General features: G+C 42.6%; 1 protein-coding gene across 1 annotated transcript; it reads left to right on the forward strand.

Moving 5' to 3' along the window:
• The first annotated feature begins 3,938 nt into the window (after positions 1 to 3,938).
• On the forward strand, positions 3,939 to 79,680 carry LOC306974159 (neurexophilin-1-like). The gene is made up of 2 exons (XM_079571329.1): positions 3,939 to 4,430; positions 78,105 to 79,680. The coding sequence occupies exons 1-2, from the start codon at positions 4,317 to 4,319 to the stop codon at positions 78,858 to 78,860; spliced, it is 870 nt and encodes a 289-aa protein (XP_079427455.1). The 5' UTR covers positions 3,939 to 4,316; the 3' UTR covers positions 78,861 to 79,680.
• The last annotated feature ends 64,499 nt before the right edge of the window (positions 79,681 to 144,179 follow it).

Raw genomic sequence — 144,179 nt, forward strand, 5'->3', positions numbered from 1 at the left:
CTGAGACAGACAAGAGAAACCACCAGTTTTTTCTTTTAAGTTTGAAAGTGATCAAAAGTGGCTATTTTAAAAGTCAATCAAACACAACACAATTCATTCAAAATCTTTTAATTAACATTCACAGTGTGGGGGTCAGAACAGCTGGTGTCTGGGGGGTCAGCACATAGGGTGATCAAAACCAGCGAGTAGCCGACAGACACAGCCTCTGGGTCAGAACATGGACCCATAATCCGAACTAGCCAGAGCACAGTCCGAGACCCAGAACATGTGACCATCAGAACCAGTTAGAAGAGCCTGGTACTCAGGACACAGGCCAGACCCACCTGGATTATTGTCTCACTTTACCCCACAGCCACCAGTTTGGAAATAAGAACAACTCTAGCAATTCAGGCTGATCTTTAACTAGCATCAAGCACATGGGTTCACATGTCGGAAGCTCATCAACATGTGTGATAGAAGTTTTTTCTGCCTAAACCAATTTGTTTACACAGAACACTTGATAAAGAAAATTTACTTTTACATCCATAAACACATTTTTGTGAAAAAAAAAAAAAAAAAAACACAGCACCAACCTCTCCTACCTGGCAAGTGTGGAATGGGAGGGGCTTGAAAATATTTGTGTTCCGTTGCCTAGATCAGTGGTCCCCAACGTTATTTGTCTTTCGTACCCCTTTGGCCTTTCAGTGGTCAACCGTGTACCCCCTACCTCAAGGGTGTTACAGTTTGTTAAGAAAGTAATTACTTAAAAGTGGTATTTGTAAGAAAAAGGACAATGTTGCAGTCAAAATAAACCTAAAATTCTCCCAAAGCATTGAACTGAAAAATATAGCTTTTCCTATTAAAAAAAAAAAATGTTACATCATGTTACATCCCTGGTTGGGAAACACTGGCCTAGATACAAGGGGTGTCTCCTATTGCCCGCTGCTCCACATTACCCCGTTATCCCCTACTCCGGTTTCCCCTACCACTATAAACATGTACAATAGGTTAATCCAGGCCTATTACACATCTGGAGATAGGCAGTGTTAAAGCAGTACTAAGTAACGTGTTTACCTTAACAAATCCTTTTCGTAGTCCCTGTGGGGGTAATACAAGTGTTTATGGGATGATTGGAGGGTCTTTCATCTCCCCCTGGTGTCTCTGGACAGAAAACCATGTTTGCCACTTGACTGCCACCGGTCCGGAGAAAGCAATACACACTAATGGAATCACGAAGAAGAAGCTAACATGCTAACGGGCAAAGCTAACTGCGGGCTAACGTCACTTTAAACAGTATTTACAGCCAAGTTTGAGTGAAAAAAAATATTTCCATTGTATAATTGGATGCACAGTAACCCTCTCTCCCTTCGCCTTTTCTGTCAGCGTAGTATTTACTCTCCAAGACAATTAATAAGTTAAAAAATCGTAACTTGCTACGACACCTGCAGTTGCGCTTATGGCCTCTAGGAGGAAGAGTTACTTAGTACTGCTTTAATTTCGTCATAATTAATATCTTGGCTGACTACAATTAGACTAAAACTAACATCAAAGTTGTTTATGAGACTAAAACTGATATTTTTTAATCGACTAAATTATGACTAAGTAAAAATAAAAAGAAGAGACTAAAATCATCAAAACCTCTCATACGTCTCAAAGTCTCATTTAAATTCACAGCCAAAGGAACAGGAACCAAATCTGGACTAAAACTAAAAAATGGTTTTGTCAGAAGATTAAGGCTAAACTGAACTTTTCCTCGACATATGTATATTTCTTGCTCCGGTAAGTGTCACAATACAAGCTTGTGTTACGGGAGTAAAAGTACAGATACTATTGTTTAAACATTACTCCAACAGAAAAGTTACAGGTCCTCAAATTACTTAAGTGAAAGTACTTGCTGTAGAAATTACTTAAGAGCCTTCTCAAAAATCTGTTCAAATAACTGTCATGGAAAAACGGATGCCTCCAGTGTCTGAATGTGTGTGAATGGGTGAGTGGTTCCTCGATGTGAAACGCTCTGAGTGCCGCAGGTAGAAAAACGCTAAATAAGTGTGACCAATTTATCGTGAGATAGAGACAGAATAGATTTTTCAATATTCACCAATTAATGCATGATGTGCTCGTCTCACTAATTAAAAGTAATTGTTAATGGTTTGTTAATTGTATGTAATGAGCTTAGAAAATGCAGGGAATCATCAACAGCAGACGGACCAATTACCACAGGGCTATAATATGCTGTTTATATCCTGATCTCTTATTATGTCAGTGCCCTCTGCTGGACATGTGTGGAGTTGTTTCCCTTATTTTATTTAACCCTCAGAGCCCCAAAAGGTGTTTTAGGTGATTTTCACCTGGAGCAGTTTGCCACATTTTCATGCCATAAAAATATGAACCCTTCAAGTGTTTTACTTTTTTATTTATTTTTAAATAATAAACAGGTTTTAAACAGAAAACACAAAGAAACATTTAGGCAGAATTTTATTTTATATTTTACAAATTTTGATTGCTAAAACTACATAACTAACTTTATGGACATTTGAATTTGTTTCCAGGGGCCCTGTGGACCAAGGACCACGATTATTTCACTCAGCTGTAGCACAATATTTTGATAATTCTACCGGTGAAAAGTGCGTCATGAAATAGCGTTTCTTTACTACAAACTCGTTCTCTTCCGTCGTAAACCAAACAAATGCCTCAAGATGAATCATTTTCACAACAAAGGATGTTGTCTGTGATGCTTTCTCTGGTTGCCTCCATGCACAAAATGGAGAGGAACTATCTTTGCAGAACGCACAATGTCTGGGGGAAAAACCCCGCCACCCCGCCGTACGCTAGCTGTAGCTAGCGCACCATGTGACAGAAGATGGCGCTAATATTGGAGAACTTGGCAACGTCATCACGCTGTGTAGGAATGACGTACAGGGATATCCCGAATATCATCCTGTAGCTATGACTCTTGAGCTTGTTTCTATCAGTTATGGATTGGAAGATATCCGCAGGTTAGTAATACTTTATCTTCGCTGTGCCATGGGTCTTTGACGGTTAAGCTGCCCCCTAGTGGCTGGAGTGAGCATTCTGGCTATTTCAATCAAATATCAATCAAATTTTATTCATAGAGCCCTTTACACTCACAACAACCAAAGTGCTTTACAATAAAATCACAGTTTTCTCTAAACAAATCAGAGCTCAGCACAGGAATGGGCTAGATACTTTTTTATCTTTTATTTTGACATACTCAGAAATTCATGCTCTATAAAGGACCACATGCGGCCCGCGGGCCTTGTGTTTGACACATGTGTATTAGATGTTAGAGAAACTACTCACCCACAGGCAAACAACATCAGACTGTTAGAAAATTGGCAAGAGCCCAAAATCTTTTAATCATTTCATTTTTTTGCTTGAAGCGCCCCCTAGTGCAGCTACAAAAAGCAACGTGACGACCAACAGCCGCATCTCCCCTACAGTCAGATCCTCAACTAAATGTAGTTAATACTGGCCACCTCTGCCTGTATGACTTATACTTTTACTTCTCTCAAGACATTCCCTGTACTTTCCGAGCAACACGAGACGACTTCTGAAGTTACTTCCCTCTGATCTGCATCCAGCCTTTACCGTGCGTCCTGGCAGCGGAGTGTGAGGTGTTCGGCTGGAAGAAGGGGTGTAGCGGGGTGTTTGCTGGACTTATTGGCAGCGCGGCGTTGACTGTCAGCTCATTCATCTACATCAAGCGCCAAAACCTCGTGCCAAGGTGAACCGCGCGCCGCGCCGTACCGAGGAAAACAGCGCGCGCGAGAGAGAGAGAGGGAGAGAGAGAGAGAGGGAGAGAGAGAGAGAGAGAGAGAGAGAGAGAGAGAGAGAGAGAGAGAGAGAGAGAGAGAGAGAGAGAGAGAGAAACCAATCTGCTCTCTCCTCCCTCCCCATCGCCAGCCTCGCGCAGTCCCCCCCTCTCCAGATTCTTACCGCCTCCTCCTCTCCCCTTTTCCCTCAAATCGCACTCTGCCGCTCGCGTCTCCGCACGTATAAAGCAAAGCGAGCGCAGCGCACAGTTTGCCTTTTGTCCTTTACCTCCCTCAAACCACCGCTATGACCCAGAGCCCGGATTAAGAAAAAAAAAAAAAAAAAAAAAAGAACAGCACAGAACCACAAAAAGCCACAGCCTCTGCCGCTCATGGGGTTCGTGGCCGGGCAGCTGTTGTGGAGCTCCGCCGCTTGAGGAAAGGAAGAGGGGGGGGCCAAAAAGAATAGAAAGAAGAAGAAAGGAGTGGGGAAGTAGGAAGAAGAAGGAGGAGGAGAAGAAGACGAGGAGGAAGAAGAAGAAGAAAGAAGACACGCGTGGATTTATGGTGCGAGGTCACCGGGGGAGCGCGCGCAGCAGAGGGACAGCAGTGGAAGCGGACGCCGGGAGGAGGATGCAGCGGACCGCGGTGTACCTGCTCACGGCCGCGCTGTGCCTGGTGAGTGCGCACCCCCCCCGACACAAACTTTTTTCTACTGCGAAACAGAGAGGGAAAGCACTCTGTCCTTTTCGTCTCCTTCTCAGAATATGTGGACAAACCCAAAGTGCGTAATGTTGACTGTTTCGAGGTGGTTCAGTCCTGATGTAGACCTGGTTTAGTCCGGGCTGAGTTAGTTTTTGAACATGTATTTGTCCCGAGTCCTTGTCCTGGTTTAGACCTCGTACCTGGTTTTGTAGCTTACGTTTTTTCCACGCTTAATCCCAAATTCAGACTGTTGTTTTTTCACTTGCGTCGCATTCTGGTTCTGTCCTTTTGTCCGAGACCTGTTTTAGTCCTGTTTCCTCTGGTTTAGTCCTAGTTCTGGCTTAGTTCTTGCGTAATTAGCTCAGTCCCGGTTCGATTCTGGCCTAATAAGTCCTGGTTAAGACCTGGTCGATCCTGGTTTAAGTCAGTGCCTCATTTGTTAATCAAATTCGCAGTGGCGCAGTGATGTCCCCCCCTCGGCGCCGTGCGTAATCGTTACCTTTACAAACCAACAACTGTCCAAACAATGTTACTCACGAGGAATGCCCCTCCTCTTGTGCCAAATTCAAAGTTGACATCATCTTATTACGCGTCGTTTACGCACCAAAGCACCGTGCGTAAAAGCTCGTTTCCTTCAAATAATAAACAAAACGCGTTCTTTGGCTCATGTAACAGCATCTTGTGCCTGTTGCGTTGTTTCTGAGTAAACGCAGGGGTTTTTTGGAGTGGGGGAAAGGGTCTGCAGTTTGGGTTGCTATGCGCAGTGTTGGTCACAAGGTGGCGCTCGAACAAATGGAACCAGGAGGAGGAGGAGAGTGCGCTTTGGTGCTCTGGTTAACCAGCGACAGTTTCAGCGCTGCAGGTTTGACTGGTTGGAGAGGAGTGCGTGCGTAAAGGAGCAGCTTTTTTAACATTCGCAATCGGAATTGTCCTGGTTGGAAAGATGTAGCGTAGGAAAAAAACTTAAATATGGAAAACTGAGAGAGAGAGGGGGAAAAGAAGAATTTGTCAGAAATAGTTAGTAATTGTTATAAATTGCGCAGTGAAGCTTAAGTAAACACATTTCTATATATCAGGCAGATTTGTACAGGATTTGAATATTTGTACGTTTATCGACGCCATATGTTTTCCCCCCCCCCTGGAGCAATTCAAACACAAATATTGAAACATGTGTCTTTGTAACTTTTGATTTGGTAATTTCTCTACAACAAGCTTACAATTTTACTTTAACTTTTTTTTTTTCCAGTAGCCTACCTACAAGGCCTCGACCGTCTTTAGAACGTTCTGCTTTTTTTTTCTCCAAATGTTTTAATCTCCATCAATGACGCCTTCAAGGACCGCTCGCTTGAAACATCCCACTACAGTGCCCTTGTGAATGGGTGCTCCACGCAGTCCGTTCATTTATTTCCACCAAACTTCAATTGTACTATATGTGTAGGCAGCGGTAAAAACTGATTCAGCTGAGGAAGTCTTAAAAAAAGAAAGAAAAGAAAGATCAAAATCAAAACGAAGCCGTGGCGGAACAAACACGTATGAAACGTGATTGCAAATGATTAGTTAAATCACTTGCAATTATGCTGCAAACATTTACAACCTTGTTTAAAAATATACAGCGCGCGTGTATTCGAAATCGCCCTAAACAGCTGAGGCGCTGTCCGTGGTCCTGGAACTCCAAAGTTTTACGCACGTGTGTTTGGACTGTTTACGCAGCCTGTAGTACAAATACTTATTGTTGCCTAAAGCCCTCACACTTTTTTTTTGATGAGTAAACGTGATTTCACTTTACTCTGTGTTTTTTATACAGAGCGATGTATGTGGTGTTGGGAATTGTGGACTCTTAGTTGTGTAAAGGAGGATTTCTTGGCCTCCGGAACGTTCGGATTCCGCAACATTGGAGTTGAAATGTGACTCTCAACTTTTTAATTGCCTTTTCATCTTAAAAAAAAAAAAAAAAAAAAAAAAAACGTCTTCATTTAAGCTTAACACTGCTTATTTTTTATGTGTGTTTTTTTTTTTTTTTACACTTCTCCATATTTCAAACATATAAAAATAAAAAATAAAATAAGCCCATGTGTCACCGCCCCAGGCTTAAATCCCTCCCCGTGTATCGGTGCGCTGCAGCCGGGACGCGGTGGATGGAGCCGCGCGGCCTCTGGCTCCACATCAGCCCCCGGGCGTCGGCAGCGGCGGCGGCGGCGGCTGCACAGCCCTGTCCGGGATTAGCTCTGACACTTTGATGGTCTTACGGACGGTCTTATTGGTGTTAAAGGCTCTTGTCTCCGCTTTTAAGCCTCTTGTCTGCGAGCCGAGGCGTGCCTTGACCGAGATAAGAGCGCGCGCAGGTACGACACCGGGGCGCTCGTGCACGAGGACACACACGCACGCCGCAAACACGCGCACGAAACACACGGGCAGACGTTAATTAACACGCGCGCGCCCAGGATTCCCATCTCTGTTATCTGCGTCAGGGGCAGACTTTGGAGAGCTTCATTTACGCACGGAGACGCGTCAAGTGTGATTGTTTTATTCCTGTTTAAATCGCCGTGAACACATAGACCTATAGGATTTTTTTTTTCCTTTTCTCTTTTTTTTTACCCAGAGGCCACTGCTTATGCCTTTCCCCCTTTCTGTCCTAACACGTTTAACGCCTTCATGGACAAAATAACGGGCCAGGTCATGTCAATCTTTTTTGGGTGGAAATATCCAGAGCTGTATTTTAGTTTTGCTGTGTTGACATGACCGCATCTCCTAACGCCTCTGACTTCACTGTATTTCGCCAAAGTCATTACGTTATCTCCTGATGCAGCAGAGCAGTAAAGCCTAACCACATTTTCATTTACAAAGCGACATCAGAGCGGACACAGGGGCCTCCCGCTCTCCCCTGGGAGCACCACCGGCTCCTCTCAGTCTCACAAATGATTGTCATTATTGTCAATATCCGTATTGTCCCATAGTGCAACAGAAACCACAATATGCAAAAGGTCGAAATACACTGCAAGCGAAAAATGTGGAAACGTTCAATTTTAGTCAGGATTTTTCTCATTTGGTGAAATTTTGGCCTTTTTTTATCCTGATTTTGGCACAAATTGATTTAAACGGAACAAATCGCCTGTGGCTTTTGTGTGAATTGAGTAAAATATTGTTATAATATATTGTTGCTGCTGTATTGAGGACATTTATCAAATATTTATCTCAGATCAGGACCCAGCGAGCTTTCCCCGGTTGAAATTTGGGATTTGGATTCCGCTTATTATAAATCCCGTTTATTTACAAGCTAGTGCGGCGAGGCAGCCAAATCCCACTTTTTAGCTAGATCGCCTGGTTCGCCTATGCCCATTGTGGCAGCACGTCGACCCGACCCCACCCCCATAATTCAATTACACCCCGGCCATCTCTCTACCTCTCCTCTCTCCCCCTTTTTTATTCATTTATTTATCTTTTTTCTCCTCCCCTTTCCCCATATTTTCACCTCTCCCCCTTTTTTTTCCTTCTCCCTTCCCATTCCCCGTTCTTTTTCCTCCTTTCTCCCCTTTTTCTCTCCTCTCTCTTCCTCTACTTTTTTCCCTCCTCCTTTTTTCTATATTTCAACCTCTCCCCTTTTGTATGTCATCATTTCTTCCCCTCTCCCTTTTTTTCCCTCCTTTGTACCCCTTTTACTTTCCTCCTCTCTCCCTCCTACTTTTTCTCCTCCCCTCTTCCCATTTATTTCCTTCTCTCTTCCCTTACATTTTCCTCCTCTTTTCCCATCTTTCTACCTCCTCACTTTCTCTCCTCTTTTTATGTACTTCATCCCCTTCTTTTTTCTCCTTGTTCCCCCTTTTCCTTCCCCGTTTTTCTTTCCTTCTCTCCATCCTCTCATTTTACCATTTTTCTTCTTTTCCCTTCTCTCTATAAATACAAAGGGGAAGAGCTTTATATTTACTTATTTCTTCCCCTCTCCCCATGCCTTTTCTCATTTCTCCCCCTTTTTCCTTCCTTCTCTCTACCTCATACTTTTCATCCTCCTTTTTTTCCATTTTATTTCCATTTTATTTCCTTATTTTTTCCCCTTCTTTTCTTCCTTTCTGCCCCTTTTCCTTCCTCTCCTATTTTCTTTCTTGCTCTCTTCCTCTACTTTTTCCTTCTACCTTTCCCCCCCTCCATCCTACCTCCTCTTCCCTTTTTATATTTTCCCCTCTTCCCCTTTTTTTTTTCTTCTTTCTCCCGCTTCACCTCTCCTTTCTCCCCTGTTTTCTTTCTTTCCCTCCCTCCCTCCCTGTCCTGCATCTTCCTCTCCACCCTTTTTGTAGCCCTCCTGGAGGAGTCTCGGTCCGTGACCTGAGTCTTTGGAGTCTGTTTTTGACGTGATTGGATGGTTTTAATTATTTTTGTAATGATGATTAAGGATTTATGTCCCCCCCCCCCCCCTTTTCTCTTTTTATCCTTTCTCACTTTACACACACACACACACTGAAGCACCACAGCAACTTTACAGCTCACACACAATAATCGCACTATCACTCCAGGAGTCGGGCATGTGATACTCTGCATTCATTTATCTCTGAAATTACCGTATGTGGCATTTGTGTGATTAAAAAATGAAATATCTAAGAGTAAAAATATGTCAAAATAAAGGTACCATGATACTGCCACTTTTGTCGAAACCCGATCATAGGTTGTGTTGCACTTCTGCCTCTGGAACATCGACACTCAGTAAATTTAGTTTTAATTTTACTTGGAAAGAGAAAACAATCCTTGGAAAAAGCACTTGTTGATTCAAGCCGACCGTTGTGGTCTTAGCGCACATGTGTCAAGGTCTCGCAGGCTGCATGGTTTAATGTGGCCGTTTGAGGAGCATGAATTCCTGAGCATGTAATTAAAAAAAAGGAAATCTCTAACCCATTCCTGTGCGGAGTTATGGATTTTTAAAGAGGGGGCAGCTTAAATTGAAAAAAGAAAATAATTCCACACGTGTCCAGCAGAGGGCACTGACATAAGAAGAGATCAGGATATAAACAGCATATTGTAGCCACGTGGTAAGTGGTCAGTCTGCCCCAGGGCGGCTGTGGCTACAATAGTAACTTACTGCCATCGAGTGTGGAGTGAGTGAATAATGACTTTATGACACTTTGACAAACATGTGACACAGGCTGATGAAGCACAATAAGTTTAAGCCGTTATTTATGAGGCCACAGTCCTTTACAATATATGCGGCCCGCGACCCATCGTGGGGGCTGAATTTTGGCTTTGACACCCTTGTCTTAGCATATTGTATCAAAACTGCTCTATTCTACACTTTAGACGACATAGTCATGACAGAAATGAGTTCTGGAAATTCATTCAACAAAAATCGAAAAACCCATTAAGTCATGTTTATTTCATTAAAAAAAGGGGTATTTTGCTTTATGCAGGTGCTTGGTCATAATCTCAAGCACATCTTTGTTGGTTTGAAAATGCAATATTGATCTGGAACAGTTTCACTTCCTGATAATCACTGGAAATCCCCTTAAGCCGCTGCCAAACACCCCTAAGAAACAGAGAAAAAGGAGAAAAATACGTCTGTCCGGCGAGTGCTTTCACTTCGCGAAGAGAGGATTAAGCTTAGCGAGAGATGGATATGTAGGATTTCAGGTAGGACTGTCAGGATAAATACTATATCGATTTATCGTTCAATAAATAACAGATTAACGATACATTTTTGGGCTCGATATTTTTCGTCTGTACATTTACCAGCACCCCCCCTATGTTTTCTTTGTAAAACTTTAATTTCTATCCGAAGCAAATTGAGTGACATCATATTTCATGTTTATTGCAGCTTGTGTGGTATTGCAGGATATGATTAGGCTTACCGTCATTGTTATACCCGAGAGCTGACAGTATCTAGTATCATTAAAAGTAAAAGTATAATATCGTTTTACTTTCCTGCCTCAATAACTTCAAATTTGTTATCGAGACAGGCCTAATTTCAGGAGGAGCTTTCTGGGAGCTGCCGCCGCGCTGCTGCTAAGAATAGCCACCGGTTAAGACACAAAGATTACTCAAAGATGCGCTAGCGGCTTGAACACACAGCTCCAGGTCTGTTTTTTTGATGAGAGAGCAGCGTTGTAACAGGGTAGACGTGCACTGTAAGAAAAGATACACCATGTCTACTCAGTAAAAATGAGGCAACAGATTACAAGCAATTTGTTTTCATTAGATTTCACATTGTTTGGAATTGAGTAAATACTAATTAAATAAGACCTGTAAAATGTATCCATTTAATATGAGTGGATTCAAGTAGGAAGACAGAATTAATTATCCACTCACTCACTCACTACATTCACCCAGGCTCTAAACGGTCTCCCATCCAAGTACTGACCAGGCCCTTCCCTGCTTAGCTTAGATTTCTTGTCACACGGAGCGGTATATAGTGACCAGTGGGGCCAATGGCACACAAGAAAAAATGATTCAGTGAAGCACTTTGGGGGGAATTGTTGCTCATTTTTCTCAAGGGTGGAAGAAATAGTAGTAGTTGTAATAGCAGCAGCAGCAGCAGCAGCATTAGCACCCATTTCAGATTCTTAAAACAGAAGAATAACAAGATGAAATTCCCACTGCATCCCCTCCCAAAGCCGGCGGTAGACGCTATTATCATTGACTTTAGACCCACGCCCCAAGGTCAAGTTTTGATGCATCTGTGGATCAGCCGAGTGGGGGTCGAGGGCGGGGGGGGGGGGCACCTTAGGGAGAAGATCCGAGGGTCTAAACCGCAGGATCACGCCGCTATAGTCACCTTGATGTGCCAATTCCGCCGCGGCCCGCCATCAATCCTCCACCGGACCGGACACTGCGAGGGTCTGAGGGGTCGGTCAGGGGGGGGAAAGGGAGCGACGAGAAACAACCCCTTCCTTTTTTTTTTTTGGCCACTATTTATAGAAGAGAGGCACTTTTACGGCGAGTTATGGGGCAGATTGAGTTTGACTTTGACTCCAGGGTGCGACCTTCCCGCTCCCAGTGTGGTAGTTAATAGAACGCTCCATTATTTATGTGCTTTAAGTGTCCACCGGGAGAGTTTAGACATAGGCTACAGTACAGAGAGCTTCCCACACATTTGAATATGTCAGTCCTGGTGGTAGACGTTGGATTTGACAAGCCCAATTGTGGCTGAATAACATCGCAAATACGTGCAAAAGAGGAGTCACAAATGTGGTGTGTTTTATGCAGTGCAGGGAAGAGTGCAGTGAGCAGTGCAAACAGTGCAGGGGGAACGGTAGTACATCTCCGTTTTTAAACCATACTTTCGACAATAGTGAGGTCAAAATTCAAGCTCAAGACAAAAACACCACCAAATGTTGATGTATAGTTAAAAAAAATAGATTTATTTGTTTCTGTTTTATCTGAATAGGTCCAGGTAGATGCAAAAGTGTGAAGTTACTTACAAGTTACAAGTTACTCATGTCAGTTTGACCCATATTATTTTGAAGTAACAGTACACTTGCTTAAAGGTATTGGTTACCTTTTAGGACTGAGGTTTGTATCTCTTATAACTATGGGATAAAACTCACAATTTAATGATTGGTTGTCTCTAAAACACGTAGCGTGAGAGACGGCTGACCTTGGAGTGTGAGCCCGAAGGCGGCGATAATAGTTCCTACCGCTGGCTTTGAGATGGCTGCTCGGGGAATTTCACTTGTTTTCCTGTTGTCTTCTCGCCGCCGCGTAAAGAGGTTTGAGTGATCGGGCAGCGGGGGGTGTTTGAATCATCATATGTGGGAGCACATTAGAGCGGGATTTCTTTTGGTTTTCACTAGAATGTACTCAAAAGGTTCCTTTCCCGTAGCCATGTAGGATGAAATTGTGCATCAAGGACATTTTAAAACCACATTGTGTAACATTTCACCAAATAGATAGAATACAAGAGCACCTTGCACTCCTTCCCTTCCCTCTCTTTCTCTTCCTCTCCCTCCCTCTCTCGCTCGTCTGAAATCCCGTTACATACAGCAGCGTGCCGGGGCCGTGATAGCGCTGCTTTGAAGGCCGGTCTGCGGAAGAGATAACCTGAGCAACCCTCAAACCTTCACATCTGCATTTAGACACATGTTGTAGGAGGATGTACTCAAAGAAATATTAAAGATAGGACTTCTGGAGCTGTGCTGTAATGTTCCCTCTTCAAACACCATACCCGCAGTTGCGTTCTGGACCAGTTCTGGTGGTTTTTGGTGCTCAAATGGTCACAATTGCAAAGCTATTCATGGTTCAGGTGGTCCAGGTACAGGTGGCATTGTTGGTAACCGTAGGTAGAAAGCATAAACTTATACACATACAGAAGAAATATTAAAGATCTGACTTTTGGAGCTATTTCAGGGCTCACATGGTCACAATTACAAAGCTATTCTTGGTTCAGGTGGTCCAGGTACAGGTGGCATTGTTGGTAACCGTAGGTAGAAAGCATAAACTTATACACATACAGAAGAAATATTAAAGATCTGACTTTTGGAGCTATTTCAGGGCTCACATGGTCACAATTACAAAGCTATTCTTGGTTCAGGTGGTCCAGGTACAGGTGGCGTTGTTGGTAGCCGTAGGTAGAAAGCATAAACATATACACATACAGAAGAAATATTAAAGATCTGACTTCTGGAGCTGTGCTGTAATGTTTCCTCATCAAACACCATACCCACAGTTGCGTTCTGGACCAGTTCTGGTGGTTTTCGGTGCTCAAATGGTCACAATTACAAAGCTATTCATGGTTCAGGTGGTCCAGGTACAGGTGGCGTTGTTGGTAACCGTAGGTAGAAAGCATAAACTTATACACATACAGAAGAAATATTAAAGATCTGACTTCTGAAGCTATTTCAGGGCTCACATGGTCACAATTACAAAGCTATTCTTGGTTCAGGTGGTCCAAGTACAGGTGGCGTTGTTGGTAACCGTAGGTAGAAAGCATAAACTTATACACATACAGAAGAAATATTAAAGATCTGACTTCTGAAGCTATTTCAGGGCTCAAATGGTCACAATTACAAAGCTATTCATGGTTCAGGTGGTCCAGGTACAGGTGGCGTTGTTGGTAACCGTAGGTAGAAAGCATAAACTTATACACATACAGAAGAAATATTAAAGATCTGACTTCTGAAGCTGTGCTGTAATGTTTCCTAATCAAACACCATACACGCAGTTGTGTTCTGGACCAGTTCTGGTGGTTTTCGGTGCTCAAATGGTCACAATTACAAAGCTATTCTTGGTTCAGGTGGTCCAGGTACAGGTGGCGTTGTTGGTACTGTAGGTAAAAAGAATAAACATATACACATACAGTAGGTTTTGGTACTACTGGTGCAGCAGTTTTGATGCTGTTGGTACAGGAACGGCATTGGCCTCTTAACCCCCGCCTTAACCAAGCACATTTTCTCCAGTTCAGCTTTACCCAAATCTCAAAGCATCTCGACTGGAGCTTACAGTAGGCCAGTGTCAGACCTCAGTTGAAAGCTAAGACGTAAAAACTCTTCTAAACTGATCTTTTTTCCTTGCGTTTTCGCCATGTCGTCTTCACTTTTCACACGCCCTTTTTCATCTAATTTTTGCCACTTTTTATATCGAGTTTTGTCACATTTTAATTTTCTTTTTTGTCAAAGTCTTGCTTCCATTTTCTCCAGTTCAGCTTCTTTTTAAAGCCCAGTCACGCCTCAAAACTGATACCTAAAAATGTTTCCCTAAGTGTGGCTGTTATCGTATATTCTTTTTTGTATCTTTTGGTAAATGAATGCCTAAAATAATAATCCACACAAATACTGGCTTTGAACCCTGTTTTTAGGACTCTTCTGAGGGCATTTGTAATGGAGTACGACTAAATAGCATCACGTCCTGGCACTTCAAAGCATAATCTGGATCCCCATTTTTATCGATTGCTAACACAGAAATAAAAAAAATCAGCACATTTCTCTTCTATTATGCAATAAAACGCAGGAAGTCCAACCCTGTGCGCTGTCCGCTGCCAGAGAAGTCAACAGGATGACTAAACTGTTTCTGCGAGCTGCTCAACCCCCCTTTTCCGTTGGGTTGCGTCGGTCGGCTCTCTCCCTGGTGTCTGGTATAGATCTGGGCTTTTGCTGATGGATAGTTGTGCTTCCCGCCCTGACAACACTTCTGACGGCGCGCTGACATGGATCGGGCGGGGCAGGGACTGGGGCCTGTCACAGTCGGCCGATCCCGCTCTGGGGGGGGGGGCATGATGTCTGTCCGGTTGGGTACAGTCTTCTTTTGTGTCGCGGTGTCGGCTACAGCTAACCGCGGTCGGGCAGATGTTCGCCGTCACATGATGCTGCACATGAGTGGTCACATGACAGGAAGCAGGAAGAGACTTTGAAGAGAAAGGGAAGGGTGACCAGCAGGCTGTGGATGAGGAAGCCTTTGTACAGTCGACCAATCAGAGAGTGGTCCTCTCTTTCCCATATTCTACAACAACGTCAGGGTCCTTGTTTCTTGTCAAGGGGCATACGTATCCCATTTGAAAGCTCAGAACCTCCAGAATTCAATCACAAAGTATTAAATAGTTGATTGTGCTTTGGTTTGGATTATCAATGATAGTTTCTTTTTCATTGGAAACTATACCATAGGATCTGGCAACTCAAAGGGGGAAGTGTGATTCATCTTTTGAGTAAGCAGTGTCGCACAGGAGTTTTCCATCGCAGCAATGATTTTCAACAGTATAGTCCTCTGTACTGGGTTGTTTTAGAATGGAAGTAGTCTTGTCTCTCACTCCTGTGTGGTGGAAAGAAAATTGCCTTTAGTTCCACCTTAACCTGGTCTCCAAGTCTCCAAGACCCCACTTTCACTGCAGAAAGTAATCTAGATATAAGCAAATGTGGACCTGATTTGAGTAACTCATTTCAAGAAATCTGTCCATGAGGCAACTGATACTAAGAAAAAGAGCTCATCGCACAAAGAATTAGATACATTTACTTGAGATGTCAATTGAAAGATGGCTGTTGACAGATTTCTTGTACACTGCAAAAAGTCATCTTAACACATTGAGGCTGCGCTGTTTTTGTGATTTAGTTGTTGAGTGCCAACAATCCAGACCATTTTTCACGATATTTGTAGCACCACTGCTGATTCTATGTTACAGCTATGGACATATGCTATGGCTCGTTTGAAAGATGAGACACTAAAGTTCTATGTGCCTCGGTTCCAGAGAAATCTAAGCTAAACAGAGGCTAGTTTTGATCAAAATCACAGATTTTTTTCAAAAAAGAGAAAAAGTATAATAGTAATAATATTGTATAAAATGCCCAGATCGTGACTCTTCACAAGTTTTTGATCGTTATTTATTTCACTTCTGTTCATCACAGAGCTACCAAAATCACACATAATTAGAGTGTCTAATTTTGTAATAATAATTTTAAAAAAGCACACAAAAACGAGTTTTCCGTTTTTTTGCACTCAGTGTGTTCAAATAAGTAAAAATGTTCTTGAAATAAGTACTTTTGTGCTTGATTAGAGACTCTAATTTCAAGAAATCTGTCCATGGGGAAATATATTTACACTTAAATTAAGATTAAAGAAATCACCGCACTCAAAACTAGAAAATCTTAATGTACTTGAAATAAAACCGTTGTAGAATTTCGGGGTGGGCGTCTATAAGCTTTTGCTTCGGCCCACTCCTTTTGAGCAGAATTTTAACTGCTCAAATGAACAAATAAACTAAACTAAACTAAACTAAGAATGAAGGTGTTATCTGAACACAAGTGTAAATATCTTGCCCCATTGACAGATTTTCTTGAAATTAGAGTCTCAAATAAATGACAAATTTACTTATTTCAAGAAAATGTGACTTATTTCTTGATCACCTTTGCAGTGTTGTTGGTTTGTTTGAATCCAAACCACCAGTGGGTCTAGCCAATCACGTGGCAGTACTGCCGTGAGTGCGCGGGTGTAACATTAGCCGACAAAAAAAAGCAGTTTTATAGATACTAATTGACAACATGACGACAGAAAAACATATGCTGCTGCATGTAAACAAAGTAACATTTTAACAACTAGATATTTGAAGGTTTTGTAGGTTCCAGGTATTGTAGTGGTTATTTGTTTTGAGACCAGCCTGTGATTGGCTTAGTGATCCCAGACTGATATCACTGTTGGTACTTTAAACACCTGGCTACAGTTTCAGTTTGTGGGAACACCGAGCGACCAGCAGATGGATATTTTCCTGACAATTGGGACAGTCGACCCGAGTTCACGACTCCACACCGGCCTATTTTCTTTTCTTCAGAGGCTGCCACGCAGAATCAGAGCAGAGGCGAACACATCCTCGGCAGACTTTGTTAAACAGTTAAAACAAAACATATCTGTCTCTGGCCTCAGCAACACAGACCGCAGAGAGAGCAGAACTACTCATTTGCAACTAAGTACATTTGCTCAAAGCCCAGTCCCCGCTCCAGACTCGTGCCCCCTGTTTGTAGTGCACTTGTCCTTCAAATGTTCAGCAGTAGCATCATTCATCAGTGTCTGTGAAAGTGCATTTGCGTTCTCACGAGTGCACCGATATGTCAGAGCCATCTCCATCTCAGATAAATCTCCTTTCTATATTATTCCTCCAACCCGGGCCAGTGTATGTCTGCAAATTAGGTTTCGTACAGGACAATTTAATTCAGTCCACCACTAGAGGTCACCCACAACAGTGTCAACAGAGGGCAAAAAGGTCTTACTCTGGACCACTAAGAGCTTATACAAAGAGAATCTCAAGTCAAAGTTTAATGTTTAAGTTTTTTTGTGTAATTCTTGCAAAATGTCGATGCTGTCGCTATTGTAAGGCCGCTGGAGGCGACATAATTGAAGATGAGTTGATTATCTTGCGCCAGGGTAAACTGTTTTTAGCGTCAGTTCTACTTCCAGGTTTCAATGGCAATGGAGGGTTTTCAAAATAGTACATCCCCCTTCGACTCCGTGGAGAATTTCGTTCTTAGTGTTTGACCCATCCTTCAACATTGCTGGGGTTACCTGTAAAGAGCAGTGTGCGACCGCAGCGCAGTGCCCAAAGAACCATCTCCAGGTTTTAAACGGTAGATCGATGGCCTGGAGGAGTTTAGAGCCTCAGTTTGAGAAGTCGGACATGAGTTCATTTCATTAAAGCTTTGGTTAAAGAGCAACTAACTGCAGGCGAACAGGGATTTTTTTTGGTGTGATTTGAGTTTGAAAGTGTTGCTGTAGGAATATGAATAATTATGAGGAAAAAATGTTTCGCAAGTGTATTGTCATTTGATACTTTCATATGAAAATAAGCCATTTTATTCAAGAAAATGACCAAAAATTGCAACCATATATATTGTCAGTGATGAAATCTAAACAATGGATAGAGCCAGGTTTAATGGTTGTATATTTTGTTGATATAGTAGCTACAAGGACTTTTTCAGAGGGACTTTGTTGTGTTTCTTTGGTGCGGTTCACTGCTCAATGAATCAGTGAACCGCTAACGAAGGAGTTACAAGACTGGAAAGTTTGGAGGCGGCTAGATGTTGTTTCAAGAAACCTCAGTTTAAGTAAACGGGCCTAAATGTTTTAAACGTCTGCACTAGGGCTGCAACTAATGATTATTTTGGTAATCGATTCATCTACCGATTACTTTTACAATTAATCAATTAATTGCTTTGCTGTCAATGGTGTATGAACATTGTATTTAAAAAAAAATATTTTCATCACATAGAGCTAAAGTGGCATCGCTTGAGGACATGTTGATGGAGTAAACTTAAAGTGAGTGTTTGTTGGAGGCTCTTGGCGCTAATTCTGCTTCTGATTGGACGAGACACAGATGGATATTTATGAACTACAGACACTAACTTTTAAAACAAAGTAGGTTTGCAGAAAAAAAAAAAAAAATCATGTCATCTTTGCTCGTTTTGAGTCTGTGTTTACTAGAAAACGATTGATCGATTACTAAAATAGTTGTCGACTATGTCAACAATCGATCAGTTGTCGATTAATCGATTAGTTGTTTCAGCCCAAGTCTGCACATGCACCTTCATATTCCTCAAGACCTGAGCTAGCGCCGTCTCCCATAAAGGAAATTACCATATTTGGATTACAGCGTCGTCTCAGTCTCCTTTCTTGCCACACGTGGATACCAAACATGTCAATATTGGCAGAATGAATACGAGTGTAAAAGACAAGGAAACATCATAAAATAAGCATCGCAAAGGGTGAGTTTGTCTATTTCTTAACTCTGACATTAGAACTAAGATGTGAGGAGAATAAAACGAACAGAAAAGCCTCAACATTGACCACTGCGTGAGGAATCGCCGCTTTTACTTGCCGTGTTTCACTTTAAGTCCTGTCAACACACATAAACCGGTGTGTGTGTGTGTTCTTGTACTTAAGACCTTGTGAGGACTGTTTGAAGGTCAAAATGTGGTTAGGGTTAGAATTGGGTTAAGATTAGGATTAAGGTTAGGGGTTTAGGGTTCAGGGTTAGGGTCTGGGTAATACGTTATGTCTATGAGTGTCCTCACTAAGATATCAGTACAAGATGTGTGTGTGTGTGTGCGTGTGTGTGCATGTGTGTGTGACCAAAAAAGCGGCACTAGACAGCCTGCATAAATCAAATCCTCCGATAAGACTCTTCGCCTGGCTCTGTGATGGACACCTGTCAGCCTCCGCGACCCCTCCCGCCCCCCGCCCTCCAAAGAACCGCCCCCCCGGGACCGCCGCGGATAATAGAATAGTGAAAATCAATGCGCCGGCGATGATATAATATGACGGGGCCGCTTTGTCGCTGCCCCGCGCAGATAACTGCCCTGATTGGTCAATTCCACGGAGGACGCGGCGCAGACGGACACAATGGGGCCCGCAGCGCGATGGTATTGATTGGGGATAAGCTGTGTTTAAGTGTGTTTGGATTCAGACCAATACGGGAGTCATTTAGCAAATACAGTAGCTCAGAAGGAGTTTATCCCAGCGGGGGAAATCAGCCTCTGGAATAGGAGGGATGATGCGTTCGCCTGCCTGCTGCTTTTGTAGGTATTGTTGTTCAATTTCAAGGTCCAATATCTGCTTTGTGTTTAGGCTTTCGAACACGTTCAGCATCGGTTTTATATGCGGTTTGGTGGAGGTCATTTATATGCTGAAATGATCATGTAAAAGCATTAACCAGGGAGACGGAGGCCAAGTGTTCAAGCAGGATTCATCAAACAAGGACGAATGACATGAAACAAAGCTCCATGTCTGTTCTAACATGCTTCATAGTTCAGTAGTGACTGTATTATCCCACCTTCTTGGCGTGATGTCGGCTCCAGATCGACCTTGCCATATAAAAATGTTTTCTCTTGCGACACATAAAAAGCGGACTTTGTAGCTGTAGTCGTTTATTGGGTCATTCCATTCTTTGAAGCAACAAACAAAACCCAAACGTATCCATCTTTCCATGGACAGTATAGCGCCAAAATTACGTGCTTGATGTTGGTCAGATGAAAGGACTTTGGGTTTGTGAATGCAACCACTTCCAAATTTTGGTCCAGAAAACATTTGTCGATTCTCTGCTTGGAGATTTCTTTCCAAAACTCTCCCATTGAGTTTGCATAGACCCATGCTTCAACTGAAATCATCGTGTCAAATTTGAGAAAGTCATGAACGTAGCCTATTCTAAAGCGATCTCATGATGATGTCTGAAATTTCAGACTCGGTTTTGATACTGAAGGGCAACTCTTAATATCAGTTCCGATTAGGGTTGCAAAGGGGCGGATAATTCCTGATACATTTACGGGAATTTTCAATGGGAACATTAGTCTGGAGATTTGGGGGACACTGTGATTGGTTAAATTTTAAATTCACCAGTCTCTAACTCAGATCAGGACAAACAGTGACCAACACTGAACAAGTACTGGGTAAGTAAATTAATATAGAACAATCTGTACAGACTGACACTTGGCACAGACTCTGAAAACAACAAATATTGTAATATATCTACATATGGCGAATATACAGCAGATGGTTAGAAACAAGCAATGAGTCCATTTCCATTTTCTTTGTCTCCTCTTCAAAGAATGATGATAATGATTCGTTGACACTTATGTACTATATTCACTTTATAACTATCAAATCTGATTCTCATGCTGCAATTCATATCTGTCTGTAAAGAATCAGCCTTCAGTTGTGTTCATTCCCGGTAGTTAAAAAAAATTCCCATGCTGAAAAGTTACACAATTTTTCAACCTAGTTCCGATACCAAATTTCACTTCAGTAAACGGTTCATTGATGGAGTCCTATGGGGTGAATTCATCCAAATTTCGTTTTGATGTTGTCACCTGTTTTTACCTGCAGAGTTCAGTGTGTGCTTTAAGATCAAGATTCAGTATCCATTCGTGTCCCGGCGTGTTCAAAAGCAGTGATAAGAAAAATATGTATTGTCACCTGTGATACCTGTGATACCTGTGTTAATTCTGCGAACAGATGGTTGTTACCATTAACATGCTGCATTTATGATTTAAAAGTGAAGGGCAGGCACAATAAGCTTTAGCTTCTGCCTGTGCCTGGTCATTTATTGTGTTCATTGCTTGACTTGTATGTTTTGAACGTTTTGAATCATTTGTAAATGACCAAACAGAAATAAACCAATAAACATCATTTTGGCGATCAGACCCCAGCAGTACAATTGATATATGGATTATGATGGGTAGGTTAGCGATGTTTTGCCCTAGAGCCTGGACTCTATGGTATGGGAGACTGGTGAAGGGGTGGAGGTGGGTCGCAGCACTGCTAGGAAGCTGACGAGCCATGAGCGCTGGAGCTTAAACGCAGGACTGTGGGCGATGATTGGCTTTCCCATCTTGGGCTGGGTACCGTTACATTTTTACTTAAACAATTCTTGGTTTTCAATACCGACACCTGAACAATATTTTCTCCAATCTCTATACTAAAATATTTGTTGTCTAGAGCCAAAAAAATAGTACAATAATGTGTGGAAGTACAATATCGGGTTCATCTCCAATGTCAAGAAATGTGTGAAAAATGGGGAATCATTTCTTAGGGGAAATTATAGGAGAAATTATTATCCCAGAAATAAGGAGAAATTGTAATTTAAAAAAATAATAAATTAATTAAAATTAATTAAATTGCAAAATTTAGGGGAAAGAAGAAAAATTGGATAGAATATAAGAAAATATATGCAAAGGAATTTGGGAAAAAATGGAAGCAAATATGACAAAATATATATAAATATATATATATATATATATAAATATATATATATATATATATATATATATATATATATATATATATATATATATATATATATATACATTAGGGCCGGGACTGTTTTCGACTAATTGCGATTAATTTATTACAAAAGGTTTAGTGCGACTAAAACTATTACTCGAAATTGACTTTCGACACCTGCCGACGTTGCCTAGGCACAAACAACACGTAAAGCCAAAACAATTTGACCGTCAAACTTGTTTATTCACGCAGTTAATCGCCGACATAAACCTATTTAAAAAGATCATTCTCTAAAAAGTGTTTGAAATGTTCACTTCAGATGAGTTCAAATGCAGGAAAATACAAAGAAGCATCTAAAATATACCTCTAAAAAATAATTACAAGCCCTAAATAAATGATGCTTAAATGCGATTAATTGCTTACAAAGGCCAAAACTAACTGGAGTCCCACCACTAATATATATATATATATATATACATATATATTTGAGCTGAAACAACCAAGTCACTTCCTTTAATGCTGTCCCTGGACCATCCTTCGGTACCAGCTTTCGATATCAGTAGAACCTAAACTTTTTCTCCAATACCATACTGGTATCAGTTAGCGTGCACAGCCCTAGTCCCGCCCCATAACCAGCTCGTGCTCGTCACTAAACTAATCCTCGTGCCTTTTGTCCAAACACCCGGCGTACACAACCCTGTGTGTGCGGCCGCTTGTCTCCATAACGTCAGCTCGGGTTCAGGCGACGGACAGTTATCTCCTCTGGAAAAAAATAAAAATAAATAAGCAAAAAGGTAGAGCCTGTTTACGGCTGGCGCAAAGCCTGTTTAAACTCACTTATCGGTGTTTTGTCAGTGCGCGGGGAGGCTTATGCGGCAGGACATTCGGCGGCCGAGTGTTGAAATTCCATCAGTCGGCAGAGCGATGGGGGGTGGAGATACGGAGAAATGAGAACGCGCTGTTTGCTCTGAGACGGCGGTACAGAACGCCGGGTTACGAGGAGGGAAGATTTAAAGGCGGCGTGGAAAATCGCATCGGGGAGAATAAACGCAGGGAGGGAGAAGCTGGTGTAGGTACAGTGTTTGTCGATGCAAGGCCCGGAGAAGGTAAGGCAAAGCTGATTAGGGGGTAAATAAACTTTTGATCCATCTTACAGTGTGTGTGTTCTGGGTTTAGAGGAGTAAAGGTAAACAGGAATGGGAGAATGGCTTTGAATTAGAGGAGGGCTCAGGCGCAGGGCTGGGGAGATACAGGTACTTTTAACAATACTTGATATCGATACCTGGACGATACTTTTGACCGGTTCTGTATTGGTCTTTCTTTCATTTCAACACTATTTACATTGTAGATTCTCACTGAAGACATTAATTTATGAGTGAACAAAAGGTGAGGCCTTTTGCTTTGATCACTGCTGCACAATGTAGTGACCAGAAATGGTTTTGACTTCACAGACAGTTAAACCATTTCAGGTGATGACCTTATGAAGCTCACTGAGAAAATGCAAAGAATAAAAGGTGGTCATTTTAAAGAATTTAAAATATACAACATATTTGGAGCATTATTTCAGCATTATTTGCTTCCTCCATAATCCCATGTGTTCATTCACAGTTTAATGCCTTCAATGAGTATTGAGTTAAAAGTGTTGAAAGTAATAGTTTCCAAACCTTCGATAATAACAGTGATGTTCAATTATTCCATTAGAGGCCATTTCTTTTAAATTTGTATCATTTATTTGAGCTGAAACAACCCTGTCCCTGGACCAAACAGGCATCAAAACTTGGTCTATATGGAAATACAATTTTTTTTACCACCTGCTTTCTGATTTATGTTTCAGTTGCAGCATAAATGATGAGAAACAAAACTTGTAATAATGTGAAAAATCCTACGTTTTCCATATAGAAAAATACCATAAAAATGTCCATCTGAAGAAAAAGGGGCAAGAAACACAAACTACATGCACTTTAGGTTGACATGAAGCTTTTGCCACTTAAAAATGTACTTAAGAGTAAATCTTACCTACTTCATGCAGCATTTAGGCTTTGAAGCTCTCACAGGACAAACCACAGGCTTTATTTATCCCACTGTGAGTTAAACACTGTCCGACCGCTCTAGTCATTTTAAAGAGTGGGCATTTGCAGGTATTTGGTATTAATCTCATACACATGTTTATCACTATCTAACTATTAGTTGATCTAAAACAACTAGAACAAGCCCCTCCCACTCCGCCCTCCTCCTGCTCCCCTTCGCTGCGCAGCTGTTTCAATAAAGAGGGGGACAAAAAGTAACCAAAGGAAGTCAGTGCAGCCCGTGTGGCTGTAGTGAAGCGATTGGCAAGCGTTTTTACTTGTGATAAAAGGATCTAAGAGAGGGAGAGGTGAGGAAAGCATTTTCCACTGGACCTCAGGAGGAGTGCTTTGGGCGATATTGCCATGGTGCAGAAAACAGCCACTGGGGAAGATCCAGTGATTCCTCAAAGATGAACGAGTGGGCTGAAAAACAACTCTCAGGAGGTTTTTGATGAGAGAACAACATCGTAGCATGGCTCTAAAAAAAAAGTCGTTTTTGCTTAATGCCATCCCTTTAACAGACTCAGCGGGTGTTTTTTTTAATTGTAATGAGTCGGTACTTTTAGTGAACGATGAGAGCTGAGTCTCACCCACCAGCCCATTTTGTTTTTATTAAAGGTTGCTTGTTTATCAAGGGAGAGAAAAAGATCTTTAAAAAAAACTCATCCATCTCTAGCTTTTAGCCACTTTTTATTTCAGAAAAATCCGCCTCATATTTACGGTTTTATGGGTAGATAGAACTACGCTGGGGTTTTGGAGTGAAAAATATGACTGTACATTTAAAACAAAGTACATACACAAAACTACTACAAGCGTTAAAATTGTGTGTGTGTTGCTGTAATAAACAATGGTTCCATCACCTAGAAAAAAAACAGCTTTGATTCCTGAAGACAACAACACAGACCAAAATGTTCTTTTCTTTTTCATTTATTTCTTGATTATAGTTGTAGGGAGTAGTCGAGCGGCTCATTTAAGACTAGATACAAGTTGGTCATTTTTATGCTCACTACTGCCACCTCAGGTCTTACGCGTAACTGCAGCTTCTATATTCAGCTCGTGCATGACGGCAGTTCAGACCCAAAGTTACACCTTTTTGAGTGACAGGTGCAGGATTATAGAGGCAGTTGTGGTGAACAGGTCTGGGCTCATTCTACACATTAGGACAGGGGTAGGCAACGTCAAGCCTCGGGGGGCCAAATTCGGCCCTCCAGCATAAAACCTTTGGCCCCCAAGAGAATTTTGAAGAAACATTTATTCATAAATCAGAAACCAAATACATCAAAAGTACTCTAAAATGTGGAAAATGCTGTCAGTATTTTCACATTTCCCAGCAAAACAACCCATTCGGTCATATATCATGTGCAAAACTTATATGTAGAAAAAAGGTACTTTACTTTGGGCTACAATTGTGTGTTTCGGCCCTTGGTGTTTTGGCAATGAAGAAAATCGGCCCTCCATGACACAAACTTGCCCACCCCTGCATTAGGACATGGCTGGAACATGTGGGGGGAGGAAAATACTTCATTTTAACATTTTTAAACTCCGTATAGTTCCTTTAACAAGCCATGAATCAAAATCCCTATCCCGATACAAATGATCCGGTTCACCAAAAAGAGCAGAAAATCCCATCACTATTTGAATACTTCTTTCAGCAGACACATTGTGAAAGAAGAAAGAAAACTGTTCCTGACCCACCAGCTGAGAACCAACATTGTCAATGAAAGTCCAACACGGCCAACATAGCGTTACGATCAGCTCAATTCCTTTAAAAAAAAGAAGAAGAGCTTATCATGATCACTGGCGATGCATGAATTCTCCAGAAAATGTTTAAAATATGAAACATGTCGTATCTCTTTTTACGCCAACTGTCTTGGTCGTTCATAACCGCATTAGACTCGGTTCATTTAGAAAGGCTGTACCTCTTTTTGCACTGCTTAGCATGTACAGAGCTCCACCGCGGAACACATTATCCACACGAAGCATGTGATTAATCCCCTCCGCGGCTCGGTCATAAAGGCCAATGAACTGCAGCCTGTAACAAGCCGCGGCCGAACACCGTGAGTAATGGCCGACTTACATAAAACCGGACTCTCCGTATTCCACAACATAAAACCCCTTCATACGCGCGAGTCAGCTAAAATGTAAAACTATCGGACTCGAACTCGCCGCTTAATGTCTTGCGCCGTAAAATCCAGTGGAGAAGAGAGAGAGAGAAAGAGAGAGAGAGAGTAAAAAAAAAAAAAGTGTAATTGAATGTGTTGGTGGCGGACTTCTCTCCAGTCAGCAGAAATGGCGGCTTATGGGCAGAGGATCAGGCTAAAGGCTGGGGCTGATGGAGCGGAGTGAGGGCGCTTAAAGAGGGACCGGGGCCCATTCCCAGTTTGACTGACAAATCCGCACTTTCCCCGGGGCCAATCTGCCGGACTCTCTTCGGGCGCGACAAGAAAACAGCAGTCGGGCAGTTTGTCAAGTTACGCAAAAAATCCAGTTTCTTTTTTTGTTTGTTTAGCTCTTTGCCATGTTAGAATGTTCCGTCCTCATCAAAAACATACATGGAGTGGTTTGTTTGCATGGTTTAAGACGTGGGTCCTTCATAGCATGTCAGCCCAAACACTGATATACGTCACGCAGAGCAGTCCATGAAGCTCCTCCATGAGTTGAACTTGCTTTTCGATGATGAAAAGCATTGAATTTTGCGATTCATCACGATTCATTTTCACGCTTCTTTCATCAACCTCTTAACCCGATGGGCGATGGGTAAAGCCAAACGGGAGAAAATGTCCTCAGTTCAGGTGGGGGTTAAGAGGTTAATATCAGTTCATGGGATTTGCATAATGCTTGTATAATTTCAACAATTACCTGGCACAGTTCATTTACCTCCCACATGGATACAGTGTTAAGCTACTTCTGTACTGTACTGTACTGTACTGTACTGAACTGTACTGTACTGTACTGTACTGTACTGTACTGTACTGTACTGTACTGTACTGTACTGTACTGCTGCTGCCCTGGTCAGAGCTGCATTGAACAATCCATTGGACAATAGACAAGTCCTGTACGACTGAGAGCCGACACAGACATTGGACAATAGAGTTCACTGGTCAAAATTGATCAATTGGCCATCAGCCTCTGTTTTATTGCAGAAGTAAAATTAGAAGATGCTCGACAGGGGGCCCTTTAAAGCAGGGGTTCAGTGTTTAAACCAAAAGTCGGTCGAGGAACAATTTTCAATGGATCAAAAGCCTTTTCTAGGGAATATGTTCACTATACAACGCCTGACAAAAAAAACGACCGGACAGTGGCCGCCTGGATGTAACTATTGTTATGATCTGCTGCAGTTGGTCAGGTCCAGGGTTGCCAGGTCAGTTGGGCGGCTTAAAGGAATTGGCTACCGTTTTTTTCCATGCTGTGGTATGTTCTTACCTGAGCTTAGACAAGTTGATGCATAACTGTCTGGTCTCTGTGTGTGCCCGTGGAAGAGTGTGGTCGTTTCTAACTTCACCCTTGTTTGGAGCTATAGGAATGGACTGGGAGAGGCCAAATGCTAACAACATCTTTGGTCTTTTTGCATGGCTGAGGGCACACAGTTCTTCTATACTGTGATATGTTCTTACCTGAGCTTGGACGAGTTGATACGTACCTGTCTGGTCTGTGTCTGTGGAAGAGCCCGGTAGCTTCCAATGTCCGTTTGGAGCCATAGGAATACGTTGGGAGAGGCCAAATGCTAACAACATTTTTGGTCGTTTTGCGTGACTGAGCAGACAGGTACGCATCAACTCGTCTAAGCTCAGGCAAGAACATATCTCAGTATGTAAAAATGGAGGCCTGTTCCTTTAAAGGGACTATACAGCGTTGTTAACGCTAAGTATTTTCCTCCCCCTACATGTTCCAGCCGTGTCCTAATGTGTAGAATGAGCTCAGACCTGTTCACCACAACTGCCTCGAAAATCCTGCGCTGTCACTCATTGCCGTCATGCACGAGCTTAATAGAACCTGCAGTTACACGTAAGACCTGAGGTGGCAGTAGTGAGTTTAAAATGACCAACTTGCATCTAGTCTCCTTAAATAGAAAAAAAATATTAAAAATTCCAGCCGCACTGTATGTCTGCGGGTTTTGGGCAGTTTTCCTGCTATTTTTGGACGGGTTTTGCTGCCCAGACCTGGCAACCCTAGTCAGGTCTATGAGCCCAACATACGACCTGAACATCCTGAACGACCAGGTTCTTCCGTCCATGGATTTCTTCTTCCGTGGTTCCCCATTGTCCACCACAGAGTCCAGATCTTAACCCCATTGAGAATCTCTGGGATGTGCTGGAGAAGGCTTTGCGCAGTGGTCACACTCTCCCATCATCAATACAAGATGTTGGTGAAAAAGGAATGCATCGCTGGTTATTTTGACATTGCAGAGGCTTTTTTGAAACAATTCCACAGCGAATGGAGCTGTAATCAAAGCTGAAGGCGTTCCAACCACATATCAGAGATGTGCCTTTTTATGTGGGGACTTTTTATTGGTCATGCAGTGTGTGAAAAAGTAAGAAGACGCTACAGATCAGTTCAAATGTTTTTATTGTGTGTATTCGTGATTCAACAATGAACTATTGTACAAAATATCACAAATTCCAGTTCTTTTTCAGTTGCAGCTTGTCATCCTCGGGTGCTCCAGAGGCCACAGTTAAGAACCTCAGCTCTCAGGGGTAAAGTCATGAAATGATCTCAGTGTGAGACATTTTAGCTGTAGATAGTCTTCGCACGATTGAATAAGGAATACTGGATCAAAAGACGCTCAAGTTGCCACGATTGTACAAATGAATAACTGCTAGAGATGTATTTGATCATGTGGTGCTTTCATGAGGGCCACAGTGTTGGGGGATAGGAGGCTGAATTGACGGATTTAAGGAAAGAACCACTGTTTTTGCCCTCCAAACCGCTGCAGATAATCTTTCTCCTGCTCCTGCGTAAGTCCCTTTCCCCGTTTCCTCTCAAACCCACGAGCCGGTCAGATCTCACAGCGATAATGTGTCCCGAGTATGTAGCAGAGAACCATCGGCACAGTAGCGTGCGCCCTGCTCGCCGGTTAATCCACACCTGGGGGAAACCCTCACTGGAAGTCTCATCTCCGGCGCTCACGGCCCACCCGAGGCGGCCGCTCCACTGCACTGACGACGGCGAGATAAGCGGCCGTGTGCTTCCAACTAAACGGCCCTCAACTTAACATAGTACAGTGTGTTACGCTAACGTTTCCCTTTCTCTCATGAACAATCGTTGTGCAGCATTTCGAGGGATGACGCTTTAAACCGTGCAGCAAAGTAACCAAGGAGTTGGGAGTTGGTTTTACAATCCCTTGAGCTAGTGTTCTTCCTTAACGTAATAGTTTTAATGTCACAGCGATAACAAGACAAGACTCACTGCTTCTGTCCGAGTGAGATTTCCCTGTTTCCCGCGCGTATTCACTCACAAATATTGACATGGTTGGGATCATGGATCTATTATAAACTGGATAAGGCATGCTGTCCCAGCTCCTATCTCTTTACATAGAGGTGCTCAGTGGCGCATGAAACCAGTTTCGTCCGCCATCGCGGCCCAAAGTACCCGTATGACGCGTCACCTGTATCTATGCTCCCTACGGCCCAAGTGGGTGAAAGCAGCGGGAGCGCGCACGGCTGCCGACGAAGCTTCAGAGCGGAGCGGACGCCATTACGCAAAAAGTCAAATCTCTTAATATCATCGTTCTTTAAACACAAAATGTTTTTTTAAGGCCATTTCAGGCGAGTAAGCTACCATGCTACGATGACTTTGGGGGTTAGTTTGTCAGTGCGGGGCTTAAAAAGCTAGTTTAGCCCGCTCTTGGAACAACCGGGCGCTTAGCGGCCCTTCGGACGTACGTAGCCGCGCTCATGAACTTCCGCTTGGTCACTTTTCTGGGAAGTTTCGTAAGTGCTGGAAGTCTTGATATTGTGATAGAATTGATAAAAATCGAGTTGTTACTTCACTGTATTTGCTAGTATAACGTCACAACTATATTTGTTTGGCTGAAATACAAAGAATGAGCACTGCAAAAGTGTTTTATATTACATTTTCATTGGTAAAATGTGAGAAATTGTTTTTTACATAGCATTTATCTGTACTGTACTGTACTGGATCCAGGACAGATGCAGAAATCATGCATTTTTTTGTGTTTCATTCTACTTACACAAATAATGGTGTAAGTACATAAGTACATTAAATGCTGCTAGTATTTTTTTAATTAATAAAACAGTTACAGGTTATTAGTGCCATTATTTAATTTTCAGAAATGAGCTTAATAACATGTAGACTAGTTGTTTCTTATTAACCATAATCCAATGCTATAAACACATGCTATATTCATCATACATTTCGTATTTAGTTTTTGGCTAAAGACTTAGAGAAACATAAACTTACTTGATGTTTGTTATTTCGCGTTTATCCTTGTTTTTAGTCCAGTTCATTTGTTTTGCTCAGACTTCAGCCGCTAAATCACACGAGGGAGAACTCTGCTCGTTCATGAGTCATCACGCACACGCTCGCGCACGTCTACGGCCCTGGTGACGTCACGTCATTAGAACACTTTTAAAAATGTATTTTTGATGCTTTACAATTTTTTTACGAAGAAAAAAAGTCCATGTCCTAAAAATAGTAATTTTAAAGAAATATATTTGCCTCAGTCTGAAACTCCAGATGCCCTGTGGACTATTTTACAGGCTGCTCCTTTTACATGAGTGTCTATGACAAAAAGGGCTTTTTGGGCTGCTGGCTGCAATATCACGGCCTGCCACTAGCACGTACTCATTTCAGAGTGAAGGGGGCGGACCCCCCCACTGGTTGGGATCCATGCGCATCCAAAAGGCGACCGAGATGACGCCCTCATCCAAATATGGTCATTCCCTTCCTGGAAGACAGCCATGGCTAAAGAAGGAAGAAATGTAAAGGCGCATGGGCAGACATCTCAAAATGAGGTTTCTTTCTTTCTTTTTTTATTTGAGCAGCTGAGTGTTCTGCAGATAACATGACAGAAGCAGACACAGATAACAGGCATGACGCCCAAAAGGAGTAGGCAGAAGCAAGGCGCTTGTACACGCCTACCCCCTTCCAAATGGACATAATTGAAACTAAGTATACGTTTACAGATAGTTACCATAGTAACGTTTCAAAAGCATGTCAACTAAGTGCATCCAGTACCTTATCATGGACTTATGACGTCATACATACTCTTGACATAAGGAGAACATACACAATACCATTACCATGTCAGTCCATGTCCATAAATCTAAATGTATTCCATAAAAAAGAAATAAAAATAAAGAAATATATATGCTCATACATGTATGTAGTCCATATTGTATACATATACATATGATTATATACATATACAGCCATGTAAATATCATCAGTGTACATAGCCCTTCAGAGAACAAAACAAGAATTTATTTTCCATTTCATTTCATTTTTTCATTTTCTTTTTTCCCTTTCTCTCTCTCTCTTGTTGAATATCGTTCAGCTCTCATATTCAGCGTATCGATGCCGTATATCCTGCTTGATCCTAAGTTTGAATTGCTCTAAGGAAGTGCTACTCTTCATTTCCTGATCCAGGTGGTTCCATAGATCTTCTCCACACCGTGAGATAAACATTTGCTTTGCTTGTACGGACGTATCACTTGCTTGTTTCGACAAATATCTCCACTTCAGCAGCTCCTACAGACTCCAAGCTTTCCAGTCTCAGACTTCATATTTTCAAAGTTTGTCAGAGGCAATTCATTAATTAATACTTAGCGTGATTTATTGAGCTTTGAACTGCAGAAAAAGAAGTCAAAATTGGGATATTTTTAAAGATTTTAGACTCTTAATGTCTAAACTCTAAATGTAAACCTGGCTTGATCCATTATTTGGATTTCATCGCTGAACTGAGCTGCATCGAACAATCCACTGGACAATAAACAAACTCCTGTACGACTGAGAGCCTACAAAAACATTGGACATTAAAGTTCACTGGTCAAAATCGACATCATTTGTCCATCAGCTTTTATTTAATTGCAGAAGTAAAACAGAAAATGACAGAAAACGTGTATACTTGTATCAGTAATCTACAAGTTTCAAATCGACATCACTAAATGTATTTATTTTTCCATTCTTCACCAGCAGGTTCTTTATCAAATGTTTTTTTTATTTTTTATTTACCACTGAGATTCAAAACTGTCGCTCAAAGGAAACCCATGGCTTTTCGATGACCCTATTGTACATATTTGTAGGAAGGAAAGCACGGGCAGCTGTTACGATCGTACGCAGGTAAAAATAATAAATAATTAAATATTCAGGTGTTTCCCTACCTCTAAAAACATGCACAATGGGGGCAGGACTGTCTTAAAGAGGACATTCTGTAATCTCAGTAAAACTTTCCCAGTTAAATGAACGTCGACAAGATGCAAACTCTTCTTTTTTCTTTCGGCTCGATCTATTTAAAACCTTTGCTTCTCTGATTTAGGTCTATTTTAGTCATTTAGCCCACATTTGTGTCTGCACCAAGTCCCCCCTTCTTCCCCAGAGCACTTTTTTTTCCCCCTTTCCTCCCTCCCCTCCTTGGACCATCGCAGCGTCCTACAGCTCCAAGTCTTCTCCCGCTGCTGGCCTGGCTGCCGCGCCGTGGGCTAAGCCTGATGGAACTGGCATTTCCCTAATCCGGCCCCTCCTTCGGGGAAACTCAAATCCTCCGTCAGCGGGAGAAACGGCTAATTCTACAGCTGCTCGGGAAAAGAGAGAGGGAGGGAGGGAGGGGGGGGGGTGAAAAAAAGGCGAAAAAAATCTGGGGAAATGTGTAGTTGTTGAACGTCTTGGAGGAGGAGAGTGGCACGGATTTGGTTCCTGTGTACAAATCCAGCGGAGTCCAAATAATGACAGCTGTTTGGAGCGTGGATTAGTGTGTCGGGGCGAGCCGGCGAACGCGCGCATTATGGGATGTTGGTTCAGAGTCAGTGCGTGGCGGGAACATAAAATGGAGTTGTGTTTTGTTTTCGTTCGCGCGTCCAAAATGACAAAATGCTGCTTGGAATGGCTTTTGTCTGTGAAGCAATGTCCCTCCCCCATAGACAAAATTTAATGTACGTGTTTTCCACACTCTTGCACCAGATGACGTCATGAGGTGGTGGAAGTGCTCCTTAAAGTTGATCAAATCTACTTTTGTCAGCACATTTCAGTGACTAGCTTTACCGGGAGTGGGTGTGTCTCCAGCTCGTATCGATGGCAACAGTATAGTCCAAAATGTTGCGCAGTGTGCCTTTAAGTGTTATTGTGAAGCTGCTTGCTAAACCTACAGGAGCACAGAGCACCGGCTCACTGGAAAAAATGCCATCTTATCTGAGATGAATGGCTTGAATGAAAACAATTAATGCTGATTTTGAGTAGGTTCGGACTGTCTTGAAATAAAACTGCCATTAAGAACAAGCATTCATTTGCTTAAAGGTACACTGTGTAACATTTTGGACTATACTTTCGCCATCAGTGCAAAACATACTCCTAATGACCAGATCGACACAGAAAATGTTACTTTTGCAGTGGGTAATCAAAGCATGGATTTGGATGTGAACCGAACCTGTTTAAATCTCAAATTCTGCTGACTTTAGTCACATCTCCATGGAGACGGGCAGGAGACGTCCCCACTCCCAGTAAAGCTACTGTCATGTCTTATGAGAGCTGAGCCGCTCACAGCAAAGGCAAAAGTTTGTTTGTACATTTATGAGGTATTTTTCAATGATGAAAATATCTGTCATGAAGTAAATGCTTGTATTTCAATTTGATTTATGGGGGGAAATTCTACGCAGTGTGGCTTTAAAGAAGATGTATTAAAATTAGACAAAAAAATGATGATGTTTTGTTCCATTGGCAAGAATACAGTCCAAACCTACTGAAAATAGGCACAGATTTTGAAAATTCAACCACTTTTAAGTCATTTTTGCCTCAGATCAGATGACCTGTGCGGGAAGCAGTTCACACACGCCCCTGCTACTGGCTGCAGTGGCTTTGTCTCCCCCGCGGCTGTGATTCTTATTTAGCGAGGTAACATATGAGTCATGATTCTCCAGCCGCGATGTCCCGTGTGCTATCAGTGCAGTGACAAATCAAAAATAAATATGACTAAACGCGTCCTGAAGCACTTACAAAAGTAAACGTACCAGATGTTCCAGTCACAGCTTTTTCTGTGGCAATGTCCAGTAACCACAGCTCAAAACTCAGGGTCTCATTTACCCTGAGTTTCTTACCTTTCTACGGCAGTAGATCCGGAGAGTGACGTATAGCAACGGTTGCTAGGATTTGACAATGACCGTTTTGCGAAAGGCCAACCCTTCATTCTATTCACCAGCAGCTATTGTTCGTAACCTCATTGAAAGAGGAAGTGTAGGTTGAAATTAAGCTTAAAAAACAAAACGCTAACCTAGGCTTTAATTTCAAGTTTTTGGGTCAATATTTTTTTTTTAATCTTTGAACATTTATTTTAGAAGTTGTTAATAAGAAAACTTATAAATAATGGCAAACTGAACTTAAAGAAATCGCCTTTTAACTGATGATCTTTGACCCAGAAGCATTTCTTTGCAGAACTTATCCCTGCTTCCTTTGTCTTAGTCTTTTAAAATCAAGTTGCTACCACTACCGCCCTCTAGCTTTATTTGAAGCCAGTGTACAACATCCTTTCTTAGAGCTTATAAAAAGTCCAACATCACAACTCTTTCCTAAAAGCGTGTGGACACAAACTCAAGTTTAAAACAACCATAACAGTTCCCGCGATTTAACTACTGCGGGACCGCACTTACCACTAACCTAAGACTTGACTTGATAGAACGGGTGCCGTATCTGGGGACAGACCGCTTGTGTTTATCAAATGTTCACAAAGAAATCCTACATTTGCTCCAGCCGAGGAAGTGCCCAAGCCTTTAACGGCGCAACAAGAAACGACAAACTACGATAGAGCAACTACGAAGACTAAGCTACTCAAACATGCTTCCTAAAAACCTGAATAAAGCGTAATGCACAACCTTTGAGCCACTTTCCAAACGCTCTTCTCACATCTGCGTTACGTCTCTCGGCACAGTCTGGAGGAGGGTTCCGTCTGCTGACCCGCCGCGTGCTTGTGTCGAGAGTACAGAGTGGAACCGATGCCATTTAAAGAGCAGCCTAGCATTGTAAATCCACTCAGAGAGACGAGAGGAGGCTGCTCACACGTCCCATACGCATTACCCCGTCGCACGCTGCCAGGAATAATAACGATGCTTTATGGAAATCATATCCAAAACAGAGAGGATCATACGGTGGAGAGGAAAGTGTGCGCAATCTACAGAGTTGGTGTGTGTTATAGACAGAAGCCGTAGCATTTGCTGTCGTTGCGTTGACTTCCTCGACTTCTGAGAGAGATGTCTACGAACTTCTACTCGCGGATAATCCTGTGAGTCTCGAAGTGATGTGTGTGAGAAATCGAATACACCGCCTATCCTTAAGTTTTGATTCTGCAATGTCAAAGGTTCTGGTGTTGCGTTAATGTGGCCACTGCGTAAAGCCATCTCCAGCACATCCCAAAGATTCTCAACGGGCTAAGATATGGACTCTGTGGCGGCCAGTCCATCTAATGCTCCCTGAACCACTCTTTCACAATATGAGCCATGAATTCTGGCATTGTCATCTTGGAATTTGCTGTCCGGGAAGAAGAAATCCATTGGTGGGATAACCTGGTCATTAAGAAGGTTCTCATTGTTTGGGTACATACAACTTGTTTTCACTGGTCTGGACTAACCTGTTAGGCAAGCGTCCCCATTTCTTAGGCCAGGGCTTACCCGGGCTGACCAGGCATAAGTTCTGGGACTGACCTCTGGCTGTGACCAAAGCGCGCTGAACTCAGACTAACACAACGTAAACTGGCCTCTGATCAGTTTTATTGCCTTAGTGTTTGGTGACTCCTGTTGTGATATTAGGCTGTACAAAACCATTGATTAATTGATTGGTTGATTGGCAAACGAGAGAGAGGACAGCCTTCGATCACTATTAACATTTCTCAACATCATACCGCTGTTGAAAAAGGTGATTTTACTGATAACATTTAGCTCCTGTTAGCACAATTTTAGCATGTTGCTTACCTTCACAATTGTCTTTGAGCACCTTCTTGCAAATACTATAATAATTCTATAAACCCCACCAAAAGGCCGAATTTGTCCACACTGTTCAAATCGCAGCCCGCAGAACCTTTCAGTAATGTGTATTCCAGCGTGTGCATCGGTGGAAGCGCCACCCACAACAACTGTGATCCTTGTGTGTAGTGGAAGCTCTAGTGTGTACTGGAGTAGATGCGTTACAAGGCGAGTACATAGACCCTGGTGTGTGAAGTGGAACCGCAGCTACGTATATATATTGTTGCTGAACCTAGACCTGACCAACTGCAGCAGCCCCAGATCAGAACAGTTAGTTAAGTCCAGGTAAAGGACACTTTTGTTTTGGTCAGGCAGTATAGTAGCAATGAAATACAGGCGCTGTAGCTGGTGCCCGGGGCTCCTCCTGTTGGCAGCAGTAGGGATAACTTAGTAAAAAACTGTTTCGATTCACAGCGTGGTTTACAAACACACTTTGAGGTAGAGCAATTGATAGAATGTTGGCTTATGGGCTTTATAAATGTGGAGGACAGTTTTTGATATTAACTAGAAAGCACTGAAATCGTTGAATAAGAAACGGTGAAATTAAATAGGATTTCCCGGAGGATTTCTGTGTGAATAAAGTGAAATACTACTCCAGGCAGGTTTAAAGCAAAAAGAAAAAAAGTCAGTTTTGTATTATACGTCTCACAGGTCAAGGCATTTCGTTGACAATAAAAAACACTTTCAGATTACTACCCAAAGACTTTTCGCTGTCAGGGGTCGCTTTACAAAATCGGCCCCCATTTTTTTCATTCCACTATAGTCAACAATTTAACAGCAGGTACGCCGCAAAGAGGACCCTTTCTCTATACTTTAGCCGATCGTTGTTGTTTTTTTTCCCTCCCCGCACTGTCCATCAGCCCAGTCTTTCCCCGCCGCCACGCTGTCCGCCATGATTAATGCTACTGGCCTCGCTCTGAAAAGGCCGGCCGCAGAACAAAGAGCATTTTAAGTGGACATTAATTGCACAAAAGGCCTGTCGCGCGCGGGACAATAGGGCAGCCCCGAGCAGCTTTTCTCCGTCTATCAAGGGCCGTGTCTGCGGAACGGGAACACGCCGCAGATGTATTCAAGCGCTTAATGTGAAGTGTTCCGTACCTGGGCTTTTGAAGAAAGTCAAGGGGAAAGTCAGGGGGGGGGGGGGTCTCTACAAGTTTTACACATCAACCAATGCAGTGGATTATCAGTGGTGGTGTTGGGACTTTTTGGGCCAATATTGTCTGCTGTTCAGATCACATACAGGCTGGATGTCTCCGTCCGGTTGTCCAGGAACTTTCTATTGTATTACAGTTTTTCAAATATCACGGACTGGACCGGTGAGAGGCTTCTTTACACACACACTTGTAAGAAGAAGGGAAAGACCAGTGTTTGGGAAAAGTAATAAGTTATAGTTTCTTGTAAAGTAACTGCCTACAGTATAACGAAAGTATCAAGTTACTGGACAAAGAAATCTGCACAAAAACGCTCTTTGCCGCTTGTCAAATGAATCACCAAATCTCTCTGAATAAGTCCAACTGACACGACGTCTTCCAGCAGCCGACCATCGCCAAACAGCGCTTTTACCAAATGCACATCATCAGAACATATCCGGGCTATTGTCGAGCGCTTGACGCCGCATGTAAACAATAGACGGAGCGTAAAGTACATAAACAGAGCACTGCACTCACTCGATAACGCCCCGCGGAAGTCTATAAACTCGACAAACACACAGCACTTCACTTCCGTCGTTGCCAGCTTTAAATCCCGTCTAAATGAGTCGTCAAATCATGAAATAGATCCACTAAGTCCACTCGTATCATGAAGCTTTTTCAGTTTTCAAGGAGAACAACAAGGCAAGAAAACCAGTGAAAGTTGTTATTCCCTACACTGGTCGGGACTATCTCTTTTGTGTTTCTGGATGTATCTTCTATATTTACGGTGGCGACTGGTGATGTAAACTCGAGGTGGGTTAGAATTTTATGACACTCAGATCTGCTCATCCATCCCCATTTTCTTCCACTTGTCCGTTGCCGGGTCGTGATCACATTGCACCAGTCCCTATGGCTCCTCCTGCAGGTGGTGGGTCCACAGTAGGACGGCCTCTCAATTCTCAGGCCTGTTGGTCTCTCATAAGGAGCTTCTGAACCGCTCTTTGTCTGACCCGTCACCTAGGACCTGTTTGCCCTGGGAGACCCTACCAGGGGCACGAAGCCCCCGACAACAGAGCTCCTAGGATCATCCGCTCACACCCCTTTCACCACGTTAAGGTGGCGGTTCCGGGAGGGGCAGATCTGCTCATCAGACTAAAAAAGATTTAGCCACATAAATCAGCAGTACCATTGTCACAGGATATTCTCATTCAAAGTTAGGAGCACCAGAATCGAAAACAACACACAGCCACAACAAGTGAGGCAAAAGTTTTCGAAATCCACTGCACTCACCGGGGCGTCGAGTCTCGCATGTCTTATAAGCTCCACAAACTCACGGCAGGTTCTCCAGACTGTTCATAAAAGGACATAAATAAGGCATAATGTAGATATTTATGAAAATATTTATACACATTTCAGTGGTATCGCCTTGTTCCAACTAGATCATGTTGGTTATATCTTATCCTCAGCCAATTAATAATATTTCGTAATGTCTAATAACACTGATAACTCTTATTCAAAAGTGATGTCACCACATTTGGTCATTGAAAATAGAGGAAATATGTCCATTTTCCAAAAACTTACAATGCATTTTCCCCCCTCATAAGTATAATCTTCTGCACATATATTTTCCTATTCCCAGGGGCTGTGAAACATGGTGTTTGTAGTTTTTTAGAGTTCATTTAAAGCAGCAAACAAACATTTGTGTGTAAGATAACTTGTTGTGACCCAATGGCTGTATGAGTGGTCAGCCTGGCCCGTTTCCTTTCCATCACGGTGACCTTTACAAAGCTCCAGGATCAATTGTTTTGTAGGTTTTCTGGTGTGAATGTGGGTCAGCATTAAAAGCCTACCGAAAACTCTAAAAACAATTGATCCTGGAGCGTCAAAGAGAACACTGTGATGGAAAGTAAAGGCACCATGCTAACCACCGGGTCACTAAAAGATCAAAGATGCACTAATAAAAAAAAAAAAATCTTTGTTCACATAATGCACTTCTAATATCATAACTAATTGCCTAATAAAATCATCAATAACGACTTTTGCCAGAAGTCGCACGTGATCCCAGCAACAGCACATACGCAGACATTGGGACCTGTTTGGGATTGAGCGGCTCCTCATTGGTCACATTCACTCGCACGCGGCTTCTCAAAATCACTGGAGAAACTAGCATAAGACTGGTATATTCGGTCTTACGCCAGATATTCTTTGGTGCTGATTCTTTGGTGGCTGGTGACAGAAGATGAAGTGTGGAAGCTGCCATGGAGTTTGTAGAGTTTCAATGAGGCTAAACAGACGTGAGGAGACCATTGGTTTACTGTTTACTCCACCTTTCACATCTGTCTGTTGTTAGCTTTTAGCCGGACATAAACAACTCCATAATTCTCTCATATATCATTGTGCTTAGGGTAAATTCCTTGTCTGCAGTTTAAATGACATAATATAGCAGTTTGATCACAGTTTATAGTGAAAAATGTTGCCTTGTTGTGTCTGTAGTCACATGAGAGTTGTCTGTAATGTAAGTTCTGTCGGTACTTGCTGATCTGGGGTTAAAAACTTCTTTTTAGTCTAACAAGCAGCAGTAAATGCGTTCAAGTACATCTGATGGTAAAACATGTCGGTCTAACACGGTGTGCAATAGCCCCACCTGGAGTTTACATCACCAGACACCACTGCCTATTCCCCTGCAGTGTCGTAAATGGAGAACAGTTCATTCCTGGTTGACTTCGCTCATCATCTTTAGCATCAGCCGCAGAGTTCCCCCCTCTCGGATCACTCCTGTACCCTTAACACTGTCACAAATGCGCCTTGTCCACGGCCCATTGCCCGCCCACCTGCCTCCAGCGCGTGTGGGCAGAGCGGCCGGCTTCAGATCCGCGCCGCTCCGCCCTCCGCGCCGCGATAAAGAGCTCTGATAGCGCCGCGCATATCCGGCGGCGCGCTAAAAGTGAGCCAACCGCGTCCGATATGGAATTAAAGGCCAATTAGCAGCGCAGGTAACAGGGCCCCGGTGAGACGGACAGACAGGCGTGAAATCACACCACCGCCGGGCCTTAGATGGATACTTTGATTTGACTGGGACCTTTTTTTTTTTTTTTCCTATTACCGGTGCGGAAAATAAGGGCTTATTATCTGCTGGGATGTAAAGGGGAGAAAAGTGTGGTCTTTTTAGAAAGCAAAAATGTAAATCTAAATCAAGGCAAACTAGCAAACAGGACTAGCTTTAAAGGTGTCATATTTCTGACACGTCTGGTCCTGAAGTGTAATCTATTTGTACTTCCTGGACTTTGTGGCGTCTTGTGCTGTTGTGTCTGCGCACTCTCTGGGCATCACTCAGAAACTATGGCGCAGAGGAGCTGACAAGAATATCCTTCGATAGAGGAAAGGAGATAAATATGGATATCACTAACAACCTGTTTAGGTGCAGCTCCTCCTCTGCTGACATTGTCAACACTTGTAGCAAGTTAAATTCGTCAAACAAGCCATCCATTTCCATCCATTTTCTTCCGCTTTATCCGGGGCCGGGTCGCGGGGGCAGCAGTCTCAGCAGAGATGCCCAAACTTCCCGATCCACACACACCTCCTCCAGCTGTTCTGGGGGGACCCCGAGGCGACACCAGGCCAGCTCGGAGACATAGTCCCACCACCGTGTCCTGGGCCTTCCACGAGGCCTTGTCCCACTAGGACATGCCTGGAACACCTCCCGCGGGAGGCGACCAGGAGGCATCCGAAACAGATGCCCGAGCCACCTCAGCTGGCTCCTTTCGACGTGAAGGAGCAGCGACTCTACTCCGAGCTCCTCCCGGGTAACTGAGCTCCTCACCCGATCTCGGAGGGTGCGCCCAGCCACCCTGCGAAGGAAACTCATTTCGGCCGCTTGTATTCGCGATCTTGTCCTTTCGGTCATGACCCAAATCTCATGACCATAGGTGAGGGTGGGAACGTAGATCGATCGGTAAATCGAGAGCTTTGCCCTCCGACTCAGCTCCCTCTTCACCACGACAGACCGATACAGCGACCGCATCACTGCTGACGCCGCACCGATCCGTCTATCGATCTCACGCTCCATCCGTCCCTCACTCGTGAACAAGACCCCGAGATACTTGAACTCCTCCACTTGAGGCAAGGACTCCCCACCGACCTGAAGAGGGGAAACCACCTTTTTCCGGTGGAGAACCATGGCCTCGGATTTGGAGGTGCTGATCCTCATCCCGGCCGCTACACACTCGGCTGCAAACCGCCCCAGAGCGTGCTGAAGGTCCCGGTTCGTTGAAGCCATCAGAACAACATCGTCCGCAAACAGCAGAGATGAGACTCTGAGGCTCCCAAACCGGACACCCTCCGGCCCCTGGCTGCGCCTAGAAATTCTGTCCATAAAAGTAATGAACAGAACCGGTGACAAAGGGCAGCCCTGGCGGAGACCAACACGCACCGGGAACAGGTCTGACTTACTGCCGGCAATGCGAACCAAGCTCCTGCTGCGGTCATACAGGGAACGGACAGCCCTTAGCAGAGGGCCCCGGACCCCATACTCCCGGAGCACCCCCCACAGGGCACCACGAGGGACGCGGTCGAACGCTTTCTCCAGATCCACAAAACACATGTGGACTGGTTGGGCGAACTCCCACGAACCCTCGAGTACCCGATGAAGGGTATAGAGTTGGTCCAGTGTGCCACGACCAGGACGAAAACCGCATTGTTCCTCCTGAATCCGAGGTTCAACCATCGGCCGGATCCTCCTCTCCAGCACCCCGGAATAGACCTTACCGGGGAGGCTAAGGAGGGTGATTCCTCTGTAATTGGAACACACCCTCCGATCCCCCTTTTTAAAGAGAGGGACCACCACCCCGGTCTGCCAATCCAGGGGCACTGTCCCCGACCGCCACGCGATGTTGCAGAGACGTGTCAGCCAAGACAGTCCTACAACATCCAGAGACTTAAGGTACTCAGGGCGAATCTCATCCACCCCCGGAGCCTTGCCACCAAGGAGCTTTCTCACCACCTTGGTGACTTCAGCCCCGGTGATGGGTGAGCCCACCTCCGAGTCCCCAGCCTCTGCTTCCTCATTGGAAGACGTGACGACGGGATTGAGGAGGTCCTCGAAGTACTCCTTCCACCGCCCGACGACATCCCCAGTCGAGGTCAGCAGCTCCCCACCCGCACTGTAAACAGTCAAACAAGCGTTTTAGAGAAACGAGTCTCTGCCTCTCTGAAATAAATATTTCCGCTTTAAATCATGTTAATTGAATAACCATATCTTTTTGTAAAATGCTTTGTATGATAGTAAGTTTATGTCAAAATAGGTTGATTTTTTAGCCCTCATGTTTAAATAAAAGCCACATAACCCATTACAATTTATAGCCTATTTTTAGAATTCCTCTAGTCCTTTTCTAGTTCTTAATTTCTGCGCTCAAATAGCCTTCATCACTTTGCCATGGATTTGCTGGCCTGCTGTTTGCTGTACGTTTCATAATGTATCATTGCCAGTAGGGCTGAAAGATATATCATTATCTTATCAATATCGAGATATGAACATTCAAAACATTAAAAATGAAAAAGCAAGGTATAAACAATATAGATTTTTCATCAATAAAACTGCACTCTTTTGTATTATGTTTTTATTTATTTATTTTTAACTATATGTTATGTTTATTTGATAGGGACAGAACAAGAAGCATTGATACAATAACCGATGCCATGTTCATAGGCCGTATAGCTAAAAGCTAGTTCGCAGACCTGGTCCCTAAGACATAAAATAGTAACATTTACACAAATCATTACAAAATGCTTGGCTTTCACCTAATCCATAGTTATATCGTATCGTATCGATATATCTGGCATGAATATCGTGATATGAAATTTTGTCCCTATCGTTCAGCCCTAATTACCAGTGCATCCTGCAGCGGGTGCTCCATGTCCTTTCGAAATCCTGACCAGCCGAATGTCTCATTCTTACCAATGGGCGAGGAAAGCACTTCTCTTTGGTCCTCATGGTGGGGGGCTGACATTGCTGCGATACCACCACCTAGAGGCTAGAAGGCTTTTTAGTATATGGAAACCAATGGGTTGTTTTTGCCACATGTAAAGTCTTACATGAAGCAAAAACAACTTCAAATATGTATCACACTAAGGTATAACCAGAGTCTGTGTGCTACTAACTTCACAGCAACTACTACAGCTGTGAAAACAGCTTTTCACTTTAAATGGACCTGCAGTCCACAACTTCACTTCAACAAGTCTACAGAGACGCGAGATTTATTTGGCTTTTTTCTATTTAGTATTATACCTTTTATTGTTTCTAAAAATAGAGTTTCCTCCTGTGGAACCACTGAGGCTGAGCATTATTTTTTTAACCACACAGTTTTTTTTATTCTATGGATTTTAAAAGTTTGAGTTGTTTGATTGACAGGCTCTGGAGAAATGTGGAAGCTGGTGGCTGCCTTTTAGGAATATGCCTCTGTGGGAGGAGACAGACCTGCCATCCTGGATCCTCTCTCGACTGCTGTTATTAATGTAAATATGGAGGAGTGAGGAAAAACGGTCCACTAATAACATGTCATACTCCTCACTGGAGTTTTACACTTCAAAATGGAAATATGGAAATATCAGTACTGACGAGTCCAAACATCAGTAGCTACGGGAGTTTCCCAGAGGTCATCCATAGAAAGTCATAGAAAAGACTATTTTGAAGCTCGTTTTGTCTTTCTTGTGAAATGGCCCTTGAATTGGGACCCAGATAAGATTGCAGACAAAAAGTGAAATGTTTACCTGAATGAAATATTTTACAAACTACATAAAATTGGACATAGTGACATAATGATCGTTGGAAAAATATATCAGAGTTTGAGACTTCGAAAGGAAATTGGTCAGTTTTATTTTTAATAATGTGCTCGCAGCTCATATTTCAAATAACATAAATGCAAGCAGTTCATTTAACCGGTATTATGATATTAAAGATAGGCACAGGAGGTAGGAAACGTCAGGCCCTGGGGCCAAATCCGGCCTTCCCGCATTGAACCTCTGGCTCTAAAGATGATTTTGAGAAATATAATTATACAAGTCAGACAGTACTTTAACATTTTTGTGTTAAACTACTAAAATAAAAATACTGTTAATTACTAAAAGTGGTGTTTTACTTTGGGTAAAAATTGGCAGGTTCAGCCCTTGAAATGAAGATGGCCCACCACCAAACAAAGTTGCCTACCTGCTATAAGGCATACTCAGATACAAATGTTTAGCAGAAGCAACTTGGACCAAAGCATTATATAGAAGAGCTTAAAGGGAAAATCAAGATAGGTGTGTTAACAAAAATTGAAATTAATCTAAAAGTCAAACTAAAATTCAGATCATCTCCAGCTTCATTACCAAAATGTCTCACCGCCCCCTGTTCTCCATCATGTCGCCCCATAATCCCAAAAATCAATGCCAGACAGTAGCGAACCAACCGGCCCTTTTCAAACGCAATTACATCCCGCCGATACGCCGATGTCCCAGTCACCCTGAACCTAACGCGCACACGCAGCTTATAGATATCGATCACCAGCCTGCCATAGTTGGAGAGTGGCTCCTTTGGGGTCACGGCGAGCGAGAAAAGATATTGAATTATAATTTTAATTTAATTTTGCTCAGAAATCGCATGCATAGTGATAAGTGGAGCGCAGATACTCCCAGGGTCACGCGCATAAGTGGATGGGAACGTGTTCTCAGCAAGATTTAAGACCTCATGTCGTGCTTAACAAACGATTATTGTTGTTGGCTAATCAAAAATGTAGCGGTATTTTGTGTCATTCACTGATGTTTGGGTAATCCTGCATACTTATTCAATCCTTCTCAAGAGCTCAGTACAATTCCACCTGCTCACCTCAGTGCTATAGGTCAACGTCGAGTCAAAAGCATCAATGCAAATGTGCCGGAACTGTAGAAATATTTGCGGGGCTGGGGAAAAAAGCATTGGAAAATAGAATTGGAAAAACCAAGTGGAAGCAGCGGAAAATAGAAAATTGTGGAGCTTGAGCCTGAGGAACACTGCCACACAGAAGAGAGAGCCATGGCAGGTCTGTTTCAGTCACCTGGTCACTATGTATTATATTGGCTCATGCTGTACGGCCATACCATCGCTGTATTACAGTATAACCCCGGTTCCATCGTAAATAAATAGGCTAATGCTAACATGGCTAACATCTAGCCTTTAGATTAGAGTCAGAACACTGGTAGAATTGAGCCCAACAGCAGTAATCGGAAGCGCTGAAGTCCATCCTGCTTGCTAATGCATATTAAGTAGCCATGTGCTCTGGGTGCTGATTAGTCTGGCCTTCAAAGTAGAACAATAGAACTTGGAAGGCCTTTAGATGCCAGTAGGACTGAAAACGCATGTGTCTGTTACAGTGGGGATTATAATACTGTATCTGCTACTGGGGATGTGCCGATCCGATATTCAGTATCGGTAGTCGATCCGGGCATTTTGAGAGTACCGGATTGGATTTAATGACTGGATCGGGTCTGATACAAAAGACGGCCGTGAATCTGTGGTTCTGGATCTGCAGCGTCTCCAGTCTGCAGGTTTACCTCACAGCAGTGCTTCGAGGTTTATCCATAGACTGTTAAAAAGAATAGACGTCTCCTCCTCACTCGACCCCGTTTACCACAATGACTACGCTCTAGGAGGAAATCATGGCAGGTTTACAGACTCCCCCTACCCAGCTCTGACGAAGCATGTTCCTAAAAAGAGCATAAGCGTGGGATCTTCACTGTAGACTCGGCCCTTGCGTGACATGCAGTTCGCGCTGCTCCAATGGTACGAGATTTCTACTTCTTTTTTTTTTTTTTCAAAAAACAGCCTGTTTTTTTTAATTGTAAGTAACCTAGCGTTGTCACAGGAGGAATATCTAGCTGTTGAAAGTTTAAGAAAATTAGAAATCAGGCTTTAGAGTTATAGCGCAATGCATTCCAATGGGGGACTAGTGGCCATATGGAGGTACTACAGCAATGGCGGCCCCTAGTGTTGTCGTCATAGAGCAGAGCAGCCAGCGGCCATTGGATTTATCGCAACAGAGTGGTAAAACCTGCAGACTGGAGGAGCTGCAGATTCACGGCCTTCATGCTATCGCTAAGCTAGGCTACTATCGCTAACCTGCCACTAACACCTGCTTCTTAAAAACGTATATAAGCTATATTATATCTATGATATATATTATATAAAAATATAATTATACTAAAAGACTGTATCGGATCGGTATCGGTCAGCATGAAGTGTCAAAATATCGGATTGGATCGGGAGCTCGAAAAAGCGGATCGGCACATCCCTTTCTGCTGCTGTGGTGTTTAAGGAGGCCTAAAATGCTGGGAAATACTCCCCTGTGTTAGCATAATGCACAACTCGACTCAACATTGACCTGGCACGTATGTCGGGAGTGAGGAATGGGTCCTTACCAAAAAAAACGGTGTTGTGTGTTGGGCATATGGCAGGGGTTTCCAACCAGAGACCCTATGGGCTACTTTTACGTCACAAAAATGGCTGCTTTGGAGAAACCTTTTTAACTATACAATGCGGGCAGAGTTTGCCTTTGACAGTATTTTGACACAAAAGGACGACACAAAGTTTTCCCTTTGAACTTATTTAAGTAAATGTTTGCAGATTGTGTTGCGCATGTTCAGAACAAAGAGAAAATATAAAATGCGACTCACATGTAGAAAAGTAGAAAAGCTTTTGGGGAGCTTTCGGTTGGCTTCAGTGTCTATGTGCTAAAAATATCAAGCACAAACATGAACGTATCAAAGTGTTTTTCTAATGCTGTGTTTTTTGATAATCTTCCCTCGTCAGAAGACTCCATTTTTGCCGTTACCTGTGAATATAGAGAGAGTTTGTGGTCGGAGGTGACGATTGGGCTTGTGGGATTTGAATTTCAAAGGCCTCTCTGCTCTGTATCTCCGTGGCCGCTTTGGTTTGAGGAGCCGGGACCTGCCTGGTGCTGGGCAGAATGGTCGGCGTCTCCGAGGAGCGGCTGAATGGGGGTCTAATGTAAATGTCACACTTCAGACGACGGCTCAAATGCATCCACACATGCAGGCCGGACCGCCGCAGCCGCCAACGGTCTTTTGATGTAGCTTGAGTGGGCGATGCGGGTAAAGTTGTGCTTCTTCAACTTCGAGTATCTGAAAGAAAGGGGACCACACATATTCTTTAGACATAGATTAAAAAAAGCCATTGTGTTAGGTTATCTGTGGTGTCTGTTATGTAGCAGTTTGCGTCTAGTATTTGCATGAACGCTAAAAAAAAAGAGAAAATAAAATAAAATATGGAGCCGCTATTGTAGCAAAAATGGTGAGAGAAAGTTAAAACATCCAGGAATGTTAAATATAAAACCAGACAATCAGCCTAATTGGATTTTCTTGACTTCTTGCCAATGGTTTTGCCCCAAAACATGTGGCTTCTTCACAGACTGAGTCTAACTGAAGGTTTTTGAAGACGGCACTTGTTTAAAACTGCTTGTACTGCTTTTCAACAGCAGTATTTTCAACTTAAAGGAGTATATTTCAGGATTTTTGACATAGGGCCTCATTTCCTAGTTATCCAGAGTGTTGTTGATTTCTGGAGATATTTTTTTCTGAAATTCATGCAGTTCTTATATCTGAAGAGCTTAGTGGCGCTAGGCTAGTGCAAGGCTAGCGCATTTTTATGGTATCAGCTAGCCTACATTAAAAACAGTCTGACCCGCTCCACAGAGCACCTGAGGCAAATCACATAAAGCCAGACTATGCCAGAATCATGTTTGAAATATAACTGACCTTGTATCACATAAATTACTGTATTTTGAGGGACTATTTTCCCGCAGATCACTCCGCCGCTGCGTAGCTTACAACCACGTAGCTGATGCTACATTTATATCATTAGTCTGGCGTTATAAGTGATTTTCCTGAGGTGCACTATGGAATGAGTCAGACTGTTTTTAATGCAGGCTAGCTGATGCCATAGAAATGCACTAGCCTAGCGCCACTAAGCTCTTCTAATATAAGAACTGCATGAATTTAAGAAAAAAATATCTCCAGAAATCAGCAACACTCTGGATAACTAGGAAATGAGGCCCTATGTCAAAAATCTTAAACATCCCTTTAAGTCATCATTCGTGTGTTGGAGGAACATGGTATTACTCTAGCAGCGACGGTTTTGAACATCACTCATGAGAGTGACATAAATATGCAAATTGAAAATACTTTAATTAACAGGCAATTATGCTGTTATGTGCTGCGCTTATTGCCAATTCCTGAGTGTGTCTTCTGTTTTACATGGCAATTAGTGCCATGAGGCTGAGAAGATGTTTATCAATGCAGAGCGGTAAATGAAGTTTAGTATTATCAGATAAATAGATCCAACGGTTTAATGCAGTGTTCATTTGGTCGACTTAATTTTAGTCAAAGTGATATTTTTGATGACTAAAATTGGACTAAAACTAAATGAAAAGTTTTTTGTGAGACAAAAACTATGACTAAAATGTCCAGATAATTTTCGTCGACTAAAATTAAAAATGAAATTAAAAATGAAAAGGAGAGACTAAAATCATCCAAACTTCTATTGAGCGTCTGAAAGAACCTCAGATCATGTAAGTTCACTGCCAAAGGAGCAGCTCTGTGCTTTGTTCATGTGGAGCAGCTCCATAAAGCAGAGGACCTTGACTAAATATGATTATAATAAATATTATAAATGCAAAGTCGACAAAATTTGTCTTAAACTTACTTGCAATTTTAGTCATCTAAACCAAGACTAATATTGAAGATATTTTTTGGACTAATACTAAAACTAAATTCAAATATGTCGGTGGTTTAAAGTTGGTTTCACTTTAGAATGCACTGGCGTTGCCTCAGAAAGTCACATCATCCAAAAGTTTTCAGGAAGTTGAAACAGAGCTTATCTGTCTTCCTCCGACTCGTCGCGGCATAAATTTGTCCCTCACAAAGGTGTGCGCTGCAGTTTCCTTGTTCCAAATGGGTTTTTGTTGACACCTCGTCATTTTCCTGTAAAAGCAGATCGAGAGAGGACGTGATGGCTTAGTTTCCCTGGAGGATATTGCCATGGTAACAGCCCTTTAGATACAAGGAGATTCATGAAAAGTCTTAAGTGGCGGGAAAAAAAGAGTTCACGTAAGCCTTACATTGCCGAGGACACATCATGCATGAATGAAGCTTAGATACTTTAGGACAGGGGTGTCGAAGTCGTTTGGGTCGAGGGCCGAAATTCAGCCTCCACGGCGGGTCACGGGGGGTAAAGGACTGTGGCCGCCCTGGGGCAGAATGACCATTTACCACGTGGCTATAATATGCTGTTTATATCCTGATCTCTTATTACGTCAGTGCCCTCTGCTGGACACGTGAGGAATCCTTTCCTTTTTTTAAATTTAAGCTGCCCCCTAGTGGCTGGAGTGAGCAAACTGGTTATTTATTTAAAAATCCATAACTCTGCACAGGAATGGGTTTGAGATTTACTTTGTTTTTGACATGCTCAGGAATTCATGCTCCTCAAACAGCCACATTTGACCTTGACACGTGTGCTTTAGGGCATGTCAGCTTTGAAACTTCACATTTTCACTTTTAGATTACGATCATTTCTGTGTATGGACAGGACAGTTTATCACCAGCGACTGTGTCGGTTTGGATCTCGTTCGGTCGGAGCGCCTTCTTGTTTATCTTCATCGGAAAATGCAAGCCTTCATTTTTAACTGACTACTTTTAACTAATTATATGTATTATTTATAGTGAATATGGGAGAACATCATTTGCAGAGACAATGTAGTTTCCTGTAGAGTACTGACATAACTATTATAACTATTCTCTTGCATAGTATTTTTTTTTATCTTCAAATAAGCCATTTTACCTCTATACAAGAATGAAATACAGGATGTTATTTTGTCTTAAATTATTATTGAAACATTCTTTTTGGGGTTGAACGCCCAATAAATCAGGCTATGAATCAGATATAAAAGATTCCAAATAACGTTAAGTACAAGACTGGAAATTTGGTGTGGAGTTGTCCAAGAGTGTGAGAAAACAGCTAGCCTTTGAAGTACGGCTGTGCAATTAATCGAAATTCGATACAAACTTAGCATAACCGAAATATATATATATATTTTTATTGTTTTAATTGTTTTTTTAATTTATTTTTTCACATAGCAGACTTGCATTATTTCATGGCGCTGGGATTATTTTCCCTTCACATTTCACATGCCATGGCTCATGCTTTTGCCCGACATAAAAACTAACAGCGCTGTGTGATGATGTCACGGGCTGGCCAGCAGGGGGCAGGCGTGAAACAGAGACCTCTCCTTAATTGAGACATACTTAAAATCATTTGTACTTTTATGACTGTTCAGAAAACAGAAAATATTCAGCACAGTTTTTTGATGAATAAATAAATCAAATAATGACAAATAATAGTTTGAATAATAGTGATTTCAATTATGACTAAAATAATCATGATTATTATTTTTTCAGTAATCGAGCAGCCCTACTTTGAAGTACCGTCTCATCTAAAGTTGCTTCAGTGAAATCCCAAAACAGCTTATTATACTATAAATTTATTTTCAGGTAGTTTGCATGTGACATGTGCAAACTGGGCCAAAATCTGACAAAATAATCTACATTTTTCCTGCAGTTTCTTCTACAATTCAACACTCCCTGCGGTCTTAAATTCCATTGCCATTGTTCCATAATGTCGCTCCTCCCTTTGACTCTTGTACAAACGCATGTTAACAACATCCCTAAATGTATACGTTCTGAATCCTCGCTGTCCACCGCTCTCCTCCCCCTCTTTAGTAATAAATGGTGCCGTTAAAAGCCATCGTCTCCGTAGGAACAGTGGCTGGGCGCCGCGGGACTCAATGCTCCACTTACTTTACAAACTGAAAATCTCATTAAGTGTGACACTGCAGATTAGTTGTGAGGGACCAAAGTGGAGAGAGAATGAAGTTAGATGAAGGCGGCGAGGGCTGCGTCATTAATTCAGCGCTCAAACGCCTCCCCCGGGGGGCGCTGTGGGGCTCCGAGGGGGGCAGAGGTGGCCAAACATTCTTTTCAAGTACAACGCTGCGATGAACATATACTCTTATGCTAAACCATAAAAGAGTTAGTTTGGAATGTTTTCGTAAGCAGACGAAGCAAAAAAAGAGGAAATAATAAACAAACTTTGATAATTGGAAAAAATGCTGAGGTGAGTGCTTCAAATGGCTCAAGAAAAATGTAGGTGAACACAGGTGCCCTCAAGGACTAGGCCAAAAAGTATGCAAATCTAAAAATAAAAAAAAACATTTGAAAAAACACACAAAAAGAAACATTTGGATCCACACTCTCGGTGCTATTTCTTTATCTGGTCTTAATGAGGAAATCGATTTTTCCCCGTTTCTATAATGGTGTTTTCTACATTGGTTTTCATGACCTCTTAGGCCTTATGTTTCACTTTTGGTGACTCAAAACTCACTTGACTTACCTGTGTGACTTACCACTGCCCTGATGAACATGCTAGTGGAAACACGTCGGCCTGGTCCAAGTTAATAAAGGTCTTTTAGTCCACTTGTTTTTGTACACAGTGAGCCTCGGCTCTCTTGCTTTCCTGCCGTCTACAGTCGTGGTTTGGTTTCAGCAAACCTTTTTCCATGTTAGCAAACTTTGATATTTATAAGAACTAAATACATTAGATATTCCTTTGCCCTGTATGTTATCCTCTTATATGATGTTTTTTTGTGACCCATTAGTTATATCTGGCGCCTGTATGTGAACTTTTACACTGACTTGTAAAGACAACAATGGAGAAGAGCTAAACTGGCTAAAACTGACACCTGTTCAACAATATAATCATCCATCCATCCATCTCCTTCCACTTTTCCATTTCCAGGTTGTGGGGGCAGCTGTTGGAGCTGCCCAAATCATATAGCACCAGCCCCTTATGGCTCCTCCTGCAGGTGGTGGGTCCACAGAAGGACGGCCTCACAATTAATCGGGCCTGTTGGTCTCTCATAAGGGGCTTCAGAACTGCTCTTTGTCTGACCCGTCATCTAGGACCTGTTTGCCATGGGAGACCCTACCAGGGGCACGAAGCCGCCGACAACAGAGCCCCCAGGATCATTCGGGCGCTCAAACCCCTCTACCACGTTAAGGTGGCGGTTCCAGGAGGAGACAAAATATTCTCTTCTTGTTATATCTTTAGCGACCTTACTTGTTTTTTCCGTAGTAAATAAAAATAATTGTTTTCTGGTTATAGAAGACAAATGTTTTAGTATGCATGATGCAACTTTTTATGCGAAAAAGAAAAGAGTTGTGCGTATTTGACCCTGTAGTGACCCGGCGGCTGTATGAGTGGTCAGCATGGCCCCTTGACTTTCCATCACGGTCAATTGTTTTGTAGGTTTTCTGGTGAGAGGCGATCCTGGAGCGTCCCGGAGACCACTGTGATGATCTCATGCTGACCACTCACATGCAGCCGCTGGCTCAAATATCTGTTGTAGTGTGTTTTTTTGTATTCCTTGGAGCGAAATGAATGAATGACCAATGTTCTTGCATCTTTGCTGTCAGTGTGCAATGACTGCTCTAAGAAAACACCTTAAAACCCGGTGCATTTCTTTATGACGACCCCCTTCTGAAGGCGGGTGAGATGACAGGAGAACAGGTGCCCCCCTCTGTCTCTGTTACCGCACATCCCGGAGGCTGGCTTGGCTGGCTTGGCTGCTTGTCTGGGGGGGGGGTGAGTGCCTGGGTGCTTGGCATGTGTGGGAGTCCGGGTGGGTGCAGGTCTTAATTGAGGTGAGCCGGGCACACGGGCCATCTGCGCGCTGACAGGATAAAGGCTGCAGTGATTTATGGGAGCTCGGAACGCGTTAGCTTCAGCCGCTAGCGTATAGCAACTGTGAATGCAGACACACGACCGCGGGCGGGGGAGTAATGTGGGTGTGTGTGTATTAAGGGAGACATATGCAGATTTGACTTGTTTCTTTATGTTTTTTTCATCATGATATAATGTAGTAGTGTTTGGATTCATTCATGCAGGTTTGAGTTGAAGCTAGAAGCTACCGAGCTCTTCCACGTTTTCCCTTTTTAAATATGGTTACGTGAAGTGTTGCACTATAAAGTATAATTACACAAAATTAAACAATGTGGATTTTCTAAGCGGAAAAAAAAAAAGGGGGAACTATATTGTAAGGCGTAATAATACCAGGAGTAGTGTGACATCCGCGCAGTAATATCTTCACTTTACTGTGCGGACGCCAAATCCTTTAAAGGGATGGAGGGGTCGACTCTTCAAAACTGTTTTCTTATTCAAAACAGACCTGGAGCTGTTTCGACCCACTCGCGCATCTTTGAGTAATCTTTGACAGGGTTTACACAAGCCGAAGCAGGTCAAATTTTAACTTTTTTTTTCGCCATTTGAATGTCCAAATACTACATCTTATGCCACAAACGCAAAAAAAAGATTTCTTAAGATTTGCAAACATTTCATCAGAGGAAAATAATAATTCAACCAAAACAACTGCAACTGACTGTGTTTTAGAATGTAATGTTGGTGTTTATGTAACTTACAGAGTGAAAAACAGTTGAGCAATGTCATATCTTACCAAGGAATGTTGATCTTATGCCAGATTGAATCGTATTTAACGCTTTTTAATGACATTTAAGGCCTTTGTTTTGCCCATGCGGGAACCCTGTTTGAATCTTCTCCAGTATTCTATTCTATCACGAAAAGCGAAACAGCTTCAGTGGAAGTGCTTTCATCACATCATGATCTTCAGCTCAGCTTATTCCTTTCGGTAAAAAAAACACTTCAGTAAATAAACACTTTCAGTAAAAAAAAAAACACTTGCAGCTAAACCACAGCCACACGAGCTGCATGGGTTTCCCCCTCCACTCACTTTATTGACACAGCTGCACAGCAAAGGGGAGAGAGTGGATGGTGGTGGGAGGGGATTGTAGTGAGATCGCGTGAAAACCTACTGGATGTTTTGTTTCAGCTGTTTCAGATCAATATTGCATTTATTTTATCCAATAAAGGTGTTATTCATCAATACAGACGCTAAACAGCAAGTGCAAGCAGAGAAATGAAATACCGTAATTGCCAGACTATAAGGAGCTAAAGTTTTTTTCCACACTTTGAACCTTAAGGCTTCAAAAAAAAAAGTTTGGTCATACTGAATATTGTGTCACCTTTTCGCCTTATGTTGCATCTAATTTATCATTTGGAAAAGCCTGTATTATGTTATTAGAGCCCTGAATCTGATATGAAAATGAAAGAATGCTGCGTGACATGCACAAAATGATTCCACTTTTGCTGGTTGTGCACTTGAACAAACGCTTGGTAAATCGAGACAAAAATGTGTTTGAGATTGTTAGCAAATACCTGCTAAAAGCCTAACACACCCGCTCTTTAAAAGCCATTTCTCTATGTTCAAAGCAAGGCCGCAAGTCACAAAATCACAATAGCTATACTTACTAAAAGAAAAAAAAATCCCCCGCATTCTTCAGCCCTTATTCCTACGTGGCCAAAAAATGCACAGGCACGTCCCCTCAGCACACCTAAACCTAAACAGCCCTCCGCGGTCCACTCCCGAGGACCCATCCATCAGCCGCAGCTTACACGGCCATTAGCCGCTCCGCTACGCTGCGCGTTAGCATCTCCGTTAGCGCCGTTTGAGCCTCCATCAAGGCTAGGGGGACGGTTAGAAAAGGAGGAGAGGCTGGGGAGCGGTTAGGAGGAGGGAGCCCGCTGCTTCATGCCCCTTCCTCCCCGGGGTGTGCTTCATGAGACGTGGCCACTCAGACTGAAAACGGCCCCTGAACGCCGGTGTAGCGCCGGCGGGCCGACGCACTGACGTTAGCGTTAGGCGGTAAGCGCGGAGTGTGGAGCCTGGACGGGCCCGGTCTTTTACATTTATGTGCGTGCGCGGGTGATTTTTGTTTTCTTCTCCCTCAAAGGATTTTTTTTTTTTTTTTATGAGTTCTAAACAGCCTGCATTCAAACAGTGTGCGGATTTCTGATGTTTTCTCTTTTGTTCTTGACATTCGAAATGGCAGCTTTGATTTCTTATAAAATATAGAACATTGTGAAAGAGTGGTTCAGGGAGCAAGAGATATCATTTTCATACATGGATTGACCACAGAGCCCAGGTCATAACTCCATCGAGAATCTTTGGGATGTTCTGGATTCTCGATACAAGATCTTGGGATGGCTAACGGGGCAAAGGATCATGGTCTATGTAGTTTCCTTTGCTTTTCCCACTGCAGAGTGACGATGTACGGTAAATAATGTATCATCCATGTTGTAGCTTGCATTGGAGGTCGTATCATTTACCCCTGAGCTCCAGTTGGGTTTGAGTCCTCGTCAGGCCACACGATATGACCATGGCACGACATGAGACTGTGCCTTTTGGCGGCGGGGTCTTCTGCCTCCGTGTGACTGCACAGAGCAGGGCTATAGGGGTAAGGCTTCATGGTTGGAAAAGTACGGTTGCCATGGTTTTGATCATGCGCATATGAAATTGAACCAGGGTTAATTGCATAATTATGTAATTATGTACTCCACATAAGATCCATGATATGAGCACTAAGGTCCTATTCATCTGCAACACTAACCACTATGCGTTAATGGAAACCAGCAATTTGCAAACATGAAATGCCTGTCAAACAGAAAATCATTTAATTTGTCCTATTCTTTTCAAGACCATATGTTATGCTGGATCTAGCCTGGTTATTTTCACTTGTATATAGGTATAATAAGAATACTATAAGTCTAGAAACCTTATCTTTCCCACATGTATTCATTCACATGCTTGGTGTACACGTGTAGCACAAAAGACAACAGAGAGGACTCTCCAAATATGGTCATTTCCAGCAGCAAAAAAGTTGCATATGCATTTTGTGTCCGAGCTCACCAATTGGCTGCCGGGCAGGGGTGACCATGAACCAGGCTTTGCATGTACAGCCTCTTTTTCTTTGTTTTTTGTTTTTTTTTTCAAAATGGGCATCTGTTTGCATTCTTGCAGCCCTATCTCCACTTTAGTAAACTCCAAACCAGGCTTGTACTTTTCTCCCCTTCTAATTTCTGCCTTTGGAACAGTTTTTATCAAAAACTAAACTAGAAATTAGATTTTGTCGCTGAAAGTCAATGTAATCTTGTCCGTTTTTGTGCTTGAAGTGCCTTAAAGGCACTATACAGAGTTTAGAAATGTTAAAATCATGTATTTTCCTCCCCCTACATGTTCTAGCCATGCCCTAATGTGTAGAATGAGCTCAAAAAGTTGATACTTCGGGTCTGAAGTGCCATCATGCACGAGCTTAATATAGAAGGTGCAGTTCCACGTATGACCTGAGGTGGCAGTAATGAGCATAAAATGACCAACTCTTTAAATGTGTACTGAAAACACAAAATTTACGATTATGTCAAAAAAAAATGTAAGTCTCTAGCCCATTCCCATGCGGAATTATGTATTTTGAAAGAAATGGCCAGAATGCTCACTCCAGCCACTATGGAGCAGCTTAAAATAAAAAAGGAAAGAATTCCACACGTGTCCAGCAGAGGGCACTGACATAATAAGAGATCAGGCTTAAACAGCATATTATGGCCCTGTGGTAAACTTACTGCTATCGAGTGTGGAGTGAATGAATACTGACTTTATGTAGCACTTTGAGAAACACAGGGTGATTGGCTAACCCATTGTTATTTATTAGCCCACAGTCCTTTACAATTCTGGGCCGCGACCCGCCGTGGGGACAGAATTTCGGCCCACGACCCAAACGAGTTTGACACCCCTGAGCCACAGCAAAAGTCTCCAACTGATATCTTTCAACGAGCATATATTTTCCCTTTTCAACACCAGTGGCTTAACTTGTGAAAGTGTTTTAGTATAAATAGGAAGTTTACTTCTGGCTGAGCTGGGCCTCCAGCTGTGGGTGTAAACTCTAGCCATATCCATAGTCCAAACAGTGGGGTGGGTTTCTGTCTGGATAACCATGGGTAGGCATGGGCAGGGGGTGCGGTCAATACCAGGGGAAAACAGCAGTCGTGCAGCTGACTTGGTGCATTGCATGCCACTTTTACAGTGATCTCCATCGCACATGCAGTTCATTGTTCAGCCATGAGGGGCAGTACACACTTAGCCTTTAGACCATTTTCGACCACAAGTGTGTAAATGGGAATAGTTTACACTAAAATAGCCAAAACATTCGAAAAACTTCCCATGTGCCGTTCATTTGATGAAAAAGTTGATTTGGTGTTTAGTTCCTCTTTAACCATGTCTTCTGGACACTTCTGGAGAACCGAAATGTCCTCAACTCAATCAACCCATGTCCGGTCCAAGACCAAATCTCTACTACAACTCACACACGTTTAATCCTTTTTTAAAAGAAAAAAAAGAAAAGTGATACTTTTCTAACTCGTATTGCGGGGCCCTAATAGCACAATATAGAACCTTTTAGCTTTTTTTGTTGTTGTATTTATTTCAATATGTGATTTATTACCGCCTGGTTCACCCTGCCATTCTCTTCACAGACGCTGAATAATGCACCCGTTGGTTCGTGCTGTAATTCATGTGGCTGTCATTGATAAAACACTTGTATTATTTGCGGAGTTTGTCTTGACAACAAATCGATGGCTGTTAAATGAATGCACCTATGTGAGAAAATAACACTGCCATGGCGCGCGTCCAGGCTCATATTAAACAGCGAGCCCACTGCATCTTTCATAAAGTCATGATGCCTTTTATTGACTATGGCACGACTATATAAAAACACAAACCATTTTGGCTTTTTCAGTGTTCTCATGAAGCCCATTTACTTCTACACCGCACATAGTTTGGTCACATTGAGGCAATAGCAATTTTTAAACCTCCATATTATCTAAATGAGCTTTGTTCTGTTTCATCCATGTTTCTCGAGTGCGCAAAATGCTCTTTTCCCACCGTTTAGCACTCAAATTGCCTTCACTACAAAGCATGTCTATCTATTTTGGTGGAATATTTTACACAATTCCTAAACTTTTCGGGCCACAATCCCCCAAATCTTCATTTATTGTAGGTCATGCGCTGTAAAAAGTCAAAATTGTATGCATTAATATTGGTTTCATTTTGTTAATTGACCTTGATTCAGAAATTGAAATAATAAGAATAATACTTCATCTATACAAATTGAAGTGTTGGATGCTGAATACATGATGATTTAAAGTGCAACTAAAGACCAACTGTACATATTATGTTTCAAGACTCTTGAAACTCTAGAAACGTCATATGAACAATAAATGTTTTGTTTTTTATCATGTTAGTGTTAACTAATGTATTATGCAACTATATAGTCTAAAAACGTCCAAAAAACATGTTCCCCCTAATGCCTAAAAAGTAAGCCCCGATTTGGATTTGTTTGTATGCCTTATTGTCCCCGTAGGGAAATTCGTCCTCTGCATTTGACCCATCCTTCAATGCCACTGAGGCAACCTGTAAAGAGCAGTGGTCGACGGCAGTGGGGACCCATCTCCATGATGTGGAGCCAGGCTGATGGTCAGAATCACCCGGCTGGAGGATTCACCTATGGCACATGTTTTTAGTGGTAGGGGAAACCGAAGTACCCGGAGGAAACCTACGCAGACACGGGTAGAAAATGCAAACACTCCACAAAGAAAGGCCCCGTCCTGGTGGGAATCGAACCCAGGACCTTCTAGCTGTGAAGCAGAGGCGCTAACCGCTGCGCTACCCATTTATGTCCTGTGGAAGTTTCCGTGAAAGTAAAGGTCCACGTCATGAGCACACCGATCTGAAGAACATATTATTCCCCAATCACACCCAGTGAACTGTAGGTTTTCAGTATTACATCCAGAAAGCATCATTTGCACTTCCGCACTGTAGAGATGTGAGAATGTTCTGTGTTTATCTGACACTGTTCGCTGCACTTTTTCGTGGCGCTGACTGTTAGCCCCTCTCAGTTACCCCCACGGTCCCACCCACTTAGGCAACAATTTCAAACTGCGAGTGTGGGCAGAGTTCTGTCTTTAGTGCCACTTCAAGAACCTCTGTGTCGACGATGGAAAATTCCAGTACGACTAAGAGCTCAGACAAACATTTGTGTATGCTCTTATCTTTAAAGGGGCTAGACGCAAGTTAGCCATTTTATACTCACTACTGCCACCTCAGGTCATATGTGTAACTGCACCTTCTATATTAAGCTCGTGCATGACGGCAATTCGGCCCGAAGTAACACAGTTTTAGTGACAGGTGCAGGATTTTAGAAGCAGTTGTGGTGAACAGGTCTGGGCTTCTACACATTAGGACATTGTTGGAACATGTAGGGGGAGGAAAATACTTAATTTTAACATTTTTAAACTCCGTATAGTCCCTTTAACCTCAAGAGGCTTCATCAGCAAGAAGCAATCTTTAGATTTAGAGGGAAACCCCACCAAGCCTGCTGCTGATAGCTAGTTGCTGACGAAGCCTCTTGAAGTTCAGTTCAATACGGAGGAGTTGGGCTGTGCGTTGTCCATGTGGAAGACGCTCTGTGAAGCAGTGCAATTTGATGAAATATGTTTGAATACACAAATATGAACGTGAAGTTGACCAAATGGATTTTATATTCAGTAGACTAAATTTACATAACATTTTTGTCTAAAACTAAAACTACATTTTCTTCAAAAGACTACGACGAGAACTAATTAAAAACATACTGCCCATGACCCGCACTACAGCGATCCCCTAAGCTGAGCTACATTCTTGTCCAAGCGTCCTCTGTCGAGAAATAAAGCCTGAGACTCGCTAGTTATAAAACATGAAACACCATCCCTGTTCTTTACAAACCTGAATAATACGTCCGTTCACGTAAACCCCAGAAACCGCGGCGATGCATAACCGGCTCGACCCCCTCTCTCATGTGTAGACAGGACATTCTTTATGGCCCATTGTTGCGCTTGTAAAGCCTGTTCTCCTCCATTACTCTGCACTGAAGGTTAATAGCGTACACGTCCAGGGCCGCCGCTTCTCCTGCTTGTACACACCGAGGCTCCTCCACTACCTCGTCTCTCTCACCGGTATCTGCTGCGTCTGTTCAGCGTTCTGTGTTTCACCGCGGCGCTCGATTTTCCAACGCTTGCTCCATCAAAGTGATATCAAAAGTTCACATTGGTTAGCGGGCAAGACCTGCTCGCTACGCCCCCACCAGCCCAAATAAACTTCAACTTAGTGTGTCTTTGCAAAGGATGCAGTTTAGTTTGTATGATTGCTACCATTCAAATTGTTGTCATTGTGCATTTTAGTCAATTGCAGCTAATCTCGCTGCTGTAATGTTGTCATACCCTGACTCCGATGTGATGCAACGGCTCTGAAATTGCAGTAAAACTGTTCAAGACTTGCGTGTCTAGAGGAGTCCTACAAAGCATTTCAATTTCGCTCTCGTGTCCATGAAAAAAACACTTTACCCAACAACCCACTCTACTTTTAAACAATTTTTTCAGACCATATTTATGCTGGCTTCTAATGTAGGTCCAAAGCCAAAGGAAAAGGGTATGGACTCCAAGAAAAGCACCGATCTCATACTGGTATTGGAGCCCATTCATGTCAGGACAAATAACAAATATCGTGTCAGGTATCAATTCCAAATATTCAATACTGAACCGATACCTGTTCTGTTTCTTAACACAACTTCATCTGAATATTCATGTGCATACTGAAGCTTTACATTCAGACCTGAAAGTGTCTTGGGCGTCCATTTCATGTGCAAAGTCTATGGACACACACATATAGGAGCACCTAGAGATCTTGTTGTGCAGCAGGAGTGACCGAGGCGACGCGATACAGCGTTTGGTACATTTAAGTGTCCGTGCAAAAGCTGTCAATGTGTCATTTTTGTCGGGAAACTGCCGTATTTGTCTCTCCAAACTGAATTCTGCCACTAGACTTGCGAGTGAGCCCGCCTGCATTGGCCTGGGTGGCAGGTGTCGAGAGGTTGCATATCTGTCAAGTGTCCCGTTTTGGCCGGGAAACGACTGTATTTTACCCTATCTTGGAGCTTGGTTGTGGTGATGGGGCGGCTCGCAAATCCCAAACTTAACAGGTGTGGTCCGAGCGTGAACAGAACTTCTGGGAAAATTCGCGCCCCGTCAACCAGTCTGGAGCTTTCCCCAAAGGTGACGTAGGAGGATTAGCTTCTTGAGCTTTTGATGCAATTTTGACACAATTTTGAAACAATTTTGAAACAATTTTGACACAATTTTGACGCAATTTCAACGGTTCAGACGCGTTAGGTCTGAATGCAGCGTTACACTTAGCATTAGCATTGGCAGCAGTGCTAATGCTAGCGTCAACAAATCAAGGCTGGGACAGAAACTATTATAATGTTTAATATAATAATGCCCTCTACGATGGTGTTTATGAAATACTGTTATAGAATTACTGACAAAATATTCTTTAATGATTCTATCACTTTAAGTTGGAGGTTGCAATGTAACCGACAGCCTGTGTCATGAAGGCTGAGGATATGTGAGCTTTTGGAGTGTTTTTTCCATTTGGCTTATTAATAGAAAAAAAAACATCTAAACCATTTCTTTATTGGAAAGTTTGTGTGAATCTTAAACAGGCAGAAGATCTCAGTCATTTTACAGTATGGGGTGGTTTCTTACGATATGGATATGGCATCGCCTAACATTGTGAGGATTTGGCGATATGTACAGCCGTAGTACAGTAGCTGGTTGCACAGTTACAGACGGCAACACGGCGGGAATGGGAATCACAGCTGGTCACTCTTAGCCGTTTTCTGACGGACTAAACATATTTATCACACATCAATACAGTCAAGCCAATATCAGGTCAATGTGGATGTTTTTTCAGATTGTTTGTTGAAAAAGCTAGGGGAAAACATGGCACTTAGGCTAGCATTAGCATATGTAGCGGGAAGTTAATGTTAGCTTCCTGGTCAGTGTTCTCCGTTATTTCTGTATTTATTTCCACGTTCATGTGGTCCTCTGGAACTGGGGAAAACAACTGAGGAACTCGGGTCAAAACAAACTTCCGACGGTCCTGACTGCGGAAATCAGCTGACTTGATCTTTTATCGTCCAATGTGAGCTTTTTAGTTAAACAGTGCTACTTTTTTTTTGTTTAGTTTAAGCTGTCGTCATACCCGACATCAATGCTAGTAAAAAGTTAATCTACTTAATATTTTTTAAAACTCACAAACTACTGTTTAGCTTTTGAGGGGCTAACAACAACAGCTTAAAGCTAAGCGCTAATCAGTGATAAAAGACCGTTTTAATTCAGCAATTCCAAAGAGGCTGAAAGATATATCGGATCTTATTGATATCGAGTTATGAAGATTCAAGATATTAATATTGAAAAAGCAACAATATATCATTATTGAATTGATATCGAGATATAAACATTCAAAACATTAAAATCGAAAAAGCAAGATACAATGATATAGATTTAAATCAATGAAACTGCACTCGTTTTTGTCTTCCTGAAAAATGCTTGGTTTTAACCTAACTCATAGTTATATCGTAGCGTATCGATATCGAGATATCTGAGATGAATATCGAGACATGACATTTTGTCCATATCATTCAGCCCCTCTGTATCTATAGAAGAAAAGATAATTGAATCTTTTCTTCTATAGATACAGACGGTAGGGCTGAACGATACTGCAATGGTTCGCAAATACAAAATCCCTAACCTGGAAATCACAGGTGGGTAATTTCTGCTCCTCTGCCACATTCACAGATCTTGTTACATCAAATTAAATTCCGCGCTCGGTGTAATTTGATTTATTGTCCCCCCTCGCTCAGCTGTTGGCAATTACACAGCGCGTCAATAACACCTGTGTTTAGCAAGACAGACAAGTTAATTACATGGGACAAATTAGACTTATGTGCGTGAAAATCCAAATTCCTTCGCTCGGGGTGATTCCACTTGTCGCTAGCTCCTGCGGCTCTGTTGTCAAACCGCCGGCGAGCTGTGATTCCAAATAAATGGTCAAAAAAAAAAAAATGGAGGCTATTGTTGTAACTTGATAATGGGAAGTATTTGGCCAGATTCCAAATCCATTCTCCCATCAAGTCATAGGATTTTCCACCGTAGGCCGCGGGGACAATGGCGCGGCAAATTCCGTACACTGGGCAATTTACTGCAGTCCGTCCACAATAGAAGCACGGGCTTTTTCTTATTTTTAAATACTTAACGTTTTAGACAGACTGCCATTTTGGAAAGCCTGGTCAGCCAGCTCTTTTGCTATTGCATTAGTACAATCTGGAGAAATGTACTCTCGGTACTCTCGTCAGAAGCAACATGGCGGCTTACGCAAGTGCAAAGACAGATGGTTGGAAGACGAGAGAATCCGTGAGCAGAACAAGGGAGTGTTTTAGAGATAAATGACAGTGACAGGCTCAATAGAGCTCAGGATCAATGCATCATGGGATTTTAAGGCAAGACAAAACTAAATTTGCGACAAATTTAGTCAGCTTTGCATGTATAATACTTATTAGTATCATATTTAATCAAGGTCCTCTTCTTCATGTTTCTTCTCCCACATGAATGAAGCTCAAGGCTGTTCCTTTGGCAGAGAATGTAAATGATATTTCAAACTCATTGGAGGTTTGGATGATTTTAGTCTCTTATTTTCAGTTTTATTTAGTCATGTTTTAGTCAACGAAAATATCTAGTCTCTTCTTTTCAGTTTTATTTAGTCATGTTTTGGTCAACGAAAATATCTGGGCATTTTAGTCACAGTTTTTAGTCTTGCAAAAATATTACTTTGACTAAAATTGACACCAAATGTGCGCTCGTAGGTACTCACCTATTGTGCCATATGTTGCCAAGTTTGCTAAAGAAAAGTCCAACATTCCCCCTCTCCTTAAGTGTCCCAAAGACTCTGGACCAGACCAGGTTAGCACTGAAGGCACTGCAGCCTCTTAAATCCAGCCCGCTGCACGCCTTCACATCCCAACATCAATGCACTGGTTCCATGTAAACAGCCGCGGCCCATGACAAAACAGCGCAGTTAAGCTACGGTTAGCTTACATGCTAACTGTAGCTGTGTGTGCAGTGCATCCACACGCAGCTGATGTCACCTTGTCAACAAGAGGGCGGGTCCTGCAGCTCCGCGGGCTGTTTCAGTGGCAGGATTAGCTGATAGACCAGATGACCACGTTATCGAGTCTGACCTTTAGTGATATCGCTGTTGGTCATATCAAACGTGACAGGCTGCTACGAAATATATTTGAATGCTGTTCTTGTCAATGCTGCCAAAGTTAATGCACTGATCGTAAGGTGGATCATTTAATTGTTTAATTAACTCAGGAAGGAATGTTTACATCCCAAGTCAGCATATTGCACTGAATGGGGGTAGGCACATATACTGTAAGCTTCAGCCTACTCCTTTTGATATTCCATACTGTACTGTTGAATTGAATTTTGAAATGAAAAAAAGGAATGTAAACTGCTAACTAAAATAAATCCTAAATAATTTGACACATTTTTCATATGTGCATGTAATTGTAACGTAATTCGTCATATGCATATATTTTTCGGATCACACGAAAGCACAAAATTCATACAACCTGGAGGGAGGCAGTTGTGCGCTGAATACCAAAATGTGCTGCTCAATACAGCTTCATTTACATTTTAGAATTTACAGGGACTATACGGAGTTTAAAACTGTTAAAATTAAGTATTTTCCTCCTGAGCTCAGACCTGTTCACCACAATTGCCTCTAAAATCCTGCACTGTCACTCAAAAAGTTGTTGCTTTGCGTGCGAAGTGCCGTCATGCACGAGCTTAATATAGAGATTGCAGATGCGTGTAAGACCTGAGGTGGCAGTAGTGAGCATAAAATGACCCACTTGCATCTAGTCTCTTTAAGACAAAACATTATACACATTTTAATTTTGGCTTTCAACTCTGGCACATTTGATTTGAAACTGTCTTGTGCCGCTCCGTACTTGCTCAGCCCCCAATATTTTGGTCCAAACATACATTTTAACTTAGACTACATTGAACCCTGTAATTCTGTGCTTTATTTGTTGCAAGATTAAATACGTAAAAGGTAAAGAAATGTGACAGAAGTGTGACCTGTGAGTTCAGTAAGATTATTTTACCAGCATTTTTATGTAGATTATTTACGTATTCATGAGGCTAAAGTGCACCAGAATGCAGGAAATTGCATGCATTTGGTTAAAATGAAATCCAATCGAGCAAAACATTATGCCTTTACTTGGCGCATAAGTTCGTGACAGGCGAATGTCAGCAAAACCTTTCCCCGGCTGTTTTGATCTTTTCTGTCTTATTGTTATGAATATGAAACTGGTATGTCATGATTAAAGGAACAGGCCGCCATTTTTCCATACTGAGATATGTTCTTACCTGAGCTTAGACGAGTTGATGCGTACCTGTCTGGTCTTTGTGCGTGCCCTGAGTCACGCAAAACGACCAAAGATGTAATTAGCATTTGGCCTCTCCCAATGTATTCCTATGGCTCCAAACGGGGGTGAAGTTGAAAGCTACCACGCTCTTCCACAGGCACGAACAAAGACCAGACAGGTACACATCAACTCGTCCAAATTCAGGTAAGAACATCTCTCAGTATGGAAAAATTGTGGCCTGTTCCTTTAAGTACTGCAATGTATTCCTTTGATGCTAGGGAAGTAACTGTATTCTAAAAACCATCAAACAAACTTTACCAGAATACAGTTCCCCAAAATGAGTACATTTTGAGACACTTTTGTATCGCTTCTCCGCGGTTTGTCACACTGATTGGGTTCATGAAGATCCCCTTGAATCATCATGCTTCAAGGAGGAGGAGATGGAGAGGTTGTGGAGGCCCATGCATCTACTGCTGTGGTGGAAATCGACAGGCGAGCTAAAAAACGCGGGACGATACGGAGAAAAGTGCGGTGTTTGGTTTTGTTTCCTGCTGCGACTGGCTGACCACACTGAATATTCAATCTGTGGTCGAATATTAGTTGTATCACTGCCACATTAGCCTTGTTTTGTTTTACAGTCAATTGGGTCTGACCTCTGCGTAAAAAAAAACCTGCCCCAAGTGCCATTGATTAACGCCGCTGCGCTCCTGGCTGGGTTATTTACGCATTAGCGCGGTGCAAATAATGATAAGTGGGCTGCGTTCACGAGCGCAACACATCCAAACAGGCTCCTGAATCGGGCTAATCTCGGCTCGTTAGCGCTAATGAGAGCCTGATTGAGCGGCTGCGGAGACATTTGCATAGACTCCTAATGAACACATGGGGAAATTAAAAACGCTTCGGATTATGAATGGATTTTTGTTTTGTTTTTCGTATTAACCGCGAGAAGCAACAGGGGCGGCGGGAGATAATGTTAAATCAATTGGCAATCAGTGCGGGTTCTCCCCGTGTAGGTGGGTGTCCTCGAGGTTTGTCGAGGTTCCCCCATCATGCGCAGAAAACATGCACAGGAGAGGCCGGTCATCCAGTCACTTATGCTTGACAAAGATCCTCGTGAAATATGTGGGGAAAGGGCAGTGCTGGACTCGATAATGCTATGATAAGTGCTGGATCGGGAGATTCGGGAGTTTTCCCGGTGGGCCGACGTACTTTTGGGCCAGTCAGATCGAGATAAGGCCCGTTATACCTTACATCGGCCCACAATTAGCGGGAGAAGCCATGAGAATCTCTATCATGACATAGATGCAATTACAATTCCTCCAATCGAGGGATGAGACCTCTGGTGGCGCTTTCTTGAGTTATGGTTCACAGATAATCTCGTATAATGAGCAATAATAATAATAATAATAATAATGCATTGGTTTTATTTAGCTTTTATTTAGTTTCTGGACACTCAAAGACGTTTACATTGCACTATTCGTTCACTCCATACTCGGTGGTGGTAAGCTACTATTGTAGCCACAGCTGCCCTGGGGTAGACTGACGGAAGCGAGGCAACCAGTCTGCGCCATCGGCCCCTCCGACCATCACTCACTCACTCACTACATTCGCTAGGCTTCCTGGTGTTACCAAACGGTCTCCCATTCAAGTACCGACCAGACCCTTCCCTGCTTGGCTTCCAAGGTCTGACGGGATTGTGCATGAGTGTTATGGGCCTCTGGGACATAACACTCATGCCTCTCACATTGCGAATATAAGAGGAAATAGTTTATTGTACCCACAGAACCGTAGGCCGCTATTTTTTACACATTTTAGACAAATGTTTGCAAAGAAGTGCAAGTCCGGTCTTGACCCAAAAGTCCCGGGCGGATTTCCAGTCCATCCCTGGGAAATGGGTCTGGCTTTTGAGTGGACGGCTGACCAGGCTACTCAAAGATGTGCTTAAAAGGTTATTCCTCCAGCAATAGCTAAAGGTCACCTTCAAATACTGGACACACTTTCCATTTGATCTCATCACAACCGACATATCACTGTTGTCTTTGCTCTCAGGTGGACTGGACATCACTGAGGTCCTGTCTGGCTCACGTCCATCTTTAAAACTATGTTGGGTCTCACTCTTACATACTGTATCTGAAGTCCCCTCCAGGTACAACACTAGATCGTCACAGCTTCATCTCCTTTCGCTCTGCTGCAGCTGCTAATGATCGGAATTCTCTGGAATCACTCCCTGCTTTCAAACACGGGCTCAAGAACATTTTTAACGGCTCGTGCAAATGTTTTATCGGTGAATGATTTTCATTTCCTGGGTAAACTGTAACTAGATGATACATTTGTTTGTTCTGTATCCCCTTCCTGCGCACATTCAGTCCAACTTTGTAAAAAAAAATAATGCATTCTTAATATTTTGCCTGATGTAAGTAGTGAAGCCTTGTAACACTTTTTTAGCAAAAAAGTGTGGTACGCTTCGAAGTCTCTGAGCTGTTTCATTCTGTTTGAACACTGACCTCTTGTGGACAAACTTTATTATTGTGACTTCTCATAAACACGACTGAAGCACCAACACAATCACGTGGAAGAGAAGTTTCAAACAGACATGTGGAGGTTTTATTATTTGCAGCCTGATATTGATGTTTGAAAGATCAAATCAATCATAGGACGATAAATAAGAGTCATTTTCTTTGTAACGTTGGTCTGTGCTTCACGGAGCTCCAGTGGGCGGGGCCTCAGTCACCTGCGGCTCTGCATTCAGTCAGAGCTCATTTTGGCACTATTTGCTGTAGATGTCGCTCCTTATGTCTCCCTCGCCTGATCAGCTCCATGCCTGTTTTTGTATCAGTTCAAAAGCAGGAAGAAGAACATATATAACACATAAAATGTATTTAGGCCTACAGCCACGCGGTTAAATGGGAAATGTTTGAAATACAGCACATTTATTTATCTATCACTAATGATTTACATTACTATATGGACGAGGAAACATCTGTTGTTTAGCAGCTCCGTGAGACGCTCTGAGCAGATTACCCGCTATAAGACATGAGCAACTCACAGACTGAAGCAGTTTTTCGAGACAGTCACGTGACCAGATGTTACTGAACGAGGCTCCGACGCAGTGTTTTTGAAGCATCTGCTTTAGGAAGAGCGATACAAGCTCAGGAGCGTCGATTTTTTTAGCCATCTCTAAAAATGAGGGAAGTCGATTGGCAGATGAAATATGGGTCAAACGCAAATTGTTTGTTTCTGTTCAAAAGCAGGACTGTAAGGAACTTAACTTATTAACCACTAGAAAAACATTTTCTTAAGGTATCTGCTCAGATTGAATTGAAAAACTTTTATGTCATTATACAATGACAGGAATTCAAAGCAAACGCCCCAGATCCCAGACATCTTTGTAAAGAATTGGAAAAGCGTTTATTCGGGAAAATCATGCACGAGTGGAACCTGCAAGTTCACGTAAAAAGCCACCCTCCCAAAACAAGAGTTATTCTTTAGCTTGTGTAGTGTTGAAGGTCATTGAAGGATGGGACAAACGCAGCTGACATCTTCTTTGCTCAGACACACTTATTTATGGTTTGAAGGGCCAAAATAAAAACATCTATTCGTGCAAAACAGTGAACTCATGGAGCAGGATGTGAACCCGTTATCTGCATGTCTGTTTCGGAACTCTCTGAATATTGTCATCTCCCCCGAGGTTGAGAGCACAGACAGTTCACCCGAGATCAGAGCACTGAAGAGCAGCAACAATAAGACGCATATTCCTGACGGGGGGATTTCGCCTGCTGATCCACTTTTTATTGCGACAGAGAGTCCCATTCCAGAGAAATGCGACACATTCCGGAAACATATGAAAATATCAGCCGCCTGTGATTCTTATTAGAGGCGCCTGACTTGAATAAAACAGTCCATTAGGCGCGGGATTTATGAGCTGCGTGGTTTTGCACAAACAACTCCTTAAGCGCCGTCCCGTCCAGGTATTAATTTCAATAGACTTTGTGCTGTAAGTGGCGGTAAAAAAGACACTATTATTCACACGGGGCTGTCCTGGCGTCACTGCTGCAGCATCGGTTCAAAACTACAGACAGTTAGGTTGTTGTACGATATGATTCGAGTGCTGAAATGCTCTCAGTGAGTTGGGTGATGATGTCTGGACTGGAAAAACAAAGACGAAAACCACATTTGCCTCGTTCACGCACGCTCTGACCGATCCTGTTGACTTTGGCCGTTGCTGAAACGCTCCGGTCTGAACTTACTGGAGATGATGGTGTCGCAAAGCTGTTCTCGCTAGCCTCACGAGACCGCGCTGCGCTCAATGTGTGCGCTTCACGCCACTATGAATTTGCTAGCATGCCGTTATTTGTCAAAGGCATCTAGAAATGAGGAAATGAATTATTTGCCTTTGAATAGAAGATGATCAAAACTTTTTCTAGTGGAACAAGCATTGTGAAAAAAGCCTACTCTTAAATTCATAGCTATCTTCTTCTTGCTATGTAAAAGTGTGTTTTCTCTGTTCTATAATGTGTCATTCCCTTTAGTGCAGGGGTGTCAAACATACGGCCCTCTGGCCCCTGCCCTGTAGAGCGTAAATTCCTGAGTATGTAAAAAAAAGTACGTCTCCAGCCAATTCCTGTGCAGAGTTATGAATTTTTAAAGAATAACCAGAATGCATATTCTAGCCACTAGGGGGCATTCAATTTAAAAAAGGAAATAATTCCACTCATGTCCAGCAGAGGGCACTGACAAAATAAGAACTCAGGATATGATAACACATTATTGCCACGTGGTAACACAGGCTTGTGAAGTGCAATACAAGTGTAAGCTGTTGAAGCGACAGCCAAGTTGGGGCTTTGACCAAATCACAGCTTATAATTATTCATTTATTGGAATTTTTTTCTCTAATAAATGCGGCCCACGACCCGCCACGACACCCCTGTTTTAGTGCCTGCAGAGGGCCAGTTCAAAATTGTGGCAGTCACTCCTTACTGTCATTTTCTTAACTTAGAGTTTTGGGTTATACAACGTAATATACCAATGTTGAGGTATCCACATTTATACACCTGGATCACTAAACCATGTAAACGCAGCATCCTGGTTTCTGACCACTGCTGACGTACTGAGCATGTGCGAACGGCATGAGCAGAAAGTTTCTTACAGTTCACTAGCAAGGACCACGCCACAACAAAGTGCAGTTCAGATTTTATTCACATAAGGACATAGTGTGGAGTGAAACTGGGCGAGACTGTGGGTGGGGGCTCCGTTTCGGATGAACCCAGCTCTTCGCGACCCCTCCCTTCTGAGGAGTAGAATCATTGCTGAAATGGAACAGACATGAAGGGAGGGATGGAGGGATGGGTCGACAGCTTCAAACAAACTGAGATGACGAGGCTTGGCTTGGTATATAATGGCTCGTGAGTTATTAGAGGCGTGGTTAGGTGAGCAAAGTGTGATAGATTGAGGCATAGTCCTGCTCCCAAACCTAGTCAATAAATATTGACTCCATTAATTGTAGCTGGTACCTTAGGTTTTTTAAAACCCCTTTGTAGCTCATAAAACGGATCAAAACACTGCAGTAAACTTTACTAAACAGTGACTTTTTCGCCCTGATGGATATAGAGCAGTGGCTATTCTCGCTGTGACAACGCTCTATGTTTTTTAAGCGCTTCATTAGTTAATTATTGTCAGGTTTAGAGAAAGCATGTGTTAGCAGCAAGATCAAGACAAGGACAAGATTGCGGCCGAAATGAGCTTTCTTTGCATGAGCTTTTCTTTTTCATGATCGGGTGAGGAGCTCAGTTACCCGGGAGGAGCTCGGAGTAGAGTTGCTGCTCCTTCACGTCGAAAGCAGCCAGCTGAGGTGTCTAGGGCATCTTTTCCGGATACCTCCAGGCATGTCCTATTGGCACAGGGCCTTGTGGAAGGCCCAGGGGGCGGATGTCTCCAAGCTGGGCTGGTGTTGCCTCGGGGTCCCTCCAGAACAGCTGGTGGAGGTGTGCGTGGATCAGGAAGTCTGGGCATCTCTGCTCAGACTGCTGCCTCCACGACCCGGCCCCGGACAAAGCGGAAGAAAATGGATGGATGTGTTAGCAGCATCACTAAAGTGTTTGGCTCCTCACCGTGTTTGTCACTAGCCCCACCCCCTCTCCGGAACCTAAATATGCCAGGAGACTGTAGTTGCTCATGTAAACAGGGGTATGAGTATCCTGGTTTCTCGGACGCATGTAAACATCACATCCAGAATAGGACCAATAACCAGGATACTCGAGAAAGTTAGGAATGAGTTTGTACCATAACATTTTGGCTTCCTCTTCCATTCTTTAATGGCCTTTACTGTTTATAAGCATCAACTGTGCAGGATATTTTCCACTCTAAAATATTTTCCCCCCAACTTTCTCTGCTTTGCATAAACACACTTGTGTATTCCACCGGGCGAGTGCGGCAGTGATGGGAGCACACGCCGAAGCCCCTGCGCCTGGGGGAGACCAACTGTCCGCCTGGCTCCTCCTCAGAGCGCCCAGGCAATGTTTACAGGTGCGCGCTCCCTCCGGTGAGCTCGGTACAGCTGGCATCTCACAAAACTGGCCCCGGGGCCCCTCCACCGGCTCCAGACTGGCCACCTTCACCGTGGCAGGCTGCACGGGGCCCGCAGATAAACACATCCGGGGAGAGGGAGAGAGCACAATGGAGGGCTGAAGTGAGCAGCGAGTGAGGGGGAACATTGTCTCGATAAGTTTACTGTTTTTTGTCAAGTTTAATGTTTGTATGGACCCAGTTTTCCCTCGTTTTGACTTTTCTGGCGATGTTTATTAGTCACTTCCTTATTGGACAGGAAGTGACATACGTAGAGGTAAACATGCTCAAACTGTGCTGACCCTGTTTTACCAATGAGAAATTTGTGACTGTATTTTCCGGACTATAAGCCGCACTTCTTTTCATAGTTTGGCAGGGGGTGCAACTTATACTCAGGTGCGACCTATATATCAAAATATATCATTTCACGTGTTTGTTATTTTCACACTGACAGCCGCTAGAGGGCGCTCTAGGCTTGTGCATCAGTGTCTGCTAAGACTGAACGGCCACTGCTAGAGGAGCGAGTTCGCAAATGTTTCAGACTTATACTCTGGTGCGACTTACATATGTTTTTTTCTTCTTCATTATGCATTTTTTGGCTGGTGCGACTTATACTCCGGAGTGATTTATAGTCCAGAAAACATGGTGTACGGAGCTATCCTACTATCGATTTCACGAATAACATTAAAAACATTCTTTCCCCCCCAACTTTTCTTCATTAAATTGCCACTCTCCACAGATATTGTCCATCAAACCAAGTTATTGTTACAAAAGGATTCAAACATTTTTGTCTTTCTGACTCGGCACCTACCACCCCAGATAGGGAACCATTGCGTTAAAGTACATGATGATGCAGAGAGTAGGAGCGATAGTTGTTGTTTTCTTGTTTGGTGGAAGGTAAGCAATCAGCTGATGCATCCAGGCGTGCAATATTTCAATCACAACACGAGGGAAGCATTGATCTGTCTGTAGACAAAAATCATATAGAACTATTACTATTTATTTAGTGCATTCACCTTGCCCACCACAGATGATGATGTGGTGAGTGATTGGCACATGTGGCAGAGATATTTTCTACTTTTTAAAGGAACAGGCCACCCTTTTTACATACTGAGATATGTTCTTACCTTATCTTAGACGAGTTGATGCGTACCTGTCTGGTCTTTATGTGTGCGCTCAGTCACGCAAATGTTGTTAGCATTTTCATTAGCACATAGCACTCCCAGCATAGGTTTAGCTCCTAACTGGGGTGAAGTTAGAAGCTACCAAGCTGTTCCATGTTTCCCCTATTTAAATACAATTGGACGCCTGGAGTAGAAGAAGAAGAAGATCTTTATTTATATAGCGCTTTTCACAGACATAGTCACAAAGCGCTTTACATGAGACAATTGTACACTCACTCCATACTCGGTGGTGGTAAACTACGTTTGTAGCTTCAGTTTCCCCTGAGGGAGACTGACAGAAGCGCTGTCGCGACTGCACACGTCTGCGCCAGCGGTCCCTCTGACCACCACCATACATTCACTCACACACATCATTCATCCTGGCCTATTGTACATGTTTTTAGTGGTAGGGGAAGCCGAAGTACCTGGAGGAAACCTACGCAGACAAGGGGAGAACGTGCAAACTCCACACAGAAAGGCCCCGTCCAAGTGGGTTCGAGTACTTCGAAGTCTGCGCAGTAATATCGTCGAAGTACTCCAGGTGTTATTCCGCCTATACCATAGCTATACCTGTGCAGGAAGCGGCTAAATGCTAACGACATTTGCGTGACTGAGCGCACGCGTAAAGACCAGACAGTTACACATCAACTCATCTAAGCTAAGAACATATCTCAGTATGTAAAAACAGAGGCCTATTCCTATAAATTTTTAAATGTAGGCCTTTTAATTATTTGGAAGACTTATGGACTTAAGCATACTTAAGGTGAAACTTTTTTTTTTTCTTTTTTTTTATGCGGTGGCCAATGTAGCTACCTTATCTTCTTAGTTTTCACATCAAAGTGGAAAATAGACCGATGAGACCTCACCCTTTTACAATGCTTTTTATATGACGTTTTGTTGAGTAAGGCAGTTTTTTGAGTTTACCAGGAAATAACTAAAGTTCCTCGTCTTTCACACACATACAGTATTCATTCATACATATTGGCATGTATGTAAGGCAAGTCAGATGATGCTGTAATCCGAACATGGTCATTTCCTTTGACTGCAGTGGCAATACACACTAGATGTTACACTTTTATCGGCCGTCTGAGCCAGTAAATTGATGTCTCTATGGTACGTAATGGTGCACTCAAAACATATGATCTCAGCGGCATCTATTTGCCGATACACCTCCATACGTACTTTTACATTTACAGAGAAGAACTTTTAAGTAACATCAACTTGCAGCTCCATCTTCCACAACTGCCGTTTTCCCCCGCTGGCGTGGCTTTGACCTGGAGTGCATAATTGTGCTCAGGCAGAATCTGCAAATGGAAGCAGTTGAGATTGTTTTTTTCCCCCCGATGTGAACCGCTCTCCACTTTAATCACCGCTGCTTCGCTTTAGCCTCCGAGTCGGTCGGCACGAGATGACGAGCTCCTGATGGCTTCTCTCAAACGCCGCAGAGCACATGAAACAAGCGGAATGCTATAGAGTTAAGATATCAGCGGGTCGATCGGCTTTAAGAAATCAACAGGCTGCAGATAAGAGTGTCCAAGGTGTTAGCATGGCCATAGTGTCATTCCATTCATTTTCAGTCATTGGTTGTAGTATTTCACAATCTTTGAAAGTCCAAGACAAACATTTATGCTCGAACCTTCCACTGCTTTGAACGATGGGTCAAATGCACAATATGATTTTTCCCACACAGCCAGCAATTTTCTTAGACTCGCCTCATTCTTTGACAATTTTTAAGTAATTCCAACAACCGCCCATTCTTCCTGAAGAACTGACCTCCTGGGATTTAACTTTACTGAGGTATAAAGGAGTTCGAACCCGCCTGCAGCCGAGCCCGGTGTTTTTAATAATCCTAATCCCGAAAGAAAAGGGTATTTCCAGATCATATTCATAAGCAGAGCATTATCAGAGCGGCTCCGTGGTGTAATCCTTTTTTATAACCACACACACGCCGGCGTTCGGCAGCTCACCTGTTTGAATAGGGGATGATTGCTGAGTGCTTTACCCAGTCGAGTGCTCTCACTGCTGGATAAAGATAGACCGAGCCACTCCAGCCTGTTTCAACACCGCGAGTATTCGCCATTCACCGTCTCAGCGGGGGGAGACGGAGAGGAGTTGGCAAAAGAGCGGTAAATATATACGGTTTTGTGGGTCAAAGAAATGTTTCATCTCGCACGTAAAGCCATACTGCGTAACATTCCACCAAACAACAAATGCAAGCCATATTTTTCTTTTTTTTAAATAACCGTTATTTATTTATTTGCTTGTTTTTGTTGATTAAAGTGCTGTTCTTAAGTGTGAGTGGGCAGTTGGTTGTTCATTTGAAAACCTTTTCATTCTAAGTTTCATTTCTTTATTCAATAGTACAACTATTGCGTCACATACTAAAATTAACCACTTCTATCTATTCTTAAAAGGGTTGTATTATGTAAAAATCCCCCTTTTTGGAGTTTTTGAGTTATAAAGCCGCTCCATCATCAAAAACATGTACCCGGTTCAGTGTCTTATCGCAAAGGTCTATCTTTTTTTTCTTCGACTGCTAAAATGCTTTGATATGTGTTTCCTCGATTTTCTTGTGAAATAGATAAAACATGAAAGTGTTCTCTGCATATTTTAAAATCCGTGAACCATCGCTGAACCCACTCTGATGTATTTTGCGCTCAAACCGATTTTATCTCAACGCCATCAATTTGTTAGCATGTGGCTTGTTAAAAATGGAGGCTCATATATAGTCTTTTGCATGTTTATAACCCCCTGCTGCCAGCAGAGGGAACTCGAACCACCTCTTTGAGACGCAAACCAATAACGGGCCGCACAGTGCGAATTTTGTGACACAAATCTGTTTTTATTTTATTTTAATTGAAGACATTTGATTAGCTGAAAATGAGCAATTTCAGTTCACTTTTGCCAATTCAATTTCATATAAATTATTTTTGCAGTAACCTATGAAGATTATATTTTGTACACTTTATTACATTGATGACGTTGATATACAGTGAGAATTTCATGAGAAAATCTTGTATCATTTTAAAGATTTTACAATTGAACTGAATATCGGCCAGTTCAGTTATAGCGACCGTCTTGTTTCATCAATGAAAAAAACATATGTACATATTTTGCTTATTTTTAAACCTATAAGGCCAAGATTTCATTTGAGGTGATGTAATGTCAAACTACAGCCACAGTGCAAATTTCATGCAACACTTTTAATAGGACAGATGAAAATGTGACTTATAACTTAAACATTCTCAGGGTTTTCTTCAATAAAAAGCAAACAAAGGCAAATAAACCCCGAACATGTCAGAACAACATCAGTGATTTCTAGGCCCCTTTTCAGAATTTTCTACTAGAATACCCATGTTATAAAGATTTTAGGTCCAAAAGCAGTCTTACAAGCCCCAATTATACACAATATGTCCACTTTAACATTGCAGCTGCTCAGAAACACTGCCGTCCTACTCTTGTGATTGGTAGCACAACCTCATTTTCATCCAATCGATACGGGGGGCCAACCTGCGAAATGCAAAAACCTCGGCAAGACGGATCTGCTGTCACTTTGCACAGCAGGAATCGGGCCGTCAATGTCAACCACCTCCAGTGGTCCCCCGTAAGAACGCAATTCCACTCATCTGCGCTAAAAAGTGAAAACCCTCGGCTCCATCAATCATCGGGTCAAGGAGCATTTAGTTAATGCTGAGGTTTTTACACACTCCACTGTAAATGGAGAAAGTGGGCGAAATAAGTATCAGCCGGGCCACCGTTTCACCTGCGTCATGTCACATTACACATTTTTCGGATTTCTATGTTTTGACATATTTGCATGTGTTGGTTGGTACTAGTATCTGCTGAAATGTTTGGTCTGTTCGCTGAATGCAGAATTGTTTGAAATACTTGGGCTCAGCATATTGATCCTCAGTCCTGGTTTAATCTCAGCTCAGATTCCAGATTTAATTGTGATGAAGTCCCTTTGGTTCATGGCTTGGTCTCAGTTTAGATTTGGGTTGTGTTGTGTGTGTTGGTTCCACAGCCAATTATTCCCCAGATCAATTTCAGTTTGCGGCCAGCGCCACCTTTATAAGAGCTCCTAAATCAAATTCATAACCATTCTTACGCAAAGTGGCTTCAATCTGAATGACCGGGTCGCGTTCATCCAACCTAGACGTCAATGATACGCAACAAATCAACAAGTCTTTCATTCTGCGGTAGAAGACGGGAAAAGGAACACTTTCTTGTCATTCAAAATTCTGAATAAAGTCCATGTCAGTGAAGCCGCTCGCTTAACTATCCCAAACGCGATAACCCAAACTACCTGGGTGTCTTCCTTCTGGAAATGATCAGGTTACAGATTTGTCATCTCTTTTGGCTTGGCACAGTCTGTTCAGGCCTCTGGTGCTGCACAAGGCCATCGGGCTTGAAACCACTTCTGTTTGACGAAGAGGAGATAATGTGAGAAATACTGTATGCTGTGACCTAGTTTGGTATGACACTGAGGACAGAAGAACCTATTGATCAGCTCTACCTCACTGGAGTCGCAGCGGATTGATTGTGCAGTTATTATATATTAACAACTAAGGGAAAATCAATGTTTTACTGGCACGATGGATAATGCGTGTAATTGACATATAAATTATTCACGCCTATACTAACAAAGATCAAGGGCAGTTGGCCATGGGAAATGTTCAACTCCTCGTGTCAAAACATGCACAAGGGGTGAATCCTGCAGATGTGGAGATGGGTCTGAAGGAACTGCACTGTGGCTCTTCATTAATTTCAGACTTTTAAACACAATTTTAGACTTCATTTTGATGAACCCCAAGTTAGTTCTATTTTCGACTTTCTTCATGTCTAGAAAAATGAACTTTGAAAACCTAAGATCTAATGAGGAATAAACGCTGTCCATTACCAAGACAAGACTTTTACGACTTCAAACTCGGTCAAATACCTCCATTATGTTTCCGCAAAGAAGGTCACTGTAGCTGTTTTGTCTGGAAAATATAACAAGTTCTAATCTTCGTTCTCTCTCTGTCATCCACAGGTCACAAGTGCCCACGCCTCCAAGTCGGACATCATCAAATCAGGAAGCCCCAAATCCACGCTAAAGCATATATGGACAGAAAGCAGCAAGGACTTGTCCATCAGTAGGTTGCTCTCACAAACTCTCCACGGCAAGGAGAACAACACGGCATTGGACCTCCGCTACGACACCCCGGAACCCTACTCCGAGCAGGACCTATGGGACTGGCTGAGGAACACCACGGACCTCCAGGACTCACGGCCGCGGGCCAAGCGGCGGCCCATGGTCAAGACGGGCAAGTTCAAAAAGATGTTCGGCTGGGGGGACTTCCATTCCAACATCAAGACCGTCAAGCTCAACCTGCTCATCACCGGGAAAATCGTGGACCACGGAAACGGCACGTTCAGCGTCTACTTCCGGCACAACTCCACGGGCCAAGGCAACGTGTCGGTTAGCTTGGTCCCGCCGACGAAGATCGTAGAGTTCGACGTGGCCGCGCAGCAGTCGGTGATCGACGCCAAGGATTCCAAGTCCTTCAACTGCCGCATCGAGTACGAGAAGGTCGAAAAGGGAGCTAAGAATACGCTGTGCAACTTCGATCCTTCCAAAACGTGCTACCAAGAACAGACCCAGAGTCATGTTTCCTGGCTGTGCTCGAAGCCTTTCAAAGTGATCTGCATCTTCATATCGTTCTACAGCACCGACTACAAACTGGTTCAGAAAGTTTGCCCGGACTACAACTACCATAGTGACACTCCTTACTTCCCCTCTGGCTGACACTACGATAGGGCAATCACGTGCGGACCAGTGGAGTACAGACTGGGGCGTCTACTCAGAGAAACCTTACCATCAACGTTCTTTCTATTAGTTCCCCCAATCTTAACACCATCGACTTGAAATCGACTTTTGAGTTTCCTAAAGGTAGTAGTCAGAATATTGTTTCCTAGATGACCTCCTGTGATGCTAGTGTAGTTGGCGATATCCATGCAGCGTTCAGGTTGTCCTCGGATGTCGGAAAATTCCAAGTTCGACCCCTTTCTGACACTGATACTTGACACCTCTGATCCTTCTTTATTTTTATTAGAAAAAACAAGATGGCGGTGCCTCTGTAGTTATAAAATGCAGTGTTTGCTTTGTGATACTAATGTTGCAAACAGGCTAATGACCACAAGAACTAACCCTGCTTTATAATTGATTTATTAAATCATAATGTAGCCACAGTTGAGGTATAATGGGGCCATATTTGACTTGATTTTATCCAGATTTGTATCTTACATTATTGCCTCACAGCCATTAAACTTGAGTGGTATTTCCAGACGAGACTTTCGACCTCCGGGGACAAATGAAACTTAGCAGAAGATAAACTTTCCTATTTCTTAAAAAGGACATTGTCATCCCAGAACACTTTTATGTTTTTTGTTGTTGTGAAGACCTAAAAATTTAGAATTAGATTCCTCGAGACGACTTTTAAATGATGAACTGTTTTGCGTGGATCTGTTTCAACTTGATGTATTACCAGAGATTTAGTTGTGATTTGGACCTACAGTGCAGTATAATTGTTTTGTTGTCATTTGTCAAACATTTTTCTCTCATCTTTTTTTTGTCTTCTTTCTAAAAAAAACTAAAAAATAACATACGCCAAATTCGGTTGACCTAGGAAATAAAAATAATGTGATAGTAAAATAACACTGACGTTTTGAGTTTGTTCTCACTTTGGTTTACAACTTCGCGTGGTCGGCAGGATATTTTTCTGTGGCAAACCATGTTTTACCTTTTATTGAAGTGGGTATTGATGTCAAACGTGGACTGAATTGTAAGATTTGACCTATGACTTACCTTACTGTACCTTCATTTTTTATGTTTGCCCAATGTGTCCTGTCAAATGATCCAAAATGGTTTAATGATGGAACAATTTCACCCTTGACTTTTAAAATATTTTTTTTTCATTTGTTAGACTCCTCAGACACATTTCCTGTCATAGTTAGCTTGTTTGTTTGTTTGTTTTTTGGTTATCTTTTTCCATGGCTGTTATGTTTTAGTTTCTCCTTTTCCAAATATAACTGTGCATTATCCCCTGGACGAAACGGATTGTCGTCCCAGCTGTGCTTTGGAGAATTCCATGCAAAACTGGAAACCTACTTAAAACAACAAAAAAAAAGAAATAAAAACAAACACCTTGCAAGGCAGCTGAAGAGGAACGGCTGAGCATTCAAAGATTCTGGCGGTGAGATGTTCTTTCCTTTTTTTTTCCTGGTTGGAAATAGATCCGTAACTTTGGGCGACTGCAGCAAACTCTGTCGTTGACTCTGGACTAGATGTGGTCGCTTCATTTCGGGCTAACTGTGGCCCTTGGGGAAAGGGGCTTGCTCATTGTCACTTATATCAAATGTAATGTATTGAATTATATCCTAGAGCCTAATTTGTATGAATGATTTGTATTGTACATAGTCGAATCCCAATGGCGCTGCTTCTGTACATTTTCCCCATGAGCTGTGTGTTCCCCCCCTTGTCCACTCCATTTATGCTCGTTCTTGGTTCTTGGAACAAAGTAAATGATGTTTCTGCCCTAGATGTGACTCATGAAAACAGAACTCCTGTACAGAAGCTGTAAAACTTGACGAAATATATGAAAAGTATTCACTAAAGTTTTCTTTATTGAGGGAGGTACAGGGCTGGAGATGTACATAAAAATTAAAGATTACAGTAAATTTTACCAATTCAATTTCGTTTGGTGTGAGTCATTTCAAACCATGATCAGGCACAATGTTATCGACTTTTACTTTTGAATGGCTAGAATGACCATCTTTGCACTGAATAAGACCGCATTTTCAGTCAGTTCTCACACACCGCTATCAAAGGCTCTAATCAGATTTAAAAAGTAATGTTCACTTAAGTAATTTCTTCAGCTCTGCTGGACCTGTTCTGAGCAACTTCAACTGCTTTTATTATGGTACCGTAGATTTGTTAGCGAGCCGTCAGCAAGACTTGTGGCTTAAATCTGGTTTGAATTAACCCTGCTTTCAGTGGAGGGTGGGCCAAGCTACATATGAAAACTACACATTAATGGAAACGATCTAATGTGAAATTAAATCTCAGATGTCCTTTAGAGCAGTGGTTGCAAATGGTGAGGCTTCAGGACCCCAGGATGACAAGCCATGACCAAAATAAAAATGTGATGTCACGTATCGTATAGAATATTGTATTTTCCACACCGTTTTTTTATTGAACAAGGAGTAGCTATGCCTTTAAAGCAGTACTAAGTAACTTGTTTACCTTAATAAATCCTTTCCGTAGTCCCTGTGGGGGTAATACAAGTGTTTATGGGATGATTGGAGGGTCTTTCATCTCCCCCTGGTGTCTCTGGCCAGAAAACCATGTTTGCAACTTGACTGCCACCGGTGCGGAGAAAGCAATACACACTAATGGAATCACGAAGAAGAAGCTAACAGGCTAACGGGCAAAGCTAACTGCGGGCTAACGTCACTTTAAACAGTATTTACAGCCAAGTTTGAGTGAAAAAAAAATATTTTCATTGTATAATTGGATGCACAGTAACCCTCTCTCCCTTCGCCTTTCTTGTCAGGGTAGTATTTACTCTCCAAGACAATTAATAAGTTAAAAAATCGTAACTTGCTACGACACCTGCAGTTGCGCTCATGGCCTCTAGGGGGAAGAGTTACTTAGTACTGCTTTAAGATTGAAAGTTTAATCAAAACAACCCAAGAACATTCATTTTAACAGACTCTGATCGTGCTTCTGTGCAGTTTCAGATTGAAAATATTGAAAAACCAAAGTTTTCTTTTGGGTCCCGACCCACCAGAGAATCAACAGCATGGATATGAAAAGAGAAATGATTCCTAAGTGATATGAAGTCAGTTTGAGGCTAGAACAGTATCCCAAATTTGGAGAGCAAGACCCACCTCTTTACTCATGAGTTTGCCGTCTTGTCAAAAAAGTACAAATGATGTTAGATTTAATGCCTAGACTGCACAAGAGGATCGGGAGGTTGGTTTGGGAGCACAATAGTTACAATTGGAATTCGTTTTGCAATGTATCGCAATACTCCCTTGTTGCGATATGTGTATCGTATCAGAAACTATGCATCGCAATACTTTTGATACTCTAACTTAGTTATAGTAGGTATAGAAAAGTGTTTTGACTTAAATATAGTTTTGGTGCAACAGAGCCAGACTTCTGAAATGCTTCGGCCATTTGAGCTTTTCAAAGTGTTTGAATCAATGTCAGACTGATTTACATTTAATTATACACAACACAACTTGTGCTTTTTGTTTTTTTTTATTCATTTGGGGTAAACGATCGTTGTTTGTTATAATGAAAAATTATACAGTCGTGCTTGAATACCCTGGCAGAAGTTTAGATTTATTTATTTTTTACTATATTTCAACCCCATTTATGGTTAAACAACTGAGTTTTCTCTATTTAAATCATAATGAAAAAAGAAAGTACCAAAAATGACCCTGATCAAAGTCTATGATCAAGAGGAATGGGCCGCTTTACCACTAGATTATATACAGAGCTTCTCCACAACTACCACAAAAGACTCTAAGCTGTCATTGGTTTTAAGGTGGGCAAACACACAGAACTGTGGTATGTAAACTTTAGATCAGGGCTATTTTTTCTTTTTTCATTATGATTTAAAATAGCAAACTCGGTAGTTTCACCACAAATGGCTTCACACAACCACTAACTATTTCATATTCTTTGAAAAATCATCAAAAAAAATCAACAATTCTGCCAGGGTGTGTAAACTTTCAAGCACAACTGTAAATGTAATACTAAATGCATTAGAATATTGTATCGCAATATCGTATCGGGCCCTCAGTATTGTGATATTGGATCGTGACAAAAAATATATATTGTCCCAGCCCCCAATTAAGTTTCTTAAAGCAGTACTAAGTAACGTGTTTACCTTAATAAATCCTTTCCGTAGTCCCTGTGGGGGTAATACAAGTGTTTATGGGATGATTGGAGGGTCTTTCATCTCCCCCTGGTGTCTCTTGCCAGAAAACCATGTTTGCAACTTGACTGCCACCGGTGCGGAGAAAGCAATACACACTAGTGGAATCACGAAGAAGAAGCTAACATGCTAACGGGCAAAGCTAACTGCGGGCTAACGTCACTTTAAACAGTATTTACAGCCAAGTTTGAGTGAAAAAAAATATTTTCATTGTATAATTGGATGCACAGTAACCCTCTCTCCCTTCGCCTTTCCTGTCAGCGTAGTATTTACTCTCCAAGACAATTGATAAGTTAAAAAATTGTAACTTGCTACTACACCTGCAGTTGCGCTTATGGCCTCTAGGGGGAAGAGTTACTTAGTACTGCTTTAAAAGCTACAAATTCCAAATATGTTTTGAAGCATCAGTCGGCATTTTAAAACATTTCTTTCCCCGACCAGAAGTACAGTCATAGAAATTAGAACTGCACAAACAACATTTCGTGTAAAGGGCAATCAGGGCGCATTGAGGTGCCTTGTGTACGAATTGCACGGTTTAAATAAACTTGCCTTGCCTTGCCAATCTTTTTTTACTGAGCATGAACAGAATTGAACAATGAGTGACATTTTGTTGCCTGTGAAACTGAATTTTGAAAGTTTTCCAACTCTACGAAATGAACCAATTATAAATAGCTAGAAACATTAGATTCCGTTTTCACAGTTATTTATGTTCACGGCGATATTAAACCATCAAAATTGTCAACTTGTCATAGCTGTCAGGACTTGAAAAAACATGTGGCAATGTGTACGGGCCGTCGCCTTGGTTACTGCCATGAAATAGTTTAGTATGGGTAACTCTTATGTTTCAGAACGCTCAAGCCCAATTATGCCTCAGTGATTGTTTTGACTACATGTGCGCGTCGTATGTCCGATTCCGTATAGTCGTCTTGCTGTGATTAATTACCCGGCCGTCGTATTTTCACACAGACAAACCGCCTTTATGTAAACAGCCCGCGTTGCCTGCACTGTCAAAGCGACTCGGAACACTTAAGCTCTGCGCCTGACTTTAATTACTTCTCGCGAGCGTCTTCTGATCCGGCGCCATGTGCGATGGAGCAGATTGCCAGAGAAGTCGGACACATCGGCGGGGAAAATAAAAACAAAAAAATGAAAAAAAAATGAAAAAAAAGCCAAAACAAAACACGTGCGTCGGGATCCCCGGGAGACGCGGAGATTGGGTTGCGGCGGCCGATAGCGTCTGTCGAGGGACGTCGCAGCGGCACCTGCTATATCCAATCCTGTGACTGTGCGGTTCGCATCAGCGCTGGGGTTTAAGCAGATTAGCGCATCCGGGGGGACTGGGGATCCGTTATCCGTGAATGCCGTTAGCTAGCTAGTTTGCAGTTTATCAGTAATTATGGCGCGTGCCAGGTTGGAGTGTTCACCAGGGTGCTTTTGTGGCTCTCTCTAATAAGTATAGCAGGCATCCAAAAGTTTGCCCTCAGCGCGAGTTTTTAACAAGCCACCAGGGAGATCCCCGGCATGCGATAGCGGTGGTTTAAATAGCATTAATGCGGAGACGACACATACACAAGTGGTGCCAGTGACGGGATCTGGGGGCAACATGATGGCGCGTCATTGTAAGCCGGTCCTGTGTGGGGTTTGCCTGTTCTCCGCATCCTCCGACCAATAAAAACATGTTGAACAGTTCCTTGTTAGGGACCCCGAAATGAGAATTGTTCAAATAAAAGGTCAAATCCAAAATAAATAAATAGACTGCCTTTAAAAATCTTGGCCATACACAATAGACAGTGGGAGGGAAAAGTAAGTACACCGATCTCATAAAATGTGGTCTGATCTTCATCAAAATCACAAGAATGAGTAAACAGTGTCTGCTTAAACTAATACCACCCACACGTTTACATTTGATCATATTTTTATTGGCCATAACATGTGAACATTCACAGGAGAGCGTGGAATAAGTAAGTACACCCCCTGAATCTCGCTGAACTGCAGCAGTTTTGTAAAGAGGAGTGGTCCAAGATTTTATCCTGATCGTTGTGAGCGTCTAATGGGCACCTACAGGAAACGTCTGGATGAAGTTATTGCTGCCAAAAAAACAGCTATTTAATTACTTATTCCATGCTGTTGTGAATGTTTACATGTAATGGTCAATAAAAATATGATAAAATGTAAATGTGTGGGTGGTATTAGTTTAAGCAGACACTGTTTACTCATTCTTGTGATTTTGATAAAGATCAGACCACATCTTGTGACCAATTTAGGCAGAAACTTAAGAAATTCCAAACGGTGTACTCACTGTTTCCCCCCACTGTAGAGGTGTTGGTAATAACACCTTATTTAGCCTTAAAGCAGTACTAAGTAACTCTTCCCCCTAGAGGCCATAAGCGCAACTGCAGGTGTCGTAGCAAGTTACGATTTTTTAACTTATTAATTGTCTTGGAGAGTAAATACTACGCTGACAGGAAAGGCGAAGGGAGAGAGGGTTACTGTGCATCCAATTATACAATGGAAATATTTTTTTTCCACTCAAAGTGACGTTAGCCCGCAGTTAGCTTTGCCCGTTAGCATGTTAGCTTCTTCTTCGTGATTCCATTAGTGTGTATTGCTTTCTCCGCACCGGTGGCAGTCAAGTTGCAAACATGGTTTTCTGGCCAGAGACACCAGGGGGAGATGAAAGACCCTCCAGTCATCCCATTAACACTTGTATTACCCCCACAGGGACTACGAAAAGTATTTATTAAGGTAAACACGTTACTTAGTACTGCTGCTTTAATAAATTACGAAGTAGCACTTCATTCATCATGAACAATTCATTAGTTAAGTGTGACTAACTCTTTATAACTACTTAACAATGAATAAGTGAAGTATGTAAAGAACTATTCATTATGAGTTAGGCATCAAGGCGAGACACAGCAGGTGAAAGTATAGGTTTTTTTAGGCAGTGGTCGTAGTGGAGGTTTTTAGCTAGTTTTTTAACATCTTAGTTTTCATGTGATGACTTTTGTCCATGGCCGAGGCGGAGATATCCCGGAAGTAGCTCCTATGTCGTTTCACAAAGCCGTCTTTCCCATTATTATTATTATTATTATTAATAAAACAGTACTAAGTAACTCTTGCCCCTAGAGGCCATAAGTGCAACTGCAGGTGTCGTAGCATGTTGTGATTTTTTAAATGATGAATTGTCCGTGAGAGTAAATACTACACTGAAAGAAAAGACGAAGGGAGAGAGGGATATTATACATCCAATTACACAACGGAGATGTTTTTTTTTCTTTGGCGCCAGCCCGCAGTTAGTTTTGCCCGTTAGCCTGTTAGCTTCTTCTTCGTGATTCCATTAGTGTGTAGTGGGGCCTCCGACCCGGTGCAGGGATGGTGCAAGTGTAGTTTTCTGGCCAGAGACCCCAGGGGGAGATGAAAGACCCCCCAATCATTCCATTAACCCTTGTATTACCCCCAGAGGAAAGGATTTATTAAAGTAAACAACTCACTGAGTATTGCTTTAAAGACGGAGCAGCTTTTGGAGAGTAGAATAAAACAAAAAAATGTCTGACAAAATAGCAGTTTACCAAACCCTGGTCATTGATTTCTGTCAGAAGCACCATCCTCCTGCTCAAACCTGTTTCACACCCCTTAACAATGTTAACCGGGTTCAAAGCAACTCTTAAGTCAAAAACTATCAAATAAATACACGCCTCGTAAAGCTAATCCAAGTATGAAACTACAAAAGAGTATGTTACAAACTTGTGCAGAGTGAATCCTTCAGTGAACCTCCGTCATCATCCTTAACCTTCTCCTGAAACCACAAGTGACAGTTTGGTTTTCGGACTCGCAATAGCCGGCGCCCCAACTGCGCAGATCCTAAAGTGATTACCGAAAAAACTAATCATTTCCCCGCAATTAGAATGATTAAACCTAGAGGACTATTTTTTTTTTTTTTTTTGCCGTCTGCGTGGCTACGGCAACGAGGTGGCAACAAAGCCGTGCGGCAAATTGCATTAGGACGTGCCACAGAAGTGTATTAAAATGCAAATGTACAGCTGTTAATAGTTCTTCAAAAACCAATAATCCCCCACAGTCAGTCATGTGTCAAAACGGTTAATGGAAAAATATCCCAGAGGCTTGGAGGGGACTTTTTTTCTTTTTTTTCCCCCCGTTCCTTCTCCATTTCGCATTTGATTAAAGCAGAAATTCAGAGCAGAGTGAGGTGGTGGTGACAGCGCGGCATAGGTCAGGATGGTGGAGATGTCAGGAATTGGCGAGGATGTCTCAATGTAACGGTAAGATGTGGAGCCCATTGTTGGGGGAGAACGATAGGATTTAGATACGGGCTCTCGAGGGAGGCGGCTTCATCTTGTATATGTAAAGGGTATAAGCGTTGTGTCATGGACGTGAGGACGACACCACTTGTGGGAAGGTGTGTCGGCTTTGGAAATGGAGGAGAGCGTGTTTCCTGTGTGGAGGACAATGGAGTCGACAGATTTTTCCATTCTCTCCAGTTCAGCTTTACCAAAATCTAAGAGCTTCTGGACTTAAGCATACAGCCTCTATGCCAGTGTGACGCCTCATTTGAAAGCTAAGACCTACAAAACTGATCGAAATGGATCTTTTTCCTCGCTTTGTTACCGTGTTGTCATCATTGTTTTCATGTTCTTTTCCCTCATCTTATTTAATAATAATAATAATAATAATAATAATAATGCATTGGTTTTATATAGCACTTTTCTGGATACTCAAAGACGTTTACATTGCACAGCTGCCCTGGGGTAGACTGACGGAAGCGAGGCAACCAGTCTGCGCCATCGGCCCCTCCAACCACCACCAACCACTCACTCGCTCACAACATTCGCTAGGCTTCCTGGTGTTTCCCAAACGGTCTCCCATCCAAGTACCGACCAGGCCCTTCCCTGCTTAGCTTCCAAGCTCTGACGGGATTGGGCAGAGCAAAGGCGGTATGACCACATTTCATCACTTTTGTTGTCAGTTTTTTGTTGCTTCTTGATTTGGATAATGTCACATTGGATCACGAAGAAGAAGCTAACAGGCTAATGGGCAAAGCTAACAGCGGGCTAGCACCACATAAACAGTATTTACAGCCAAGTTTCAGTGAAAAAAATGATCTTCATTGTGTAATTGGATGTACAATATCCCTCTCTCCCTTTGTCTTTTCTGTCAGCGTAGTATTTACTCTCGCGGACAATTAATGAGTAAAAAACACAACATGCTAGGGGGTGTACTACGAAGCAGGATTAGAGGGTTAGTGGGGTTAGTTTAGCGTTAACCCTGGTTTTGCTGCACCACAAAGCTGGATAACTTGGGTAGATCTCCATGGAAACATGCACTTATAGCTCATAACCTCTGGACCAGGTTTAGTTTTCAGCTTTGATAAGAAGACGTCTCTTAGACCAATCAGAGCAGAGAATCATTCGCTTTGTCGCCCAAACTCTTTGGTGTACAGCAGTGTTAATTTTGACAACATATTTTTATTTAATTTTGACTAAAATGTCATTTAATTTAAGTCGAGATTTAGTCAAAAAAATCTTTGCAATTTTAGTCTAGTTTTAGTCGACTAAAATTGCATGTCAATTTAGTCGACTAAATTTAAGACTAATTTAGTCGACTTTGCATTGATAATATTCATTATAATCATATTTAATGTTGTTCCTCTGCTTCATGGAGCTGCTCCACATGAACAAAGCTCAGAGCTGATCCTTTGGCAGTGACTTTACATGATCTGAGGCTCTTTCAGACGCTCAATAGAAGTTTGGATGATTTTAGTCTCTCCTTTTCATTTTTATTTAGTCTTATTTTAGTCGACTAAAATATCTGGACATTTTAGTCATAGTTTTAGTCTCATGAGAAACTTTTAATTTAGTTTTAGTCCAATTTTAGTCGTCAAAAATATCACTTTGACTAAAATTAAGACTAAATATTTTAGTCGATGAAATTAACACTGGTGTACAGAAGGAGTGAGGAGGAGAGAGGGACGAAGAGGAAGAACCTTGAGCAGCGGCGAGAAAATTCCTTTATTTCAAAGCACGCATGGATTCTACGCAGTGTGCTAAACTAACGTTCCCATTGAAAGCATTTTCTGACCCCTTTCCCTATTGCATGGTGGAGTGAAACTCTTTTCTTCAGAATAATAAAAAGGTATACAAAAATTGTTAAGACTGAGTAAGTAAGTAATCTTTATTTATATAGCACCTTTCACAGACAAAAGTGCTTCACTACACAATTAAAAATCAGAAATGACATACGATACAACACAGAAATCATAGCAGCCCAAAATTAAAAGCTTGAACAAATAAATGTGTCTTCAGATCGCTTTTGAAGGAATCAACAGAGTCAATAGAGCACAAAGAGGGCGGAAGATCGTTCCAGAGCCTGGGAGCAACAGCCTGGAAGGATCAGTCACCTCTAGTACGAGAACTTGTACGTGGAACCTCTGGCAGATTCTGATCCACAGACCTCAGAGCCTGTGCAGGGCTGGATCAGATCACTGATGTAAGGAGCCTGACCGTGCACGGCTCTGAAAACTAGAACCAACATTTTAAACTTGATCCTATAGGACACTGGCAGCCAATGAAGCTGTTTTAAAATAGGAGATATGTGGGTCCTCCTGTTGGAGCAGGTCAGAATTCTCGCTGCAGAGAATTGCAGTCGAGAAACGCATGAATGATGAGCTCCAAATCATTACGACCATATCCCTAAGTTTAGAAAGTTCCCTTAGTTGAAAGAAGCAGTTCCTCGTTACTGCTTACACTGCTGCACTAGTGACATGTCTTTACAATGACCCCTTATTGGGCAGCTGTTTTTTTTTTTTTCATTTGTTTTTTTGCAAGATCAAGTTCAAATTTATTTATAAAGCAAATTTAACACAACATCGCTGCCCAAAGTGCTATACACAAAATTACATGAATATAAAAATGCAACATGATGATAATGATAATAATGATGCATTGATTTTATTCACCTTATTCTGCCCCGCCCACTTTTGCCACTTTTTGCTTTGACAGACACTTCTATACTATTCTATATATACTATATATACACTCAAATCTGATGTTTAGTCGATTGATTTGTTTAAAATGGCTAATGTTCATTTGCACCAACATGTTGACACTGCACCGTTTCTCTGCGCGGCCGAAAAACGGCTTTGTTTTCGTGTAGTGGCTGATTTTATGTGGACTTCTCCAGCCCCATGTTAACACATAGGAGAAAAGGGGCGGGCACTACTCATGGCGGCGCCCACGCGAGTCTCTGGAATAAGGTGAATATAGTGCTTTTCTGGAGACTTAAAGACGCTTCACATAATCATTTTTTATTTATTTATTTTTTCATTTATTTATTCATTTATTTCAGGCAATGGCACAGAACGTACAGTATACAGTATGTAAACATGATGATCCATTTCTACCTGAAAGGGAGTGGGAAGAAGTTAATTTATTTAATCCCACCCCCAGTTCCCCGTTCAGAGATGAATACATTCAACTTCACTGTTACTTTGTTCCAGGATTATTATACAAATGTTATGTCATGGTGGCGTAACCACAGGTAACAATAATTATTACATTGTAACATAAATTTATACTAACAACGTAAGGAGGATGAACAATACCAACGATGGTAAGGAAACACTGAGCACTTGTTAAAGGAATAGGCCACCGTTTTTACATACTGAGATACAGTATGTTCTTCCCTTAGCTTTGACGAGTTCTTTAGGACCTGTCTGATCTTCACCCGTGCCTTCAGTCACGTAAACACAGCGCAGACAGCGTTAGCATTTAGCCTCTCCCCCTCTCCTCTATAGCTCCAAAACAGGTCAAGATAGAAGCTACCAAGCTCTTCCACGTTTTCCCTATTTAAATATGGTTACGTGAAGTGTTACACTACAAAGTATAATTACACAAAATTAAACAATGTGGATTTTCTAAGCGGATAAAAAGGGGGAACTATATTGTAAGGCATAATAATACCAAGAGTAGTACGAAATCCGCGCAGTAATCTTCACTTTACTGTGCGGATGCCAATTTACTCCTGGTATTATTACGCCTTACAATATAGTATCTTCTATCTTGACCAGTTTTGGAGCTATAGTGAAGAGAGCAGGAGAGGCTAAATGCTAACGCCGTCTGCGCTGTGTTTACGTGACTGAAGGCACGGGTGAAGATCAGACAGGTCCTAAAGAACTCGTCAAAGCTAAGGTAAGAACATATCTCAGTATGGAAAAACGGTGGCCTATTCCTTTAACACTATGAGACAACAGACCCTCATCTCTTAAATTTTGACCAGACCTGATCTTTATAAAACCGTTTAAATCGATGGACGGTTTCGCATTGCTTGTGCTGTAAGTCCAGTTTGTTCCAGTTGATGAAGTTTACATTGAATCATCATGATGGCCATCGGAACAACCCTATTAGGAATGAGTTTGGACCAAAACTAACAATTAAAACAATAATATACTCCAAGTCTTTATAATTCTAACTTGTATACATAAAAAAAAAAACTGGTATGGGGCTTTAAGATTCCACCATAGGGAAACACCACGAGCCCGTGTTCCTGGCCGGTGTATTGCAGTCATCCGCTGTTGCAGGTGGAGGAGAGGTCAGATGTAGAAGACAGTGACGAGATAAGAGAACAAAAGCCCGAGATTTAGCCTCAAAGTCTCGCATTTAATCCATCTTCTCGTACACTGTATCGCGCGCTTTTATCAAAGGACCAAGCCTGGCCACGCTCCGACATTAAAGCTCTCTCTTCCCATCGCAGAAAAAAAAAGAGACAAAAGAACATGGCACGACCAACTTTGAGATTTCAAACTGTTAAAAGGATGAAACGAAGTGTGCTTCTGACACATTTGTTAGCAGCGGGAGGCCTCGCGTGGAGCCTCTCTCTCTGCATTAAGGGGCTGCATATTAAGCGCTCGCGAGGAAGGAGACGGCGCGGGAGTGTTTGCGTGACATTTCCAAAGGGCACAGGTAAAAACCAAGGTGTGCTTTTAATTCTGCGTTATGGCATTTGCCGAAAGAGGAAGAACGGGCCATTTTTGCCCAAAATAGTGAAATGAAAGCAGCGGAGACACAGCGGGCGGATTGCACACGGAAATGGTGTTTTTAGGACGTCGTCGGTGGAGAACTTTTAATATTCTGTTTTTGTGCTGAACATAGGCCTGAATGTAGGGCTGGCATTCTGCGGCTGACATTTGAAGCTTAATGTCCTTGTGTTACACTGCTGCTTTCTCCACAAAAACATATTTACAGCCCTGACTCTTCGGTCATATTTGAGTAATCCTGCACGTTCAAGCTTACTGATTGGAATGCCAAAATTGCCCTCCACATCGCGACGACAATCAGCTGAACCGCCTGACCAATAAAAAGCAAGAGTCGCCACCAAAAAAGGCCACACGCTCATATATGTGGTTGTAGCTTTGATCACAACACTCGTCTCTGTGACATTGTTTCAAAAAAAAGCGATGCCGTGAAGATCCAGTGTTGTATTTATTTTTCACTACCATCTTGTATTGATGATGGGAGAGTGTGACCACAGCACAAAGCCTTCTCCAGCACATCCCTAAGATTCTCAGTGGGGTTAAGACCTGAATTCTGCGGCGGTCAATCACTCTGTCACAATGGGAGCCCAGTGAAACATGGCTTTGTCATCTTGGAATACACCTGTGCCGCTAGATTGAAATAACCCGGTCGTTCAGGATGTTCAGTTCAGGTAGTCAGTTTGGGCACATAATAATGCTGAACCTGACGTCTCTTTCAGACTGCGCGCGGATCCGAGCGCCCTTTGCGGCCGGACTACCTCGCGGCGTGCTGCATGTATTCACACTGCCACAGAGCGGGGGCGAAGTACCTAGAGTAGTATTGGACTCAAAACAACTTCTCGTGGTTCATTCTAAAGCAATGCTAAAATAATTATAAGATAGGAATACAACTGATATACGATACGATACGATACGATATACTTTATTAATCCCGAAGGAAATTCAGTTTATCAGCTGCACAATCAAGTCACACATACAAACATCAAATTTAAAATAACAGTGCAGAGAATAAATATAATAGTAATTTAAAAGTATAAAAATATAGAGGTATTAAAAAACTCTAAAAAAAACTATAAAAAACATTTCACTCTCATTTAACCCCTCCCCCCAAGGATTTGTTATACAGCCTGATCGCTCTGGGCAAGAAGGATCTCCTGAGCCTGTCCTTTGAGCAGGAGAGCGAGAGCAGCCTCTCACTGAAGGAGCTCCTCTGCTTCATCACAAGCTCATGCAGGGGGTGGTCTCTGTTGTCCATTACAGAGAGCAGCTTCTCCAGAGTTCTCTTCTCCGAGATTGCCTCTACAGAGTCCTGATCGGCCCTAATCACAGGGCCTTTCTAATTAGTTTGTCCAGTCTCTGAGTGTCCCTCTCTCTGATGTTTCCCCCCCCAACACACAACACCATAGAAGAGAGCACTAGACACTACTGCCTGGTAGAACAGTTGGAGCACTTTCTTACAGATCTTAAAAGAAGCAAGCCTCCTCAGGAAGTAGAGTCTGCACTGCATTTTCTTGTAGAGCTGGTCAGTGTTCACTGACCAGTCCAGCTTCTCATCCACCTGTAGCCCAAGATATTTATAGGAGGTCACCACCTCGATCTCCTCGCCATTGATGGTCACAGGCTGAGGAGATGGGCGACACCTTCGAAAGTCCAGGACCATCTCCTTTGTCTTGGAGGTGTTCAGCTGCAGGTGGTTCAGGTGACTCCAGGTGGTGAAGTCCTTTACAAGGGAACGGTACTCCTGCTCGTCCCCCCCACGGATACACCCGACGATGATATGTCTCCTTAAAGTGCAAGATGTGTTTTATGCATAGTTGAAAACAACAAATCAAAATGTTGACATGGAAAACGACGTTATTAATACGTCTAAAGTTATATTTCCATCGGTTATTATAATAATAATACATTGGTTTTATATAGCGCTTTTCTGGACACTCAAAGACGCTTTACATTGACTATTCGTTCACTTCTTGCTCAGTGGTGGTAGGCTACTATTGTAGCCACAGCTGCCCTGGGGTAGACTGACGGACCTGAACAGGACGAGACTTGAAGCGTGGCTTGAGAATGATGGTTTGCTCCTCAATTCGTTCACGAATCCTCGTGTGGTGTGAAAGTGGCCTAAATTAGACCTGACCAACTGCAGATCCCCACAGATCAGAACAGTTACTTCTCCATTGCCACTTGTCTTTTTTAGGTCTGGCAGTTTATATGAGTTTTTTCGCATGCCTTTGTGATCCTCTGTACCACTTGGAATATGCTGGTTCTTCTCTGGAGCGTCTTTTCTAAATGCTTGAATGGGGTGTCGGAATAGAAGAATCCTACATGACTTAAACACTATAGTGAAAACATGGAAAGGATTGTCTACGGATTTCCGATCAACCAGTGCTCCGCCTGTGACCAAAACAGTGAAGATGGCGGCCGCGACACAACGATCTTTCACCAAAGAAAAAAAAAAAAAAAAAGAGTGGTGCGCACTGAATGGGTGCTGCTGCCGGATGCTCTCTCATCGAATGCAATTTCTCCATCTGTGAGATCAATAAAGTACCATCTTATCTCTTATCTTATCTCTTAAAGGCTGATTGTTTGTCTAGATTATACAGAACTCGTTGTTACTGAACACATCTGGATAAAGAATTTACACAAAGCAGTACAGCTGTGTTCATTACTTCAATGGACAGAACTTCAAGGTGCAGCTAGGGGTCGAAGAGGGTGCGGTTTGGGGACCACAGGATCAGTTGAATTGTTGATGTCCTGTTGGCCTCTTCAAATCACAACCTCCAGCGTGCACTGGGGCCAGTTTGGAGCCAAGTGTGAAGCTACTGTGATGAAAATCAGCACCTCCAAATCTGAGGCCAGGGTTCTTGACCGGAAAACAGGTAGTTCAAGTATCTCTGGGTCTTGTTCAGGAGTGAGGGATGACTCGAACTGTAGCAGTTACGAAAGGTACTATTACTCTCAACACGACAACCTAGAACACAATGTTGACAAAACCAAGGAGCTTATAGAGGCAGGAGCCAGCAGGAACATTACCATTCCATTAACCTCAATGGAACACCAGTGGATGGAATGGACATTTTGAAATATCTGGGGTTGTCCGTATCCCAGGACAAGAGCTGGACAAGACACACCAACTCTCTGGAGGACATTTAGATCCAGACTCAAGTTCTCACAGTTCTCACTGCTGCCAACCGGGAGGTGATACCGAAACTCAGGATAAAAAACTGAGAGGATGAGGAGAAGCTTCTTTTTTGAGACTGTTAAATCAAGCTCCCAGCCCCCACCTCGTCCTGGCTGGGAGCACCCTTTACAGAACTCTGGGAACGCCTCGGGAACCCCCACGGACGAGTCAGAAGAAAGTGTGCATGGATGGAACAGAAGAAGTGATGAAGAAGAAGTGAAGGCTGCGATTGGCATCAGACAGGAACGAGGATGGAGTACAATCTCTCTGGCTGATTTTAGCATCTTTATTAGCACACCCATTATCAACCGTCAAGTCTTCAAAGACCCTTTTATACGTTTAGACCTAATTCCTGAACTTAACAACGTGCCGATACATGCTATGAGGCGTCTGTTTGTTATCCTTATTAAAAGTCCAATAACTCCATGAAAACAATTGAATTAGCAGCGTGATTGCGGGAGGCAGCGCTGCCGGCGGGGGTTAGGGGAGGGGGAAATTGACTCCTTTAATGCAGATTTAATTAACTCCCGCAGAAAACACCTCACTGGCACATCCCTTTAAGGCCTCATGATCGTGACCTTTCTCACTCTGGGGATCTCGGCTTGCACGAAGTCAGCACCGGTGTAGACACATAGTACGGGGTATTGATGAGTTCATTGTGCTCATAAAGACATGTGTTTTCAATTCAAGATCCATTGATTGAAAACATTGACTGCTCACACAGCGGTCAATGTTGAGATTTTTTTGGCTAGTTTTCTCTCTTAACATCAGAGTAAGAAAAAGACCAAACTCGCACTTTGCAATGCTTATTTTATTATGTTTTGTTGAGTGGCGAGCCTGAGATTTCCTAGAAATAGCTACAACATCCCTCCTCTTTCACACACATATTCATTCACAGATATTGACATGTTCGGTATCCACGTGTAGCACGAAAGGTGACCGAGATGACACTGTAATACAAATATCGTCATTTCCTCATGGGACACAAAACGTGATTTGCGACGTGAGAAATTTACAGGCACATGCGCAACAATATAAAACTTTAGGACCCTCAAAATAAGGTTTTCTTTACACTCTTGCAATATCCATAAAGTATCTTATCTTACATCTAGCTTGTACAGACTGCAAAACCTCCCATTCTTGAACTTGACAATATTTAATTATACATTAAATATTATATATTAATTATTTATTTTTTTATTAATTAATTAATTAATTAATATCAGTGGTGCCCATGGTCGTTGGGGCACTCGGGGCAGTGACCCCCAAACTGGAGGAGTGGCTCCAGCAGATCCCAGGAAATACATCAGACATCTCGGTCCAGAAAAGTGCAGTTCTAGGAACAGCAAAGATACTGCGCAGAACCCTCAAGCTCCCAGGCCTCTGGTAGAGGACCCGAGCTTGGAGGAAAAAGAGACCACCCGCGGAGGGTGAGGAAGAGTTTTTTTTTTATATACAGTATATATATATGGCAATGTTGGCCATTTTTATGCACACATGTCTTATTTCAGGGGGGTCCAAACTGCCAACTGCGGCCCACCGCCCACTTTCGATTGGCCATTGAGTATATGTAAAATTAATGAAAATACATCAATAGAAAGCTGTGATGATGTTTTTTGTTTTTTTACTTTAAGCATATTCAATTAAAAAGCATTTCAACATTATATTTAACTTTAATACAACAGAGGTGAAGTTATATATCAGATATATCTCTGATATATCTCTGATATATCTCTGATATATCTCTGATATATATCTGATATATATCTGCGGCCCAGTTTAGACACCCCTGCCTTTTTTATATATGAAAACATAAAGCGCCAGAAAACTTGCAACGCATTTTCCCCAATTATATTTATATCAGTAATGTCTAGTATCTCTTAATTACTTTTATTTTTCCCCTATTCCTCTGCAAAACATCACCTTAATTGCTTTTTGAGACTAGGCTCTGATTGGCTAAAACAAGGCGCTCTTGATCCAATCAGCAGTTATATACATGTGCTACTGTTCTCCGAGCTGTAATATCAAACTGTATCTTTTTATTCCCACGTTAAAGTTCAACAGTCTATTTCACAATTTCTCAAACATGAAAAGGAATAGAAAAAAAGATTGAGGAAGTGCTCACCAGGATCTCAGACCGGTGCTCATGGAGGTTCCAGAGTGGGTCCAAAGGAATAGTTTTATTCGCGACTGTTCCTTCAGATTAGCTGGTACGAAACCGTCGACCCATTTTACCGCATCCGTATTCTCCGGAGCCCTCGCGGCCCTTTTTTGCGCTTTGAATTTACAACCATAATAACTATTGATTTGGCATATGCAGATAATGGTTACGTTTTGATTAGCTCCAAAGGGCAGAGCGCGGTGCGTCCTGAAAGGCAGCGCGGGCCGTCTGCGCTGGAATATGAACTCCTCTGACCCACGGCCTGTAGCAGTAGCACTTATTGACTGCGGGTTAATGGGGGGCGCACATTGATATGACCCACAGGCTTAAGATTGTGCTAATACTGAGGAATGTGTTTATTTTGCAACCATGATATTGGAGAGAAAAATAGATCTGCGGGTGTTCGGTTTGGGCGACAGTTTCATTACGTGGATGAATCCAGTCGATCTCTTTTGGGGCCCGCCCTAGCCAGTTTGGTGACCCCCCAAAAAACAAACAAAAAACACCACATATAAAGAAAAAACATCATTGATTAAAGCTAGTACTTATCGTGCAGCGCTGGCAGCTTTCATACAGACATGGACAAAGCCTGTTCTGAAGTGTCGAAACCCAAATGGCTTTCCTTTTTTTTTCATTGATTTAATTTTCTGATATACTACTTTGGATATGAAAAACCCTATTTTTACTTAATTATGATGATGATAATTATTATGTAAGTAAGTAAGTGCAGAATTTAAACATAAGTGTGCTCGTCAGTGTGACCAAATTAAAAAGAAACAGGTCATGGCCAACAGCACCTCGTGATAAAGAGGGTCCTGTGTTTATATTGACAGACAAAAGAGGTTTCCCCATCAAGCCAAAACATACACATTGAGCGAAAACCTCCACCCGCAGCAACTCCTGACCCTGAACCATGGCTCAAGATCTGGAGATGAGTTCCTTGATACTGAAGAGCACTCGTCCACTTTTCCTGACAGGTTTCGCTGAGGCACCGGTTGGAACGTGGGGAAAAATGCTGAGACAGATTTCCTAAAAAAAAAAGTCTAAAAATGAAGCTTCTGCGCAAATTCAACCTGGAAGACCTACCGGCTGCATTCATTCATCACCTCATCACCGGCAGCGCACTCCAATCATCCAATCACGGACCCCGCTCAAGCCGGACCTTCACAACAGCCAATGCTCAGGATCCCCTTTTTACAGGCAAAACTAATTTTTTTCAGTTTTCAGGTTTTGGGCCAAATTGGTCTCTGAACATATAAGCTTTCACCCGGAAACAGAAAACATGCCTAATCTTCACAAAAACATGTATAAATATTGTGCTGATTCAATGTTTGCCCATAGACTTATATGGGAGAATGCAATTTCAAGGACCTTTTTCTCAAAACACATTGTGGCGACACTATGTCCACGTCAGTCGGACCTAAAGACTTCACATTTTCCAGCCTTGGACTGAACAATATTTGGAAGATTTTTTCAGAGGGATTTTTTATTATTATTATTATATTATTTATTTGAATGTCAAAAAATAAGGCGAAAATTACATTTTTACACATTTTTCAACTAAAAAACAGCTTATTTTAAAACTAAACAAGAAATCCAAAATCCCCTCTGAAAAAGTCTTGGTAACTCATTCATTAATAAAATGAAACCATAAATTTGAATGTAGCTCTATCCATTATTCAGATTTCGTCGCCGAAAACTTGCATTTATGCCAGTGATCTACAGCAAAAGTTTCAAATTGATATCTGTAAATATAATTTTTTTCCCTATTCACCTGCAGTGTCTCGCCTTAAGCTCCCTGGTCAATCACTCAGCCGTCTGCCAGCCGTGCTGCGACCCTCCTCCACCCCTTTCTCCACCTGGCTCCTCCTCGGCTCCGCTCATCAAGTGGCCAACCCAGGTCTCTTCCACCACCACCAGTGTCCAGGCTCCGGGGAAGATCATGGCTATCATTCGTCAAAGCCATGCATTCCATATCGTTCGTTCAGTCTGAGCCCCAATAATGATTCATGTTCGTTAATAAAACACTCAGACCGTCATTCCGTTTCTGTGAGTCTTTTCAGGTTGAAATGTAGATAACAAAAACATTGCTACTCATGAAGGATCACAGCAAAATGTGGTGACCGCACTATACTAACTATTGTAAAGCAGAGACAGTTGAAGTATTTACACCGTCACATAACGTGATCTCCAGGTGCGACGGTGAGAAGGTCTGCAGTCCTCCAGTTTGAGGGAGAATTGTCCTTGAGTAGCGTCCGGCAGCTCAAAAACACAAGTGATGTGATGTTCATGAGCGACCGGCTCTTTGAACGGCTCGACAAGGTTAACAGTTTGAGCCGGATCTCAGTTGTGAAAAGAGCTGGATCTTTTTTTCATTCAGTTCTACCCATGGCCCTATACCTGATTTATTTTTATTTTTATTGCAAACAATGAAAGGGGAAGTCACTAAATTCAATGTTTCCAAGTATATCTGTACCATCCAAATTCTTTACAGGGACAAGTTTATAGGCACATTTCACAACTTGCAGGGCCACTTTTGAGGGTCACTTTCACAGAAATGCTAGAAACACAGCCTGAAAGTTCATCAAATTGATCCAAATGTTTTAGAATTTGATGCACAAACGTTTGAGTTTACGATGTACTCAAGGAGGACATGATGAATTTCATTCCATTTCGAGAAGCAAAGTCAGGTACAGCTCCTTTAAAGGGGGGGGGGGGGTAGTATGCAAAATCGACTTTTTCAAGCTTTACATCATGTTATTATGTCATTCCCCAAGTGTTGTCTTGGCCCATTCACGTATTTTTGAGTAATCTGTAAAAACTCTGATGGCGGCCATTTTAGGGACAGCTTTGCCTGAGTCCTCCTAGGAACGCCCCCACCTCCCGGAGACGCCTCCGAGCTTTCGTCACCAGCCGAGTAACCAACCACTGCTCCTCAGCAGAACCCCCTCCCCACTGATGCCACAGACAGTGTGTGGAGGGGGCGTGTCGGAAAGGGTCAGAGGTTCTTAAAGAGACAGAGGCCTATTTCAAGACATTCACTACAGCCATTTTGAGAGAGCAATTTTATACAAGGCAGTTATTCTAATTTACTGCATTTACAGACCAACAGAAGGTTTGGTCATCATTGTAGTGTGATATAGACTGGTGCCATGTGATTGAAAAAAGCATAATACCCCCTCTTTAATGCACTAAAAATGATTTGTCAAACAGTCACAACTAATGGTGCAAGATTGTGTTGTTATTATGATTATTACACTTTGTTCAAAGCGTAGATATTAGCTGTAATTGCAACTTTTAGATGATTTCAATAACAAAAAGTTAGACATTAATATTGTGGGCTGGGTAAAACTTTATATAAAGAAAAAAACAGCCTTTCGAGCAGCTCTTTGAAATGAATGGATCCCAAAGACTCTCGGTAAAGAGCCGTAAATGTCATCACTAGAAAAACACCTAGAAGAGGTAAACAAAGATACTAGCTCCACAGAGTTACAAAAGTAATCCAAAAGTGTTTCCCATTAAAGTTTTTGTTGTATTCGTCAAATAACAAGAAATGTAAAAACAAATATACATATTTTCATTAATTTGAGCTAATAATCCCCTGATAGCAAACTAAATAATAGCATGAAATATACAATGGCTATTTTTTTTCCTCTCCAGATTAAAAGTCCATCATCTATTCCAGATGAAATGTGTTTTTAAAGGTGGTTGGATCACTTCCCCTCGCTCACAAACGGTCAGCGAACACCCCTTAAACGCCGCGCTCAGCCCCCACCGCGCGCCCGCCTTGTTCTCCCATCGCGGCCGGCAACAAACAAACGCCGCCGAAACAAAGCCGCACTTTTGTGTTTTCGATTGCCGCGCTCTCCGTATTGACGCGGGTATCAATTACAGACAATAAGAGCGCGCCCATGGGTGGGGAGTGTGGGTGACAGGCCTAAAAGAGCTATTTGGTTTTGGGAGGGTGGGGGGGGGGGGGGGGGGGGAGTACACTCAGGGCTTTCAATAACAGGATTAATGTAGCCTCCGGTGGTGCTGTTCCGCTTGGAAGGGGATCAATCAGAAAGAGGCAGAAGCGTTTTAAAGGGATTATAGATTAGTAATTAGATGTGTTGTGACCAAGGGGGTGAGGCGCACTATATGGGAGTCTTAAAGGTGAGGAGGGCCCCGTGGTTAAACTGCTCTCTCCTCCGCGCCTCTGTGTCGCCGTGGAAAGCGACTCAGCCGCTCGGAAAACGCACCGACTCACACTTGACTGGGGGGGAAAGTGCGTCGCCCGGGATGAAGTTTGGAAACTCACCTGCAACCAGTGACACGGCCTTTTTTTTTTTCTATGAATTTGACATCCGTGATGGGAAACTACGGGTCTGTGTCAACGATATTCAATACTCCAGCAAACTTTTCAGATTTGTGGGATGAATGAATGTTGGATTTGAATCGGTTTGAACTCATCTAAGCTCACATGAAAGATGCTAATGCAAGTGGAACAAGCGGAAATCACGCTTGAAATCTGACAATTTAAAGGAACAGGCCACCGTTATTACACGCTGAGATATGTTCTTACCTGAGCTTAGACGAGTTGATGCGTACCTGTCTGGTCTTTGTGCGTGCCCTCAGTCACACAAAACGACCAAAGATGTTGTCATCATTTGGCCTCTCCCAGCATGTTCCCATAGCTCCAAACGGGGGTGAAGTTGGAAGCTACCACGCTCTTTCATGGACACGCACAAAGACCAGACAGGTACGCATCAACTCGTCTAAGCTCAGGTAAGAACATATCTCAAGTATGTTAAAATGGTGGCCTGTTCCTTTAAAGGGATTTTATAAAATGTGCAAAGTCAACCACCTGGTCTTGCGTTTCGATGTAAAGTAAGCAATAATGTGTATATTATGTTTTGTAAAGTCCCTCCTTCCCGGATCTCAGTGACTAATCAGAGTCTGATATCTTCCTGTGTCGACCAATGAGACGAGTTTTTTCCTGTGAACCAGCCTGTCAAGTCCAATCAGGAGGGAGGGGGAGGAGCTTGATCGTTCACTTTTGAAAATTCTGTTCCTGCTCTCCTCATTTTGGAAACTAACAAGGGCTTTCTGGTTAAAGAAGGGAGGAAATTCCACTTGAGATGAAACAAAATAATCTGAATTCAGAAGAAAAAAATGTGCTTGTTCCATTGGCAGTAAAATGTTTTATCTGAGATCGGACCAAATCTACCCAAATTTAGTAGATTTATGTAATTTCTTCCTTTTTTTTCCAGAGAAGTCCAGCTTAAAATGTAGCCTTTCCCATTGTCCCTTTAGGAAAATACATGTCCTTCGCAAAAGCTTTGAAAACTCCATGAATGCAAGTAGATATATTTAAACATTTTCAGATTTCCTTCAGTGCGTTTGCCGGGAGTCGAACCCGGGTCTACAGCTTTTGGAAGCATTTCTGCTAACCACAAACCACTAATGTATGCTTGCATATGTTCCACTGCCGGCGCTGAGCAGACTCAATCACGGGTACATTCAGATTCTAATTTACTTTCTTCTTCTTCTTCTACTGCTGCTTTTGTTCATATTTTGGAAGTCCTTAACCTCTTAACTCCCGCCTGAGGATCTTTTTCCTCACGTCATCAGATTTTTTTTCCCAGCATTTTTTTGTGGGTATTCAACTAATTTTTGTAACTTTTTTGTCATTTTTTATCACATTTTGTAAATTTTTTTGTCACATTTTTTGGTAATTTTTTTGTCACATTTTTTCGTAAATTTTTTATCAATTTTTTGTTATTTTTTGGTCACATGTTTGTCACTTTTTTGTCACATTTTTGTCAAATTTTGTCACATTTTTGTCAATGTTTTCTCACTTTTTTTGTCACATTTCCATCATTGTTTTCGTCTCAGTTTTGTTGCTTTTTTCACCGCTTTTTTCCAGAAGCTTTTGGACTGGGTTGAGGCCAAACCGGAGAAAATGTGCTCGGTTCAGGTGGGAGTTAAGGGGTTAAAGGATGTTTTGTTAGCATGCCATTCACAAACACACTTTTTTTTTCTGTCTTTCTTTTTTAAACAACAAGGCCAAAAACGAACATGAGCAAAATGTATACATACCAGATGAATAACGGCGTGAGGAATCAGACTATGACCCAAAAAGACGTCGATACTTCTTCTTCTACTGCTGCTTTTGTTATATATTTTGGAAGCCCTTAACCTCTTAACTCCCGCCTGAACCGAGAGGATCTTTTTACCTCACGTCATCAGATTTTTTCCCCAGCATTTTTTGTTGGGTATTCAACTAATTTTTGTAACTTTTTTGTCATTTTTTATCACATTTTTGTCATTTTTTGGTAAATTTTTTGTCCAATTTTTTCGTCAATTTTTTGTCACATTTTTGTAATTTTTTGGTCAAATTTTGTCACAATTTTGTCACATTTTTCGTCCATTTTTTTTTCAATTTCTTGTGACATTTTTGCCACTTTTTCATACATTTTTCGTCACTTTTTTGTCAATGTTTTCTCACTTTTTTTGTCACATTTCCATCATTGTTTTCGTCTCAGTTTTGTTGCTTTTTTCATGTTTTGTTTTTGATGTTTTGTTAGCATGCCATTCACAAACGCACTTTTTTTTTTCTGTCTTTCTTTTTTAAACAAGGCCAAAAACGAACATGAGCAAAATGTAAACATACCAGATGAATAACGGCGTGAGGAATCAGACTATGACCCAAAAAGACATCGATACTGAAGCCCATTCTCTGGCCTCTTTGAGACATTGTTGCGCAGAAACAAATGAAGCCGTGCATCGGTTGTGACAGCGCTGCCAGCTTTGATTGACAGCAGCTAATTTTTTCCATCTAAGGCAAATAAAAGCAAAGAAGACGCGAGGTAAGTGGCTGATTAGAGCCAGGTGTCCGGCACGTCTAAATGCAAATGCACTCTTTCTCCATCTGTTTACTCGGCGGAGAGCTTGTTTTTCGGAGTACACGACAGAACTGGAGCCCTCTGGAGAGAATATCAACTAATTCAAAACGGTTTCGTATGGTGATATAGATATATCTTTCCGCTTATTTTTGATTGGTTCACCGTTGTAAAGCAGTGGGCTCACAACTACTGCTTCTTTTTTGTCTCGAGTGAGTGGGAGTTCTTCTTTGAAAAGTTGGCAGCTAATTAACTAACGTTATTTTTGGTCATTTCAATCACTGGTTTGTTTTATATTCAATTGAAACCAAGAAAAACTTACAATAATTGCTTGGAATGATCTAAAATGAGTCCAAACAAAGATTAAAAGCTTAAACAACAAAGAAATAGACGAGAAACTATACAGCCCGTAGTGTGTGGGTGTGTGAGACTATACGACTGCTGCTGCTGAGCTGGTGGTGGGTCTATCTTCTCCTGCTCTATCTCAAATATAATCTCCATCCATCACACCAGAGCCCTGAGCCTCTCCACAGAAGAGCATAGATATGTATCTGAGGAAAATGAATACCCAGTCAGCCGGCCCCACCCACGGCCTCCACACTGCGGCGGGGTGTGGGTCTGAAGCCAAGCCCGGGATTTTATTCCTTGTACGTATCACTTTGCTCAAGAAAGACTGGGCACGTATGAATTGGTATTAATTACATCTATAGAAATTTCAAAAGCAATATTCGTAGATGGCGCAATGTTGTTTTTTTCAAGTTTCCAAGTGATGACATGTTGTCCACGTACGGTCTTGAAGGGAACATTTAAATGACGCTTGTAGAAGTTCCAATGAAATGTAAAGTTCTGTTCCAATCTGATGCCAAGTCATACTAAACTAGAGCCTAGTGCCGTGGTGTCAATCTAAACCAGTGGCTTTCATATCAACACAACTTTGATGCTCTTCTGCTCTATGAACCCAGATGTGGGAAATAGCAATCAAACAACCAATCAATTGTTTTGTATGGCCCATCCATCCATCCATCCATCCATCCATCCATCCATCCATCCATCCATCCATCCATCCATCCATTTCCTTCCACTTTTCTGTTTTCGGGTCATGGGGGCAGCTGTTGGAGTTGCCCTATGGCTCCTCTTGCAGGTGGTGGGTCCACAGAAGGACGGCCTCATAGTTAATCGGGCCTGTTGGTCTCTCATAAGGAGCTTCTGAACCGCTCTTTGTCTGACCCGTCACTTAGGACCTGTTTTCCATGGGAGACCCTACCAGGGGCACGAAGCCCCTGACAACAGATCTCCCAGGATCATTCGGGTGCTCAAACCCCTCCACCACGTTAAGGTGGCGGCTCCAGGAGGGGGTTTTGAATGACCCAGTATCACAAAAGGAGTTGCCTCACAGGGCTGCACCAAACATTAAAGCGATGAAACAAAACAATCCAAAAAAGATTGACCTCAGGCATCAGAAGGATTCTTTTTCAAATGGACCTTTTTCTTAACTGACATAGTTGCCGACGTTTCGACAATCATCCAATTCTCTTCTTCAAAGAGAGGGACGAAGCTGTTAAAGCCCATCAGATGTTAGATTGGGTAGCGGTGACATATTCCAGCGCAACAAAAATGTCCAGTGGAAGATTAATCCTTCTGTGTAAATGTAAATGTAAAGTTCAGACAAATTAAGTATCCAGGCAAACGTAATGTCCAAATATGCATTGAGACTCTGTTTTAACTAACTTTTGCCGAAAATGACTATGAATAAAAACATTTTACAGGTTTGTTAAGAGTCAGCCTCAGCGGACAGAAGTACAGGTGGCAGGGAGTTTCCGAATCATGTGTTGCCACAGTATCGTCACTCAAATCACAAATGAGAATCGTAATTTGATGTCTGTTTCTTACTATTTTTTCCTTATGATTTGAGGAGTTTGGATTTGGATTAGTCTTTGGATCATCCCTGACCCAGTATTATACATCTTGTTCAACAGTGGTCACCTTGAACACTTCTGGACGCTTCAGGTCAGTAACACCAGAAAATCATAGCACTGACAGATTTCTGGCGGCTTCACACTTGATTTTTCTTTAGTCTTTGACAGCTACTTTGTGGTTTGTTTTCTGTAAACCTCCGTGTTGCGACCCTTATGGCAACAAAGCGATTGATGGCTCTGTGTTACCATTACAATATTGTTGAAATTTGTAGATTTGCCAGTCTCATCACTCATCGCTGTTTAGGTCTGAAACTGGTCGACACAAAGAAGAGTACTTGTACTGGAGAGTATCGCTCAGTGCAGATTCTTACTTAATGATCCTACTCCTGATTTCTCTTCAGCAATAAAACCTCAACTTCTCCCGATGATTAATTGTAATTCCATGGCACTTTTTTATCTCCCCAATACATTTATTGTTATGACCCTGTTCGACGGCAGAGTCCCACAGTCTGCCAGCGCTGCTAACGGACGCCATAAATTATCACGTAATTGGAATGCAGCAAATATGTGAAATGATTCAGGGGGGGAATTTCAGCGGTGATTACTCTCAACAGGTTCAAAGCACTTACCTGGGGAGCATTAAAAGAACCATTACCGCGCAGCAGATGACACCTAAAGGTGCTGCCGGCGCACAGCCACGGCGGCGCCGGAGGTGCGAGCACATGGACGAGCGAGAGGTAAATGGGAGCAGAGAACGCATTAAGCAGCGTGTTTAAAAATGAATTAAAGCTCTTTTTACTATGGGGCGTGCCGGCTCCACAGAATGGCTGCGTGACATTTGGAAGTGTTGTCTTCAAGACGGCAGCCACGGAAAGGAAGTTCATATTCGAAACACTCGGAATCCACTCTGGAATCCTGGGAATTATCGGCCTTGGTGAAGTAGAACTTGTGTTTAATAATAATAGTGCTGGTTAGCATAATGGATCTTCACAAAGAGTCTGAAATTGACAATTTAGCGAGTTTCCACTTGGACTTCAGTAAAGGCAGATTAACTTTGCTGCTATTGAAGCTGTAGAAGAAAAGAGATTGAGAGTCGATGTGTCTCTTTTTGATGTTGAGGACTTTCCGATAGTCAAAATAAATGATAATATGTTGATGAAACAGTCCAAATTCTCAGTCACTCAGGTGGTTAATTTCATTTTGTAGATTTAAACACAACTCAACTGGATTTATTTGAATTAGGAAGATGTCAACGTTTAGCTCTCAATCCCAAGAACTAAGTCCAGTTGTCATTAAACCTAGAAGATATCATTTGTTCATCTTTACAAGAACTTTGTCAATGTACAAAAGGTGTCTCCTCCAGCCATATGTTTCTGACCATTAGCCTGGCCCCACATCTGGAGATGGCAATGAAGGATGGGTCAAATGCAAAGAATTCCATACAGGGATTAACAAAGTGCATCCTTGATTGATCTCATCTTGAGCGATTGCTTCGTGACAAACAGAAAACCAGAAAATGCAGGGTTTCATTTCAAGTTAAAAGCATGTCAGCAAATCAATAGTGACACAATGAACACACTTTGAGCACAAAGCTGCTCAAAACAAGTCCAGAAATGATCCGTGGACTTTGAAAGTATGGAGGGCAAGTACGATCGGTGCCAAATCTAGAAGCAATGGCCTGATCATGCGACAATTTCAATCAATAACAACAGTAAAGTGGCTTGGGTAGCCAGTTAGCTTTTTTTTTTTACGCATGAAGATCCAGCTGTTTCAAGTGTTTGTATTTTGAAATGTTAGTGCGCCTGGAAGCTCGTCTTCAGGTTTGTTTCCAACAACGTTCGACATGAAGGTGGCTTTTGCTTAGCATGTCCCTTTTAAATTGACAGTCATGACCTAACACATTAATATTCATTCTCGCCCGTCGTTCCCCCTGTTATGATAAGCCTCACTGGCCACACGTCCCCAACGCTACGCCACGGGAACAAAATCCGTCTTTGTCTCCAGCATCGTATCAGCCTCTCCTCAGGCTGCCCCCGGTCCGGTAATGTGCTCCTGACAGGCACCTCGTCTGCATAATGTTCCCCCCTGTCAGAGCTGGGGGTCGAGGGAGGGGTCGGGGGGCTCCGAGGGGCGGCGGGTGGAGGGGCGTGAAGAATTTCCTCCGGAGTCACCGTTGTCATTGTACGGCGCCTTGTACTTAGCCCTGTCACCTGCAATTACCGTCAGCCGCGGAGTGGCCTGACACTGGTTTAACGCTATGATGAGCTGTCAGGCGCCGGGCTTCCTCCATCACTCACCCCGACCCCGGCTCCACAGACGGATCGGCACCACCACCGCCGGGCTCTGCTGAGGAGAGGGACACCTGTTAGTGGAGGCACGGTGAGGTTTGAGGGGATTTGAGAGCCTTTTGAAGCACGGCTTTGAAGATATTGATTTGACAAACATGGGATGGGGTCTGCTGTTGTGGTTCATAAATAGTGGTAGTGGAGTCTTTAGGCTTGGGCTGTGCGAGCCTTAGACTTATTGAGTTGTTTTAGTCCATGTTGTTGTCATAGGGTGAGACTAACACTAACGTTGCATAATGTAGGCCTACTTAAAAAGTCATCCGCGTGAAGAAATTTAAGGGGAGACACTTCAGGCAAAACTAAATTTTTTCAGTTTTCAGGTTTTGGGCCAAATTGGTTTCTGAACATACACTGCGTTCCAAATTATTATGCAAGTGACATTTTCCTAAAATTTTCTAAATTGTCAACTCAAATGAGAGTCAGCATAATTTTCAAGTCTTTAACGGGTAGAGGATCATTTAAATGTGGTGGAAAAAATTCCTAGTGATAACAGTATTTTTTCCAAAAATGAATATAGTAAAAACCTCAAAATCCACTGTTCCAAATTATTATGCAACTCATCGTTTCAATACATTTTAAAGCTTGTAAGTAACTGAAAATGGTCATTTGTTGAATGTGTAGCATTAGGAGGTCATACTTACTGAAATCAGAAGCTATTTCAATCAAAAAAGTATTAACAGGTCAAGTTATATTTTACCATAGGAGCCCTTGTGTGACAGCAGCTTAACAATTCTTAAATCCATTAAACTTTTTTGTAGAGTTTCTGCTTGGATTTCTTAGCCTCCCAGAGCTGATGTTTGGATGAAAACTGCCTCCCACCCTCATAGATGTTTTTTTTTGTTGAGGCTCCAAAGGTTCTCAATAGGGTTGAAGTCAGGGGAGGAGGGGGTCCACATCATGAGTTTCTCTCCGTTTATGCCCATAGCAGCCAGTGATACAGAGGTATTCTTTACAGCAGGACATGGTGCGTTGTCATGCATGAAGAAACTCCACATATTTTTCAAAGGTCATTTTCACACCTTCAGGGAGCCTAAAAGGGCCTAAAGGGGCCGACCAGCTCTCTCACCATGATTCTGGCCCAAAACATGACTCCACCACCTCTTTACTGACGTCACAGCCTTGTTGGGACATTGTGGCCATTCACCAACCATCCACTACTCCATTGATCTGACCATCCAGGGCTATACGGCCTCATCAGTGAACAAGACTGTTTGAAAATGAGTCTTCATGTATTTCTCAGCCCGTTGCAGCTGTTTCTGTTCATCAGCATTCAATTAACAGTTTAGAGGAGGCCCGGATAGAAGGTTTATGCACAACTGCAGCCTCTGGAGGGTCCTACAACTTGATGTTTGGGAGACTCCAGAGGCACCAGCAGCTTCAAATACCTGTATGCTGCTTTGTAGCATCTGTTCTCTTAATCTGATGTGTTTGTCTGGCAGAAACCATCCGTATTGTGCCTTTATCTGCACAAACCCGTGTGTGACTGAATCATCCACAAATCTCTTATCTGTATGATGATTACGCTTAATCTTTCATGAAATATCAAAGGTTTTCATACCTAGACCAAGGCATTCAACTATTTCACGCTTTTCATCAGCAGAGATCCTTTTTCTTTCCCATATTGCTTGAAAATGATGATCTGCATAATAAAGTGGAACACCCTTTTTCAGTAGTTTTTCCCTTAACTGGGCTTAACCTGAAAACTGATCATCCCAGGTCTCTGAGATTAATGTCAGTGATTCATAGAGCCCCAAGACACGACACCATCCATGAGTTTCATTATTATTGTTTGTTTTTACCTTTTTGACACAAAAATCCAATTTGCATAATAATTTGGAACACAGTGAATAAGCTTTCACCCGAAAACCAGAAATATGCCTAATCTTCACAATAACATGTTTAAATATTGCGCTGATTCAATGTTCCCCCATAGACTTATATGGGATAATGCCATTTCAAGGGCCTTTTTCTCAAAACACATTTTTCTGTCGTTGTGGCGACACTATGTTCACGTCAGCAGCTCTTAAAGACTTCAAATTTTCCAGCCTTGGACTGAACAATACTTGGAAGCTTTTTTCAGAGGGATTTTTCATTATTTAATCCCTAGCCCCATTTATTGTGTATTGAATCAAAAAATAAGGTGAAAGTTAAATTTTTACAAATTTTTCAACAAGAAACAAAAACAAGAAATCCAAAATCCCCTCTGAAAAAGTCTTGGTAACTCATTCATCAATAAAATGGAAACCATAAATTTGAATGTAGCTCTATCCATTATTCAGATTTCGTCGCCGAAAAGATGGGAAATTTGGGGCATTTTTAGGCATAAAACACGTTGTTCTTATATGAAAAGATAAAATGACTTGCAATGTATTTTTTTCTCACATTTACGCCAGTAATCGACAGCAAAAGTTTCAAATTGATATCTGTTAATATACATTTTTTCCCTATTCACCTGCAGTTTCTCGGCTTAATATGTTGTGTTGTTAGTATTTGTATTTCATGTTCTGAAACTTTAGGTACCCATTAATTATGTTTTTGAACCATAAACATTCATTTTGAGTATATAGTCACACTTGTTAGAAGTACTTTGGTTAAATCATTGTTTGTAAGCAACAAAAAAATTGGGTGCAGGTGCAGAGCTTTGATATGACCTTTCCTATGAAAGAACACTCTTTGTGGGAGATCTATCTATCTATCTATCTATCTATCTATCTATCTATCTATCTATCTATCTATCTATCTATCTATCTATCTATCTATCTAATGATATAAATGCTTTTCCAGACAGGGTATTTAAAACCTCATCTACTCCATAACGGGTGTCACTCGTAGATCAGGGACATAATGACAACACGGGCATCACCGTGACTATAGCCTCATCTCTTCGAAATCCTTTAGTGTTAGCAGTGCTACACAAGCGAAGCTGAGGGGAAACTAAATACAGCAGCTCATGTTAACTTGTGTTGTAGTTGTGCAGTGGCGAGACGCAAGTGTAACATGAGCAGCTGTATTTAGATTTACCTCGGCTTCGTTTAATTCCGTAATAAAATGCTAGATTGTAGTGTTACTCAAGCGGGACGCGTGGTGCACTGCCATCTAGTGGGCCGGAGTAAAAGTGCAGGACCAAAGCGAGGCGCTGCAATGAATATTCCCCCCAAAATAGTGGTTTAAATATAGATACGGCGCTTTTTGGATCGATACGAGAATTGTGCGACGTAATATCGCGATGTATCGGCGGATCGATATTTTTCAACACCCCTAGTTACCACTGAACCATTTTATTTATTTATTGTAGCCTTTTAACCTACAAATTTTGTCTTCTGAAACACTGAAGAGGCACCAAGAGCTGCAACATAGTGGAGGCGTCACAAGAGGAGCTACAGGAAACAAGGAAGGGACAAAGGAGGAGGTATCCGGGCAAGACTCGCAGCTAAGCCACACATGCCTTCTATCCCTACGATTGTTCTGGCTAATGGACGTTCACTGGAGAATTAAACAGATTTACTGCTAAGCTCTTTCCAGAACCTGTACTTTACCGTTTTTGTAAAAGCCCATCTAGGGACAAGTGACGCAAATTAACTTCCGCTGTACTGTAAGCTCTATGGTGCATACATAAGACTTGTGTTAAAGTTTGTTTATGTTTTTTTATCCGTCCCTATCAAATGAACCAATAAATAAATAAAGAAGATGGTGAAAATCGGAGGGAGTTGCGCAGGAGGAGGTGACCAGGGTGGGACACCACGCTCTGAAACAGGGACACACACAAGAGGCGCTGCACCGTTTCAGAGGATCAGAGGAGCACTGAAGGCTGTCAGCCAGCTTTCCTCCGGGTACTTTCCCCGACCTCCAAAAACATGCTGGTCAGTGGTGGCGCGGCTCAGGACTGAACACAATTCTGTTGCATGGTTGTACAATGACAAATAAAGCACTTATTTATATGCTTAGTTTTCTTTCCTTTGTACTGAAGTTAACACTGTCTCCTCAACCTCAACCTGTACAGGCCGACTTTAATCATAAAGTTCTTTTCTAAACCAGTGGTGGGCAAGTTTGCCTGTTTGCGGGCTAATGTGTTTCCTCATCAAAAGGCCAGACATCCCGGGGTGGCCCAAAACTCAAGCACTGCTTTGTACAAATAGTAGCGTTACCCAAACTGTTATCAACTCAGTTCCACGCTTTCATTCTTCTGTCTCTCCGCACAAAGAGACCGAACAACAAGCTGCTCTGAAAACACATCCCGTGTCGTCATGTCACATTCTGTTAGCTTAATGGCATTAGCGGTTTGGTTCCTCCGAAGCTAACGGCACATTGTGCTTCTACCTATTTGCTCCCTGGGGCTGCGTTTGCTCATTGTGAGATGTCGAGAAGCCTCGTGCACTCGTAATATCAGCGAGGCACAGGTAGCGCGGTTGCCATAGCAGTAATTGCAAAAGGTTCATTAACTCTCGCCGCAGTTTTTCCAGTCAAACGGGGCTTCACATTAACCGAATTTACATATTGAGGAAATTAACAGGACTGGCACGAGACCAGTGTTATTTACCAGAGGAGCGCTATGACAGAGACGGAAGCTCCAAAAGAGTATTGTTTTTAAAAAGCAGGTTAGACTTCCCAATTCAACAGAAGGCAGTGTTTCTTTAACGTAATTTTGAGTAATCTGCACACTATGACTGTTCCCTCTTCTACGGCTAAAAGCTCCGATCTGTATTCCCTGGATTTCTCTGTGAAATAGAAGTACCAAAGAAGTGTCCTCCACATTCTTAAAACTCACAATCCATCACTGAACCCGTTCTCGAACTGTGGTCATCGCAGCACCTTAGATTTGCTAGCATGCAATTAGATAAAAGTGAAAGCTTGGTGTCACTGGTGCAGTGAAGTGACCAACCCAGTCTCTTCCTCCTTACTGTCATTACGTCCACATTACTTCAAAGTATCAATCCTGAGGTATACACAAAGACAATGTTTGTGTTTACTTTTGAGACTACTACTATTATTATGAAGTGGCTGCTCACCCCTCCCTTCAATGAGTTCCACTGGGCTGGGAGATATGGACCAAAAGTCATATCCCGATATATTTTGGTTGAATACCAATATACGATATATATCCCGATATTTTGTGAGCGCTGTGAAATGAAATGTCAAGTCAAAGGCAAATACGAGTATTTTATTTTATTGAAAACTCACTATAAAATGTAAACATAAACACTGTATAGCAATGCTCCGTAAGGTGCACATTTAATAAAAAACATTTTAAATTAAAAGAGCCTATAAAAAGAAAATCTTTTTTTTTCTGTGGGCAGAATTTATATATACAGAGATAACAAAATAAAGAGTTCAGTTTAAGCTAAACTTTTTTCAAAAATCAGTTTTTGTTGTGAACTTGATGGCTGAATTTGAAGTATCCCGATATACGCGATATGGTCTATATCTCATTTACAAATATATTGATATATCTTAAATATCGCCCAGCCCTAAGTTCCACAACTGGTTGATGGTGAGATTTTTGTTTTTTTCTCTATATTCTGCAAGTGGAGTGTTTTGAGCTCAAAGGGAGACAGACTGAATACGCAGGATTACACAATCTTATGAATGAAACAAAACACTACACCATAATGTTTTAATGGCAGAGGAGAACTGTCCAGAAAAGGCTCTGGTGACAAATCACGGGTTTTAAAAATGTGAAGGACGAGGGGACTATATTAAATGACCTGATTTAGCCGTATATGTCCCCTTTAATATTAGAGGGCTCTGTATACCTCATGACGGACAGTGCAGCCTGTAGAGAGTCATAGATTTGAACAAGAGCCACTCGACACCATTGATCTGCGGCTCAATTACTGCACATTTTCATTACTGTTAATAGTTATGAGCAGCAGCGGCACAGGCTTAAACAGCGGAACAAATGAAATGAATTATGGGCCCGTAATGAAAGTGAATTGGCTCTTGATTATCTGTGAGGTCACCAGGGTCCCATGGAGCCTCCGAGGGCCCAGCATTCAGCTTCACAGAGAGACCAGGGCGGATTTGGTCACAACCACTGCTGCAATATTAAGGTAAATATAGAAAGTGTCATATCTTATTACATTAGATTTCACAATTCTATAAAAAGATGCAAGGTTCCCATGTTCTCCGAGTGGGTAGACAGGTCTCCTCTGGGTACCACGGTTTTCCCTACCACCAAAAACATATACAATAGTCCAGATTGCGTGAGAGAGTGTTTGAGAGTGCAAGTGCATGCATGAATCCCACATGTGTTCATGTAATGTCCCAACCAACTACATGGGGTGTATCAACTGGTACTACTCAGGTATCCTGGACGGCAAGTCTACGTACTTTTCCAAGATTCTAAGCACTCAAGTGTAGTAAACAAGCAGCAACTTCCCTCTCTCTTGGTACAGCAGCGTTGTTTTTCTTGTTCTTCTTTTTTTTTGTCCTTATTCTAACTGTATTGGTAGTTTCTGTGTTCCACATTGCTTTACTGGATACTTTTGTACATCTTTGCTGTGTTTTTGTGAGGTTCAATGGATTTTTTTATTATTTTTTCTGCGGAGAGTCGATGCTCACTATGAAGGACCCAGCTTTTTTAAAAGTAAACAAACAGCTAGCTAGTGAGCTAAGACCCACACATTTCATCTTCTGAAACAATGAAGAAGCACCAAGAGCCCCCCAAACATGCAGCAGAGTGGAGGCGTCACAAGAGGCACTACTGGAAACAAAAAGGGGACAAACGAGGAGGTATCTGGACAAGACTCACAGCTAAGCCACACAAATCTTCTATCCCTACTATTGTTCTGACTAATGTTTGTTCCCTGGAGAATGAGATGGATTATATTTGTCTGCTACACTCTTCCCAGATGAGGGTGAAAGACTGTTGTGGAGCGGGCTGTGTAGGATGAAGAGGAAAGAGGAGGAACTGACCAGTGCAGGACACCACGCTCTGAAACGGGGACAAGCACAGGAGACGCAACCCCGTTTCAAAGGAGCCCTAAAGGCAGTACTCCGATTTCCCCTTCCTCCAAAGCCATGCTGGTCAGGTTGGCCAATGGCGGCTCAGGACCAACTCAACACCTGAACGCAATTTTGTTGTACACTTGTACAATGACAAATAAAGCACTTACTTACTGAACCCTGGTATCATCTCCACAAGTTTTGTGAGGCATCACTGACAAGCACTAACCAATCTGAGAAACACAATGTCCACACCAAAATAACCATGGCAGCTGTTGTGAGTACAAAGTCATGAAAAAGAATTAAGACAGTCTTGTGTTGGTGTTATTTAAAACTATTTAATTTAAGTTTTGTCCTGTATTGGGTTAGTTTTTGATTTGTCTTTGTTTTGACCTGGTTTAGACTTCATTTTACCCATGGTTTAGTTATAGTTTAGCAGTGTTTTTTCTTTTGCTCTGCACATTTTTGTTTTGGTAACCATTTCAAACACATCACCACTATATAATAATAATAATAATAATAAATTTTATTTATATTGCACTTTACATTTCAGCGAAACCTCAAAGTGCTAATGCATATAGTGCTAAAGTACTATATGCACCAGTTGGTTAGAAAATACAATATTGATCTACTAGTATACACCCCAAATCTCCCTGAGCAATTCTTCCTGGTTCCAAAAGGAACCCCTTGCTCCCCTTCACAACAAACCTCCGTAGCGTACTGTCAGAAATCGTCTTAGAGCGGGCTGCTGCGTGCTGCTCTGTTACACTGTCACAGTTTATATCATTGTCAGAGATTCTAAGGTAAGCAAAGCATATCCTGGTTTTGTAAGACTGTGGGAGGAGCTCTGGGTAAAGGGGAGGAGCTTTGTAACGAGCTCCTGCCATGGCACTTGATGAACATTGCAACACCCCCAAATGCTCTAAAAAGTCGATTTTGCATTATCTTACACTGGCCAGTACCGTTCCTCCCTGCAGTATGTCTCCTGCGTAGGGCTGTTGGTTGACCCCGGCACCTCGCCATGTCCAGCCCACACTCCGCGCCGCTGTTTCCTCGATCGCCACATAATTAATGGCCGCGCCGCGCTGTTGTGACTTAGAGCAAACCACTTGATAAATCACCCACACAGGCCGGCACACTGCAGACCCAACACGAGCTGGTCAGCGGCATCTGCAGTGGCGGAACGGTGGTTAATACTCCAGCTTCGTACTCCTGACCGTGATCTTGGCTTATGATCTGGAGAAAGGGGGCACCAAGGGGTTGCACCGCGGTCGACAACTTGCCCCTAACGGGTCGGAACAGTGGCGTTGTAGGATGGATCAAACGCTGTCCGGTTCTTTTGATCCAACGCTTTCAAGGTGGGAAAGAATCTTATCTTGTATAGCGCTTTTCTCCAGACACAAGTCGTCCCAAGCATTTCACAAGGGATAGAAACGTATGTGGGAAAGTAAGAAGCGTCTGCGCCATTCCAGCCACCAACAACCCTCTTCATACGCCAGTGCAGAATTGAGGACCTTCACTTTGTGGGTCAGCAGATTTCAATTGTTGTCGATCACAGAGAGTGACGAGAATAAAATGAGAATAAATGGAAAACTGTTGAAAAAGCTCAAAGGGAAACTCAAAGGATCACGGAGCGGGAAGAGTCACCTCTGCATGTATGGTTTGGCTGTGAGGATCCGCAAAGAGCTGAACCCGAACGATATATTTCCACAGTGGGATGTCAGGAATGTCACATGCTGCGTCGATATCGTAAATTAAAGCCAAAGCCAGCAGGGGTTTTGTTTATGTCGTTTTATGAATGTTAGTTTTGGGCGATCAGACCCCGGCGGTAGACACTGATGTCGGAACTGAAGTCAGTATGGTTGGACAGGTTGGAGTCTTCCCCGGAGCCTGGACACTGGTGGTGGAATGGAGGACCCGTGTAGCTGCAGCAGGTAGAAGCCGTGGATGGAATAGGCAGAGATGGGGTGGAGGTGGTTGCTAGAGGCTTAAAAGCAGGACCGCGGTAGATGATTGGCTGCCACCGAGGCGCGGCTCTGCTCTGATTGGCTGAGGTGGAGGCGTGGCCCTTACGGAAGCGATCATTGGCTGGAGGTAGGTTTGAATTAATGCCTCTCAATGCATCTCAAACTCCCATCACGAAAAACCTCGGGTGTCACATAGGAATTAATCCCCCCCTAAAAGAACTCCTTTGACATGATATAAAGACATTTGTAAGATTCAAATGTGCACTTTTGTCCATTTAAAAGACTTTCACAAACAACACAGTGAAAACCCTCCAAATATGAGTCATGAAGGCTCCATGTGTGAGCAATCAAACGTTCTTATTGTTTTGAGCAGAGAAAACTTTTCAGAGTCTGTTAGCCTGCTCAGTGTACTTTTGCTATAGCCGTTAGCTTTAGCATATTTTCTCCAGTTCAGCTTTACCCAAATCTAAAAGCTTCTCGACTGGACAGTTCACAGCCTGTAGGCCAGTGTCACTTTTTCCATTATTTTTTATCATGTTTTTGTCACTTTTTATCATGTCTGTGTAGGCTCTCAGTCATACAGGAGTTGTCCATCTTCAGTGAAGGTTCTTGAGTCATGTGTTTGTTCACATTTCTCGCCTCAATTTTGTCACTGTTTTCAAGAAGCTTTTAGATTTGGGTTATGTCATACTGTAGAAAATGTGCTTGGTTTAGGTTGGGGTGAAGGGGTTAAACACGCATGAGCATATAAAAGTGTCTTCTGAGCTAAACTAACTCAGCTAACTCAAATTTAATTACATTTTTGCTTTTCATGGGGTCGGATACACATACAATAGCCACTAAACATCGATGTTAATGCTAAAGAAACCACTGAAATTACATAAATGCATACCTCTCCATACGCTAGTATTGCGCCTTTCTTCCCTATTTTTTTTTATATCGATAGAACGTTCAATTTAAATCGGGCCCTGGATTCGATGGCGAACAAAATGTGCACATTTGTAGGAACAGGCTCAGATTTCTGTGATGGCTACGGTTTTGATGACGTTACCTACAGCCATAATTTGTGACCAGGAGCGCATTATTTTGTACGTATAAAATGACACCACTGGTCCGTCGTGCACACAAGGAGAAGCTCTGGGCTGTTAGTGGGCGAACTCTCCAATCAGATCACAGCCTAATCACACGAGAGAGAGAGAGAGAGGAAGAAAGAGCCAGTTCGAAAGCACACGTTCTGCTCCCCGAGGACAGCTTAGCGCCGGGCTAATCATCAGTTTGTACGCCGATGATTACAGGCTAATCACGCTAACAGGAACGCGCGCTGGCCCCGCCCGATCGCAGCGCGTCACGTGGCACCCCCGCTCCACAGCTGTTGTGTGTTGCGAAGCTTCCCGATGGCTGCGAGGCCGATAATATTTACAATGGCTGATTAATGCGGCTAATACCCAGGAAAATGTCAAACAGAGTGCGGCACATGGGGAGAGGAGGCCAAGGGAAAAGGCATTCTCTATTATGTTGCTTGTGGATGTATTGACCAAAAGTACATATATATATACTGCATATCTTAAATCTTTTTTACTGTACAGAAGTACAGAAAAGAGGAGACTCACCATTTGCGATGCTTATTTTTTTTAAAGTTTTGTCTGTAAATAGCTACAACATCGCGGCGCACTGATCGGATTCCCATACTTATTCATTCACACATATTGACGTGTTTGTAGCACGAAATGCGACCGAGATGACGCTGCAATCAAAATAATAATCATCTCCTTTCTGGGAGACAGCATTGAGGGGAAAGACGTGAGAAATGTAGGCCCATGTGCAGACTTTACAAGCCCGTTTGATCAAAATGAGGTTGATAAACACACACTCACAAAAGTCCATCTTGAAAAGCTCCAACTGGTAGGTTTGCCTCGAATCCATTGGTGGTTTGGACCAACTGTGTGGCGGTAGTTTTTGTTCACGAGGATGAGTTTTACGACAACTTCACAACACTGCAATGACAAAAAGGTGTGTGACTATTAGGGCTGGGTGCCGTTACATTCCTTTTTCAATACCAGTTCTTTGGTTACACCCCAACATTCCGATACTCCCCGACTCCGACATTGAGGTCTAATTGTCGGAGAGGGGCATTTCAATTTTTATCAAACGTCCCAACACTCCAACATTCTTTTTCCCCTTTGTCGGAGTGGTGACACTTTTATCTTTTGTGCAACGTCCTGCCATTCCGACACACAAGATAATTATTAAAAATACGTGGGCCTACTAGAACTAACCCTAACCTTGCCTTAGCCCTGACCTAGGATAGTAGTTTACAAACTGAACAGGCTACGCTCAAAACTATGGTCGGAATAGAAGTATCAAAAAGTGTAAGATTGGCGGGATGTTGCAATGGAGGGTTGTCGGAATTCAGTACTTTAACTATACTTGGTTTTGATACTGATACCTGAACAACACTGTTTCACTGTAGGTTTCGCATATTTCAGGGATACATGTTGCGCAGTAATGCAAACAACAGCAGCTGCAAAGTTCTGCTGCCTTAGTTCTTCATTTTAAGTACGGAGACTTGGCTGTGATTGGCTGAAATGAGGTGCGCTAGATCCAGTCAGTAAACTAACTCTTCATAGAAAGTTGTTTCCCCTCGACGTATCTACGTTCCCTCCCATGCCAAACCACCGGTGTTGGAAGAAGAACAGAGTGACCAGATTTAGCCAGCAAAAGCCCTTCTCACGGGGCGTATAGAAAAGATCTTTCTGTTTAAAACTGTGTAAAATGTGGTGAACTTTACTGTTCTGGCGCTGTGCAAAAGCATGTGTCTCTATTCATAGACGCCTGCGCCTCTATGAGCTGCCAGGAGAAAGGCACAGTGTCTCTCTGTAATTAACACAGAGCCTGCCCGCAGACATTACATTCTCCATTAGAATGTAATAATATACCCAGGGTTACAATATGAACATGAGCGTGTGTGACACAATGACAAGCTCTCGCACAAAACGATTACTGTAAGCATTTGGGCATAAAGAGTGTTCTGATCGTCCAATCTTTTGCCTTGTACCTTTAAACGGGTTATTTTTTATCATTCCTGAAGTCATTCCTTTATGGTGGCTCTGCGTTGATATTATATGTTTGATCATTGGAAATAATGGAAAGATCGGTAATGCTGCTTTTCAGGGAACTGGGATGTTCTCCACTAAAAAAAAAGTACGACTTACAATCTCAGAGCGTTCCAGCTGAATAAACTTGTGCGTAAACAAAACAGCGTATGCTACAACAGTTAGCTGAAAAGATGCTAACTTCTTCGTTTCTTCACACAATTCAAGATACAATTCCAATCATGCTGCATACATTAAATTGAAGGCTGTGCCCAAAAGCAAAGGTTCACATCTGGACACATTTGGATTGCGTTTTATCACACACTCCCCCACTGTCGGCCACCATTACTGTTTTCTTCTCGTATCTCAGCCATCATCTCAGAGTTTAAATGCTGCAATTGCCATTTTGAGCGGCATTCCGAGTAGGGCTGGGTATCAATTTGGATTTCCCATATCGATTCAATTCACTTCACAAGGGCCCGATCCAAGTCGCGATTCAACTGGATTTATTTTCTATTCGATATCACGCCGTACCAATTTTAACTTTAACAACGCTGCAAATAGTAGAAACTAACTCTAACTTGGTAAATTAGTAAAGATATGAATATTTACATTTGTACAAATATTTACATGAAGATTTGAACCCCCATTTGTTTGCCATGTGCGTAACAATGCACCGGCACGGCCAATCGAGCTGGCCTTTGACTGTAAACAACATGGCTGCCCCTATACAACAGAGGGAAGATGTCCATGGCAAGCTTTTTGGAAATAAACCGTGAAATCGTTGTTTGGATGATATGTGGGACAAGGAAACGTGCGCAAAAGCCGTCGTTTTTTGCCACACTGTAACTGTGCTCCCCAGAGGGCTAGAAGAACGAGCTCAAAATGAAGAACGCGGTGCAAAAGGAAGCAAGTTTCTATCTCATTAGTCCCGAAGTTATTGTCGATTGAAATAAACACTTCAAAGGAAAATCTATTCAAATCGATTAATTAGACCCAGCACAAGTTTCGAAGCATTTTTCCTTTGTTGCAGGGAGGAAATGTACCAGTCACCATTTACCTGGAACGCAGCATTAGACAGTGGACTATGACCAAGTGACTTTCTAGGCAACAGACACCAACAGTTTAGACTAGGTGAAAGTAGCTTGGATGTACTCTCAGTGACATTAATCTGAAGTTTTGCTGTTTAATCGTATTAAAGTGAGTAGCTAAGTTTAAATAAATGGGTTTTGAGGTGAGATTTCAAAAGTGGCAGAGAGGTCATTTGACGGAGTGGCTAAAAGCTCGAGCACCCATGGCGGCTAAGTGGGCAGTAGGTACACCCAGACTCTTAACCTGAGGGGAGGGGAGGCCTGTTGAGTTGTCAATGTTGATGGACAAGCTGTCAGTTTTGGATAAGATGGACTTTTTGCCAATGAGGAGAACCTCGGTTTTATCACTGTTAAGCTTGAGAAAATTGAGGGAGAACCAGGATTTGATTTCCTGTAAACAGGCACAGAGGGAAGAGGGAGGTGGGTTTGGTGGATAGGTAGAGCTGGGGGTCATCCGCATAATAGTGGAAACTGATGTGAAATTTACGAAGAATATGGCCAAGGGGGAGAAGGCAGATGATAAATAAGAGAGGGCCAAGGACAGAGCCTTGGGGAACGCCAGAGGAGAGGGGGAATTGCTGGGCGTTAGCATTTAGCCATTCAACATCGCACCGACGTTTTCAACTGTTGTCAAAACATCGACCGCATTTAGATGATGTCAAAGCCCAGTTAGAAATCAACAAAGATAAGAATTAGCATTAAAAAAAAAAGTTTCTGTTTATAATCTTATATCTTCTAACATGTTGTTGTAGTGACTAGCTTTTTTGGTGCAACCTGCCCGACAAAAACAGCGTAAGTGTCCAAAAGTTCTTCATGAAGTCACTATAGCCTTTTTTTTGCTTTTACACCGACATTTGCATCTGAAAGTCCGCGTGAAGCCGGGCGGAACAGGATCGGCGCCGGGCGCATCCTCCTTTCATCAGGCGGCGCGTCGGAGGCTGGCAAACGGGGCCGAACTAATTACAATTTAAAGGGGAAGCATAATTGTACATTTTGCGCTTGTCAGACGACGAGAGACAGATGGCTAAGTAATTAGGCTACAAGTGTGACATAGCAGCGCGGAGCTAGCGCGCACCTCCCCCTGCCCTTCAGACGAACGAGAGACGGGCCTCCTGATCCAAGACTGTTTACTCTTCATCATCAGTCAGTGTCGGTGGCCAAATCAGAATAAATCACTGTGCGCGCGGTGAGAAGGCGAGAGGAGAGAGTAGCAGACTTTTTGGCATTGGGGTAAACTTTCTATGGGGAAGTCGTCTCTATTTGATTAACATTTTTCTTCATAAAGCGAGATTGGCTGATTTTAGCACCATTTATGTAAATTACAAACATACCAGATGTTATTTTGTAAAGTAACAAGAGCTTGAGACAAACTGTACGGGCTGGATTGATATTACACATACAGACGGCATCTCGTCATAGAAGGGGGCTCTCGCCGAGGGGGAAAATAGAATTTTTTGGGAAACACAATTTTTCACTCTTTTTAGCCATTTTCTGGTGGAATATGCACTTATTTATCAGAGACAAATAAAGTCAAGTCCAAATCGGGCCCATATTGACATTTTCTCACAGCAGATTGTTCTGTAGAAGTGAAAAAACGGCAGGCATTAGCACGATGCTAACATGTAGCATCATGTCAACATTCTTTTATGGGCTTTTGAACCACTTTGCTCCTCTCCATGTCTTTGTATCTTTATTTAGAAGAAAACTATATCAATAATTCAGCATTTGTTAAAGCAGTTTTTGAATTATTAGAGAACGTTTAGATTTTTCTAACAATTGTTTTCCCCCTTGACTGTTTTCAAACATGACCACATATGGCCGATTCCAGAGATGCCGTCTATATCTAAAGTGTAAATAACATTAGCACATAGTACCTTCAATCTGGAAAAGCTCTGATTAAGTCGTTATGAGCTTAGCATTTCCTGCTAAATGTCTATGGAGCTCACATTTTTAGAAAATAATAATAATATGGGCTTTAACCTCTTGCCCCCCGGCGTAATGCATCGTTTTCAGTTTGGCTTTGCCCAAATCTAAAACCTTCCTGACTGGACATCAACAGTGTAATGCCTCATTTGAAAGAAAAGTGATTGTAATTTTATTTGTCGCGTTGTTTGGAACGGTTTGTTTTTGTTTCTTTCATTGTTGCTTTTCTGGCACCTTTTTGTCACTCTTTTGTTCCTGCTTTTTTGCCGTGTTTTCATTACGGATGTCAACCGGCACCCATAAGCTCCAGCCTGATCGGTCCTCTTACCTCTTAACAGTAATGTTAAGGTCGCGCTCAACATTTCAGGAAGACGCAAACATTGATAGTACTGCCCACTCCTCCTCCTTAACACGCACACCCAGGGGAGGGGACTGATGGGAGGGGCTTTTGTTGCAAAGTCACGCCTTACTTTCTGTCATCCCAGAGAAGGAGAGTGCTCAAGTATTGCACATTACATCGCATGAACGCGTCTACAGATAACGCAAAACAACCTCGTCCACCGTTTTGGACAGGGCTTTGAAACTGAATTAGTAGTAGTAGTTAGTAGTTTTTTTTTTTTTTTTTTAATAAAGGTACACTTAACCAACCCTCATCACCCCTGTGCCAGTAAATCCGTTGACACTTGCTAGTGGAAGAATGTCTGTGGAGGGAGAGAGAGAGAGAGTGCCACAAATATGTCACTAAATATGTAGTGAAAGGCCTCCACCCCTTTTGTACAGTGGACTCAAAAGAGTTTAGGTAAGAATGACTCACTGATCAATTATTCACATCATTTACAGGGTTTAGATGTACATCATTTCTTAAACATAAAACAAATCTATGTCATTGTAGGGACATGTGCAAAACCCTGAATCCTAAATACAGCCCACCATCCAGAAGAACCCATAGTGATGGTATACAGTGGAAAAAGAAAGCTTGATCGCAGAGCTGAAGGAAGTGCCAAAGCTGGCCATAACTTCTGATGCTTGGACGAGCCTCAGCCAGGACCACTATGCAACTGTGACTGTACATTATATAAGCAGTGGGATCCTAAAACATGAGGTGCTGCATACAAAGGCAGTGTATCAAGCACAAACAGGAGAAGTGGTGTCGGAAGAGATCGCAGATATACTGAGCGACTTTAAAATACCACTAAAAAAAAAAAAAATCTGTGGCGTTACCATGGACAATGCATGCATGTGGTGATTAGAAAGCTGAACCTCAGTGGTCAAATGGGCTGCCCAAATCCAGTTATAATAGTACCATGCAGCACGGTAGTACAGTGGTTAGCGCTCGTGCTTCACAGCTAGAAGGTCTGGGTTCGATTCCCACCAGGGACGGGGCCTTTCTGTGTGGAGTTTGCATGTTCTCCCCGTGTCTGCGGGTACTCCTGTTTCCCCTACCACTAAAAACATGTACAGTGGGCCAAGATAAATGTGAGTGTGTTTGTGAGTGTGTGGCTTGTTTACATGCATGAGACCCATGTATGTTCATTAACATGCACTGTCCTGACCAAATAAACCAATAAATAAAAAGTTGTGCAATTCAAGAGATCATCAGATGTGCTGAAAGAGAAGCAGCAGTTGTTTGGTAAGAATACGCTTTAATATACAAATCATTTATGTTACATTCAAATAATTAAATACTAATACAAGGTGTATGTCTGGTCTTATTTCAGCACTTAATCAGTACACACTCATCTAGGACGTCCGCACATTAACTCTCTTAATCTCATGATGGAAAGATTTATGGAGCAGTATCCAGCCATTCCGCTCTGCTTGACCCATGGCTTCGCAAAACAGGCAAATCACACGTTTAAAGTATGAGGTCCTGAATAAAGCAGAGGAGTCTGTCCAGCTAATCAAACTAGAGAGGAGCATTTTACAGATTGTGAGGAGAACACAAATTTTGTGTCCAGTATCGAAAATCAAGTCTGGGGGAACTTTGAAAGATGATCATGTGCAGGATGTTCTGCAGGAGGCCACAGCGATCGATCCTAGATTTAAATTAAAGAGTGTCAGTGATGCCACATGGGGAAGATTGAAAAAAGGCAGCTTTAGCTACTATCTGCCAGACAACAGCAGAACCAGAACAGGCCAGTGCCAGTGCTGCAGCTGTACAGGCAGAGGCAGAGGAGCTGCAGGTGGAAGAGCCAAGCCAAAGGAAAGCCAAGAGGAGGAGTACCTTAGGGGAACTCTTTCAGGAGGAGGAAATGCAGCTGCAGGTCTCAACAACAAGCAGTAGTAGCAGGAGCTGGACATTTCTAAAGGTCCTCAACTTTTATGTATGAGGAAAATGTAAACATGTGCTCTGTAGTTATATTTTAGCTTCCTGTCCAGGCTTTTCCATATTAACAAATAAAAGTTGATCTTGATCTGCTGCTCTATGCTGGGCATTTATAAACTTAATAAAGTCTTCTTTTCGAAACAGAGAAAACATTATTTACAAAACGGTTAAGCTCTTTATGGAAAAGGGGGTCGACTACATTCCACAGGTCATCCCAGCTCTCCACGATGTCTTCTGCAATCACTCCGAAATAAAACGCCCACACTGATAGCACTGACGCAGGTAGAGTCCTTTCAAAATATATATTTCATTATTTTCTTTGCAGCTTTATTTGAAGAAAATCCTGTGGAGTTCCAATTGAAACGGCTAAATCTCTGACTCCAATTGAAGTTTGCTCTCATCCGCGGGCAAACATGAGTGGATTTGACTTTAATAGCTGCGTTTAATCCCTATGATGTGCCTTCACTGGAAGAAGTGTGGGTCAATGATGTGTGTGTGTGTGTGGGGCGGAAGAGGGGGGGGGGGGGGGGCTTTGGAAAAATATGATTATTACGGAATGTTTGGGACCAGGGAGAATTACCTGAGCGGGAGATGAACAGAGCACCAATTCTCATCCGGAATTACACAGTGTTCCTTTTGTGCGCAAATGGGATTTACTCATTGTTTTTGACTGCACAACAACGCTCTTAATGCTGTGCAGTCTGGGGAAGAGAGCGAGAGGAGCACAAGTTTTAGAGGATGGTGGACAGCAGGAGTCACACGCGCACAAGCCGTCATGTAAATAATTATTTTGAAAGACAGTTGGGAAGTGAGGCGAGCGGTAAACGGGATTTGGATAGGAAAAAAGGACAACACACAAACCCAGAGACCAAGGCCACCTCAGAGCCAGCCGCGCAAAAAAACGCTCAATCTAGCAGAACTTCAGCATTAAACAAAGACCTTCAAAACGGAGACAAAAACAAACAAAAAGGGGCGCAAGTCATGGTGTCATTGAAAGTGATAGTCTGTAAGATTCCAAAGTGGGGAGAGTGAAATTTTAATGCAAAAAATCAAGTTCCTTTCAACCTGATTGGACCAGAAAGCCACTCCTATAGTTTGCAAACTTTCAAGCTCCCTCCCCCTCCCTCCTGATTGGACCTGACAGGCCGGCTCACAGGAAAGCTCGTCTCATTGGTCGAAGTGAAGGCACAGGGATTCTCATCAGTGTCTAATGAGATGAGCAAAGGAAGGGACTTTAGGAAGAAATACAATTTATACATTACCTCTATATATTACTTTAATTTTAGACCCAGGCGATCGATTAATCTATTACATATGTAGTGCATTTAACCTTTGCTTTAAGGGATTTTTGGGGACAGTAAAATCACCCTCGTTTCTCCTCTGCGTCCAAAATCGGGCTTAAAAATCAAACATGTTTGATTTCCTGCGACTGAGGTTTACTTGGGCCCCCCATGCCTTGGACTAGCCACAATTCGAGAAGCGACTAAAGATTAGAGCAAAATCGGGCATAAAAGTCGTGTAGTGTGTGCTGACCTTAAGAGTCGGCATCAACTACATTTCCAGAGCAGAACATACGCAAGCAAACAGGAAGCGATTAATATTCGAACGGGGCTATGAATTTTCTCGTGAACATGTGACCACCAAAGTATACAGAGGGGTCTCATCTTGGATCCCAGGCTAGTGTTTCAGGACTCTCTCAGATCTTTGATTAATCTTCACCGGTGGCCATTCTTAGCAGCGTATAGGGAAAGGTCCCCAAAAGGTATCAGAAAAGCTTTTCTCACCTCTCCATCTCTTGCTAAGCATAAATCCTTTCATCGCAAAGTAAAAACACTCACCATAGCTTCACTATAGCCACACAAGCAACAAACATCTGTGCAGCGAAGGAGAGCAAGAGGAGGGGGGTGGGACGGGCTTCTGTTAACTCACTTGGAGGATCAGGAAGTGAAACTATTGGATATTTTGATTAATATTGCAAAACAGTGATCAAGGACAGGACCCAATGCTTGTAATAAAACCATATGTATTTCATTACTGATCAAGGTAACGCATTATATTAAGGTGTGCTCATTAAGTATTAATAAGGTATTAATAAGCATTAATATGCTTGTAAAGTATTAACACACTGATTATTATACTTGTATCTGTTAACATACTAATAGGTCATTAATAATACGCTTATTCAGAGCCAACCCTTAACCTAACCTTAACCCTTACCCTAAAATGATTTCGAATGCTTATTAATACTTAATAAGAACACCTAAATCTGAAGTGATGTTCTCAACAAATGTTACTATTATTTTCACAGTCAATTTTGATGGGCACGTAATTAGAGGCTCGCTTTTGGCACAACTACAATAAACTTTAAACAGACCTTGCTACTTTTTGGGGGTTGTTTTTTGTTGTGTTTGGCCTCTCGTCCCCTCCAACACAAAGCAGTCGTGAGCGACGTCTTTCATCGAGTGCCTGTTTTAGCGTTGGTCCAGCGTCTTGTTGCCACGTGTCAGCCTGGTTTTGTGCGCTTTGACAGCAACATTAATTACACTCACTGGTCACTGGGGCCCAATAAATCAGCCTATTGTTCCTGTGCCATGGACTTACATGGAGAAACATGGACAGTGCATACGGCCAGGTATTTTTAAAAAATGTTGGAAGATATGCTCAGGCAGACTTACCCTCAACTTTGAAAGCATTTTGTTTTACCATAATGTACAAAGTACTGGTTGCTTTGAAGCAAGGCAAAGCAAGTTTATTTGCACAGTACAAATTGTACACAAGGCAAAAATAGTATCATGAAATACTTCTGAAATACTGTTTTCAGCATATATAGCGATTTTCTGGACACAAAGACACTTTGCATTGCAATATTCATTCACTGAATACTTATTGCTACTATTGTAGTCACAGCTGCCCTAAGGTAGACTGACGGAAGCAAGGCAACCAGTCTGTGTCATCGGCCCCTCCCACCACCACTACTAACCACTCACCACCTGCTTAGCTTCCAAGATCTGACGTGGTCGGGCAGAGCAAAGGTGGTGTGGCCATCTGGAAGACTGTTCCACATGTTAACTGTATGAAACCTAAAGCCTCGCCGTGGTTAGTCTTGACAGGCCATGAGGTTCTCAGATGGCTCATATGGCTCTAACGTGTCAGAGATGTACTTTGGTGCTAGACTGTGAAGAGACTTGTAGAGTGACAATACGTCCCCAAAAATTCAGGACAGTCCCGAAATCCCAGATCCCAAATCTAGCCTAAACTGTCCCAAAAAGGAACCTAGTCCAGGAACAGCAAAAGTAAATACCTAATTAAAGACCAGCATACACCAAATGCCTCTGTTAAGGCGGGTAAATAATATCTGAGAGAGTGCAAGAGTGTTTGGTCTGGAACTGTGACTGACTGTATTCTTTGAGAACAAAGACGAGAGCTGTAGTAAAGAGGCAAGTAAGAACAAATGTGCCAGTTTTGGAACTTAGCTGTCTGTCTCTTACTTATATAACAGCCTTTTACTCACATCCCCTCGCAAAATTGCATCTGCGATCAGCAGGACAAAAAAACCTCTTTAAACACTATTCTGCTTGTGTTGAAGCGTTTAAAAGAGCTGTGACACTCGCTATACGTGCAGATGTGCGCCAACAGCGCACAAGCTGGTCATGATGAACGATGCTTCGGTCGGCAGATAATCCTCCCTTTCCAGACCCCGTCCCATATTTCAGGCCATGTCATCAGGCCATCCTGTTTTGAAGTCTCTGAGTGACGCTAGAGCAGACATCTGAGCACTGGTCGTACTTCCTGATTCTAGTCAGGACTCGGAACATTTTGGGACGCCGATGCCGAAGTATTGGCAAATATCCCGCCTCCAAGGGGTAAAACCTGATACTACTGCAACAAACTTGTCTGAAAAATCGAAGATATTTACTTCCTCAAAATGATTCAGCCATTGGGACAAACGAACCAGACGTTGGGAGAACATGCAAACCTTCCACTGGTCTGGAACTCAAACCCAGGAATTTCTTGGTTTCTTAGCTGTCATGCTAACCACTCAGCCACCCAACATGCCTCTCTGCAGCGATCCGCCACCAGGTCCACGCTGACTCCACTGATCCAACATCCTTGTCCGTGGCTCAGTGCGGCTCGTCTCCCAATGGGCCGTAATCGAACGCCCCGCTCCACTGTGCTTGCCCTCCGAGCGAGACAAGATCGAGGAAATCTGCTGCTTGTAGCGCCATCGCGCCGCACACACACACACATACACGCGAGCGCCAATTTCACGCCTGGAGAGAGGACAGATCCATGGAGCCCTCACCAGCAGGCTTCCGAGAGGGGATTATGGAGAATCACACGCAATCCGGGATGGCTATCAGTGAAGAGTGGGGAAGATAGTCAGTGGCTTTGAGGGGTTGGGACCAGGTAATAGATGAAAAGCTGCATATCACGCTCGCCTTTATTTTTATCGTATGTTCTTAGCGTGGGGAGGAGTGGCTTTCATTTTTTGCGTGATTGCCAAGTGGATATGCAGCTCTTTGCTTGTCAATCGATCAAACGTGAGGTTCTTTGTGAGCCTCCTCAGCCTCTCCATCTCCTGCTCTTCACCTTCATCTTACTGAAGTTCATCCACAGAGCTGACTTGAGCCTGGTTGGGCTTCGGCGTCCCCAGGCCAGTTGCTTTCCATTGTGGTAGTAGCGCCATGGGAGGAGCCAGATATACAAGACAATTATGAGAGTGCAGTTCTCACGGTTAGGGCTCAGAGCAAGCCTTGTTTATCTAAATACTGAACAACCTTTTTTAGCCAGGAACTCCAGTAGAAAAGGCCCACTAGGACACAGGATTCATTCAAACTATACTCAGAATTATACTTTAATCTGACTACTTTTTTCAGGAACGAGTAATCTAAGGCATTCATATTACCTTACCAGTGATCAGATTAGTTACTTGGATCGTACCAGGTATGTTTTTGAACTTTGTAACATGGTGAAAAGCTCTAAAAAGCGGCATAAATCGCGGGATACTAGATCTCTTGTTAAAAAAAAAAGTATGATTTTGTTCATGTGCTCAGCTCTGTTCAAAATTTCAGATGAAGAATTAGTTGAAGTATACTGAAACAGAGTATGGGAGAATTGGGATGTTAAGACTGCATTAGCCGGTGCTGCTCTTCTGGGGCCCTAAGCAAAAAATCCAGACGGGGGCCGTACAGTTCACATCCCATGGCTATTCGACAAAGGCGAATCCATTTAGGGTCAAAAACGGTTCCACTGCGCAGTAGTGCGGGGCAGAAGTGTGACATAATGACCTCAATTCAGGCCCTGCCCTGCCACCAACCACTAAGCTACTGTAAGACTGGGATTTAAGACTACTACTAGTCTTTTCCGCCCACTTTTTAAAATGGCAAATGGGCCCATTCTCTCACCTCTGGTCCCTGACTCACAGTTTGGGAACTGCTGATTTAAAAAATAACTGAAACCTGCACCTGCCCGTTATTTCTGTCTTACCGCTGAGAATTAGCCTGTGAGTAGCCCTATTCGTTATAGACTGTGCAAATTCAGAGAACCAGAGTTACTGTAAGTAACTGTGCCCGTGAGAACCGTGTGGATTCAACTCGTCTTTGAGAGAAAAAGGCCTCGTAGACCAGCTGTACTCTCGTCTATTCACCAAACTACTGTCCTGACACTGAGACAATAAGAAGAGAGTTTAAATGAGTGTGTGGTCGATCCTGCTCATCCACTTCAGCAGACTGCTCCGTTTTGGTGTTATATGTGGCAAAAGTAGGTGGAGAGTGAGTGAGCGCTGTCAGAGAGCCTGTCCCCGCAACAATGCGTTGATTAATCAGTAAAACAACACCATAGTTTGACCCTTGCACCTGCATAGTTTGTGTATAGGAAAAAAACGTCTCTGTGCGCTAGGAAGAAGTTTTCAACACCGCAAACAATTCAAACTTAAAGGAATAGGCCACCGTTTTTATATACAAAGATATGTTCTTACCTAACCTCGAGTTAATACTGTATATACCCGTCTGGTCTTTGTCCGTGCGCTCTGTCCCGCAAACGGAGCACATACGCAGCCTCTCCCACATGTCATATAGCTCCAAAAAAGCTCACGATAGAAGCTAACCCTAACTCCTAAAGACTTCCCCCACTCATTTCCGTCAATAGAAGCTGCGTGACTTGTAGAGAGCTAGCAGAGAACAGTTGAAGAAGCGTCGATAACTTGTGAACAATGCCTTTTACGTGCATCGTGCCGGGCTGTGATAACAAGCAGAAAGTATATAGTGTAGTAATGTTTCACAGATTTCCAACTCGCCCCGGACGACGACACAGGACTCAGGACCTCGACCATGAGGTAGGAATGCGAGAGCACTTTCCGAAAATATATTTTCTGCTTGTTGTAAAAGGCTCTGTACAAGTCACGCAGCTTCTATTGACGGAAGTGAGCGGGGAAGTCTTTAGGAGTTACTGCGCGGACGCTGTGCTCCTGTATCATTACGCCTCACAATATAGTACCCCTTTTTATCTGCTTATAAAATCGACATGTTACATTTCTGTGTAAATATACTTTGCATGAAAACACTTCACGTAACTTTATTTAAATAGGGAACATGTGGAAGAGCATGGTAGCTTCTATCGTGAGCTTTTTTGGAGCTATATGACACGTGGGAGATGCTGCGTATGTGCTCTGTTTGCGTGACAGAGCGCACGTACAAAGACCAGACGGGGATATATTAACTCGACTAAGGTTAGGTAAGAACATATCTTAGTATATAAAAACGGTGGGCTATTCCTTTAAGTCGCTTCATCTGTCGCTGTTTGAAAATGGAAAAAGGAAAATGTGACAGGGCCTCCGATAATTACCATTTATATAGCGAAAACCTTATTTTGTAACATGTTTTACTCACCTAACCGGATTATGGAAACATTACAGGCGTCAAAGCTATCATCGGACTCTGATCTACCAGAACATCAAAGTTTATGCAGGTAGAAAAAACAAAACAAGGGGCAATGATCAATCAGAGCGGATTTGCGCGTTTAAAGAGACCCCTATAGCGCGGCGTCCAAGCCTCTCGTCTTCATCGCCCGAATCGTAAATGGCTGCTAATTGGGCTGTCAGGGGTTGGTTAGGGGCTTTCGGCGTGCGCGCTGCTCCCCTCACCTGCATGTATATTAAAACTCATTATCCTCCTTGTCTGAATCACCACTCGCATTTAATTGCCATTGATGCCCCGGCTATCCGCGCCGGGGCCCCCTTTCAAGCTCCGCTGCACACGGAGTTAGCAGCGGCAAAGTCCCTCGAGTACATGAACGCGCTTTTTCCCTTTGGTTTCATCTAATGTGAGGCAATTTGAGCGTGAGATCTTAAAGTTAAAGAGCTGAATGGAGGGACGGCAGTTTGGTGCATGTGCAGATTTATGTGCCGGGTGTGAAATGAATGTTTGTAAAATATGCTAATAGTTTCTGTGAGGTTAGTCTTTCATTATGGGAGATTCAGTCGCACCAGAAGGCGACTTAGAGGGAAACCAGGGGACTTATGCGCGTGGACCGCAGGGAGGGACGTGGAAATGCAGCGTGAAAAAGCAGGGATTTGGGAGTTTACAAAGATGATTCAGCTCAAGTTTTACTTCAGTCTGTACAAATAAAAGAGCCCTGAATTAGGAAAACATTAAAGACAAAAGGGTAAGTCATACTGATTTGGATTATAAATACTTCAGTTTAATTGTCAAAACATTTTCCCCCCATAACACATTATATTACATAACCATGTCACCAATATTGGCCTGACTACAAAGTATTTGCGCTGAAGAGGGAGCTAAAAAAGGTCCAAGACTGTGTGTGAAATCCTGTTAAAGTGGGATAGTTCTACAGAAGTTACAGGGACAGTAAAAGGTTCAAACTGAGCAAAACTATACGTTAAGCTCAAAAACAGAGTAGCAAAAGAGAAAACGGCATATGCATTTGAATGGGATTTCCTATTAAAAACGGTTAAGAATACACTTCAAGTAAGCCTACTGAGATTTATTTTAACTGAGATTTCCAAATTAATCAGCTGTTGAAAAACTGTGGTGCTCAGGCTCTCAGCTACTGAATGATTGCACATCAGTATGACGCTCTGAGAGGGTATTTATCCCTTTTCTGTGGAAGCATGGACAGACTTGAATGGTAGGACTAGCACAATGTCTCGAGTTCATGTCTCCGGGTCCCGCACCGATGGTAAATAAACTTCTCCTGTATAAGACATACAGACTGCTGCCTATTTTTCATCCATCCTCTCGAAACACCATTGTTAATTCTCTAACAATAGCTCCAAACTGGGGTGAAGTTAGAAGCTACCAAGCTGACCCATGTTTTCCCTTTTTAAATACATTTACGTGAAAAGTTACACAAACATGTCCAAGTACTTCTAAAGTGATTATTAGTGAGAGGGTCCGTTAGCCCCCTCCTGGAACCGCCACCTCAATGTGGTGGAGGGGTTTGAGAACCTGAATGATCCTAGGAGCTCTGTTGTCTGGGGCTTTGCCAAACAGGTCCGAGGTGACGGGTCAGACAAAGAGCGGTTCATAAGCCCCATATGAGAGACCAAAAGGCCTGAGAATCGTGAGGCCGTCCTTCCATGGACTTACCACCTGCAGGAGGAGCCATAGACGGCTGGTGCAATGTGAGTTGGGCAGCTCCAACAGCTGCACCCACGACCCGGAAACGGGCAGGTTTAAAGAGGGGTATTATGCTTTTTTTCAATCACATAGCACCAGTCTATAGCACACTACAATGATGACCAAACCTTCTGTTGGTCTGTAAATGCAGTAAATTAAAATAACTGCCTTGTATAAAATTGCTCTCTCAAAATGGCTGTAGTAAATGTCTTGAAATAGGCCTCTGTCTCTTTAAGAACCTCTGACCGTTTACGACACGCCCCCTCCACACGCTGTCTGTGGCATCAGTGGGGAGGGGGTTCTGCTGAGGAGCAGTGGTTGGTTACTCGGCTGGTGACGAAAGCTCGGAGGCGTCTCCGGGAGGTGGGGGCGTTCCTAGGAGGACTCAGGCAAACCTATCCCTAAAATGGCCGCCATCAGAGTTTTTACAGATTACTAAAAAATATGTGAATGTGCCAAGGCAACACTTCAGGCATGTTTTTTAATGAGGGAATGACATAATAACATGATATAAAGCTTGAAAAAGTCAATTTTGCATAATACCCCCCTTTAAGAAAATGGATGGATGGATGGATGGATGGATGGATGGATGGATGGATGGATGGATGGATGGATGGATGGATGGATGGATGGATGGATGGATGGATGGATGGGTGGGTGGGTTGGATGGATGGATGGATGGATGGATGGATGGATGGATGGATGGATGGATGGGTTGGATGGATGGATGGATGGATGGATGGATGGATGGATGGATGGATGGATGGATGGATGGATGGATGGATGGATGGATGGGTCTGTTAGCAGTGAAAACCATCCAAACAGTTGATCCTTGAGCGTCCTAGAGACCACTGTGATGGAAAGTAAAGGCGCAATGCTGACCACTCATACAGCCGCTGGGTCACTAAAAGGTCAAATACAATAGAAATATATATATATAACATAAAAAGTTGTATAATGCACCTTTAAAGATTTACAGAAGTATGAATTACAACGACATGTACCTGAGTTAATGTTTGTTAATAATACATATGGTCACATTATGTAGCACTTTTCTACCTGCAGTAGGTATTCAAAGTGCTTTACATCAAGGAACCACTCAACTATTCACGAACCGGTGTCAGACACTGGTGGCCAAAGAGTCTTGCCCAAGGACACAACAATTTGCAGCTGCGGGATTTGAACCACCGACTCTCCAACCACAAGACGACCCGCTCTACAAACTACGCCACTGTCGCCTTGACTGTGATGACAGGCCACCTGCAAACTGCACACTGCAGCAGTGCGTGTCCCCGTATCCATATCTGTCTCTTTCACCTTGAGGCTGCCGTCATCTTTAGAGCCATATTTCCTGAAAATGGAGGCTGCAAGGACTGATGCTGGACTCCTGTTGGCAGCGGGCCCGACATGGACGTACACCATGGAGCATAAATAATGTGCGGTCATTAAACAGCCTTTTATACACTGCTAATGTCCAGGCGTATTGGCTTTGGCCTCAGAGCTGACCGCAGTGTGATGGATGAGGGGAGTTCACTGTCGCTGGTCGATATTAGCGCTGTCAGTGGGAGGGCCGTGTTAAGTTGAGCTAAAACATTGGCTCGAGGAGTACAGAGGGGTTTGAATAGTGGTAAATCTTGTCTTATGAGTGCTAGTGAGAAAAGCGTCTCAAGTTTAGTCGCTGCAGAGTTATGGACAGGGAAGGCAAGGATGGTTGGAAGTTTGCATTCCTTGTCACAGAAGAGGCAAACACCAACACAAACTACTGAGCGAACTTCACTCGAATCATCAAAATCTCTGAACTATCCCCCCCAAATGTCCTCAAATTGCATGCTAACCGAGACCAAACTACCATGAACTGCTACCGATTTGTTTTCTCTTCTAAAGCGTCCATTCGTGGTTCAAAATGGGGTAAATGTGCCATGTTCAGGATGATTTAGGTGTTGGTTCGGCATGCTGTAAATGAGTTTGTCACTCGCTGTTGTTAAGATTAGCATTGTTAGAAATGTTTGCGTCGGTAGTAATTTTACACTGCTGCGGCCGATGTTTAAGCCAATCAATCATGTGTGAAAGAAAGCTTTTAAAAGAGCCCTTTGAATATAATCAGTGGTATACGACTCGAGGCCAGTGTTTGTACGAAGCATACAGGACTTTTGAGGGGTGTGTTATCAGTGGTGACGTCATTCAGATACTGCGCTGTCCTCATGAATCAGTTCCACATGGTGCTACAGGTGTGTCAGATCGAGATACTAAGGCTCCACACAAAGACAAAATGATTATATTTTCAGAAACTTTCTTTGTAAGCTCGAAGCCAGAACAAGATGTACAGGGCAGTAAACTTTTGTGGAATGTAAACAGTGAAAATGAAACTGATCCAAGGATTTCCGATCTACAGAAGAGATGAGGAGGCGAGTTTATTCTTCTGGACTAACGGGACTAAAGCAGAAAAACCTGTCAGTGACTTTTACTGTCAGTCCAAAAACACTGACTGACTCGGCCGTGTTTCTCTAATTGTGTCTTTCTACCTGTGGTTTGTGGACTGACGTGGAGCAAAGAGGAGCGGAGTAAAACCATCATAGATCCATGAGTAAAGCTCATTATAAGGTCAGTAGATCATGGATAACAGACACCACTCTGACGCTGTGATGTCATCGTTTTAGTAATAGTTGCGGAGACGTCAGAACAACGGCGCCGCGTAAACGGTGTTTTGAGATCTTTCCACTCTAGGACCTAGTTTGGAAAATGTTCATTTACAGACCCCCAGAACGCAGGGCCTGTACGGACGATACACTGGACTGATAAAATATCTTTGCGTTTGGTCCTCAGCTTGCCTTCGTATGGACAGGGCCTGACTCATGTCGCGCGTAAAACCTTGAGACTTGGATGATCAGATTTCCGGATTGCACGTAAACGCGGCAGATCTGACTGTTGGATCATCAGATTTATTTAGTTTCTCTGGCTATTTACCCATACCCGCTGTTTGGATGAAATCAACATGAAAACTACTGAATGAAGCAGTGTTCACATTAAGAAGTCGGCCACCACAGTTCAGATAAATTCCCCAAACTCGAGAACAAAAGAGAAACTCATCAGAAAAAAAAAAACACTAAAAAGTTCCGAGGACCTTACATGTCTTGCGTTCATTGTCGCTCGAGGAACAAAGTTTTAGTCATGATAAATGATGGCTTTCCAAAAGAGGCCGACACCGTATTTTGCCACGTGTGCGTAACCGCCGCTCGTGTGTGTCCAGATTAATTATCCCTGTAATTGTTGCCGTGACGACAGCTGTGGAAGCGCTACATCTGGCGAAATGGCAGCCATCAGTCAGCCGCGGCGCAGGGGACGGGGGGGGTGGGGGCGGGTGAGGCTGGCCACTCGCCCTACAACGCTCCCCTCGTCATAAATTGTGTTCCCGGTGATGGACTCGCGGCAGTTAAGTGGATTTGACAGGTCTGCCGAGCCAACACAGGCTAATTAGATTTGTTAAGTCCCTGCAGCGCGGCCGGGGAATTGTTAACTTTGGACACAACTTGTAAATAAACAATGGGCAGCGATCCAGAGTGGCACTGACGGGCCGCGGACAACTGGCACCATTATATTCAATTATATGTTTCGTCAGGTCTTGTGCGGAATATTTTGCGAAAGGAAAACCGAACAAAAGCTAATTTAATTATAAAGTCAAGTTTTTAGGCTGACTTGGTCTCGGACATGGACCTTTCATTCTAGACGGCGAAACATGAAGGTGAACATGAAGAGTTATTCAGTGTTGTACTGTCATAAAGCGTGACAAATGCCTGAAACATTTTTTTTTTCTTGCTTTTATTTAATGTGTGTAAGGAGTGAGTCTTTCGAACTGACCCTGGTGAGCCCTCTGCAGGCAATAGCGGGAATGAAACTTCAAAACCAGTAAATATAAGCTTTTAGTGCTAATGGCAAAATCGTCTGCGCTATGATGAACACTTTCTGATGACGGATTATGGGTTTTAAAAAAGTGAAGGACATTTGTAAATTGTTTCTATCCAAGAAATCCAGACCCAAACGCTTCACCAGAAGACGACGAAACAACCAAAGTGAAATTGTTACAGATGGCTCTGGATGGACGGACGGTAAATCCATGTAAGCTGCCTACGACACGTCGCTTTCACCACCAGGTGACACTTCTGAGGAAGATCACAGGAAGTGATTGAAACTGTCTTCTGTCCATCTGTAATAGTTTAAACTAAGACAGCATGAACCTTTTGCAAATACAGTGCAGCTAAGGTCCTCCATCACCCAAAAAATATTAATTTCTCCATATTTTACAACGTTATATATTCATCCAATCTGATTTTTAGCACTGTGTTGCCAAAAAGCCTTGAGGAGTGAATCGAATGGCTCTCAATATAATTATATAAGTCTAACTGAACTTAAGCAGCCCCTCCGGCCTATCAGAAGCCTGGTTTTATGTGTCTTGAACGAGTTGAACGAAACCAGACAAGGCCAACCATGAAGAACCAATAATGCTTTTGATTTTGCTCGAAGATATGGGAAATGTATTTAATTGTAGATATGTTTGCCATCCCATTCTCACGAATTTGTTGCTGGTTGGCCTTGGTTCAATAGGCCCAGTAGGGAAATTTGACCCATACCCTCACCGCCAAAATCACAGAGCTGGAGAATGAATCTTCAGGGTTGATGGGTAAAACCGGAGCACAGGGAGAACATACAAACTGCACTCAGAGTCCCTGTTAGATGTTGTTTCCTACCTTCCTACATTCATTTTCTTTTGTTGTGAAAGTGGATTATGCATGACACGGGAATCACTTGGAGCTGAACGTTGATTAAGTCAAATCCAGGAGAAAGAATTGTGAGAATGATTGACTTGTCAGCGTTTGGGCGATATCTCCCTGTACTTGTGGCAGTGAAGAAGAACGAGAGAGAGGTTGGGGAGGCTGGCGTTTCTGCTGCAGTCCCAATTCAACATGGTTGTGGAGAATGGACACACCATACCTCAAGCTCGGAATCTCCAGAATGGGTGAAAAAGTTGGAGACCCCTATATATAAGTTTACGGTTTAGAAAATGTGTGCCCTTTATGGAGGGAGTGCCCTTTATGGAGGGAGTACACCGCGTTCCAAATTAATATGCACATTGTATTTCAGTGTCAAAAAGGTAAAAAAAAAAAAATGTTTTTCAATGAAACTCATGGATGTTATTGTGTCTCAGGGCTCTTTGAATCACTGACATCAATCTCAGAGACCTGAGATCAGACCTTTTCAGGTAAGCCCAGTTAGGGGAAAAACTATTGAAAAAGGACGTTCCACTTTATTTAACAGACCATCATTTTCAAGCGATATGGGAAAGAAAAAGGGTCTCTCTGCTGATGAAAAGTGTGAAATAATTGAATGCCTTGGACTAGGTATGAAAACCTTCGATATTTCATGAAAGATTAAGTGTAATCATCGTACTGTTAAGAGATTTGTGGATGATTCAGAGCACACTCGGGTTTGTGCAGATAAAGGCACTCTATAGACGGTTTCTGCCAGACAAATACATCAGATGAATAGAACAGCTGCTACAAAGCAGCAGACAGGTATTTGAAGCTGCTGGTGCCTCTGGAGTCTCCCAAACATCAAAGTGTAGGACCCTCCAGAGGCTGTAGTTGTGCATAAACCTTCTATCCGGCCTCCCCGAAACTGTTCATTGAAGCTGAAGAACAGAGTGTGGCTCAGAAATACATGATGAGTCATTTTCAAACAGTCTTGTTCACTGATGAGGCCGTGTAGCCCTGGATGGTCAGATCGATGGAGTAGTGGATGGTTTGTGAATGGCCACAATGTCCCAACAAGGCTGTGACGTCAGCAAGGAGGGGGCGGAGTCATGTTTTGGGCCAGAATCATGGTGAGAGAGTTGGTCGGCCCTTTTAGGACCCCTGAAGGTGTAAAAACGACTTATGGAAAATATGTGGAATTTCTGACTGACCACTTTCTTCCATGGTACAAAAAGAAGAGCCGTGCTTTCCCTAACAAGACCATCTTCATGCCTGACAACGCACCATGTCATACTGTAAAGAATACCTCTGCATCACTGGCTGCTATGGGCATAAAAGGAGAGAAACTCATGATGTGGACCCCCTCCTCCCCTGACTTCAACCCTGTTGAGAACCTTTGAAGCATCAACAAGCAAACCATCTATGAGGGTGGGAGGCAGTTTTCATCCAAACGGCAGCTCTGGGAGGCTATTCTAACATCCTGCAAAGAAATCCAAGCAGAAACTCTCCAAAAACTCACAAGTTTAATGGATTTAAGAATTTTGAATTTGCTATCAGGGCTCCTATGGTCAAATATAACTTGACCGGTCAAGATTTTTTGATTGGAATAGCTTTTGATTTCAGTAAGTATGACCTCCTAATGCTACAAATTCAACAAATGACCATTTTCAGTTAATTACAAGCTTTAAAATGTATTGAAACGATGAGTTGCACAATAATTTGGAACAGGGGATTTGGAGTTTTTTACTACATTTAATAGTTTTTCAACCATATTTAAATGATCCTCTACCAGTTAAAGACTTGAAAATGATGCTGACTCTCATTTGAGTTGACAGTTTAGAAAATCTGAGAAAAAAGTCAATAATTTGGAACGCGGTGCATATGAACAAAGCTTGAAGTGACGCACAGTGGAAGGGTTCCTGGGGAAATCGGGGCATCTGTGTGCTCCTATTTCCAATACCTTTAAAGGTCCTATATCATGCAAAATCGACTTTTTGGAGCTTTTAGCCATGTTGTGATGCTATTTCCTCATCAAAAACACCCCCAGAGTGGTTTGTGGCTTCATTCACGCAGCTCTCAGTAATCCTCCTGAATCCTGCTCTCTGAGCAGCTGCTCCTCCCTCTCCTGGTGAACGACTGAGTGTTCAGTTGTGTCGTAACAACGGAACGGAAGTGCTCGACGTCTGTAATGTAATGTCTTAATTCTATGCTTACGGCCTGATTTTAATTTGTAAAACAGCGTTTTCATTATTTCTGTCGTAAGAAAGAAACAGAGTGAAAAAAAAAAAAAAAAAAAAGGATGTGCCCGAAGTGCTTCCAGGTCAGCTGAGGCCAAAACAAACACCCCTGAGCGTCTGAACAGATCAGTCATGTTTGTGCTGCAGCTGTGAAGATGGAGCTCGTTACCTCCTCTGGACACACCTGTTCTATTTTCTTAACTAACGATAATGTCACGGAGAAAAAGAAGTGCGTTTGGCTACTAGGATGAGGAGTTTATTCAACCTTTTTCAAGAAGAGGCCACTCGTCTAGCTGTTTTTTTCTCCGGGATTCAGCGACTATCAGCCAAAATATTGTTTTTCTGTGACTGTCACTGATGGATGTTTGGTGAACCTTCGCCAGAACCAAAGTGGATTAACTTTTATAACCAACGCGAGTCCCACAATGTAAACAGCAATGGACCAGAGTGGTGAGTCAATCCAAACGCGGGTTAGCTTGTGTGTTAGCATATTAGCATGTGTGTTAGCCATTTATGAAGCTGTGTTGCAGATGTCAACTCCGGATAACTGCATCGTGAAGTGATTTCACTTATTGTTGTTTATTTATATTACGGTAAAGTTGTATGCGCGGAGAGAGGGGGCGGAGTTAACTGAATCGAAGCGTTGTGTCTTCCGGGTTCGAAAAATACCCCCAGAAAACACTTATATTTATCACAAAAATGAGTGCTCCATAATGGTAGAGGTACAATATATCATATAAATGCCTATACTTAACTTTGGAATGGCTAAAATAGCATGATATAGCTCATTTAAAACAATGTAGGGTTCCCTCTGGAGCTGGGACTCTCCTGAGAAAGAGATTCTGAAGCTCAGAGACTTAGAGGTTAAAACAAGGACGTTGAAAAACCTGACGATTGAATGTAAGACAGCGCATGAAATCCGTAGGTGTTAGAGTTCAGGGAAGGACAAGCTTGTATGATCTTTTAAACTCATGGCACCGTCAGACGGTAAAAGAGCGTAAGGCACCATGTTACAAAATGTTCTTTCTGGGCTCTGTACATGCCATTACTGTGTCATTTCCATTCATTTAATTTCCTTACAGATTCAATAAATGAAGAGTAAAACACAGCCCCGAGACAAAAAACAACGTTGCGTCTAATGACAGTTTTCCCCCTGCGCCCAGCGAACACATCACCAACACATTTTTGTTCCACGTCATTAATCGGCTTCTCCCATAGCAACACCCCCCCAAAAAAAAAAAACATGGAATGGAATCAATTAGCGCCGCGCAGAAAACCAAGTTGTGGAGAATTAACAAAAGTTGTTTGTTTTTAATGGACACAAAACAAATTACGCCATTACGGAGGAAGAGGCAAGGAAGACTCGCCGCTCCCGACTGCTCGTTCTCGCACTCAATTACAATGCAGAGCAGAGCGCCTTTCGCTACCTTTCCCGAAATGAGAAAATTTAATTAGGAATTATAGCCCGGCCAGGACGCGCGGATGGAAAACAAAGCTGCTCATTTTCGCAACTTTTTTTTTCCCGTTCCCACCTCCCACCCCCCCACCCGCTCCTGATGCAACTTTGTGTGTTTAGTTAGAGGGATGCGGAGTTTATTTGTCCGTGGGGATGCGGAGAATGCCAGCTACATGACGGGACCGGTTTTATTTCTCCGCCATTTAGACAGAAAGGCCGCGTCCCGTTTGCATGATAATAGGCGCAAACAAAAGTTACGGGAAAGCGCTCTCTCGAGTGGACCCCGGAGAGTTGGAGCTGGGTGGATAGGGCGAGCGCATGTTTGTGATAGCGCCTCAACAATTGCTTTTACGCCTTTTGCGGGGAGGAAAAAGGCTCCATTTCCAGTTGCTTGAATGGAATAAAAAAAGAAAAAAAAAACTTGACTGGCTGAACAACACCAAATCCTCAATACATTTAATAATAATAATAATCATAATAATAATAATAAATCAATGATGCATTGGTTTTATATAACGCTTTTCTGGACACTCAAAGACGCTTTACATTGCACTATTCATTCACTCCATACTTGGTGGTGGTAAGCTACTATTATAGCCACAGCTGCCCTGGGTTAGACTGACAGAAGCGAGGCAACCAGTCTGCGCCATCAGCCCCTCCGACCACCACCAACCACTCACTCATTCACTACATTCACCCAGGCTTCCTTGAGTTCCCAAACGGTCTCCCGTCCAAGTACCAACCAGGCCACAATATTTAAAGGCCATATACCAGATTTTTGTTAGATTTTAAATGGCCATAGCGGTATTTCAACCTGGATTGACTCAGACAAAAGCAGCGATTAGAAAGATTTCACTAGCAAGGACCACACCACAACACAGTGCAATTAAGATTTTATTCACAAGGTTATAGTGTGGAGTGAAACTGGGCGAGACTGTGGGTGGGGGCTCCGTCTCGGATGAACCCAGCTCTTTGTAAGCAGTAGGATCATTGCTGGAATTGAACAGACATGAAGGGAGGGAGGGTGGGGTCAACATTTTCATACAAACAGAAATGACGAGGCTTGGCTTGGTATATAATGGCTCGTGAGTAATTAGAGGCGTGGTTAGGTGAAAGCAAGAGTGGTTGGTGTGAAAACTGTGACTGTCATTTATTGACATTGATACTCTGGCA

This window comes from Gobius niger, assembly GCF_951799975.1.
Source record: "Gobius niger genome assembly, chromosome: 14".
Taxonomy (NCBI): domain Eukaryota; kingdom Metazoa; phylum Chordata; class Actinopteri; order Gobiiformes; family Gobiidae; genus Gobius; species Gobius niger.

Coding starts and splice junctions, on each gene's coding strand:
- LOC306974159 (XM_079571329.1), top strand. CDS start 4,317: ATGGTGCGAGGTCACCGGGGGAGCGCGCGCAGCAGAGGGACAGCAGTG. Junction 4,431..78,104: donor TCACGGCCGCGCTGTGCCTG/GTGAGTGCGCAC, acceptor TGTCATCCACAG/GTCACAAGTGCCCACGCCTC.